Consider the following 144179-nt stretch of genomic DNA (forward strand, 5'->3'; position numbering starts at 1 on the left):
ATACTCGAGGTGTGGCCTCACCAGTGCTGAGTACAGGGGCACAATCACCTCCCTACTTCTGCTGGTCACGCTATTTCTAATACAAGCCAGGATGCCGTTGGCTATCTTGGCCACCTGGGCACACTGCCGGCTCATATTCAGCCACTTGTCAAATAGAACCCCCAGGTCTCTTTCTTCCAGGCAGCTTTCCAGCCACATTTCCCCAAGCTTGTAGCACTGCTTGGGGTTATTGTGGCCCAAGCGCAGAACCTGGCACTTGCCCTTGTTGAAACTCATAGCATTGATGTCGGCCCAATGATCCAATCTATCTAAATCTCTCTGTAGAACTTCCCTATCCTCCTGGGAATCAACACTCCTGCTTAACTTGGTGTCATTTGCGAACTTGCTGATGATACACCCTATGTCCTTGTCGAAATCATCAATAAAGACGTTAAACAGAAATGGTCCTAACACTGAGCCCTGAGGCATACCACTCGTGACCAGTCGCCAGCTGGATTTCAATCCATTGAGCACCACTCTTTGGGACCTTCCAGTCAGCCATTGCTTGATCCAGCGGATCGTATGCTCATCCAGGCTGTGTGAAGCCAGTTTTTCCACAGGAATTGTATGGGGGACAGTATCGAATGCTTTTCGAAAGTCCAGGTATACAATATCAACAGCCTTTCCCTCATCCAATAATCTGGTTATCTTGTCATAGAAGGAGATCAGGTTTGTCTGGCAGGACCTGCCTTCTATAAACCCATGCTGACTAGGCCTGATCCCCTGGTTGCCCATTATGTGGGTTTTGATGGCACTCAAGATGACCTGCTCCATGACCTTCCCTGGTATCGAGGTTAGACTGACAGGTCTATAGTTTCCTGGATCCTCCTTTTTGCCTTTCTTGTAGATGGGTGTTACATTTGCCACCCTCCAGTCCATTGGGACCTCCCCAGTTAGCCATGACTTCCTGTAAATGATGGAAAGCGGTTTGGCGAGCATGTCTGCCAACTCTTTCAGCACTCTTGGGTGTAGCCCATCCGGTCCCATAGACTTGTGTGCATCCAAGCGGCATAGCAGGTCACTGATCTCTTCCTCTTTAATTGTGATGCTCTCATTCTGCTTCCCCTTCCTGTCTCCTAGCTCATGAGGCTGGGTGTCCAGGGAACAGCCAATTCCACTGCTAAAGACTGACGCGAAGTAGGCGTTGAGCACCTCAGCCTTTTCCTCATCCTTTGTGACTATGTTTCCCTCTGCATCCAATAAAGGAGGGAGATTTTCCCTAATCCTCCTTTTGTTGTTAATGAATTTATAGAAACATTTTCATTATCCTTAACAGCTGCAGCTAGGTTGACCTCTAGCTGCGCTTTGGCTCCCCTTATTTTCTCCCTGCATAGCTTTGCTACATCTTTATAGTGTTCGTGAGAGACTTGCCCCCTCTTCCAAAGGTCTTAGACTCTCTTTTTGTTTTTGAGATCCAGCAAGAGATCCCTATTTAGCCAGGCTGGCCTCCTACCCCGCCTACTTAGTTGCCTTTTTTCCCCACGTGAGTTGTGTGAAGCATCCTTCATATCACTTCATCCATATTTACATAGCCTTAGGGATCTATATACACTGAAGCAATGTGCTCTGCCTATCGGCTTCAGTTCTACCCTGGATCTGTGTGAGCTACTGCTAACTGCTAAGTGCCTGCCTGTCCCTTTTACTGTAGCTGTACAGTAATTCACTATGGAGTTGTCATACTGGTAGAGAATTGCTTTGGTCAAAACTGAGTCATTTTGTTCCACCTTACATTGTTCTGACCTTTTTGTTCTGTGAAGAAGTCTGGAGAGAGTGTAAGAATCTCCTGGTTGTACTACATTTAAGCAAGGATTTTATTTACACTAGATATATTGTCTTACTAACAAGTCTAATTGTCACCCTGTGTCTGCTTGTGTGGCTAATGACTGGTTTTGGGCAGAGGAATTTTGTTTTAGAGCAAGCCAGTCTCTTCATTTTGGGGACTTGAATAAAGCTTCTTCGAAAATGAAGGTAGAAAACTAAGACTTCTCTTACTCTATTTACCAATATTATCTTTACTATACAAAAAGTATTAAGGACACTCTCCAGAAAGATAATAATTTGCAATGAATAGTTTAGTGATAGTATTGATTGGGTACTGATAAATCACCAGCATTGCTCAACCTCCAATAAAAAGGCTCTTCAATCTTTTATTTACATTACTAAATTTGTTTTAAAGATCAAAATGTCTAGATCTGCTATAAAAAGAGCAAAAAAGAGGAAGAACTTTTGTAGAAGACTATATGAGGAGCAATCAGGAAATAAATGTCTTTTTCTGAATATTGTGCTATAAGTTATTACTTTATTCATATGGCTTCAGAGGTTGTAGTTTCCTTTCCCATGATATGCTTAGGCATCTCAAAAGAGCAGATCCTTGATTTTTTGTAAAACCTATTCCTGCCCTCTTAAAGTTTTATTGGGTTGGTTGGAACACAAACAAGAAAAGGAAAAATGATGGCAATCCCATGCCTATTCCATTGTGCAAGAAATGTTGTTTATCACGGGCTTCTTGGGTGACAAAAACATAAATTAGAAATATGTACCAGTGGAACGTAAGCTATCCCTTGCTACTGTAGATTTTCTGTCAAGCCTCAGCAGATCAATAACTGTCCACAGTGTACATGAACCTATTTCCCATTCACTGGTGCCAGAACGTTGTGCTTGAGAAATACCCACAATGGTAACTCTGCATGAGCACATCAATAGACATGTGACTGACAAAGTTGCCATAGTGTAGCTTTTACCCATCAAAGCTTAAATGCTAGTTTGCCTGCAGTTTAGTACTGCCCCAACTTATTTAACTAGTGCTCATCTTTAGTGCAGTCATGATACTTGCGTGAAAGATACTAAAGCAAAAGCCAGATGAGACATTTTAGCTGATGAACTGGCATACGAATAACCCACAACTTTCCTGCAAGGTTGATACATGTAGTCACAGTACTGTTCCCAGTCCTTAAAAATGAGAAGTCTAAGTCAGAATCTAGAACTAACATGAATCTTAAATTTAAGAAGCAAGCAGTAGAAAACAGAGCTTATAACTGAGGGATGGAAGGAGACTAGTGTGTTGCTTTCAGTCTGCTTATAGACGCTTACTCTGGTGTTCAAACGTTCAAGCATATTTTGACCCTTACCCTGTGGTTGAGTCATCATCCCTGGAGGTATTTAAAAGATGTGCAGATGTGACACTCGGGGACATGGTTTAGTGGTGGACTTGGCAGTGTTAGGTTTAAGGTTGGACTTGATGATCTTAAAGGTCTTTTCCAACATAAATGATTCTATGAGTCTAAAGGTCCAGCTATCCTTATGTTTCACTCTGGAAAGGAAAACAGGTAATATGCAGAAGGTTTAATATAAAGTCTATAGCATCCTATCTGTCTTTGAATTCTTTCATCTTGATGCCCTGAAGCATCTCAGGAGGTTTTTGTTAAAATATTAGTTTTCCAAAGGACTTCTTCCATGTAGTTTAACACCCTTTAACACCCTATCCATAATCTATTTCTAATTTATTTGACTTCAAATCTATCTTCTTTCTCCTTTTCTGGGAGAAGTTGAAGATACCTTTGGTTCTGTCTATAGGTTTCCCCTTTCATAACGGTGACATTGTGTGAACAAGATTCAGCCTATGGAATATTGCTGCCTTTTGTTGTTAAACACAATTTGTACATCATAGATATATTCAATTATGTGACCTTTCAGTTTTGATGGTGTATGAGTTTACAATAATTTTTATTTTTTTTAGTTGTAGATCTTTAATTAGATAATATGATTATAAGACTGCTAGACTTGTATTTTGGCAAGTAGAACTTGTCAAGTATGATATGCCATAATTTACCAGAATTAAAGATGGACTGAAATTTTTCTTTTCAGCTATTTGAATATCAGTCTGACAATATCCCTATCAGTTTCTTCAAAACATTACATTACAGATACTGTGGATTTAAAGTGTTTAAAGTCACAACCTTCTGCATCATTTCTAATTTCCTATTAGTAAAATTATGTCTGTAATGTGTTAAAACTCAAGTCAGTATGTTGTAGCTAAGAAATGTCATTTCTTTGCTTACAATTGTGAACTTCAAAGTTATGTTTTCTGTTACCTGAATTTACAAATAGTGAGAATAAAAGTGCAATATATACTTTTTTCTGGAAGTTGTATTTCATAAAACATTTCATATCAACCATTGCATATAGGCATATAGCTTCTACATGCATTGTCACAAGATTATTTGCTCAAAAATTTCTGATTTCAGTGCTTTTATCTCATGCTAATGAAAACCCCAGGCAAGTTATCTGCTATCACTAAAATTTTCCAGATTTATATTCAAGTTTGTAAATCATACATCTTGCTGTGGTTTGGGTCAGGTTGGCCAATGACAAGACAATAGATGGTCGCCCCACCTCTCACTCCAAGGAGAGGAAGACAAAAAATAAATAGAGTTACAAGTTTGGAAAAAAACCTAAAAGTACTTTAACAAAATGTTAATAAGAAGATAAAAAGAAAATAATGAAATAAATACAACATATATAAATATATACAAAAGCATATCAAGCTCCCAGGGAGATGTCACTGGCAGGTACTGGCAAAGTTCCAAACTGGACTCAGTGACAAATAGGAACTGGATTCCAGATCTACCTTCAGGAGCACAGATTAGAATCAAGGGTAGATGAATTGACAAGGTCCTCCTTAGGCATCAGACAAAGAGACCCACTGAAGAAGAGCCAAACCAATGGCCTTCATCCCTCAGCTTTTATATTGGGCACGCCAATGGGATGGAATACCCTATTGGTCATTATGGGTCACCTGACCTGTCCAGTCCTCCCCACAGGTGCAACCCCTCGATGGGGTAAACAACCAGGTCAGCTGACCCTGGTTGCCACAGCAACAGGTATAAGTAAGAGCAGGTCTCACAAAACAGAAAGTTGGCTCTGCTCTGCCCCAAACCAGGGCAAATCTACAACTGAAAAAGGAGTCTCCTTAGTCTTTCTGCTGACTTCTTTTCTATCATTTTTGCTAGCAGCTGAGGTTATAGTTTCATGATGACCTCTGGCAATCTTGGTCATATAAACAGAAACAAAACATTTGGCAAGTATGCATTAGAGATACTTTCATCTTTATGCATGCTGATGGTAAATTTAGATTAAGATTTAGAGAGTGTACAATAGAGGTCCCTAGCATATGCAGGGTGGCGTCAAGAACGTATTTACAAGCATCGGTTGGATACATCATTATCTGATGCCTAAAGGGTGGATTCCAATCTTCTTCGTCAACTGAGAGATTTCCAGATAATGCTGTCTATTTCTTATCTCTTTCTGCCATACTAAACTATATCCTCAGATGGAAGATAATGAGAATTGTGAGCCAGGGATTACAATTAAATTTACTAAACTCTCATAATTGAGTCCTTAGAATAATAAAATATAAAGCAATAGATACTAGCAGCCAGAAAGAAAACAAAGTTCTGAATCTGTGCTGGAGCTTATAAAAACGCCTTGTATTCACCTTCACTTTGTTATTGGGAAGAGGACTCTTTGGAAGATTCTATTGCTCTGTATAGGGATTTTATTCTCGTGGAAATCAGAACACGTGGGGAAAGGTAAACTGAGTGTTAGCCCTGGCACACATACAGGTGTGGAAGATGGAGAGCACTCCTGGGACTGTTAGCATAAATAGCTAATATTCTAGCTGGATATTTTAGTGGAGGCTAAATTTTAGCTGAGGCTGAATGTTTATTTCAGTCAGCTAACAACAACTTATGCAAATAAGCAAGTCTGAGGTAAAACTAAAATGTTCCAGAAAGCATAACACTTCCAAATGTCCAGTTGCCTGAGTCAGTCAGAAGATGATGTAAACACTGCCTGCTTATAAAGCACATTGAACGACACACTCATACGGTGTACTTAAAGGGGGCCTACAGGAAAGATGGGGAGGGACTCTTTATCAGACAGCATAGTGATAGGATGAGGGGTAACAGTTTTAAACTGAAAGAGGGGGGATTTACATTAGATATTAGGAAGAAATTCTTTACTCTCAGAGTGGTGAAACACTGGAAGAGGTTGCCCAGAGAAGCTGTGGATGCCCCATCCTTGAAAGTGTTCAAGGCCAGTTTGGAGCAACCTGGTCTAGTGGAAGGTGTCCTGCTGGCCATGGCAGGGGGGCTGGAGCTCGATCTTTAAAGTCCCTTCCAACTCTAACCATTCTATGGTTCTATGATTCTATGATATTCTGTGTTTCTATGATACTGATCTAGGATTGCAGAAAGCAAAGTGTTAGCAGCAGCACTACTTACAGATTGAATACTGTGGTATATTTGCATAATCACATGAATATGAAACATCAAATTATGCATTGCATTTGTGACAGGAATCTTAAACAGCTGCAAGATCCATGAATTAAAAAAAAAAAAATTAATAAATTATTATGGGTTTCAGTTGCATCACATTTTGGGAAAGTACAGCCACTTATTGACAGAAATTATCCATTATAGCAATTGGATAATGCTCAAAGGAAAATTAAAAAGATTCCAAAATGGGTTTTCATAGGTTTAACATTTTTTTCCTATCCTTGATAAACCCTAAGAAAGCATAAGACAAACTCAGCAAAGTGTACCTGCTTCTCATGGATAATTTAGAAGCCCACAGGTAGGCCATCTGGACCTTCATATTTTAGGTCATTACTTCACAACCCAGGTTCCCAAATACCTCCAAAAAAAGAAACATTTGCTATTTATATTTTAGGACAGGGAATTGCTAGTTGGCTATCCAGAATGAAATAAAAATTCAGGGGAGTTTATACATCTGGTAAGAATATAATGTTTTGCTAACATGCCTTGGCACTTCAGGTACAATAGAGACTTGGCACTTCAAGTTTCAATCTGCAATAGGAACCTAAAGCTGAACTACAGAAAAAGCCCCAGAGAGAACCTGTTTATACCGATGTGATTCCTGAAGTATTTTTCCTCCTCCTGAGATGATCAGAACACAGGGATTTTTGAATCTGAGTCTCCTAACAAACTTGATTTTGCTAGTTCTTTCAAGATGCCTCAAACTGCTTTTAGTTCAGAGAATCTGAAGGGCTTATAGGCCAGTACCTTGGAGAACATCTGAGATGGGACAAGTGTGAAGATCTGGGGAATTCAAGGCCAGTCAGACTTGACTTGAACCTTAAGAAAGTGATGGAGCAAATCACTCTGGAAACCATTTTCAAACTTATGATGGACAAGAAGGTGATGAGGAGTCATTAGCATGGATTTATGAAGGGAAAATCTTGCCTAACCAATTTGATAATCTTGGATCACTCAGTGGATGAGGGGAAAGGCATACGGAGGAAAAGAAAGCTATCAGAAGTAATCAACACGGATTCACGGAGGGGAAATCATGTCTGACTAACCTGATAGCCGCCTACGATAGCGTGACTGGATAGATAGATGAGGGGAGGGCAGTGGATGGCGTCTACCTTGACTTCAGCAAGGCTTTCAACACTGTCTCCCACATTATCCTCATAGGTAAGCTTAGGAAGTATGGGTTAGATGAATGGACAGTGAGGTGGATTGAAAACTAGCTGAAAGACAGAGTTCAGAGGGTTGTTATTAGGGGCACAGAATCTAGTCGGAGGTTTGTAACAAGTGGTGTTCCCCAGGGGTCAGTACTGGGTCCAGTCCTCTTCAATATATTCATCAATGACCTAGATGAAGGTACTGAGTGTACCCTCAGCAAGTTTGCTGACGATACAAAACTGGGAGGGGTGGCTGACACACTGGAAGGCTGTGTTGCCGTACCTGGACAGGCTGGAGAGTTGGGCAGAGAGGAACCTGATGAACTTCAACAAAGGCAAGTGTAGGGTGCTGTACCTGAGGAGAAATAACCCCATGCACCAGTATAGCTGGGGGCTGGCTTGCTGGAGAGCACCTCTGAGGAGAAAGACCTGAGAGTCCTGGTGGACAACAGGATGACCATGAGCCAGCAATGTACCCTTGTGGCCAAGAAGGCCAATGGCATCCTGGGGTGCATCAAGAAGAGTGTGACCAGCAGGTCGAGAGAGGTTATCTTTCCCCTCTACTCTGCTCTGGTGAGGCCCCATCTGGAGTACTGTGTCCAGTTCTGGGCTCCCCAGTTCAAGAAGAACAGGCAGCTGCTGGAGAGGGTACAGCAGAGGGCTACAAAGGTGATTAGGGGCTTAGAACATCTCTCTTATGAGGAAAGGCTGAGGGACTTGGGTCTTTTTAGTCTAGAGAAGAGAAGACTGAGGGGGGATCTGATCAATGCCTAGAAATACTTAAAGGGTGGGTGTCAAGAGGATGGGGGCGGTCTTTTTTCAGTGGTGCCCAGTGACAGGACAAGAGGTAACAGGCACAAACTCGAACATAGGAAGTTCCATTTAAACATGAGGAGGAACTTCTTTACTTTGAAGGTGTCAGAGCCCTGGAACAGGCTGCCTAGAGAGGTGGTGGAGTCTCCGTCTCTGGAGACATTCAAAACCTGTATGGACATGTTCTTGTGCAACCTGCTCTAGGTGGACTTTCTTGGGCAGGGGGGTTGGACTAGATGATCTCCAGAGGTCCCTTCCAATCCCATATCATTCTGTGATTCTGTGAGAGCAACAGATACTCTTTATGTCAACCAGCAAGACTTTCATCAATGTCTACCATAACATCTTCATTGACAAATGGGTAAAATCCAAACTAGACAAGTGAATGGCAAGGCAGACATAGAACTGTAATCAGCACCATGAAGACCAGCTGGAAGCGAGTCAGCAAGTTTGCTAGCAAAACTGGGAGAAGTGCCTGATAGACCAGATTCTACCATTCAGAGGGACCTTGAGCAACTGGAGAAATGGGCTGACAGGAAACTTATGTAGTTCAACAAAGGGAGCTACAAAGTCCTGCAGCTGAGGAGTAATAACCCCATGCACCAGGACAGGCTGAGGAAACCTAACTGGAAAGCAGCTCTGCAGGAAAGGGTTAGGTGTTTTGGTGGACAACAGGTTGGCCATAAGCCACCAATGTGAGATGTGCCACATGAGTTACTAATCCCCTTTTCGTAAATATTACTTGTTTATTTTCTTAATTCACCTCTTAGAAACACTCCTATGAATACATTCTGTTATTAATAACAGGGGAAATGAGCCCAGCTGACATTAATTAGCTTCCCAAATTGAATGAAGATTTATAATTTTCCTTACAACATTTTCTCAGTTGTAGTCACCCCCAAATTTTTTACTACTATTTTTCCTAAGTGGGAGGTATTGGTCTTGTATGGTATCTGTCTCTACCAATGGGGGAAAGAATAAGTCAACTAATTCTTTAGTACTTCATCCAGGTGTGGTATGTAAAAATGAGTCTAAGTGAGAAGGAGGTACGTATTTGTATATGTACATTGATTAAAATGAAAGGATAATTCACCATAAATATCTTGTATGTCTCATTGTCTTTCAAGATACACTGTGAAGAATGTTTTTAAGTTATATTGCCTCTTCTTAAGAAACATTAATGGTCTGATTTATCTCCAGGGAAGATATGGATGCTTCAAGAAGGACATTAGAAATTCTTGCAAAACTTTGTTAATTTAATTGTTTCCCTCTTTGTTTTTTTTTTTTCCTTTTTTTTTTTTTTCCCCCAGAGCTGCTAAAGAGTGTTATAAAAAATGCTCAAGCATCTGTTCTAGGTGGTTTTGTGTAGATAATAATAAAAATCAAAACTCAACACCCCACTTGCATGGGACAGAGATTGATATGAAGTATCTGGTGCTTTAGATTCAGATTTTCTTCTCGGTGACAACCGAGTCTCCTCAGTTAGTTTTCCTTAAGAGTGCCACAGCTACACACAATGAAGTGTTTTCTTTCTTTTCCATTTAAATCTTGATGCTACCTCGGAGCGGAAAACTTCTCAGGCACCAGGAAAATACCATCAAACCATCAAATGCAGTTCTAATGAGGGCATCTCTACGCTAATGTTCATGATCAAGAGCTGTTGAGGCAGGGTGGGCTTTGCTTATTATTTCAAGCTGAGAAGTAAATTTTAACAGAGAAAAAAGTTTTGGGAACTCTGGGGATTAAAGTTATTCCCCAGTCTGGCCTGGGGCAAGTGCAATCTAAGATAAATGCTCCAGAGAATCTGTTGAGCATGAGTATGAGAAAGTAGCAGAGGCTGAAGAATAAAGATAAATGAAATGTTCCTTTGAATCCATTAAAGAGACTTTGTGGCATTTTCCCTTTTAACCTTCCTGATCTCCTGCACTATGATCTGTGTGAAGCTGCTGAAAGGAACATTTCTTAAATTTGCTTTAATAACCACTACTTAAAGTGAGCTCATCACAACAATTTTGCAAATACAGATCTCTTGTAGCTATATTCAAATTTAAAGATAAGCGGTTATTGCATTAATCCAGTCTAAGACTTTGTAGAAAAATAAATCCAGTGAACTCATTCAAGACACTATGCTCCATATCATCTGCATTAAATACATGAATTAAATATGTGACACCAATGGCATTATAAGACTAAGATGAATATGTAAGCAGAAGCAGCCACAGTTGTTTAAAGTTTTACACAGTCTAAATTGCAAGGTCATTTCCATAGTGATAAAAGTTAAAAAAAAACAACTGAAGACTTCATTTTTTTTTCACTTTGTGTCTATACATCTATTAAAAATGCACTCAGATATTTTTTATCTTTCCCATGCTAAAAGCAACTCTCAGGATTTTTTTCACAAAAGGGAAGAGAATGTCAAAGTGATTTATATAGTAAGTTTTGTGAAAACTTTCAGGATTTATTCATTACAAGTGCCATTTCTGAATATGAAGGTTTCATATAATGCTTGTATTTGCTAAAAGATAAGTGAATCACTTGAGGAAAGCTGCTTGTGCATTTTGAAGAAATCTTTCATAACACATATCTCAAAAGCAGAATATATTTAATATGTTGGTGATCATGAATCAAAGAGATGCAGCTTAGCTTATAGCAAGTGTTAGATCTTCATATGTTTACCTAGAAATAATTTACAAAATACGCTTATGATTTAGAAAGTTTGAATTGTATTTTCAAGGTAGACAGAGGGATGTGAACCTTTTCCATTCTTCATCCAAAAATGTATGGGCAGTCTGTATACAAAAATTAAGTCTTAGAAGAGTCTAATTAAATTGGAAACTATACCTATACGTATTTAACAGATGCTTAAAGGGAGAAGAGACTTACAAAAACTGAACAACAAGTCTATGGCAAAACCAGGAAATCAGCCTCTACAGTCAGTTCAAAGCCCCATTTCAAAAATATTTTAGAAATAATTTACAAATGTGATCTCTTTTTTGACCAGTTATGTCACATGTATTACTATTTTAGGCTACCTAAAATTTGGTTTTGGAACATTTTTTATATAGAAGGATTAGGTGATGAAATCATTGCTTATTTTACTTTTTGTCTGAACTAAAAAAGAAAAAAGAAGTTAAATTCAGGTCAAAAGTCTCCATAAAATTATATGAAGTATCATAGCTCTAGCACTTTGCTCTCTACATACATGAAGAATTCTGATTTCAAATTTCGGAAGTACTCAGATGTTCACAGGTATAATCTTCTACTCCTTTAATAAATTCTATTTTATTAGTTATTAGTATGGGCTTGTATGAAAATAGAGACTGCAATGGATGAAGAAGATTTATTTTTGTAATTTTAAAAATGGAACACAATTAAAGCAGAAACGAATAACAAATAACACTGATAACACTGATATTTGGGCCATACATAAAGAAAAATGAGTCTGTTCACTACATAGGTTAGAATAGATTAATATTTTCTTACTCATAAGGTAGTACATTATTTTAATTAATATTAATTTCTTATAATATTCACAACTGTAATATATATGTTTGAAGAATATTTCAGATTGTTTCCTATGCAGCTGCACATGTAATCTCTGAAATATACCCACTTGCCTTGTTCCAGTATTGCCTGATCTACAGAGCCCCCAGACCAGTAGATATCTTGTTGGGACCCAGCTGATGTCCATGCCATCTTCTCAAATTCAGAAGAATCTAAATAATCTCCTGTTTGCATACGATTTGTCTCTCCCAGAACATCTGAGAATGAAGAAATAAGAAAGGCCCCAGATTTTTGGGGTGGTTTCCTTCCTCCCTCCCTCCCTCCCTCCCTCCCTTCCTTCCTTCCTTCCTTCCTTCCTTCCTTCCTTCCTTCCTTCCTTCCTTCCTTCCTCCCTCCCTCCCTCCCTCCCTCCCTCCCTTCCCTTCCCTTCCCTTCCCTTCCCTTCCCTTCCCTTCCCTTCCCTTCCCTTCCCTTCCCTTTCTTTTTCCTATTTCTATCCTTCTGGAAGTATACATTTGACACCGTTCTTGCCATGCATCATTTTATAGTACCAGAATACACTTCCACAGGAGGCGAGTCCTAAAATATTGAAACTGTCTTTCTTCGTGTCTCCCTAAATCTTTCACATGAGCTATCATAGATTTCATTCAGTCCAAGGATTACAGAAGGGAAATTCAGATATCCTAACAACTTCTTGAAAGAATAACTTCTACAATCAATTATATTTTATATTAAAAGAATGCAGCATGCCTCCCATTTTCTTATGCCATTCCCTTTAATTTTTGACCAAGATAATGAAATATAAAAATACATAACAGGCAAAACTTGTTCTGAATGAACTAGATGTGAAAGCTCTCTTCATTTTCTTACTAAGTCCACATGATTCTTTTCCTGACATCAACACTGTTTAGCCCAAACTAGACCTGCCTTTCATAATTAGCACAACTATAGCAACATAAGAAAGACAGCTGAGACTCTAAATTCCTTTTGGAGTCCCTCACAAAGCTTTCTAATTCCATTCCAATTCTAAATCTAATTACAGTTTATATTCCGTTGACTATGAAAGGTATAATAGATCCTTGGCAAGCTTTTCATTGCAGTCACTGTGAAGACACACTTAACCTAACATTAAACTGAATAACTTAATCTGTGGAAGACAGGAACTCGGCATGCATCAGGCTACATCTCACTGCACCACACTTGAGTAACAGCATCACAGGCATATTATATAGAAAACAATTTTCTGAACTCAGACCTTTCTCTGTACAAGGATCATATTGCACTTTTACTATTAGAGAAAATGACAGGTCAGAAAATGAAAATAAACCCACTTTTTTTACCCCTTCTCACACTGAAGTTTCTCACATCAAGTCATGTGCAGCTGTCCTTAACAACTCTCATTTCAAGACAAGTGGGACACCTGTGTGACACCAGTATATTAGGCACATGCCCTAGTGTCTCATCAAAATATACTAAGCACTGACTTTCATAAAAGTATATGAGGTAAGATGAAGTATTTCTGTGCAGATTTGGCCAGAAAATCAGATTAGCAGTGATTTTTGTAATTCAAATCCAGTACTTCATCACCATCACTTTTAGAAAAAATCATCAGTTACCTTTATCCTTAAAATTAATTTCACATTGGAAAATCTCAGTTCCATGCTCTAAAAGACCAAGTAAGTATGATTTAGGAGGTTTACATAGTTCAAATTGATCACGTCATACTGCAGCTTTTGAGCATCATTTTCTCTGAACAACTGTTTAAGTTGAATTTATGGTTATTAGACTTCAGTTAAGACAATTTGGAAAGAGCATATTCCTCTGGACCTAAAACATGATTAAACATATACCTTCGTAACATTTTTGAAATCTTTCGAACTACTACCTAGAATTCAAGGTATATTTGGAAGCATTGTTTCATTGTCAAAACTGCATATTCTGCTGACCTTTCGAGACTGGTCCTACATTTTCTTGCTTAATTCAGTTTCTTCACATTTCTTCCTTCAAACTCCTTTTCAGATTCCCTATACGGAGTCTGCAGAAGTCTTTTTGAAGAAGAAAAACCTCCTCACTTAACCTTAGCAGCTGTCTTGAGAGGGTTACCTCTACCCTCCCCATCTTAATTCTTGTTTGCTTCTCTCTTGATCTCTACTGACCTAGTAATCTGGAGGATTAGCAGAAGAAAATGGTGGCTAGAATACATCACCTCAGTTAGTCTGTATGGATAGCATAACTACTGTGCACAGGTTTCAAAAGCTGAGTCAAATCGGAGTTCAGGTTCACAAGTCTGGATACAGAGAATATTCATGTGTGAAAGACCAGAGTTCTAATACTAAATTACATTTCCCCCACACTTGTCAGTCTATATCAAAGTCACACAGTAGAGGGTCCCTTGATACAATAAGTAACTCTGAGAAGTTCTAAATGTGAGACAGCTGCTTTTGAATCTTTTACATATTCTTCATACTGAAAATAGTATTTTGAATAGCTATTAAATGGTAAAAATTTGTGAGAAAAAGAAAGGATACTAATTCTTCCTAAAAGTCATTTCAGTTCTTCCCCATAGAAGAGTATGAAGAGTACCCCCTGGAAATTAGATTATCTAGTTTGTCTGCTAACAGGCAAATTGGCCAAAAGAAGTATCGTCCAATTTGGAGAGAAAAACCTGGGGTGGTGGGAAGTATATTTCTCTTGTAAAATCCAAGTTACACAAACAACCTGGGGACAGTGGAAACAAATAAGGCTTTAGAACACCTTCATCTTCTCTGAACTCCAGGACATTGTGGAAGACAAACTGTTACATAGCTCTCTCAGCACCTCTCCTATGAAGACAGCCTGAGAGAGCTGGAGTTGTTCAGCCTGGAGAAGAGAAGGCTCCGGGGAGACCTCATAGCAGCCTTCCAGTATCTGAAGGGAGCCTACAGGAAAGCTGGAGAGGGGCATCTTTGTCAGGAAGCGTAGTGACAGGACAAGGGGTAACGGTTTTAAATTGAAAGAGAGTAGATTTAGATTAGATGCTAGAAAGAAATTCTTTACTGTGAGGGTGGTGAAGCACTGCTACAGGTTGCCCAGGGAAGTTGTGGCTGCCCCATCCCTGGAAGCGTTTAAGGCCAGGCTGGAGATGGGGCTTTGAGCAACCTGCTCTAGTGGAGGTGTCCCTGCCCATGGCAGGGGGATTGGAACTCGATGATCTTTAAGGTCCCTTCCAACTCTAAGCATTCTATGGTTCTATATCAAGAACAACCCTTCTGTTTTAATGAGAATTTTCTTCCTGAAAATAGGATGGCTTATAATGTTTTAAGGCTTATAGTATTTTAATATATTTGGTTAAAAGTATTTTAATGTTGCTTTAGAAGGAAAGTGAAACAAGACTCAGATTGGCTTTGCTCTTTGGTATCTCTGCCACCAAGAATTTATGGAGCTGGGAAATGTGAAAAATACCCAGTTGGTTCTGAATGGGTGTACAGGTTTGAGGTAATTACTTCATAAAAAGTTTGTGCAGGAGCTATTGCTAGATGGTGCAGAAAGAGACTCAAAATGGACAAGTAGGCCATTCAAAGAGAAAGTCAGAGGTGACTGACATATGTCTTATCTAGCTGAATTTATAAATCTCTTAATTTTTCAAAGAGAAGGTCAGGGATGACTCGCATATGTCTTATCTAGTTGAATTTATAAATCTCTTCCATTTTTGCTACTCTAATTACAAATTATGTTGCTGTGATTTGATATCACAGGGAAGCATGAAAGGAGTGGCAATTATATTCCCCTACTCTAAAAGAAAATAAAAGCAAAATTAAATAAAACTAAACAGAACACAGTAAGATGAGGAGTCAGATATCTCTTGATGCCTATACATAGTTACACTTTAGGCCAGTGTACTTCTACAGCTCTATGTGTCTTGAGAAGAGTAAAACCTAATCTCTGTCATACATCATATGCTTCAAATAAATCATATAACATCACCAGAAAGTAAAGTCTTATTTGCACAAAGTCATTCCAAAGAGTCCAATATAACATCTAAGATAAAGTCTGCAGCCCTGGTTCTTGTACTTTTGTATGCAGTAATACCTTCTCCTTGTGCAGTTCTACTGTTTCAGTTGGTTAGTTATTTTATAATTTCTTTCTCTGCAGCTCTACTCCATGAGACAAAAAAGGATTACCTTGATGTGTAGTATATAGGAATATAATAACAATAGTTATTTATGTATTTGGAGCTTTATAGAGTGAAAAACTGCTGAACAAGGTTATTATCCTGGTTCAGATGAGGCCGAGATATTTAGGGGCTAATTTTTGAAACTGGTAATATTATTTAGTTAATAAACATATAATTTTGTTATTACCTGGGGCAGGTACAAAATGTATGCCTCTGTACCGATGTATTTGCTCTTATTGTACTAACAGGGCATAGTGAGTTTGCTTGACTAGCCTGCATGGCTCCATCAAAGTTCTTATGCCTAAAATGTAGATGATAGTGGAGCAAAGCAGTGCTCTTGAATAAAATGTCAATAGTCACTGGAGAGAAGAAGATGCCTTTGAAAATCTATAGAAAAAGGCTGCGCTTGCTTATGCTTGAACACTTAGGCAGAAAGGCTGTCCCTGTGGAGGTCTTCAAAGGCACCTGTCTCTCCTGGTTATTCAGAGAATTAAAGATGATCTTTTCAATAGCATCCTAAAATTGAACTGTAAACTACATGCCTAAGTTAAAGCTCCTGCAGTTTACAGTCTGAACATTGATAGGGTGTGCTCAATTAACCTCTACATGTTACTAAAACCTGAAATCATTAGATGAAAAACAGGTGTGTGCGTTTTCCTCTTTGTGCTATTATTTTTGTCATAACAAGCCTCCTCTTGTTTCCTTTGCAGCTTATTTGTGTACTGAGGAAATTTTTCCTTGGGGTGCTTTATCAGTATTAAGTGTAGCTCTTCAAGTAAATTTACTTTTGACATATAGTACAGAGCTTGTACCTGTTATTTCCATTTGTGTTATAATTCAAGTAGAAGGATGTTTCATCTTAGCTCAATCTGTCACACATGTACTACTGTTCATTCCTCCAGCTACGGGGTAAAAAATATTTTTATAAGTATCCCTCAATTTGATACAGCAGCTGCTGGGACTTAGCATGACTTCTCCCAATTATCTCATATAAAGAACATTTGGCTAAAGACAATTTGTCAAGCACAATGCAGGCTTTTGTAGGGATAACAAGTCCTTTCTTATCATTCTTAAAGTATTAGCTGACAGAAAGTAATATATATATAGCCAAAACCCAAACAGCATTGCCAAAGTACTCAGCAACAATACCCTACATAATTGTGCACATTTAATCTCTTTGGTTTTTAAGTCATGCACATCTCAAAAAGTTTAAAAGGATTTCATATAGCTTGAAACTTTAGATAGTTTAGTCAGTTCTATTAAATATCATATTGCTATGCCTTTCTTAGACCAACGTAGAGCAGATTTGTGATTTACTTCTGTTTGGAAACTAATTAGGAATAACCAAGCTTAAAGTAAGACCATTTGGTATCCTATAACACATTCCTTCAAGAATTCCCATTTCCTTAAGTTGTTTTCTCTCGGAGAGACAGCCAAAGCTCCAGAGGACAAACATGTCCCCAGAAATCAAGGAAAACGTTACTGAATTGTCTGAAGCAAACACATCAAATAATGTGCTGAACTCCACACAGTATGTGAAGAGACAGCTTCCCACCTTGGAGCAGGAATAAATATGCCTTAAAGACAAATCTAGCTCTTCTAATTTAATTTTAGAGCCCTGAAATAAAGTTTCAAAGCAGAGCAAAATGAGCAGGCCTAGACGCATGGACTAGGGTCTCCTCATTAGTGTCAGGTCTAAGGGGTCATTCTTGGGCTACCACCACAGTAGGCAAGAGCAATTATCCTGTCAGCTCACTCTCCTGCAACTGACCCAATGGATAGTAGTAGATGTTAAAGATTCATGCACAAGAGGTGATTAAAACCACGTTGCCCACAGTAGCACATTTTTCCCGTTAAGCCACTGATGAATTTATTCCCTGAAATATGTTGCCATATCCTTTTATAGTAAAAAGTAAAAGATTAAAAAAGACTTTCTGATTTACTTTTTGTATACAATCTGCTATTTTCTATATATTGACTGTTTCTCCTCTTATTTGTTATAGCTCTAAATTAAGCATATCTTGTTCTTAGCTTCCTTTTTGTCTGGGGACCTGACTTATCTCCAGTCACGTTATCAAGCCACCTCTGAATCCCTTCTATAGTGAGTGAGATGCTACATTTTGGCCCGAGTTTAATTTCCAAATAGGCTACAGGTATAGCCCATGCAATGTACACTGTAACAATATCTGAGATTAGAAAAGCATGGGTCCTAGCTGCAGTGCTCACAGCCACAAGAAATCTTCATGCTTTAAAGCGAAAACTGGGTCCTTCTGATGTAACTCTTCTTAGTGCCATGATTTTCCCACTCTTATATTTGCTCTTTCTTCTTGGGAAGATGTAGGAGGGAAAAGCAGATGTAGAGCTTAATGGTAGGATGAGTCCTACCCTTAGATAACACAGCATCCAGGAGGCTTTTTCATCATTATACTCCACTCTGATCAAATAAGTGACTCCTAAGAACAAACTCAAGAAAAGAAAAGAACAAAAAAAATTGAAAGAAACCAGCTCAGTCTGTGTTTTCTGATCTTAGTGGCAAGATTAATTTCAGAAATCAAGTTCTAAATAAATACTGGTAAAATGATCATTTGAAATACAGCATAACCTTTCTCATGTCATTAATCTGCATGTTGTGTAATCCACACTAAAAATTAGCAATTACTTTTCACCTTTCAACAAAGATTAAATACGAGTGTTTTAGTGACAGCTGAAATTATTAAACTAACATTTTTTTAAAAAAAATGCATTACAGTGTATATCATGTTATCAAATATAAAAAAAAAGTAGAAGTTTGTAATTGTCAAAATAAATGAGCAATCGTATTTTCATGAGTTATCCTTGCTATTTCAAATGTTTTTGTTTGTTTGCTAGTTTAACAAACTTCAATATTTTACAGTCTTCCAGACACTAGTTGTCATCACTTAAAGATATTATAATTATTGCTATAATCAGTGTACTATTTAACAGACTACAAAATCTAGCATATGTTACTGCTTATGCTGTCATTTTAGTAAGATTCCAGGTATGTAGTAAAATTACACAATTAGAATCTGATCTAGGAGTCTTTATTCTCTGAAGCAGTTCTTACTGAGGTGAGCTCTTTTGCTACAGTTGTCAAATTCATCAACAGTCCCCAAAGATCACCTAGGAACAAGCAGAAGACCTGTCAAAAGGAAAGCATTTTTACAGTAGTTTGTAATAGTGCACATGAAAAGTGCATAACAGTTCTGTTATTCGGCACTGATAATGCATTGTTAATTAGCAAACTGCACAGTAAATCACCTTTCACAACCTTGCAGGGATATGCTTTCTTCCAGACCACTCATTTGAAATGAGAAGACTTCAAGTTCTCAGATACATATATGCACTGACTTTGTAATTTGCCTGTGTGCAGATACGTCCGCCCTTGGAAACAGTTGCAGCACTTCTCTCAATAAAAAGAAGGCACTAGCTTTCAAAACAGCTATGATACTGAGCTTTCTCTTTCAATTCATAAGGACAAACCTACACCAAGTCTAACTAAAATTTGTCGAGTAATTTATCCTATTCTTAGCTGCTGCTGTAGGAAGAGTACAGAACTGGTAAAGCACAAAGCACTGGGATTTCCTTATTAACTCCAGGGATTTCTTCCTTAAGGATTTCTTAAAACAGAGGTGTTAAATTCTTGTTGAATATCATTTGATGGATTTTCTTTTCTTGTGTTTTTCTCTGGTACTTGTTCTACCGCTTTATACGGAGTGTTTTCCAGTATTTAGTTTTGCCATTGAAGTTAGCTGAATTCATTTTCTGGTATCTTTGTTTCTCAGGAGGCCCCATTCTCCACTTCCAGCAGCTTACTATGCTTTCTGCTGCATCTTTGTAATATATGAGGAAAAACTGTAATTGAAAATATTTGTAATTATAAAGGAAAGTACTGTGGCAGGTCATTTAATGGGATATCTATTATTTAGTTGAAATATATTATTGGAAAAATACTATGTCCAGTTTTTGTCCCCAGTAGAAAAAGCACCTTGATAAACTGGAGTACATTCAGCACGGAGCAACCACAATGGTCAGGGCCTGGAGCACTTGCCCTGAAAGGAGAGTATGAGGGAGCTGGACTTCATCAGTCTGGAGAAGAGTTGTCTTTGGGCAGATGTAACAGCTGTAACAGCAGCTCTGTTAACTCTGCAGAGGTTGTAAAGCAGATGGAGCCAGGCTCTTCACAATGGCGCGTGGTGAGAAGACAAGAGAAAATGAAATAGACTGAAACAAGAGAGCTTCCAGCTGGGTACAGGAGAAACCTTTTCATCATGAAGACAGCAAATCATTGGAAGAGGCTTTCCAGAGAGGCTGTGCAGTCTCTGTCCTCAGATGCTTTCAAGATTTGACTGCATAAAGCCCTGAGCAACTATGGGTGACTGGCCTTGAAAGGGAGGTTGGATGAGAGACCTCCAGAGGTGCCTTCCAACCTGAATTGTTTTACAGTTGTATGAATGACAAAAGATATTAAGCACAGGGCCTTCCTAATTTGGAGAAAGGCATAATTTGTCTTGCTTTAAATATGTTTTTTCTTGTATTATTATATTTTCCCATAAGGGAGATTAAACCATATTCTTTTTAAGAGAACTGTTAGGTCATTTTATTAGCTACTGTTGTCTTCTCTAGAAAGTAACATTTAGACTCATTTAGCAATAGTAATTGGCACCTAGCTGGCTAATACTTGCTAACTTTTTGAGGAGGAGATAAAGTGGTAGTTAACATCCCAAGAAAACAAGAATTAGAAAGAGCTCTCTATACATGGCTGTAATGTAACCTCAGTATCTTCTCTTACATCAGTTCTTAAAACATGTTCTACCATAAAGCCTATGAATTTCCAGTGCCTGAGTCTGTTTAGGTCAACAGAGACATTTATTTGTTCTTATTAGTTTTATTTGTTTTGTAACCTCTTCTCATATTTGCTATTTATCCATGACCCTGATAAGCTTAAGATATTTGGAAAGATTAGGAAAAGAACAGGAAGAAGTTGAATATTCTATAGGATACAGGAATTATGTCATTTATGGCCACTATTATTGTATTTGCACATACCATGTGTTTAAGAAAAGCAAGGCCAAGAGGCTGACTGATCTGTTTAGGAAAGCTTTAAGTCAAGAGTGATGGCGTGAGGGAGATAGCAACCCACAATCAAGTGAGGAAGTAGTAAACCAGGTTTTCAAGCAAAGGGAGATGGGTGACATGGGTATGAAATGCCTTATAAACAACAAAACAGGAAAGAAGGAGTCCCACCCCAAGTGTATGCACACAAATAAAGAGGTGCTAAGAGAACAGCATAAAGGGAAGCTCTCACTATTTTCCTGGGAAATCAGGATGACTGGATGCTTCTCTGAAGTGCCTGTGCATTGATACTCACAGCATGGGAAACACACACGAGGAACTAGAGGTCTACATGCAGGTGGAGTTCAGGATCTTGAGAGAAGGAAACAAGGCAAACAGTACAATAACAATTGTGGATATCAGGGGAGCAGACTTTGACCTGTTTGGGGATCTTCTTGCAGGAATCCATGGGAGATGGTCCTGGAGAAAAGACGGATCACCTCCTCCTTTCAAATATCACCTCTTTCTAGCTCAAGAATGGTCCATCTCAATGACCAGGAAATCAAGCCAAGGTGACAGGAGGCCTGCGTGGATGAAGAAGTTGCTCCTGACAAAACTCAAGCATGAAAAGGATAAAGAAGTGACTGGGAGTTGATTGACAGCGTGGACTTTCTAAAGGCAAAATCCTGCCTAACCAAGCTGATAGCCTTTTATGATTAAATGACTGGCTTTGTGGATGAAGGGATATTAATCTTGACTTTAGCAAGGGTTTCATCGCTGTCTACTATAATATCCCCATTGACAAACTGATGAGATACAGGCTAGGTAAGTGGACAGTAAAGCAAATTGAAAACTGGCTGTACTGCTGGATACTGGACTTAAAGGATTGTGATTAGCAGCATGAAGTTCAGCTGGAAGCCGGTCACTATTGGTGTACCCTGGGGGCCAGTACTGTTTAATGTCTTCATTAATGATGAGGATAATGGGACAGGTTGCAGTCTCAGGGAGTTTGCAAACAAAACTGGGAGGTGTGGCTGATAGACCAGATGGATGTGCTGCCATCCAGAGGGACTTTAACAGCCTACAAAGATGGATAAACAGCAACCTCACAAAGTTCAAGAAAAGGGAAATGCCACGTACTGTACCTGGGGAGGAATAACTCCATACACCAATTCACATTGGGGACCAGCTGACTGGAAAGCAGCTCTGTGGAAAGGGACTGGAGGTCCTGATGGACAACAATCTGCCCACAAACCAGCAATGCACCCTTGTAGCAAAGGCGGCCAGTAGAAATCACTGACTGGAGTGAAGACAACTAACTATGTTGGCTACAAACAATGAATGCATCTAACACTTCTTACTGGCTATTAAAAATATGTTAGACATATTAATCAGAATAAGTTGATAATGATTCTACTAATCAGAATAGGTTCATAATGATGATTAAGGCATATCCATTTTCATGGAGTATTTAAAGTTAGTAGTAAATAGCAAAAGCTTTAATAAAATATAAAAGGTTTCATAAAACAACCTCTTTTTGTAAAACCCAGTATATGCAGAACCAATAATTCTTTAAGAAGAAAAAGGTTCTAGTTATCCAACAGATAAAGTAGTCTTCATCTCTAAATCCTGTTAATTTCATGTCTTCTAGAATTTGCTATCACAATGGCGTTCTAAAGTTTTTCAATTATTTATCTGTTGTATGCATGCACTTACCACCTTTTCTCTGGTATTATACAGCAGCATTAGAAAATGTTTTCTAATTTCTATGGACGGCCAGCTAACCCCCACAGCAAGCTTATGTTGGTCTGTGCACTCTTCTCTGCTGTTTTGGAATAGCAATCCTGTTCTGCTTGCTGGAAAGCTGCTCTTTTGTTCACATGAGACGACAGAAGGCCTTAAAATATTGGAAATTGCTGATTATCAATAGGCATGTACTACTTCATAGTGCATTCTTTTTGTGTGAGAGGGTAGATATGTATAACAGCCACTGAAATTGTCCATAATTCTATACATTCTAAAGGGATATAGTAGTGGGTATATTTGCTAGCATTTTAGTATCTCTGGGTGTGGTTACAGTATAGTCTAATAAATCATGAAAAGTTTGTTGACTAACTCTATGATGTATACAATTCTCAGCTGGAGGACAAACCATCAGGGCTGTTTGTGAGAAGGTAAAACACGCAAGTTGAGAAAACTACCTGAGAAGATGAGAAATAGAGGCTGGGAAGAAAGAAAATTAAAGAGAAACCAAAGACAGTCTTTGGATTATTGGGATTTTTTTTATATACATATATATATATAAATTAAAGTCATTGATATGTAATGTATTTTTCAATGTTCCATTTTTAGTACCCAAGGGGATTAGTCCAATAGGTGCTCTTAATGTAAATAACAAGGACCACTAAAGTAATTCTGACAATCCAAATTGTTTATTCCAAATGTTGTCCAGCTACTTTAGAATAGAGTACACTTGAACTTTTTCTTTTTTCTTTCTTTTTTTTTAAAGTTTTATTATCTGAGACCTTGTTTCAGATCAGAGACTGGGTTACTTGCTACCAGACTGAAGAGTCAACATTTTCCTACTTATCCGATTTGTCTTCCCTTACATTGTGTTTCTGATGCAATAGAAAGTACTTAATTTCCATGACTATTCATTTTCCATGTTCTTCTTAAGAAATGAGTAGCTTTTAGCTCTTTTTTTGTAACACTTCTTCTAAGTGCTCAATTATGCAGATTTTAACTGATAAGGTTGTATAAAATTGTTGTAACAGCCTGAAGTATTAGAACCACTAAATATGAATGTCTTTTTTTAAGTTGCAGTTATTGGTTTCTAAAAATATTTTACAAAAGAGGAGAAGAGAGGTTAGACAATTATTTATAAGCCCTTTTTGTCAAATCAACCAGCCAACCACTAATTATGCTGAAACCTACTGCAATTCTGCTTGTTGTCTGTGAACCGTTGACTGTGTTAGTTATTTTAAGTGGGCCAAAAAATGGTATGAGGCACATTTTAAACAGACATACGTTAATGATTATTTTATAAAATTTGATAAATAATGAAAATACCTTGTAAGTATGTTATTTTCATGAACAATATGTTCTAAGATTATTATATCATTATGAATATAGAGGTAAAAATATCCTTTTCACCTGTTTAATGAGTTAGTTACATATTAATTCACATATTCATTATTTGTTAGTATTTTATTATTATTTACATATAACAATTTGCTTATTAAAGTTGAAGAAGGGTCACACAGCATAATTCTTCTTCATGCATAATGATATTCAACAGTTTGATTTCTTCCTCTTTCACAAGTAAGTTTTCGCTGACCTTGCTTTCTATGAAAAACAGGAACAGCACCCCCCCTCACCAAAAGCTTTCCATTTAGTTCTTTCACTGCCGAGAACTAAATGGGACATTTAAAATTTTAAGATGCTTATATATTAATTTATTAGCTTTTCACTAATAGATAGCAATTCTATCTATTGAATTCTAGCTTCATTAAGGCTCTTATGAGTCCTACCAGTATAACCTTTGAGTATTTCAGTTTTCCTGTAACTATAACAAGTTCAATGTAAGTCTTATTATTCAGCAAAAATTTTCACAGGATCATGTATTGAACAACACAAATTAAATACTTTCAGGTGCATTTTGAAATTTTAAGGTTAGTATTTTTCTTTGACTACTTGAAAAATCTTTTCCTTATGAAAAGTCAAACACACATGCAATGAAAACAGAAAAGGAATGAAAATTAAACCTCAGAATTTATGATTGTTCAAAGTTGATAATGAAAAAGACCTTTGATGTAACTGCCACCAGATTTTGTTTGGGTATGCAGGAAATTAAGTTCAGGATAATAATTTCAGCCTCTAAGTACACACTAAGTATTTACATTCCTCAGATAGAGAAATCTCTATTAAAAGCTAAATCAAAACTCCCTAATGGTGACTTTTGTAGAGACTTAAAAAGACAATGACAGAATCTGTATTGGGGGCAGACTAGTTACACCTGACTACTTTCACTGCAATGGGAGAAAATAACCTCCTGTCTGGCTAATTGACTGACTGAATTTGTTTATGTTTCTGAGCCTTGGTTTCATATTCTGAAGCCAGGTCTGACTTCCTTTGCTGTTTCTTCTTTACTATAATGAGAACAAGGCAAAATAAACTTCTTAAATATTAAATTTCTGAAAGAAAAGCGTATGAAGAGCTCATTGAAAGAATAAATAAATATTACCAGACAGCAACGTTTCTTACACGAAACTTTCAAAGAAAATATTATTCTGAACTGGACTAATGGCAAAGAAGTAAACACACTAATTGTGAAGGTATGTTACAAAAACCTCAAAACCCAAGGAACTTCCACAGCTTTTTATTCTCTCTTTGAGTTGAAGACTGAAGGAACAGGTAGTTAAATAATCTTTTGAAAAGATCCATGGACACTATGGACACATGGACTTAGAAGCTATTTATAAATACAAAAGAAGGGCATAGTAAGACAGACCCCCTAGTTACCTACATCACCTATCACTCACATCCTTGGAACTTAGAATTTTAAAATCTACCCCTCGGTGCTTTCCTATTTCTGCACAAATAGTCTAGCTCTCTGGGTTGGGTTACATCTCCCCCCAGCTGCTGCTGGAGCTCTAACCGACACATCTCACAGCAGTCGACAAGCAGCTGAGAGCAAACACAGCATACATCACTCAGAGCTCACCTGGTCTGGCAGCATGTAGATAAACTCTTCTGAATCATATGAAAACCTACAGGAAAATGTTGATTATCTTTTCCATATGAGTAATGTATACCTAGAAACTCCTCTTTTTTGGTGTAATATTACACAGAATTACCAAGCTGATAGTGTGAAGTTTTACTTGTTGTTGTTGTTGTACCTTGTTCCAATTATAATTTTTTTCTGTTAAATTAAGAGCTGACTGGTTGTTGAGTTATGGTATAATATTTCACACCTTGTGAATTTAACAACACTCACACTCCGGTGTTGTACCTACTCATGCACAAGGTGTGAATTATAGCTTCATTACTCACACCCTGTCATTTCTCATTGCTTAAGCATTTTATTGAGGTCAAACAAAAAGATGAACTGGTTTTAAGTTTTGTTTCTGTCAATTAAAACTCACTTTAAATGTTTCATAGAAATAGCTTGTCATGAAAAGAATAAATTATTTAAGAACAAACAATTCCTAATATATTTTAAAAGTGCACAACTGCTGGCACAAGAAGTCCAAGATCAAAGACTGGATTCATCCTGACTAACTGTGGTCAGCTCATTGATGTTCCAGCTGCACAGGCAGCCTTTTGGACAAAGATTAGCACCTCCAATTGGCAGTTCAGATCTAGCTGTCTTTGGTAATCTTTCTGATTTCCCTGACTGAGGAATGATCACAAGTTCTAATTCTCAGTTCTGAAGGAACCACAAGTAACTCAGAGAAAATATTTTAAGATGTCTTTGGGATTAGATGTTTATCATCTGGTGGGAAAATACTCATTTAAATTGTTAGTATATTTTTCTTTAAATATTGGTGTATATTTTTCCTCTTTGCTGGTACTGTTTTCCAGCATCGCTGCTCTGAATACAAAAGCTTCTGTGCTTGTTTTCTACAGTCATTGCAACCTACTTGACACTAACATGTTTTTGAAAACTGACATGATATCGTTGATTAGAAAGAGGGAATTACCATCCATTCTGCTGAATTTGTTTGCACAACTGAGAAACCTGGAAACTTCATATAGGAAGAAATGGAAATGTTTAAAACATACATGTTCTTAAACACTTCACATTAAGTTCAAGGTTTGGAGAAGGAATGTCTTTCTGAGGGTGCAAAGGACTTAGTGCCTTCATTTAAAATAAAAGTAAACAAAGGTCTCTAATAATTAAGAAAATAAACTTAATGAAAATATTACATAATTTCCTTAATAAAAGTATTTCAAGATAATTTTATATACCTTGCAAATGTTAAAAAATCCTTTGGTAATATGTCCTATTTTGATACACTTTCCTATTGTTAAGAAAATAAACTATGAAAACATTAGGTTATTTTCCGTATAATCAGACACACTATTTTGGAGGAAGGGGTATTTTATTTCTCATTTGGTTGGGTTTTTTTGACAAAAGCCCTATGTAACTATGGAATTAGAGCCATAATGAAATAATTATCTTCTTCAGGGGCTCCAGGTTTAAAAATCTGACAACAAGTAACACAAGAAAAAGCAGTTTTGCATTTTGCCCTGGATGAATCTGGGGTAAAATTGTCACATGTTCAAACATTCAGCTCCACTGTGTAGCTACATGGCTCCTCTTGTGTTTGGAAATAAATCATGCTCATTGGGTCACCGTGATTTTCTCCTGTATTTGAGATCCCTCTGTCCACATGTGTACAGCCATAATTTTCCTCAAGTCCAGGATCTGTACTCTGCTGCTCTCCTTCCTTCATCCCCTTAGGAATCTTGAATTCCACTATTACGTTGCTACAGCCAAGACTGCCACCGGTTATCATATCCCCAACAAGTTCTTCCTTGTTCACGAGTAGCACACACTAGTACTGATTGGGTAATGATGGGACATGCTTCTTACATCAGTAAAAACAATTTTACATCATAATGTTTATGTCCAGTGCTTTATCATCTTGTACCTTTTGTTCAAACTGTGTTCAACATTACCATATTTTGCTTGCTGCTAGGACACTAAAATGGAGAACAGTATTCCAGCAGCAATTTTGCCAGTGCTATATAGAGAGGCAAAATTGCTTTTTTGCTTCTTGGTATTACCCACCGTATAAATATATATATATATATGAACATTGCATTAGGCCTTTTCACTGCAGTATTGTGCTAAAAGGTCACGCTGAGGCAATTAGCTACAATGACCCCTAAATCCTTCTATGAATCACTGCTTTCCAAGACAAAATGTCACTATGGATTAATAATAGTCATGCATCCTTCCTCGTGGTTAATTCCCCATTTACTGAAATACCGGAGCTTCTGTTTGGCTGACATTGAAGCTAGCAGGTTTTTTAAGTACCTTAAATCCTCCTCTGATTTTATTAGACTAAAATATATAACTGTCTGATTTACACTCACCAAGCCACATTCTCAGCTGGTGTAAATCAATGTGACTTGTTGTTTACCTCAAATAATGATCTATTCCACTCACTGCAGTTGCTTAAATGAAGCACAGAGAAGACATCTATACGATATGCATTATTGGCTACTTTACACATAATAAATCTAGATTAATATTAAACACTATATTGTATAAAAAGTGAAATCACAATTATTTGAAAAAATTAGAAGTAATTTAGATGTGCTAATTACATAGAAATTAAAACACGATTCTTTCAATCAAAGCATTGAAGAGTCTGAAAGATGAATTGGCATAAGGCCATTGCTCCTCTGAGGCTTTATCTACTAGAGTGAATCCCCTTTCTCCTCACTCCTAACCGTTTCTCCCCATAAATACATACACGTGTCCACTAAGCCTTTATCTTTCCTAGAATGGAGTCCTGTGATTCTCCCATTCTCAGTCAGCAGGAGGATCAAATGCATTTCCCTTGGTAGGACAAATTCAGTTATGCACTGCTCATCAGTTAATGACTGTATGAATACAATAGCCTTTAAAACTCATTCTTTAAACATAATATCATTTAAGATGAGACTGGGCACAAGAGGATTCTGTTTAACCTGCATTTCTATTTTTTTTTCTGGAGTCAGAGAGGCTGTTTGTGAAGCAGCTACTGGCTGAATGCATTTCTTTTCCTCTGCAAAACTGAATCAGAGCTGCCTTGTTCCACCATGAAGAGAACAAAAGGAAGTGAATTGGGAGGAGGTCTGCCACATAGCCAGAGCACTCCTGTATTTCTGAAGGAGTGAGCGAATGAGTTGAGATGTGGAGGAAATGTGGAGGAAGAAACATGTCTTGGTACAGTTCATTCTTTGTGTTTCTGGATGGAGTGCACTGTCAGGTCCTGGAGCCAACACCATACGGAGAATACAGGCAAGATTATTCCTATCATAACCTGCTGTTCTATTCAAATATGTGTGTTTGGAGGCACAGAGAGGAAGAGCAAAGAAATCATGCCTCCTACGTGTATCTTGCCCAGTAGTATCCCATTTTTATTGTTGCTGCTGTGCAACAGCCCAGATTTGATTCTTTATAATATTTATAATATTCATGAGCTAGCAGAAGCATGTCTTGACTCTGCAGATCCCCCAATGATTGACAAATGACATCCTCTTCATTCCTCTCTCTCAGAGAATATGATGTTGTTGGCCTAAATCCTGGTGTTTTTCTGAGCCTGATCAGACCTTTACAGACACCTTGGAAGAATCCACAGCATTAAAGCTGATGGTCCTGCTTGTGAAGAGGTTTTTATCTGGGTTATTGTCCACTTACTTTCCTGCATGTGAGCAGACTTTCACTGAATTAATTCTGTACAAGATATCATTAAGCATTGCCCTATGCAGGTCAATCCCTTTACAATATTCAGACAAATTTATAGAGCTATATAATATTCAGAAATAATCACCATACAACTCCAAATTAATCACATTTGTATCTTTCCCAACATTTTCCATGTTTTCCTCAAATTCACTTTTCCTTTCTTATCATGCCAAAAATTGCCTCAAATGCAGTTTTTCTGTGCTACTGAAGCTGTTCAGTAGATGCTTCACCAAGAAGATCTATATACATTACAGGAAATGGAAAAGTTGCTCCTGTATTTCCAGGAGGAAAGCTTTTGCTCACTGACCTGCAAATGCTACAGAAAAATCTATTTTAAATTGAATGTTGATCTAAATAAGAAAGGACTGTACCACATCACATGACAAAGAAGCACTCATCATCCAATTTATTAATTCTTTGCTAAAGTCAATCCATCTTGCTTTCTGCAATTGTACAGTGAACACAAAAAGCATTTGACGCTCTTGTTAGCCATGGAATTAGGGTAAAATTGTAGCAACAGTTATAATGCTAAATCCTGACCTTTCTATTACAGGGCAGGACTGTTTTCTCATTATATGTATAATGCTAGGGATAAGAGGACCCAATACATTACCAGGGCTCCTGCTATAGACACAAGTAATGATAAAGAATGAAGGAATAAACACACCACTTTCTGAAAAAAAATGCCTGCTTCCTACTGTAAAACTCTTCAGGGCATGTTGCAGTATTGTGCTATGGGAGCCAGTTTTCTGCCCTTCCAAGGAACAAAATGTATTGTTACACCTTTTGCTGATTACAGCACATACACAAAGCGAGTGATGGACACAGAGCGTAAAATACATCCTGCATCAGTATACCAGATTGCTTAAGGCCTCATTTCGCAAGTGGAATGTTTGTTTCCTATGTCTTTTTTATGAAGGAAGACATGACACTGAGAAATGTTTTCCCTTCTCCATCACGGCATCAGTGGAACAGGACACAAGACAGCATTATACCATGCTGTTATACCAATTGAAATGGTTCAAAATCAAAAATTTTATCACTTGTCAAAAATCTTGGTAAATAAAATTGAATTTTGGAAATTCATTTGTAGTTCATAGCATGTCTCAGACTCACCCTATGGTGAGCCATAGATAGGTGAAATGATGACCCATGTAGGTGTAAAAACCAACAGATCTTGTTGTCCTGGAATCCTGGAGAGACAGTTCTGCTTGAACTAGTCCAAAGCAAGTCACTCAAATCAAGCATCAAATCAAAATGGCAGAGCCCTTCTATTTCATACTATTATAAGTGGGAAGGGCAATTGAAAATGCAGTATTATAAAGACAAACAGAACCTAAAAGATTTGAAAGAAAGAAGAAAAAATTCCCACACATCAAATGTGTTTACTGGAGCTTGTCTAGCTCGGTTAAGCTTCCCTCTGTTTTTTTTCACCAAGGTGCCCTGACTATCCAAGCAAGGAACAATCTTCAGTTTAGTGCATGCGATCATGCACAAACACTTTCCAAAATCCTGTCAAAAAAGATGTTTGTTGATGCACTCTCAGAAAAAAAAATGTTTCCAGGTGTGTGTAATGAATGTGTGTTGGTATTTTTTCAAGTCAATAATGGCTGCTCCAGAGAAACCAGCTATGAGAAATATGCTTGATTACAGTCAGTGGAATCAGGATGGAATCAGGACTTCAGGATGATGGAATGAATGCTAAAGCTGTGACTTTTAGGGAATAGATGTAATCTGCATTTAATCTTCTAATTTTATTTTCTGACCGTAGTGTTTTTTTCTGCCACCTTTATTGCCATGTGAAACCTTAAGCTTCAAGACCGACAGATGAAGTTTCACAGATGTCTCAGAAAATTGCAGAGTGGGCCAACTTTAGGGATGTTTCTTCTAGGCACATTCATCCTCATTTTAATTAAGATATCAAGATATATGGATATGTTCTAAATTTCAAAGGCAAGCAAGTTGACTGGGAAGCTGCAATTTGCTGACTGTTTGTGTATGCATGTAGAACTTCTGTTTTTGAAAGCTGTACCTAGTGATTCCAAGCATTTTACATTTTAAGATTACAAACCTGTCTATTTTGAAAACTTTTCAATAACAAGAAAAATCTCAACATTATACAAAGCACAATTCCTGATAATATCCTTCTTTTTGCCTTTTTTTTTTGTCTTTTATTTGTCTTGATATATTTGCCTGTGGGTAGCTAGCTTAAATGAAAGTTTAACAGATATGTTACACACCATAAATGAAAAATTAATTCAGTGCTAAATCTTACGAAATTACGAGCTGAGTTATTCAGAAGTTATTTTCTGAATTCTTGGAAACTGAGTAACATTTTTGTTTCTCTGGTTTGCCTCATTCAGAACTGCCCTTGTGAAAAATAAATCTCTCTAATGAGAAACATAGATATATTTAAAGATTTAAGTTAGAGAACAAAAGAACTGACATGTATGTGACCACCATTTGCACTCAGGGCTTCTAAAGAAGGTGTAGAATTGAGTGTATTTAGACAAATGGGCTAGGTACTTCATTCCATCCTAACATCTAGTTAACAGAATCACTGTGTTTAATTGTGCCTGCTGAGAACACAGTGGAATGCCACGTTGCATGTTATATTCGAAAGATTTTGCGTAGGAATCCTTTAGCTAAAGAGTCTGAGGACCATTCTATCTGTGTGACAAGTGTGAAAGAAAAATCTATTTCTGAATGCCTCAGAAGCAAAAAGAAGATGTGTTCTGTTTTTGACAATTTTTCTATAACTTAAAGAGCTAGAACTGCACAAATATAATCTGGGCCACAGGAATTCCACAGAACTTTCATTACTGGTTTCAGTGAAGGCTCACTTTTACTTTTTATTTCTCTCCATGGTTGAATGTTAAGAAATGCCTGACACAGAATGCATCAAATGTTTTCAACTTCAGTCCTTGCCAACTCTTCAAAAGTTATGTCTTCTTGTTTCAGAAAATGAATATACACAATGTTTTCATTTGTCTGCTTGACAAATATGCCTGAATGCTCAATAACTTATCTTTGAAATTAACCTGTCAGAGTAATCATGACACAAATATAATGATGAAACATTACTCTGCTCTAAAGATGAATTTCTGTAACAGTCATAACTGGCCTCTGGGGCGTTACTGATTGATGAAGCAATACTTAATAGAAATTGAACTAATTTATGTGCAGGTCTACACAGAAAAATCTACATATTCTACTATGTGCAGATTCATTTGGCTAACCATCAACAAAATCATGAAGGTTATAGACTTTGATTTGTGTTTGATCCAGACACTTATGTTCAAATGATGTGTACATTAACCTAGAATAGAATGAAAATACATGTGCACATGTGTATTCTGTTTCTGCCTCGTACATTATTTCTTTGCAACATTCCACATTAAGATAAGAAGAACTTATTTATCTTTGAAGATGTCTTGCAGCTAATTATTAAAATAAATTTAAAGATTTTATATACCAACAAATTTTACATACTGAAGAAGCTATGAAACATATACTGCCAAATTCAAATCCAGAACTGTACTTTCTCTAATTAGATGTTAACAACCTGTAAAGTTAATCCCTGCATTCCTTGCCTGATCGAAAAGGTGCAGAAATTGTAATAAGTCTAGCATACAATAACAGCTATATGCCCTTACTTTTTTTTTTTTTTTCACTTCTTGTAATATAGTGCAGATTTTACAACATATTGGGAGAAATCAAAGGACACAAGGTCTTAAAATGATCCAGTGAAGCTGAACTTTCCAAATATGTTCATTTCAAAAACCAGAAGTGAGAATTTAGGGATTTGTAAATCATTTAGTATAATGATATCTAGTCAATTTATTTGTGGTTTTGGTTTTGTTTTGGTTTTGAGGGGTTTTGTCATTGTTGTTTTTAAGATTGCCTTGCAGTGTAAGACTATCTGCCAATCTAGGAATACTTAATCTAAAAATTGCTCATTTCCTAGAAAGCAAGAGTGAGCCTGGTGGGATTCTTGTTTGGCTTGAGGTAAGGAATGTCTTGGGCTCAATAACTATATTGACCAGTTCTCCACTGATACAAAGGGGCTCTGAAACGGCTTTCTCAGTTACAAAAACCTATGCCATAAGACATACATATCCTGCCATGTTACTTTCATTTTATTATCACATCTTTTTTTACCACTGTTTTAGTCTTTACAGATTGGCTTACAGTCAGATGGCCTAGGCTCATGACTGACTCAAAATGCTGTTATGTGACAATTCATCTGTTCTGTGAAGATAACACAGAATGAGTGTTTTAATAATGCCATTACAATATCTTGGAAGCATAGAGCCTCTGTTCCTTTTGTTAATTAGCTATAAACTGATAATTATTTCCTTAAATTACCTACATATGTACACAGCTGAAGCCTATCTGCCTAAAAAAAAAAGATAAAAGATTGTTAAGAACATACACAAACATATTTATATATAATATATGTCTAGAATTCAAAAGAAAAGCTCTTCATATGGGTCGGATGTTCATGAAGGTGATATATGACCACATTTATGTATACGTGAAGCAAAGTCCCAAATGTAAGGGGAATTTGTTTCCAACTCTGCTTTCCAAAAGTCATAGAGCTTCTTTAAGGGGTAGGTTTTATTGAGGAGGAAGATATCATATTTTTTGTTGTATTGCAGAGAAAATGAAAAGACCTTTTAGCAGGATTTATTGAACAGAGTTCAATAAGGGTCATCCAATCAGTGTCTGAAAGATCTCTTCATCTACTTGAATTTATCCAGGGGTTCATCTTAGTTGCTCCTATATAATACATTATTTAGTGGGAACACTGTGTACAGAATTACCTAACTATTTTCTATTTTACTCTAATGCTTTTGAAAGAAGCTGTTATTTTCTGAGGAGAGGAAGAAGCATATATTAATTTTCCTATAATTGCCATCACCAGTTCTTTAGAGTCACAAATGACCTTTTTTTCCCTTTGATCAAAAGAATTTGGAATGCTCTGAAACTTTAATTCAAAGTTCTCTTCAGTTCAGACTGTGTATTTTTTTAATAACTTCATCCACCAACATATTTTAAGGAAGAAACTGATGACAATTTTTTGGGGAAGAGATAGCTTTGTTTATTTGTTTAATTTTGGTTTGGGGCATGCAACAGTGGTCCAATCATCTTTATTTTTATATCATAACCATTTCACAGAATTTAGGAACAAAATAATTAAGGGCAAAAGTTGTCTTTCCTAATTTCAAGAAATAAGCCACTGGGCATGTAGCTTAATCAAATACTCTTAGTGCAAATTGTTCATATGCAGCTTTGTACAATATCAGACAAGTTATATATCAGTTCAGTAGAATGAACTAGTACTATATATTCTATCAATATTTTCAAATATTTCTACTATCTTCCCCAATTTTTTATCTTTTTGAACTCTCTGGCTTACAGATATAAAAGGTAGCTGAATTTATACACATTTTGCAAAAGGTTCCCTCAAGTTTCTTCAATGAGATTTTAAGACTCCTATGTTTAAACCTGCCCTCTGTATTCTTATTTTATGACCCTGATATCTTGGAAATACTGGAGAAATTTGGGTCTGTCTTTAATCTTCAATGTCAGCCATCCTGAAGCACTCTTCTTTGAACAAGAAAACACAGAGACCTACTAAAAAATTTCAATTTCCATGGCTTGGGAAATAGAGATGTGATAGTGATGGTGGTTTTCTTACACAAATGTCTCTGTGATAAAGACATTTGAAAACCCAGCAAAACATATTAGGTGTTTCCCTAACAGATAGTTTCCCTAAATTATTGTGGGACTAAACTGTTTCCACTTCACGTAGACTTTCCCTGTGCTGTCTGAGCAGAGCTCTGTGTCAGCTGAGGAAGCACGGAGAGGGACAGGGCAAGGATGCTGCCTCTTCAAGGCTCCTTTCTCCATATGGAGCTCTGCCTGGGTTGAATATAGACAAAAAGGCTATGTCATCACTTTGCCTCTTCTCTTTATGGACAGTCTGGGGATATGCGTTTTTCCACAGCATGTGAAGTCTCTCTAGAGTCTAGGGACTTCCCTTGAGTGCAATTTGAGGATGAGTGGAAGGAAGGCTTCTTGTGTTTCTTATGTTCTCCTCCCTACTTCCTTGGTATTTTTTCCTACAGCCTTTAGACAGGCTCTTTAGCTATTTTAGAGCCATAGTGAGCAGTTTAAACTGTGCAGCTTTTTGGTGAAGTAAATAATGAGCAAGCTCTTAAAATAAGACAAAATATTGTTTCCAACATGAAAAAGAAATATAATTTTGTTCAAGCTGGGACTTCGACTATCTTACTCAATGTGTTTCCTGTGATGGGTGGATGTTGACTTTGCTGAAGAGTGGCTTCTTTCACACAATTGAAGGGTATTTTGGCAGCTCTATGATCTGGATATCGCCTGCTCCAATCTGTCTGCCAGATGACAATATGAAACTTGAAACATAAACCTAAATTAATATCACAGAAGATGTCAGTGTTATAAAAGAACAATGTTACGCATCCTCATATTCCAGCGGGCCTGGGAAGCTGAAATTACATGAGGCTACATATATTTTTTCCATGCCCAAGGTTTTAAGGTACTTTTTCATATAAAGAGTCTACAATGGGATGTGGGACTTGTCCTGTACGAACTCTAGACTAGTACAAAAGCACAAAATATCAGGATGTAAAAAAAAAAAAATTATTAAAAAATGCATTTTAAAAGTATAAATATGTTAAAAATACCCACTGCTGCATAAAACAAGTTAAAATATATACAGCATGCAGATGTTTATGCCTTAGGGCGTAAGTCAAACACTAAACTGCCTGAGGTCAGGAATATATTTTCCCTCTGGGTGTTATGCATTACAGATTTTTTACTTTTCTCAAAGGCACTGACTGTTACTTATTTTTCAGGAAAGTGAGGTGGACCAACTGAACTATTGGTTTAAGCCAAAACAGCACTTCTGCAAATTCTGCAGCACTAGCAATTTTTGCCTTACTTCAGAAGTATGACTTTCTCAAACAAGCAGCACAATAAGACCAGAAATACACCCTGACATTTGCCTGCATAGCAGATTGCAGTGACCTATATTTGTCTTCTGCAACCAATTCTCAGTAGCCTCTGTAATGATCAAATTGATGGTTTAAAGGTATGGATCACTGGAAATAATAAAACATGATGTTTCCCTTGTATTTCAGCTTTGAAATGGTTCAGAATTTGTGGCACGTAGCCACCAAAAATACATCACAATAATTTTATGAATTTAATGACTTGTGGTTATGTAATCCTTCAAATACGCCAGTAGTAATCTTTTTAAAACTGATTGATTTTGACCCATGGCTTTCTCTACGGTCTCTTCCGTATAAAACAGCACTTTAAAATGTTCTTCAGCTTGATCTTTATGGTATATGTTTTATTTTCATTTCCAATCGCCATTTCTTTTAAAATGGCATGCACTTAGTATCTTACCAGATTGATTCTTGGGTACAAGTGACACTACTGCGGTATGTTACTGCAGTGACATCTCTTACATTTAGTGCAATTCCTGACTAAGCCAAACTATATAGCCACAAGGGAGAGAGCTGGCCTAAAAAACATTAAAGTAGCTGTGTAGCCAGAGCAACATATTTTGCTCTTTATTTCACTTTACTACTACACATCTCATGTATTGCTCTTCCTCTTAAAAATAATCCCAGAAAGTACTCCACAAAAGTGTTTGGCACAGGGTCATTTTTGAATGGAATGTTAGGAGAACTGTGCAGACTGCACCAACTCTTATTTCTTGTATTCAGAAACAATCAGACACTTAACCAGACTCTCAAGTAGTGTGGATTTTGGCAAACTACAACCCAGATTGCGTCTGTAAGTAAATTCTACCCTAACAGATCTCAGACATCTCAGGTTCCTGTGGGAGATCCTTCACTTTGTACTAGTCATCCAGCCTCTTGAGGAACAGCTGCAATACAAAGCTTCAGTTCCTAACTGTGAAGAGAGACAGCAATACCCACCATGCCTGACAGATCTGTAGCTAGCACAGTCTCCCTGTGGAACAGATTTTAGTATGAATATTCAGCAGCCTTTTGGAGAATCAAATTAATTTATCCTGTTGTAATATCAAAGAGGAAGGTCCAGCAGGAGAAAACATGAACCAGAATCTCCCATCCTATGGAATCAGAACCATGCTTTCATGGTAAGTCTAGGTTTTCCCTGTGTCCCCGGAGTTTTATTTATTCTTATTCTCAGCAGAGGGGTTAGTTTTCAGCATGACTGGGTACTGTGTACTGTGTATCCTTAAAGAATGGTCTGTGAGGAAGATACATGAACAGCTGGGAAATAACACATTGGGATATGGTGCCTGAGGGTCAGAAGCTCATCAGTTTTGCAGGGTTCATAGGAATTGTTCTTTCTGTGGTGTGCATATATAACTATTGAGAAAGAGAACCCTGTTATCAGAGAGTTAGATGCAACTTGAGAAAAAAAGGCATTACCCCAAGAATAGACACTATTATTTAATTGTGAGAGCAGGAGAGTAATTGACCACTGAAATAAAAGCTGAAGAAGGAAAGCATCCGTACAAAATATTTGGCTTGTGCCAAATACAACACATACAGCACAAAGGTTGTCTCTGTCAAATAGCTTAGAAGGTCAGAAAACATGTAATATTCAGGAAAGATTTTTTTTCCAGTTCTTGGTAGACATAGTTTTTGTATTTTTGAGCAATTATGAGGAATAACACTCCTCATTTTTAGCTGCATTAATTTTTGAAATCCCTGTCTGTCTTTTGTATAAAACTTGCTTTCTGTTAGCAGTACCAGCTGGCATACTGAAGTTTTCCATGTATTACAAAATGCATATAGTCATGGACTGGACTTGTAGACTTTGTTACATAAAAGAAGGTGCTGTTGCATGCAATAAAACCCTGGAGATAGGATTGTTTACGCTTCAACTACAGTGTCTACTATAAAACTATATCGTTCAAGTTTTCATTTGTTGCAGCCCTGTTTTGAGGGCTGAGTGGTGTTGAATATCCAAACATAGTCTACAAATCATGTCTCATGACCAAATGAATGGAATATGTTTGGCAGATGCTAAAGTTCCCAAGTTAAGCCATGGATCTGGCAGCAAATTTAACTCCTGACAACTTTGCTATGAATTATTTATTTAAAATTGAAACCTAAGCTTCTAATTCTGAAAATTATAAACCTACCAAATTAGATCTGGCATATTTTCCCAGTCTCCGTTGAACTCCTGCAAATATTCTTGTTATCTGATGCTGTTACAAGTCAATAACACTCCAGGAAGTGTGTTTATTTTTATTAGATTCATTTCATCCCATATGGTCCCTTGCAGTTATTTCCACCTGTTGGGAGGCATTCACATCATACACACTTCTAATGCAGACTAGATAAGATCCTTGCAAGAGGATCAGCCCCAGATATTTTAAGGCTCTGAACCTAAACTGAATGCTTGTTTAATTAAGTGTAACTTGCCATGACAAACTAGAGTTCTACACTTACTGTGAAAAGGGAGAAGAAAGTGTCTGTTGAATGCTCCAGCATCAGCTGTTTGCTAAGAAAAGCTGTCACCCACAGGAAACTCCATACCATTATGGCCCAGTGTCCTTTCTTTTGTGAACTGCAAGGCAAGAAGGAGTAAGCTTGCTAAAACTAAAATCTCTAGGTGAAATACTTCTTATTGACCGAGTAGAAATACGATGATGCACAATGGGAGGTGAAGAAGGGCAATATCCACAATTTATGCTGTGAATAGAGTAATGGGAGAGGTAAAAGGTCAGGACAGGCAAGTAGAGGTGCATATTACAAAGCCCAAAAAGTCAGTTTGAGAGAGATGAGGAGAAAACTGAACAATGCATTATGGGTGGGCTGGTGAAATAATCCTGTTAGCAGTTTCTGACAAGACAGATACAGTAGCCTAAGGTCCCCTGTATAGAGGCATACAAGCACTGAAATTAAGCTGTAGGAGTAAGCTCTTCTGACTATTGTGCCCTCTGCACTCAAGCTGGGATTGGGAGAAGGGGTTCTCTCTTGTTGAAAGCGTATGGATGGTGTCTCTTGTCCCTGTCCTTTTCCCCTGAGTTTTCATAACTCTATGGGAAAATTTCTTTTGCTTCTTCAGTTCAGCTATTTGAACAGCATGCTCCAAATTCACAAATTTCTCTATATTGGCTCTTTTTTTGGTGTAAATTCTGAGGAATTTGGGAAAATGACTATAGTACAACTTTATTAGTTATCTAGTTTTTGTTTCGGAGTGAAGGACCTACACATTTCAGAGTGAAGGAAGAATACTGTATTGGTATTTGGGTCTGTAATCACCAATAATTTTCTTCAAAAAATTACAGATTTGTGTAAATAGGTTTGAAACTAAAGACTGACATATTTGGTTCATCTAAGGCAGCAGGCTATGTAATTATGAAGACATGAGTGCAGATTAGAATATGACATAAGGATTACATTCATGGTTTTAAATTTACCGACACCTGGATGGGAATTCAGTAGTGATAACAGCTCTTCACAGTAAGAAATACATTACTACAATGTGGTTCATCCACATTAATATTTCTTAATGAAAACAATCTTTTTAACATCATTTAATGACAAGTTACAGGTGACACATTCCTTCTTGCAGAACCTACTTTAAGCCATGATAATTAACAATGCCATCGACAATACCTTGCACGGTAGTAGCATATTGTGGCAGTTTCAGTACTGTGCTTCAAACTGGTGAAATGCTTAGGAAAATGTAAATTATCATCTAATTTTTTGTTCCACCTGTCCCTGTTTTTCCCTCCTGCCTGTCAGAAATATAAGACACCAAACTGAAGAACCAAAAGTATCAAAATACTGATTCTGTAGATGCCTGTAGATGCAAGGCAGAAATTAAATCTGTGTTAATTTGTGCTTGTGTTAATATTGATATATTTGATATTGATGTATGGTTTGGGATACCTGTATGCTAGAGGCAATCTTCCTCCTCTTGACTGCAAACTGCAACACCTTCATTACAAAGGTAGGATAGAAATCTGAACGTGGGCCTTAGTGAAAAAGCAACCAGCCCTCACCACTGCCTGAATCTTGTGAGAAAGGATCAACTGGAATTTGTATGTTTGCATGTGATGTCTTCAGTTTGTCGTATACACTGTTATACCTTCTGTCTGACTTCAGAGATTTTTAGTATGAGTGCCGAGTTATAACATCTGGCTATTACTGTAATGTGGTATTGTTTTGTTGCAAGCTATTAAACATATTTTCAAAATATCTCAAATTTTGACAAATGTTGCATACTTTGAAGTATTTACTGACTACCTATGAACTTTCAGTCCCCTAAGGGGCAGGTAGCTGTTTTGGGAGGCTCTTGTTTTGACCAAGGAATCTAGATCTTTTACTGATTCTTGGAACCTGAGCTACAGTGGGACCAAGCAGTGAAATAGTTGCTTTCGTAATATATTTTTGTAGGGTATGTGTAAGGAAATAGTCTGCCTCTTTAAGGTATCTGGTAAAGGACCTTTGTCAATGCAACAAGGGATAATAAGAATAGGAGGAAGCCATAAACAAGAACACACAGGGAGACAAACCTCACTGACAAATGATAAGGGACTGTTCAGCCTGGAGAAGAAAAGGCTCAGGGTGATCTCATCAATGTATATAAATACCTGAAGGGAGGGTGCAGAGAAGATGGACCCCAGCTCTTTTCAGTGGTGCCCAGTGACAGGACCAGGGGCAACAAGCACAAACTGAAACACAGAAGGTTCCCTCTGAAGATCAGTCAGAAAACACCTTTTCACTGTGAGGGTGACTGAACAGACTATCCAGGGAAGTTGTGCAGTCTCCATCCTTGGAATTATTTAAAAGCTGTTTGGCCACAGGCCTGGGCAACCTGCTTTAGGTCCCCCAGCTTGAGCAGGAGATTGGACCAGATGATCTCCAGAGGTCCCTTCCAACCTCAGCCGTTCTGTGATTCTGTGGTGTCTGTGGTGAGGAGTAAGGGTTTTCTTCCAACAGCTGGCACAAAGCCCTTACATTATACTGTGCCTATAGAAATGCTTTTGTTGAAAAAAGAAAAACAGTAAAAGTGCTTTCAGGTTTCCCAGCATCTATGTACTTGCTAAAAATGAAAAGTTGCTCCCCATTGTAAAATTGTATGATACTAATGTGGTTTTGAATTTGAGAGACCTACACATATATGTAGCCAAGCATTTGCTGAATAGTGACAGGCATACACTTAAAATTAAGGACACATGTAATTGCTTTACCATTCAAAACAAAAAAAAACAAACCAAAACACCATCTTTTTTGGGAGGTAACATCCTACAGTTTCTTTTGTGGACTGTGCCTGCAACTTGTCTTATCGTTTCTGTAGCTACTTTCACATACTGAAAAGCAATGACTCTCAAATATTCTTTATTGTTTGCCTTTTTTTTGTATATATATTTCACTTCACCTGTGTATTTGATTTCATTAAGGAAGTTCACTGTGCATATATGCACTGTGCATTTCTTAACACTGCAGAAAATGGGAGCAAGGAAGGAATGCCATTGTTTAATGATTTAGATGGTATTTCAAGATAGTATATTACACCTATGATTTATCATCTGCATCAATTGCAGGTTGGTTTTTAAGGTGGTGATAAAAAACTGAGGCCTGACTGCCCAAGAGAAACTGTCACATTCTTTTTTGATACCTCAAGAATGACACTCAGTTTCCTCTGCTCAGAGAAAACTTGTGTGTGAAGATTCTTAAAAATACACTGCCAAACATTTCTCTGTGTGTGAGGCAGGGGAACTGAATAAAAAGGAAACACAGAAGGCAAAAGATGAGCTTCGTTTCAATTGCCTGCAAGTTCTTTCACTGCTGCGTCTATTTAACGGAAGTATAATTATCATTCTGCACTTGGACCATCCTACAGAAATTTAAAAATAAATATGAATAGCCACATTCTTTGAAAAAATATCATGAAAAGCTTAGGCGGACTTTTTGAAAGATTTAATTTGCTGGTATATTTATGGCCTTGTACTATGCTTTGACCATAAGCAGCAAGACTTCACCTTTACAATTTTAAGATGAATATTAACTGAAACAAATCAGAAATGAGGACATTTCCACAAAGAAAGGCCCTAATGTCCCTCACTAGCTCTCTAGCTAGGTCATACATGTAACTTATACTTAATGGAGCCCTATTTCCATCTCTTGGGTGTTTCATTTTACGTAAGATGGAGAATTATGTACTTGGTAACTGCCGAAGGTCAAAGATAAATATGCAGAGCAGCAGAACATTGTGCAAATATGTAACTGTGCAATCACTGTAGATTTTAAAATAGATTTTCTGTGTGTCTCAGCTGCCTAGCTACATGAAAGTAGTTAAGACAGCAAAGAAAAACAGTTGACATTGGGAATCTACTCATTTAGCTTGAGCTACTGCACATAAAGAAGTACTTCTCTAATAAGAGGAAACACAAGCATCTGAACATCTAATAAAAAGACTGTAGAAGTACCAAGTAACCTTGGATTCTTTTTTACCTTTGTAAGACATTAGTAAGCAATTCAAACGTACTGAGGCATTGGCACTGACACTCTTCTACTTAAAAACTGATTCACTAGTTTAACAGCACAATGCATACAACAATACAGTGAAGTTTGTGGATATATGGCATAAGCCTGGCACCCCCTGTTTGAAAGAGTCTTGATTAGTATGCAGCTGATCCAGTTTCGAAATGGTATATGTGTTTAGTACTGGGAAACCTCACTTCCTCAAATCTACCTTCCAGAACCAGGATTACTAAAACACTCATAATCTTCCCTTTAGTACTCCCTCATGTGGAAAATTTCCATCACAGTATACAACACCAGGCATTTTATATGGATGTATAGATCAGATATTAGGAAAACTTTCTACACTGAAAGGGCATTGGAACAGGCTGTCCGAGGAAGTGGTTAAGTCACCAACCCTGGAAGTGTTTAAAAGATGTAGATGTGGCACTTAACGACATGGTTTAGTGGTGGACTTGGCAGTCTAGGTTAACAGTTGGACTTGATGATCTTAAAGGTCTTTTCTAATCTAAATGATTCTATGATTCTGTAAAGCTGCTGAGAACATTTTGGAAACTTGGTAAAAACATAAAATATTCACTCTTTTGAGCACACAACAATACAATTAACATTTTTATTGCCTCTGTGGGGCAAACATTCATTATAAACCAAATTTTTCTATAGAGAAATGAAACAAATCACAGACATGTTCATGATTTCCTAAATAAAAGATAAGATATATTCAATATTAAATATGAAAGACATGAAATCGTCTTACACATGGTAACACGTTATTAGTCCTTAATCACATTTCAGAATGCTTTGAGATATCCAGGGCAGAGGGATTTTTTCCCCCTCAAAAATCCTGTTTTATGAGCCCATTTATTTTGAAAAAAAATAACACCAAACCTATATCTGGAATCAAAACTCTTTGCTGAAATGTGAATTTTCCAATATTTTGTGTAAAGGTATTTTGTTCCATCTCTCAGAAATGAGTAGGTATGCAAGCACATGCCTGTGATCACAAAAGGCCATGAACAAAGTTCTGTTACAGGGTCTTTCAAAAATATATGGTCCCTCTCAGCTCTCATCATAGGTCAGACTAGCACCATTTTTCTGCATAATTTCTCAATGCTTTTAATGGGTCTCCATTCATCTACAGGATATTGCAAAATGGTTGTATGCAGATGTCAGGTACCCTTTACACTAGAACCTATAGGCAGGGAAGTGATGGGTCATATGCAATAGGAGAGCATTGCTCCTGCAGATATTTTTCTGTCTTTAGCAGAACTTTGTATCGTCTCCAAATGAGGTAGTAGTAAAAAGGAGCTGGAGGAGGAGTTGACCCTTCTCTGCTCTATAATAGCAACGAAACGGCAGGAAGAAGATGAAAGGAAACAACAAAAAGATCAATCCTGCAAAGCACAGAGCTTTTGCTGAAGTTGTTGAGTGTTCTTTGTTAATCTCAGCTACAAGTGAAGGTGCTCAACAGCAGAGACAGAATTGGGCCTTTACAGAACTTGAACAATGTAATAGGAAAGATTTGTTAGGAAAGAAAAACATCTTCATAAATAGGAAAATAGCACACAGGATGGAAAAGGACATGATATTTTGAGAACAATAGTCCCAGTACAAGTGATGCCAACAAATAACATTAAGTTGATAGGAGGGGAGCGAAACATAATCAGGGCTCACAACAGTAGTTTTTTCATGTATACAATACAAGAGGTGTGTCCCATTAGAAGATCCCTGATTATTAATAAACTCTAGCTGACTCTGTCTGCAAGACCCAAAATCCAGGCACATTAATGAATTTAGATTTAAACTGAAAATACTTTTTCTTTTGTGAAGGAGATATAAACTGATAAAGGACATGATTCTGCTGTCACATCAGCTCTTCCCATGTTTGACTCTGATGACTTTAATAGGTCAGTTTCTTGTTTGCACTGTTGGCACTGGAAGAAAGGCTGATGTTCTGTAATTCTGTAGGCCAGAGAATGCAGACATATTTTGCGTGTAACCATAAGCTGCCATACAGTATCTTTTCTGTGAAATTTTTCAGTATGTATCTCTAAGCTTTAGAACATATAATTTGTTGGAGATTTGAGATGGGGAGAAAATCCTTGCAATCTGGATTTTAAAAGGGAGATGGGCTGCAGGATAGAATCCAGCTGTGGGTCTCAATAGTGTCATGAACATTCATTGTACATAGTGAAAGCAACAAGGCAAGTATCAGGATATTTGACATAATTTTTCTGTGTCTCTCATCTTTTCCACTTAAGTCAGCCTCACTCCTGTGAACAGAATAGCATTTTGATAAAGACCTCATTGAAGACTGAAATGAGCCTGGTTTTCTGGAATAGAAGAAAAAAAAAATTGCCCTCATGAATAGATCTTTTTCTAAGAAGGGCTCAGGTTACTTCTCCATTTCATTGAGCTAGTGAGTCTCACAAAATGAGTCAACTTGATCCAGGCCCAATAAATGGCATGCTTTAACTCTCCTTTGACTGCAAGGAACACATTACAAGAAGTAGGTCCTTATTAGTTGTTCAAGTGAATTTCAGACAAAAATACGTCCTCTCCAATTAGCAAAAAGATTTGTTGCCAAGCTAACATGATATTTCCTTTCATTTATTTTGTATCTGTTCAGCAAATAAGTACGGAGTAAAGCTGTTGCCTGCATTTGAAAAAGGAAATAAAAACTTTTAATTTATGGAATCACGGAATTGTTGGAGTTGGAAGGGACCTTCTAGAGACCATCTAGTCCAACACCCCTGCCAAAGCAGGATTGCCTAGAGCACATTACTCAGGACTGCATCAAGGTGGATCTTGAAAATCTCCAGAGAAGGGGACTCCACAACCTCCCTGGGCAGTCTGTTCCAGGGCTCTGTCACTCTCACTGTAAGAAGTTCTTCCTCATATTTGAATGGAACTTCCTATGTTCCAGCTTGTGCCCATTGCCCCTCGTCCTCTCACTGGGAACCACTGAAAAGAGTCCAGCTCCATCCTCTCTCAAACTGCCTTTTAGATACTTATAAGCATTAATAAGGTCTCCCCTCAGCCTTCTCTTCTCCAGGCTAAAGAGTCCTAGCTCTCTCAGCCTTTCCTCATAAGGAGATGCTCTAATCCCAGAACATTTCAGTCAGATTCTTTTACTAATATTAGCCTGTGATTATTCCTAACCAAACCTCCCACAGGGTGCGTATAAACCCGTGATTTCAGAAGACTATGTGTCTTCCTACAGACAGTAGTCTGGATGGAATCCAGTTGTAATTGCTGAATATTTTGGGTATCACGCATTTCTAATTCTAACCAGCTTGATAAAGCATAAGAACAAAATATTCTAGAATTGCAGGTACGTAGTCTAAATCATGTGGAGGCAACAATCAGAAACTGGTATCTAATGATAGTTGTAGTCATTTGGAATTATTTATTATGTTAATAATCCTAGCCACTTAATCCTACTATTTCAGGACAGATTCATCTCAACTACTTTTACTACTTACTCCTTACCCACTTGCTATATCTATCTACTTACCTCTATCTAACTGTATAGGTTCTTGTAGAGTCAATGGAGAGATGATGGATAACCATACCCTAAACCATGCCTTAGACTAGATGCTTAGTTAGTGCTTCAAAATCAGCCTTTAACATATCCCTCCATTCAAGCATGTTTATTCTGTAAGTGATGCAAATATATTTCCTGTGTCATTCTTTTCAAGTGCTCACTGAAAAGTTATGCCTTTCTAATGCTATGCTTCTTTTTCTGGGAGCTGTGATTTGATCATAGCTAAGCAGAGGGATACTCAGTTATGTTATATGACTGCATTGCAAGAGAATGTGTTTCTGAAAATCTGCTGCCAAAAATATTCTTCTGATACATTTTTTCCTTTTTATATCTATGCTAAATTAAAGCATGTAGTGACACAAAAAGTGTAGCATATAACCAAAAGCTTGGCTTGTTAAGCATATTAAATAGTAAGGTATCGGTTTCTTAAAGCCATACAATGTTATTAAAATGCTACAGGAATAATAAAAGGCAATACTTTTTTTGCAGGAAGAAGAGTTAGGGTATTGTGGCACTTGTAGAGATTTTGTCCTTAATTTAGAAAATTATAATTTTACAAACTTTTAAAATTCTTTAGTCTTGCCTTTCTTCACGTAGATTTAAATCTTTTCATTTACCAAAGAGATTTTAGTATATATTACCAAATATATGCCTTATGATTGAATTGTTTTCTCATTATTTTAAAAGCAGTTTTAAATTCAGTATCTCATATTTAGATTAATTTCAGCATTTAGTGAAATGCATGATTAATTTCAAAATCTACCCTGAATCCATGAATCCCTTAGTCATTCCAAATGGCTACTCTTTGTTCTCTTTGTAGTTGGTGGAGGAAGTAGGGTTTTTTGTGTTTTATGATACATCAAATCTATGTTAAATGTCAGCTTCAGTGAGAAATGTATCATCCCCAGTCTCTATTGACTATATTCATTAGGTTGGCTCATTCAGATATAAATGTCTGTGTTACAGATGCTTTCAGTGTTTGCTATGACAAACTAAGAAATGTCTCTACCATTTTAAACATAGATACAGTCTAAGGCCTTATTTTTCCAATAGAATTGAACTGTAAGATTCAGAAAACACTGACCTGCAATTACAGAAAATATTTTCAGTTCTTGTAACTGGTGTGTATTTAAACCACTAGTCTTTTTGCTTTTCATTTCACAGTACTTTTAAGACTGAACTTTTTCGCTTTGACTTGACAACAGAAGTTTCATTTGTCTTCTCTCTTACTTAGCAAAATATCCTTCACACTAATCTTCCCAATACTCACCAGCTCAAACAAAATGGAGTTGCTTAGTACACCAGGTGCTGTCCCAACCCTTGATCTGGCCATACCATATTCATTATACCTTTTCATTTGCATCCACTTTGGGTCACAGAGATGAAGTTTCTTATTATCTCCCCTTTCTTTCTTTACATTGTCTTTTTCACTTTTTCTTTTCCCTCTGTTTCCAGTTTTGGTATCTTCTCAGGTGTCCATAATGCTCCTCACACTTTCTTCTGCACATGAAGCTCATATGATGACTCAAGCATTCCTAAGATCCGGTCTTAAGTGCTCTTTTATTTCATAAAGCTCAAGAAAAGCTAGAGAAACTACCTACTTCAGTACTGCAAGTCACTGAAGTAACAGAAAACATTTTTTCTGTAAGATCAGGAAAATTTAGTCTTTCTTCCCCAATTTTGCAAAAACTCCCCAGATCTCAAACATTCCCATAATGGTTCTACAATTCACATTTGATTTTGAAAACTGCCGTTCATCTATCTTACTTATATTAAAAGAATATATTTTAGTTAGTTAATGGAGAAAGGGGCTATGGATACCAATAAAGTATTTGCCTACTGGTATCTCCTGTTACTTTAATCTCATTATATGCTTTTTTTATTTTATCCATTTTCTATCATCATCTCCCTTTTTGCATCTCTGTCTTTTTTGATTTTACACCCTTCAGGTCAGACATGAGTTGAAGCCAACTTTAATGTTCTGTGTTAACTTTATGCTTTGAAGGATCCTAGCATATTTTAAATATTTTTGCATCAGAGGTATATGATAACTGCTAATGATAATGAGAAAGAAATAGATGAATGAGTATGAGCTTCTCATCAGGAGTGTTTTATAACCTAGAGAACCTTTATAACATAGCCTAGAGAAAAGCACGCTGAGGAGAGACCTTATCGCTCTCTACAACTACCTGAAAGGGGGTCGGTCTCTTCTCCCAAGTCACAGGCGATAGGACAAGAGGAAATGGCCTCAAGTTGCTCCAGGGGAGGTTCAGATTGGATATTAGGAAAAATTTTTACACTGAAAGGGTTATTAAGCATTGGAATGGGCTGCCCAGGGAAGTGGTTGAGGCACCATCACAGAATCACAGCATCACAGAATCATGTGGGGTTGGAAGGGACCTCCAGATATCATCTAGTCCAACCCTCCTGCCAAAGCAGGTCCACCTAGAACAGGTTGCACAGGAACTCGTCCAGGTGGGTTTTGAACGTCTCCAGAGAAGGAGACTCCACCACCTCCCTGGACAGCCTATTCCAGTGCTCTGCCACCCTCAAAGTAAAGAAATTCCTCCTCATGTTTAGGTGGAACTTCTTATATTCAAGTTTGTGCCCATTTCCTCCTGTCCTATCCCTGGGCACCACTGAAAAAAGACCGGCCCTGGCCTCTTGACACCCAGAGGACATCCCTAGAGGTATTTAAAAGACGGGTTGACATCATGCTTAGAGACATGGTTTAGTGATGTTTTTTTTTTATGAGAGTTAGGTTGACGGTTGGACTAGATGATCTTAAACGTCCCTTCCAACCTAGACAATTCTATGATTCTTTGATTCTATAACACAAGCAGTAAAAAAATAAATTAATAGGGTTTGAAAATAACAGCTTCAACAAGCAGATGGCTTAAACCATTGAAACAGATTTGCTATATTATGAAAAAGTAAGAAAAACAGCAGTTAAAAAAATTAAACTATTTGTTTATAATATACTATCATTAATGCATTAGCATTGTTATTAATTTATTTGTCAGACCAGCAATAGCAATAGCAATAGAAATAGCAGTAGTAATAATACTAATTGCCTTCCAGCAAACCAGTCAATACACTATACGCAGTCCAGAATCTCTATTATATAGGCCTCTATTACCTCAAGACTTCATATAATAGAATCCAAGTACAAGGATATTCTTAAGCATTTATGAACAGACTAATGTCCAGCATTATCTCATGCATTTCATGTGAGGAATAGATGGAACAGCATTGTACAATCCATCATGAGCTATATTATCACAATACTTAGCAAGTGCTATTGCAGATATTTTGTTAAAACTTTCAGGAAGCCTTGTAGAATTATGATGAAACTTGGAATACATGTCATGCTTTTTGTACCCCATGATTGAAACACCTTTGTCAAATCTAATGAAGGTCAAATAAAATAAGTTTCTTACATACTCAGTTAAGGATTGACATTATCTAAATTAATTGCAAAAATGGAGGAACTGGAATATTTTAGATTAATTAGCCTGATGATCATCTATTATAGCACAATTTGGAAAGCGTTAGGTTACTAGTAATCATATTAAAATCATATTGCCAATTACTTGCAATCATAAAACCCCCACATATTTTCTCTTTTCCTATTACAGAGACATGTGTTTGTTTGTCATTTAGAGCTTAATTTGTTGCTGCTTTATTCCTCTTTTACAGTACTACAACTTTAATGAAATGGAATTAAAATAACACACTTTGCTTCAGCACAGTTCTCAAATACGTGCCTAAATTTCAGCAGTCAGGTAAATACCATGCTGAATCAGAACCTTTATTCTCAAACTCTGCTTAAACTCAAAGGTGTTCTTTAAAAAAATTCCACTTTGGAAAAAATACAAGCTAAAAGCAATGCATATTATTGGATGTTGTCAGGAATAGAGTCTATCTATTGCAGGCTCAGGGAAATCAATTGCTGCAAGTTCCTGCCATACGTGGCCCCTTGCAGCTCATAACAAATGCTAACCCTAAGTGGTCAAGCACATTGCACTGCTCACAAGAGATATTTGAGAACATTGTCACAGGTAGAAAAACACTATAATATTAAACATTCTGTATGAACCCTGTTTTCTGAAAATAAAAGTAATTCTTTGTGTAAGGAAGATATAAGTTTAGCAACTTGTGGCACAATCCAAGAGGCTGAGCGGTAAATGACTGCTGAATATTTCATGGACTTAAAAATGTGGCACAGTAGCATCAGTGTAGCAACAATGTGACTTAATGTTTAGGACTGAAGGAATTTAAACTATTTCTCATTTCACTAGTTTTTTTTTATATTTCTAATAATTATTTTATACTTTCCTCATTTTTCTTCTCCTACTCTTTCCCTCTGATATAGTTGAGCCCTAGCTCTGGATTTTTTACATATATACACATATACAAACAGACTCACAGACATGATTCATTCTACCATGTGATGAGATTCTTTGTTATGGAAACAAGATGGTCTATTTTCAGCACAATTGTTATTTAAGTGTTAGTAACCTGAAAAAAATAATTATATGTTCTGTAGTTCAATTATTCTGTATAAAGTTGACTCCCACTTGAGAACAGAAACAGAAAGATGTCTGACTGGAACTGTAATATAAAATTATCATGGTTTCAGATTATATTGCTGCTGAGTTACCAGACAGATTGACCATTTGGAGCATTTGCTTTGCCAGTCCAGCAATCTAAACATGAGAGCATTTAAACAGTTGTTATCTCCCAACAAAAATCTAACAAAGGATTAAACTGGAATGAACCAATATATATGTATTTCAAGTAACCAGACAGGTCTTTTTTCAATTAAATGTAACTAGCCAGGCCTAAGGTTCTTGCTTTATGCCACTCTGAGAGGGACTAAGAACTCCAGAATATTTATGTGACAGCTTCCCTTTATTTTATGAATATTTTACCTGAAACTTGTCTGCATTCTGAATGCACAGAAGAATCCCAGGGCACATATGGGAACTAGTCATCACTATCAAAATAATTTAAATAGTAGAAGACCATCTATTTGCCAGGCCCTAGTGGGCTGCATGTGATGGTCAAACACACACACACACGCATATGCAGATGACCTACCTGAGGCCTTGAGTGTCTGCAGCAGTTCTGCCTTCCATTGACTAGTAGGTTATAACAGCGTCAAGGAAGCAGTTGTAATAGCTAAGCTCTGAGATGAAGCCAGATGACAAAAATAAATCAACTGTATTAACCAAAGAAGCAAGAGGGACTTAGAAAAAAAATTGACATGTAGAGCAGAAAGAAAATGGAAACGAGCTTCTCATCACACATCAGGGTGAGAGGAAGAAAAAGAGTTGCATAGCTCAAAGTTGAAAAGGAACGTTTTGTGCACTATAATATGTAGAAATGTAGACTCACAGAATTGGTTCTTTTGCCTGGGGATGGAAATGAGCCAACTAAGAGCTTATGGATAAGGATTAAAGAGAAGGCAGATAAAAGTGACAATGTAGTGGATGTCTGCTACAGGCCACCTGACCAAGAAGAGCAAATGCATGAGCATCTCTACAGACAAATAGGAGAAGCCTTATGTTCACAGGTCCTGGTCCTCATGGGGTAGTTCAACTACTCCAACATCTGCTGGAGAGATAACATAGCAAAACATAAGCAATCCAGGAGGTTCCTGGAATGCATCGTTGACAACTTCCTCCTCTAAGTGACAGAAGAGCCAACAAGGAGAAGTGTTCTGCTGGACCTCATACTTACCAACAACAAGGGGTTCAGTGGGGATGTGAAGGTCAAAGACATCCTCATCTGCAGTGACCATGAGATGGTGGAGTTCAGGAACCTGAAACATGAAAGAAATGTAAAAATCAAGCTCACAACCCTGAGCTTCAGGAGAGTAGACTTTGGCTTCTTCAAAGATCTGCTGGGGAGAGTCCCTTGACATAAGACCCTGGGTGGATAATGGGCCTAAGAAAGCTGATTAATATTCAAAGATCACCTCCTCTAAGCTCAAGAGCTGCCCATCCCAGTAAGTCAGACAAAAATGCCAGGAAGCCTGCATGAATGAACAAAGAGCTCCTGGCTAGACTCAGAAACAAAAAGGAAGCATACAGAGGATGGAAGCAAGGATGTGTAACCTGAGTGGAATGCAAAGACATTATCTGAGCATCCAGGGATGAGGTTAGGAGAGGTAAAGCCGAATTGGAATTGAATCTAACAAGAGATGGCAATTGATTTGGCAAAGACAACAATGGCTTCTATAAGTACATAGGTAACAAAAGGAAGGCTAAGGAAAATGTGGGCCCACTGCTGAGAGGGGAGCTGGATACAGAGGACATGGAAATGACTGTGGTATTGAATTCCTCTTTTGCCTTGGTCTTTTCTAGCAAGACCAGCCTTCAGGGATCCCAGGTCCCAGAGACCAGGGGAAAAGTCTGGAGCAAGGAAAACATACCTTTGGCAGAAGATAATTAGGTCAAGGAGAACTTAGGCAAACTGGACGTGCACGAGTCCCTGGGCCTTGATGGGAGGCGCCTATGAGTCCTGAGGTTGCTGGCTGATGTGATTATGAGGCCACTCTCTAAAATCTATGATTGATTGGTGGCTAGAAGAAGTAACTGAAAACTAAGGGAAAGGAAATGTCACTCCTGTCTTCAAGAAGGGGAAGAAGGAGGACCCAGGGAACTACAGGGAAATCAGCTTCACCTCAATCCCTGGGAAGATGATAGAGCAGCTGATTCTGGAAATCATTTCCAAGCACACGAAAGACAAGAAAATCATCAGTAACAGTCAGCATGGATTCACCAACAGGAACTCATGCTTAACCAACTTCTATGATTAAATGACTTGCCTGATAGACGGGGGGACTGCAGTGGATATTGTCTACCTGGACTTCAGTAAGGCTTTGCATGCTGTTTGCCATAAAATCCTCATAGGCAAGTTGTTGATGTATGGGCTGGATGAACAGACAGTGAGGCAGATTGAAATATAGGAAAATGGCCAGAGCCAAAGTATCATGATCAGTGGCACAAAGACTAGTTGGAGGCCAGTAACAAGTGGTGTAATGTGGGGCCCAGTAGTGGGTCCAATGCTATTCAACAGCTTCATTAATGACCTGGATGATTATTCCATCTGAATGAAGCACTTTTTCACCGTGAGAGTGGTCAAACACTGCAACAGGTTGCCCAAAGAAGTTGTCTCCATATGGCAACCATAGAGATGTTAAAAACCAACAGGACGCTATCCTGGGCAACCTGCTTTAGCTGTCCTTGCTTGAGCGAGGAGGTTGAACTAGATCTCAAGAGGTCCCTTCTAAACTCAGTGATTCTATGATTCTGTGATTCTGTGATGACATAGAGCAGTTATCCAACCATGCCTCTCCAATTTGGCCGTACAGATACTATGGGAAACTGTGCCAAAAATCTTGCTAAATTCAAGGTAAATCACATCCACTGTTATCCCCTCATCCGTAGAGCTAGTCACCTCCTCATAGAGGGCAATAAGGTTGGTCAGGTATGACTTACCCTTGCTGGCTGTTCCCAGTTATCTGGTCTGTCATGTGCTTGGCCACGGTGTCTAGGAAGATATGCTTTTTAACATTCCTAGAGATTGAGGATAGACTAGTCATTACCTGCTTTCCTTTCTTCAGGATAAGCTTGATGTCTGCCTTTTTCTACCCATCAGGAACATATACTACTTATCATAAATTTTTGAAAATGATAAAAAGCGGGCTCACAACTGTATCAACCAACCCCCTCAGCACTTTTGGGTTCATCTTATCTGGCCCCATGGACTCAGGTATGCTCATCTTACTTAAGTGATTCTTAACTTGGTCTTCCTCTAATGTGGGTAATATTTCTCCCCTACAGATTGTCACCAGCCACAGAAAACTGGGAATCTGAGGGTATAACTTAACAGTAAAAATGTCATTTCTTTTAGAAATTGTAAGGGAAAAACAAATGAAGAAAACAAATCAGTGCACAGATTGTGTTTATTCTGCATGATTATACACTGCCATGTGAGAGTCATCTCAGCAGTTAAAAAAGGTATAAAGAATCTACATCCAAAAATGAATGTATTGTAAAAGAATGAAAATAAATGCAACTAGTACAATTAGTGGACTCATTGCTCATCATCCTTATTTTGGCATGGATATCTTTAATTCTGTTATGCAAACAAAGACAATCACAGAGGTGAAAGATCTCTTATCCTTCAGACAGTGCTCTACTTGTCATAAATTTACATTTTTAGAGACAAAGATCTCCCAGAAAATGATCATTTACTATAACATAAAAGAGAAAAATGAAAATTATTACTTTTATTTTAGTCTTTATTCTGCTATCATAACCACAATGTGCTAATTAAAGAATGTTCTGAGTAGACTAGACAGTGTGGAGAGACATTCAGGTCTTCAATATACAAATTTCAATCTATTGATAATGGTCAAGAATATCACTTGGATGAAAATCCCTCCTTTGACACCTTATTGCCAAATAGAGCAAATATATCAAAAGGCTGAGACTGTAAAATTAACCTCTCTAAAGCTACTGGAATTTAGATCTACTTTTTTGTCTTCCACTGTCATTCCCTTGTATATTCTTGCTTATTGCTTTGCAAAGAAGTTTCCCTAGCATTCTCAAGGTTGACTCTGCTTAGGACTTAACATATGTAGGCAGTATCATTTCCAGGAATTAATTGGATAAAGAGAGTAGTTTTCATTATTAATTCCAGAAAGTGGGGGTTTTTTGAGCCAGAGGTAGATAAAAAAAGAGAAAAATTTCCTGCAGAAAATGCTGTTTTCTTGTAATCAAAATGTTTTGCAGGAACATGTTATATTGATCACAAAATCAGTGTCAAAGGGAAGCCTTTTGACTTTCTTATTCATACCGCTAGTGAAAAAATATTTCCTTTCACTAATGTCAAAATATTTTGTTTCACATTTATTATTTCATATTCATTTTTTATCTGAACATGTTCTTTAATTCTTCAGCATCAAATCTCTCATGTTTCTCAACGGTATTTTTTTGTTGCAAAATTCATCCAGAAAAAAAGACTTAAGATTGAACTGTTCATTCCAATTTGCAACAAAAGAGGATACAAACCCAGAAATTTATTCATGGCTAAAAAATATTTGGAAAATATATATTTCAATTTTTTCTTAATCAGCAGCAAGGAGAGATGCAACCTTACCTCCATTCTCACTTCACCTTTCCCTGTACTCAAGTTCTACCACTGTGTATATTTGTAGATGTAGCCGAAAGCCTTAGCATTCAGCAGTTATGACCTTTAGGATCTGTCTAGCTGTCTAAGGTTTTAGTAATGTACCTATACCTGTGGGGTTTCTAAACAATTGTTGTCACTTTCCAAGTGAACTCCACTTAAATACAATTTGCTGGAGAGGGACTAACACCATTCCCTTGGCCATTATAGGCAGGGGTTTTGATATCATTCCAGGAAACCTTGCCACTGACAGATTGCTGATAGTTCTGGGAATAAAGTTCAGCTCCAGTACACTGGGCTTCCCAATACCTTAATGAAATTCCTGGAAGTGCCTTTTTTACATAGAAACATTTAATGGAATGACATCAAACCAAGAAAATGCAAGTAACATAGCTGAAATAGACATGTTTTTGCAAGTGCCTCAAAGTTCAGGGACATAATACTGAGAATGCTACTGATCTATCTCCACATCAGTAGGTTTTCTTCTAGATGCAAAAATGTGTCTGAAAAGAAAGGCATTGCAGACTCATCCATCAATCACAGAAATATTCAAGCCAATAGGTTAGGTTTTCTGGGTGGATTATATTAGCATTGTTTGAACATATGCACACCTCAAAGGCTTAGGTGATGTATCCTCACCACAGTCTCATAAGTTAATGAAATTCTGCTTCACTATTTTGCTGTTGAGGGGCTAAAGCACAATGAGGTACTAGGCATTGGTCCTCCATCAAAAAATTTATGTACAATGCTATTCACTGTTCACAGTACATCTCTCACATACTGGAAACTGATGAAATCTACATCAGCTTAAAAGCTGGAGAAGAGTGAGAGATTCATCATAACTCTCTAATATCTTGGGTGTGCACTGAAATATTAAGGTATTGCATAAAATGTGGGTATTGACCCATTACAGTTTGTGGTGCCAACTCAATTGGGAGTGCCTTAAGGATGGGCGCTGGTTCGTCTCTTGCTTGGAAGATACATAGGAATGCTTACATTTTGGCCCCACCAAGGCTTAAGGGTCAAAGTTGTTCAACATTTCCAAATATAGATGATTCTAGGCATAGTCTGGAAAATGCCATCAGACACTGAAGCAATTTTATTCACTGGTTGACAACTAAATTGGATTTAGGTGCTGAACATGGAAATTCCCATCCGAGCCCTATCAAACTTAGGTATCTGGTCAAAGGCAACCTGCTATGCATACTGTGAAGAAAAGATTTGAAACAGTATCTCTCGTATCTGATCTCTCGTATCTGAAGAAACTGTCTTCACACTGCTAGATCAGACACCTTAACAGCATTTACATGCTGAATAGTTCTATCACAGCAAAATGCCTGGTGCCACCTGAAATATATTTTCAGATAAGGATTCTGAGAAAATCAGATATCTGCATAGTCAGTGACATGCTCACAGATGGAGAGAAAGGATGCTGTGCGCAATTTGCTGCTGCAGTAAGGTATGGTGCAAAGAGAACTATTAAGGGAACTATCACACAGAAGACTGAAGAACAGAACAACATAAACATCTTTCATATTGGCCTCAAAAAAGCCTTAAGTGTGTCCCACCTCCAAGGTTAAATTCAGAAGACGTCTCAAGTATGGTAAAGAGAATTCTGGTAGGAACTTTTTTCCTGAGAAAATATACCTCTCCTGGGAGGACATGCCCAGAGAAAGTTTAATATTTTTGTCTTCCTGCTCAGGAAGCAGGAAAGCTGATGAGGCAGGCAGATGCACATGCAAGGCAGACAGGAAGAGCTGTGCCAGGTAGCTCAGTGCTTATAGCTTGTGTTCTTTTAACCCATTTTGCAAAAAGATATTGTTTCTGGTATTCTGTCCTGTCCATCTAACAATATGGTGAACATTATTTGACACTTACATAGTATATGAATTTCAAAATCTCTGTACTTTGCTAATATTATCACAGGCAACTTCTTTAATGTTCATGTCTGAAGTCCAGTGTGTACAACTGTATAGATGCATCCACAGAAATTAATCATTCTGGGGAGGGCTGGGGGCCAGGAGCATTAACTGAGACCATGCAAATAGTTTTACCAAACCAAGAGCCCTGAGTAATTCAGTCACAGAGAGATGGGGAGTGATTCTCCAGAAGCCAGATTCTGATCCCAAGACACAGCTCTGGTCAATGGAAAGTGCTGAATAGGATGTTTCTTCTGCAAAGACCTTTTGTGAAACATCATAGTGGTTTTTTTTATCAGCTCTTTGAAAAGAATCAGGCATCTCCCTTCTACAAAGTGCTCCAAGCCCTACTTAATCATATTGCATTGGTTCATAATTAGAAGCTTTCTTTTGCAGTGGTAGTAATTGCATGAGGTTTTTTTGTTTGTTATCCATTACTATTATAAGCGAAGGCCAAAAATACGTTGGTTAATTTTGGGGACAAATGAAACAGGTGAATAACTTCTCCAGCAATACGCCACATTAGTCTCCACTGTTTCCACACTTACAACTCTGGAGCTTTATTGAATTCTGCCTATATACATTTTTATTGAGCCTTGAATTCAGTATAGTAACAGTCTGATGAAACTAGTTTACTTTTTAAGAAGTAAAGTCAATGCTTTTATGCCTATTCTGTTTGGTTTGGGGGTTTTTTTGTTTGTTTGTTTGTTTGTTTGTTTGTTTTATATAGGCAGAGGAACTCAATAAATATGCTAAGTTCTTTAAAAAGTGTTGTTGGAAGATGTAAAAGAATGTTCATGAATAGATAATTAAAGTTAGGGACTATAGTCATTTTAATTATATTTACTTTGCTAATCAGAGACATTGGGAGTTGCATCCATTTATTGAGAGCTTGACAGTTTTTATCTAAGAGCATTTTATAATTAAGATCATATATTAAATCCTTGCTTGAGGTAATAAATATTCCTAGGTTATTTAACATGGAAAGCAAAGTCTGTTACTCAGCTGAAAGTAGTCAGTGTGTATTCTAGAGGAATAATTTTGTACAGGACAAGCCCCTTCCCCCACTTCCCTCCAGTTAAATCTGAGGTTTAAAAGAGAAAAAAGTCTTTGTTAAACATTTTGGGTTGAAGGAACAGAGAACTAGAGAAAAATGCTTCCATGTATTATTTTGATCCAAATTAATATTCATTTTCTCTAGTTTACAACATATTTCTTGAAGCCCATTAACTTCTAGACTCTAAAGAAAAGTAGATCATTTTATCAGGAGAAAAGAAAAATCTCTTTTTTTTTTTCTAATGTCCTGTCTTGCCACTGTCTCAGAAATATGACAACAGCTGACAGAGTTAATGGTGCAAAATCACCCGAATCACTTAGTTTGTTGGAGGATTAAAATATTTATGCAGAGAATCCATTCATGTTTGATTCTGGACTAACGTTCAATTATTGCCTACAGTCATGTTCATCTTTGTAGAAATGTTTATTTTTTTAACTGTCCTAATGCTGTTCCAGAATTAAGTTCCACACCTCAAATATTGAATGTAGGGATTCTAGAATAGAATAGTGTAGAGATCCTAGGAGGAATGAACCCCATTTTACTGAACCAGATTCACACAGTACAAACCAACTGTTTGCATGGAGATTACATTAGTGTAATCTATTCTCAGGCATGAGGGGACGCCTGAATCCTTCTGTAAACTGACTATGCAGCTGCTTTAAATTCCAGTGATTCTCAGTGATACAAGTCAAGGATGTAGCTCACAACTATTCTTCCCAATAACAATGTCAACCAACTAAGATAGCTCACATAATCTGAAAAACTGGAGTGCAAAGAAGAGGGTATTCCACTGTCTCTAGTAGTTTTTTTTAAATACTAAGAGTCCTTTTTATTTGGGAAGTTTGATTGATTACAACTGCCCCTTTGTTCCTCTCAAGATGTTACTGTGCAAATTTGTTAGGCAGGCAGGTAATACACACTCTCACTATTCTGGTGTTTGCATCTCTCTATCGCAAAAGTAGACATACATAAGGCATCAACAGTTTGAGCAGAGCTATACACAGATGTTGACATGTGCGTACAATATGAATGTTAAAATCCTAACAACCATATTTCAAACAGCAGCAATAGTGTCATCTTAACATCTTTAGTTAAGATATTTTTGCGCTGTGTTCTCACCATAGTCTTTTCCAGTTGGTTGGTTTCCCCCTGCCCCAAATGCAGCACTCCATAATATGTACCACTGAGAGACGAGATGGTGATATAAACACTAATATGCGTATTCTTGGATAGAGTAGTGCTCTGGGTATACAAGTATGCCTTTCTAGCACAGATTTGAGGCTAATTAAATATCAGTTGTGTTGTAAAACACTCTCAGGATCATTCTGCCTTTAAGTGTTATCAAGACTTTTTAAAGCTCTCAAAGTGGTACTAAACAGAGGAACATACGCATTTAAGCACTGTTCTCTTTTTCTCATTTTCTACTGAGGTCTCCAGGTTATTTAATTTTTAGAAAGAAAGATTGCAGTGGGTATTCCTTCCTTGAACACATTTTGCAGCTGTCCAGGTTTAATTGGCAAATTCTACTAAGATAAAAGTAGTAGGGTGGTGAACAAGCACCAGAAGAGAAGTAGTAGTGTTAGAGCCTTGCTAAGCATGTTGAGAAGCAGTTGATTATTAGTAGTTTACAAAAATCTTGCAGATCCTCATACTTCAGTGTTGTGAAGGGAAACATTTTGCTAAGACCCTAATGAATCATTTGCAAAGCATATGGAATGAAGCTTATACCTTGCTTATGCACACGCATGAATTCTTTCGCACTGTTATTTTCATGGAAGATTCAAGGATAAATGTAATGCTTTAATATTGCTCTTCCCTTGACATTCACTTGATAAAACCACAAAGCATTGAGTGTTAGTATAACACAACAAATATTTAACACTAACTTTCAAGCATATTGTTCCCTGGTGATTTTACCAATGTGGATAATGCCTGGGAGAATTTATGCACACGACAAACTTTTTAGCAGGGCCTGTTGCGGTAGGAGAAGGGGTAATGCTTTAAATTAAAAGAGGGGAGATTTAGAGATTTAGACTTAGTAGATTTACACTGAGGGTGGTGAGACACTGGCACAGGTTTCCCAGAGAGGTGGTAGATGCCCCATCCTTGGAAACATTCAAGATCAGGTTGGTTGAGGCTCTGGGAAATGTGATCTAGTTGAAGATGTCCCTGCTCATTGCAGGGGGGGTGGACTAGATAACCTTTAAAGGTCCCTTCCAACCTAAACGATTCTATAATTCTATAATGTGGTCTGTCAGGGTCTTTTTTCTCAGACTGAGAAAAAAGTTTTTATATATGCCTATATGTTAAGGGACAAAACAAAACAAAACAAAAAAAATGGTAGATTGCATTGATAAGGAAGACATTTCTTCTTCTGATAATTCTTCTCTGGCTATTTTTAGAATTGTTAGTAGGAAGAGGAATTTTAAAAACGTGTATCTTCCATAGCAGCTATTGACTGTATCAAACTATTGATTTTAAAGCAGAATTCAGATTATTACAGAGGCATTATATTACATTTTCAGTTTCTGCTTTTACATTTTTACCCTCTTTAATGCCCTGTCCACTTACCTTTTTTTATTTTTTTTTTTTATTTAGCCAATAAAGACCCAGGATATTATTTCCTATCAAAAGCCACAGTGTTTGTGACAGCAGAAAGGCAGTCTTCTAAAAGAACTGTAAATCGTCACTGTCAATCTTCTAGAACAATTAAGATTTTACAGGATATTAATACAATAAAGGCAATAAAACTCAGTAGAATTTTCCTAATTGACTTACATCTTTTGCATTTTGAATTATACTAAGCTTCCAAAACGAAAGAAATGTCTTCTGTATAAGAATAGCGCTCTATAACATATCATTACAATCAGTGCAGTTTCCTTCTTTAACATCCTACTTCTCATCAGGCTAAAACACTGTTCAGATTTGATATTTCGTACAATAAACTTTGCTTTATGGGATTTAAGAGAACCTGGAATAATAAAGTAAATCAATCCCCAATACAGGTCTGTGATATTGTGCAAACTATACCTTTCCTCTGGTGTTCTGTTTAAAGAAAACGGCGTCCAAAAATCCTTGCTTTCCCTCTAAATCTGTTAAAGTAAATATTCACCACTGGAGACATGGAATGCAAAATCATTAGTACAGTCCGTGCAAAGAAGAAAATTTGGGGTGGTGGCTTGTGGTTTTTTTTTGGTTTTGCTTTTCATGAAAGGACTGGCACATGTTCATCTCAATATTTCCACCCTTTAAGGATAAGTGAAAAAATGTGAAAATATTTATTCATTTTTTTAAGCATTTATTAGTGATATATTCATTTGAAGAAAATTACCCACTTTCTATATGTTTCATAGGTATATGGTGTATCATTCCAATATGGTATGCTTTGTATGCCATAGCCAGGTTGAAGCCAAAGTTGGATACAATACTTAAGTCACTCATTGCAAAATAATATATGTTTTAATCCATTTCCAATAAGAAGGCAATTCAATTTAGCACCCCTATGAACTTCATGCCACATTAAACCAGGACCTTCACCACATACAGCAAAACTGGGATCAAGCTCAGATAAAGAGAATCACTGGCAGGGAAGAGGATTTTTCTCAAGATGTAGTGCTGGAGAGACCTTATTTGCTTCATCATGGCTGGTATTAGTATATGTCAGATACTAAACGCATGGTCAGTGTTTTACAGCTAGAGTTGCTGTACTGCTAGAACCTCTTCATTGGCTTGACTGATACACTATTCATGTGTAGGCACAAAAGAAAGGTAAAGCTCTTCCATGGACAATTAACTATATTACTCTGTCTTTCATGCTATAGTAGCTGTGTAACTTCACATTGTTCAAACATTCTCAGGAAGTTATCATTTTGCCTTTTAAAAAACAGTTGGCCTTATTATTTTTAAGCTGTTCTCATACTGAAATTGATTTCTGGACATTAAGACATTAATTCTTAAGTCAGCCTGAACAGATATAAGTATTGTTCCAGCTCTTTACAGATGAAGAAACTGAACTTAAGGCTCAGCTTAAGGTGAAAGCCTGAATTGCAGAGAATTGCTGCTACTCAGATATTACATTAGCTCCTGAAACCAGTGCAATTTCTGAAAGGCCATAAGTGAGTTGTCTGAGGCTACAGAAGCAATCATTATTTGGGGTGGGGTTAGAGCACCTTTACTCACAGGAAGATAGAACCTTACTGTTTATGGCTCATGTTCAGTATGTCTGTCAGGAAATCTTAAAGCACTGAACAAAGGGTGCCAGTATAATTCTTCACATTTTATAAATGACAAAACGGAAATATCAAGAAAGGGCCAGTCGTATGTCTTAGTTTATCCATCTGACCGAGGACAGACTTGAGTTCTTTGAGCTCCCTTGAGTTCTTTGACTGTTATGAAGCACTGACACCCTTAAAGAAACTATCAAGGGAAGTAGTGAAGTGATGACATTCAGCAGGTTTATGCAGTGATTCTCTTCATAATACATATTTCTATTCCTTTCTCACAGGATTTGGAAAGACTTAAAAATTATATTAAATCTTTATTAAATGTTTCCTTGTTAATCTATCATGTTACTTTAAACATTCCCCTAATACAGTCATATCCTATTAGTAACTAGCCACCCTCATTAATTCAATAGAAAAAATGTTTTATCATATTGACAGTGTTTTTATTGAATTAGTGGAGATGATTAATGGTAGTGTAATTCAATGGAAGCAGCTACTCAAACGTTATTTAGACATCCTAGCCTTGCAAGGGAACTTATTGTTCAAAATCATATTTGTCATTGCTTGACACAAAACAGCCCAAATGTCAAGATTTCTTGTAGACATCCATAATGGAAACATGGTACTTGTTATCTTTATACGTTGCAACCTACTTTATAATATACACAGAAGAAAAGTGCAAGAAAAGGTAAAGAGGTTCACCCATTAAAATGCTGCTTTTTGTCCCTGAGGATTTTCAAAGATTTTCAGTGTCTGCTCAAGGATAGAGGCAGTATCTTGGATAAGAGCAGCAGAGCAATGAAGCAGTTCTATTCAACTACATAACCATTTGTTCCATTTTCAAGGGAGGTGTGATGAAAAGCCTGTAGGCACATATTTGTTTAGCAGTTATGTTTGGGGAGATGGAGAATTTTCCCTTGAGTTCATCATTAGCTAGGTCACTCAAGCATAGCTATTTTTGTGTATCAAGGAACCGGCTCTTCAGGTGAAATCTAAGAGATTTTTTTTCTCCTCAAACATGTTACTAATGTTTCAGCAAATACAGCGGTAATATTTCCCATGGTTATTATAAAGAATATAACAATTTCATGAGTAGAAATTAATTAAAGCTCATCTGAACCCTGACAATAGACACTTAATATTAATTAATCTTGCTCCCATCCCACCCCAAAAGGTAAGTCTGCGTACAAAATCAGAGATTAACTTGATGCTAATGTTAGGCTTTAAGATAAATTAATATATTTGAAGCCACTTAGAAATGAGTAAATATGGTCAGTTAAAAATAAAACACAAAAAGAAAATGAAAAGGGAAAATATAAGGAAACAATAAATATAGGTTAAAAAGAAACACTGTCCTTTCCATTTTTCTTTGTTACTCTCAATTTCTTTGCTGTTTTAAAGGGGACTGTTTCTGCCCTATTTGACCCCACCTTCCAGAGGTTTTGATAACATAATGATGAGTATGGCATCAAACCTTACTTATTTTTGTATCAGGGTAACTGGAAAGCAGAGTTTCCCTCAGCTTCATTATTATGCTTTCCTTGGAAAATTCTGTGACAGTATGCCCACATTTTACACCTTTCTTTTGGCAGCGCTTTTCCCTCCAGCTTTTGTAATCTTTTCAATGGCATATGAGCACTCAATATTTTCTTCCAAAACCAGCACACATAAATTTGATTACAAGAACAGTAAAAATGAGCACCATGTCTAGAAAAAATCTGGCACTTGTCTTTTGTTGTTCCCAGTTACAATCCTGGATCTGTTTACTGCTGTCTGCTTCCCAGCTCTTTCTTTGACACGTCTAGGGAATTAGACTTGTCAGATTTGTCTGAATCAATCCTGTATTGCAATAGTTGTGTCCCCTGGGCCCTGTGGGTATCTCTGAAAAGGACCAATTCTCCTTGCACTTTGTAAACTGAGAAACCCACATTTCTAGTGGGATACCTGACTGAAAATCTGGACTGATGTTATCAAAAGCAGATGACTGGTAAGTCTGTCTAATGATGGGTAAGGCACAACTAGTTAGAATGGGACAGTGTTAAAGTACAAGGCACTTCGGGCTTCCCTGAAAGTTGCTGTGGTCCTGAGTGCTGCTTTTTTTGCAAAGTCTACAGTCATTTAGGCCTGTACAGAGAGATTCCAAAACATGATCTTTCTGATCTGATAGTTTTAGGAAACTCTCTGAAAGGGGGTAGATGATACACACATTTCTTTGAAGTGGGTCCAAAACTTCACTTCTTTCCCTGCTTCCCAAGTTCTGACACTGGTGATGTAGGGCAATTAGATATTAATATGACTAAAACACCAAATTTTGTCCCCATGTTGTATGTCACTATTCAGATTGCTCTTATCCAGGTGCCAATCAGCTGAAAGTCGCTAGTGTCGGCAGAGAGCGAAGGTAGAGCTGGCTATTGGCAATGGATTACCAGAACATGAAACAGGCCCTTTCCTAATTCACTTGAGATTTTTCCCTGCTATTTCATTAGCGCAGTTATTCATAGAATCATGGTAATAAACTGCATGAGATTTGAAGTCTAATTATGAGTTTAAGCAACAGAGTAGCAAAGGTTATTGCATCTGGAACTGGAATCATTGAATCATAGTTTCAGAGCAACCAGCTGGCCTATGCACAACCGCTGTGGAGTCCAGTCAGTAGAGTCGCTGTAAACATTTACCTTCTTAAAAAAAGAGGAACTTCATGTTGCATAACAATGCATATCTCTAGACTTATGCAGAGGGAAACCCAAAGGACAAAAATACTTCCCAAGTTAAACTATATTGAAATAAAAGGAAAAGGATCAAAAAAGAGAACATGACCGTACTTAAAAATAAATTAGAAGTGTCATTTTCAGAACAATTTCTGATATTCCAATGTACAAAGAAATTCTTAAACAAGCAAGTACATAATTACATGCCTAACCCTTCACATAATGATCTGAAAAGTACAGTATCTTATAGTTTTGGTAACCTAGAAATACATTTTCTTGACACTGACCTGTGATTTTTTGTAGTTCATCCTAAATCAGATTAGTCTTTTCTGAAACACCAGATGGTATTAATTATTCGGTTGTAAAACTCTGACAGATCCTTTACAGTGTGTTACTGACTACCTTTTATTTTAAAAAAGCATTTTATGACGTGTAATTTCACTGCTTTAAGCAAGTCTGTTAAAAATTCAGTGAGCAGATAAAACTTTCAAGTTTCAGGACTTTATTAAACACTTCTTATGCTTTCTTTTTTTTTTTTTTTTTTTTTTTTTTTTTTGAGTGGTACTGCATCTTTTAAAGAGATTTTTCCCACTCAATTTTGACCTTTGAACTGTTCTGCACATCTAGCATTAAGTAAACAAAAGGCTACTCAAGGGGGAAGATAATCAGTCTTATGTCACTTCCTTCAAAAATCTGCACATCTCTTTTTGAATCTGCATAATGCACCACAGATACGTATAAGAAATAATGAAGCACAGTATTCTACTACTGTATGCCTCTGTTGGTAGATCTACCTTGGGACCTCATTAGTATGTGACTCTTTTGCAGTCAGTGAATGTACATCTCAGAATGTTATAACTCTGAAAAACTAGGTAAAAATAAGAGCTGAATATCATTCTTTTTTTTCTCACTCTTGTCAGAGGCAACAGAACTAACTTCAAATTGGTCCTTGCTGATCCCCAGTCAATAGGATTAAAAAACCTTCTAAAAATAGCTTAGTATGAAATGCATACACATAAGGAACCTAATATGATACGACTTACACCCACTCAGTGACAATTCTCATAGCGCTTACTATACAAAATTGCATGGACAAGAAGAATAAGATACTCTGCAATTAGAAGAAATTACCATTTGTGCTCAGACTAACACATGACTAGAATAAGTTCCCTCCTCCCAGTCACTCCCCCAAATCTAAAACATGGGAGAAACATAAATCATGAACTTGTAGAAAAGAATCATAAACTGACAGAGTGATTTAGGTCAGAAGACACTTCTGGAGGTCTCTAGTCCAGACTTTCCTCCTTTCTGCCCCCACACTCAAAGCAGAGACAACTCAGATCACATAGCTGGGCTTTGCCCAGAGGAGGTTTGAGTATTTCCAAGAATGGACAATAACTCTGTGACACCTCTTCCTGTGTTTGACCGCCTGCTGGTGATATTTTTTTCTTGATATTTAGTCAGAATTGCCTTTCTTGCAACTTGTGACCATGGCTTTCTCTGTGCATCTGCAAGATGATCCATCTCCTCTATAGCCTTCCTTTAGGTGACTGTAGAGAATACTAAGTCCACCTTCTCCAGGCTAACCTAAATCAGTTGACTTCAGCTTCTGTGGTGTGTGTTCCAACCCCTTAACCACCTTGGTGGTATCTGGGGGACTCACTTCAGTATGTCAATTTTTTCTTGCACTGAGGAGCCCAAAATTAGATTACATATATAGCTAGCAGAATATCTATTTCAGAAAATTTTTTCTGAATGTGAAAATTTCATTTCAGTAACTGAATCCAGTGCCTTTGATGTTGCTTGTCATTTATAGATACTATCAAAGCTTGTCTGTTTTGTCTGTAAAGAATCTTAGCCTTTATCCATCCATGTTAGTCTAGATTGCACAGGTCTTCTGCCATCTTCTGTCCTCAAACCAGGACATCTTCCCAGACGCATTTCAAGTAGGATCCTAAAATAGGAGTCAAATCAACTACAACACCTTCTGTCCTCTCCTATGTGCCAAAGGACACACACAAAGAAAAGAATTCCTATTGTCTGTTTCTGATATAAAACTTAATTTCCCATATTATAGTCTTATGTTCTGTACACAGTCAAAAGGGAGAAGTAAATTTTCACAGAAAGCTAAAATTAGTGTGTTCCCTCTTACTATATTTGAGCTCAGGATCTTTGGATAGGCACTTGAATTACATGCTCCTACATAGATGGTTATGTCTAATAAGCCTCATAATTAATGGAGGATGACTTTTTTGCCAAATATTAACAAAAAATGTAGTAATCTTAAAACTATAAATATTCTGGCTGGTGAAAAAGGCAAACATATACAAATCTGGACTGAAACAAACAAACAAAAAACATTCTGCCATAGAAATATTTTTATCCAGTGTGTCTGAACAAGTATAGAAACTGTGTGTTTAATGTCTTCCTCTTTCCAAAGGGCTTTAAACTACTCTCTATGAGAAGTTTGTAAGCATCAGTCTACAAGGTACTCTGAGGCCGAAGGATATGAAAGGACTTTAAGACAAGAATATACTGTCTCTCACCTTTGGAGATGACAGTTAAGAGAAGAGGAGATTGACTCACCAGCCCGGTGCATATGGCACCCATGCAACAGGGCAGAGCTCCAGGTCTCCAATCCCTGCCCCAGTGGCTGCTCATGACTTACACAATTGCAGAGTGATGACACAAAACAATGTCCTCCTGCCTGATGTCTATGACACTTTCCAGAGTGATGAGCTTTAAAATCTCTTCAGGCAGAAGTAAAATTTAAAGTTGGTCTATGCCAGAAACTGGATTGTTAACTGAAATAGGGTCCTGCTACCATTACCACGTTCTTCCACAATTTTGGCTCAAAAGTCCATCTAAAGAAAACCAGTTATTCACAAAGCCAACCTCATATTGCTAAATCACCTGAATGTACCAGTGCTGGAATTGTCTATGGTTTATATTGCTAAATACATTCTCAGAAGTCAGGTGTTTTAGTTGCTTTCCATTCAATTCTTTCTCTAATTATTTTTCAATTTTGGTCTTAAAACCTAACTATGACAGACAGGTGGGGAAAAAAACCTACATCAATAAACTCTAATCTCAAACTCTTTTTCACAAGAAACAGTAGTCTCCTCACAGTTCGCTGCTTTTACAGCCCTCATTAAGAGAACTGAGAATTCAGTCTGTTTGATTTATAACTGGAAATCATAAACTATAACATTTACCTGCTGTTCATATGCACAAATGAAATGATACAAGGCAGTTTCATCACTCAACATAATAATTGACATAAACCAGCTCTGGTATGCAGCATTCAGATCCCTAAGGTCCAACAAGTTGCTGTAACTACATGCAGCTGTAGAGTTAAAAAGGGGAAAAATAACACAGCATTTTTCATATCACAGTTGTTTCGGTTAATTCATGTGGGAGAACCAGAGAATTCTGCCTTGGGTTTTGTCCTGATCATACAGATGTTACTGTAAAGTGAAGACGACCCCACTGATGTTAAAATCTCAAACTAGCCTGCAAATGATACTGGAGAATAAACTAGAGTAGCAACATTCTTTACCAAAAAAAAGGGGGAAAAATTAATGTAAGTGATCTCATAATGATCTACTTATTTTGGAGTGTAAATTGCACTATTGAAATTTGGTACTTCAGCATACGGAAAATGTAGGCCTCTTTACTTGTGTTTATCCTACCAAACTCTGAAAAATAATCGAAATTAAGTCTCCAACTCATTGCTAATTCTTGCCCAAGTAGGGAAAGAATGCAATTCAGCGGAATATTTAGGCATGTATATGACTTGAAACATAACACTGAAGTCCTTTCATGCTGAAGCTATTGTCTTTTAATATTCCCTGTACCAAAAAAAAAAAAAAAAAAATCCTAACCGTCAACAAACCAAAACCCCCAAATTGTGGTTCCTGTCACTTGAAATATTGAAAATTCTCATGAAATTTCATTGACTATGCTGCATTCCTGTGACTTATTGTTCCTTGACAGGGCTTGTGGCTAAGAATGCCATAGAATAGTGCATGCAGAAAATAAGGGTACATAGATAAAGAAAATATTTAGCCCTTCTAAGATATTCTTTTTGCTTCTCCCAATGCTACTGAAATATAAGCAATTCAAATGATCATTTTTCAAATTTAACCATTTTTTGTCTGAAATAGTAAATAGTGGAGATTTTTTTGAATAATTAAATTTTTGGGTGGACATTTGGACAAAAAAGGTAAGTGTAATGGTACAGGAAAACTAATACCTGTATTGCCTCTCTTAAGATGTATGGAAGATGATGTGATACAACTTGATTCCTCTCTACCATTAGCATAGCTTTTAAGTATGGAACGATGTGTGACTACTCACACATTAAATATGTGAGTGATTTGCTGCCTTGAAAACTGGTAGCAATAGATGTGCTTTTCACACAGTCCTGTGGCATGCAAACATCAGTTAATATACTGCCTCCTCACAGTTCCACAAAGAAAGGTGCCATCCAGTTCTACAGGAAGAAACTTTTGCCCATGGTCTTAGATTCCATAAGTTGGGAAGGAAATAATTTTCTGCTCTAAGATTTTTGTCATGAAAGATATAATACATAAACTTCCTGCATATCAAATAAACATTTCTAATTTTAGTGTAATTTATAAAAAGTTATAACAGAAATGCAGGCAGAAAAGATAAAGACATAACAGTGATACATGTAAAAGTAAGTTAATCACATTTTGGGGAAAAAAACAATAATATCGAATGGTGGCTTTCTAAGGAAACCTCTTCTAGACCTTTGTGCTCTGTAGTTTATTTATGGTATAATGGTAGAAGGAACATGCAAAAAGGTGAACTCACAGATGAAGAGCAAATTAATACTGTGTTATGAAATGAATCTAAGTTCTGTGTAAATGCATATGCATTCTTGTAGGTCTATGGAATAGTCTCTGCTAAGTTCAACATTTATGTAAAATTGTTAATGGCATCTTTACATAATTCTAGGTATTTGTTTTGCTAAATGCAGGAAAGTGCTGTCATTTCTGATATCACTCTGTAGTAAGATTGGATAAATGTTGACCTTTTTTACCCAACTAGTATACTGAAGACAAACATGAAAGTAAACATAATGATGAAAAGCCTTGCCTTTGTTCGAAGGAAATGTTAATGGCTGCTTTTGTTATCTGTGTATCTAAACTTGGTCTTGTCTAGTGACTTGTTTTTGTAAAGTAAAAAGCTGTTCTTGACCTTTCAAACCACTGTTGCAAATGTGCTCTATAACCAGACGTGGGTCAGTGACACTACAATAGAGAAGGGATAACTGTCAATAATAAAGCTCTTTTTCTTTTATGCTTAACATGTAGTGATCTGAGGTCTGTATTTTTAAAGGCAGTTTAATAATTAGACCTAGCTATCTCAAAAATTATTTTTATATACAGCAGCTTAAAAGAGAAAAAAAAACACTAAGAGCAATGTCAAGCATTCATTTTAAAAAGAAAACTACATATGTCTTAGGTAACAAAAAAGGGTTCCTTTGTTTCTCCTTGTCTTTTAATCTGAAATAAAGTATTAAATGTGCCCTAAAATACCTACTTTAGGGCTTTTGAAAATAATGTGCTCTATAGAAAGGTGGCATTTACAATCTTTGCAGTGATTCATAATCCATCTTGATATTTCCAATGCCTAATATTGTTTTTACCCAGAGCACTGTGACTGACTCTGCCTACATTGGGACTCTGCCACCTCAAACTGCCTTAGTCTCTAGACAGGGATTGGATAGGTTACTCCCCATCATGATCTAATCCTGTAGGTATCTAAACATACTAGATGCCTTCTCACCTGTTCTGAAGCATCTCATGACGTGTAATTTCATTTGCCTTAGTATGCCCAGAGGGACCCTAATCTATGATGATAGCAGCCCATCTCTCATCTGAAGCTTCGCTGGTTTTAGCCTGGATATCTGTCAATGTTCAGAGATGCCCCAGAGCTGACAGTGCTTATCATCAGGATCAGAAAGTTTCAATGCCTGTGGGTGCCTACTGTTTATCAACTCCATATTCAGTCAAATAAAACCCATGCCTAACTGTGTGTGTTGGGTAACCTTATGGAGTCACCCCATATGTTGGGGTATACTGGGACAATTCAGGCATCCTATTTAAGGATCACTTTTTCTTCTCCCATGTTTTTAGACATTCCACCCTAAACCAAATGCTTATCTCTAATAACCTCATGTCTTAAGATACCTAAATTAGTCATAGTAAATGTAGTCCTCTCTTTTGCCCTTTATCTCAGGATAGCAATAATTATTGTATCCAGTGGATGGACAGGGCTCTGAAGTATTGAATTTCAGGAGGTTACTTCAAATCTTTGTGATCAATAAGGAATTTATGAGCAATAATTATTTATTATGACCTCCACAAAAAGTCTCGTTGAATAAGCTTCCCTTTTGTACTACAGCAAAGTTGCTATCCATGTGATTCTTCGTATGAAGCTGCATTCTTGGTGTCTTCTTCTTAGTTCAGAGACACCATTCTTTTTCAATCCCACCCCTAAAAAAAGATAGCTACTACAACACTTCAGCAAAGACTGCAGAAACCACGAATAAGTGCTGTTGGTATAAAAATGCACTGAGTTTTCCTGGTGTCGTTGCAATTATAGGCTCTCAAAGTAGGATCTGGCCAAGGACAAAACTTGTTTGTATGTGTAGCAGTCTAGGCAAGTGGCAATATGGTGGTAAAAAAAAGGTTGCAGTTTCCATGTCCATATTCTGGTTACCATAGGTTCAAGGTCCTCTGGTTTAAGCATCTGTTTCTGCTTCCATTTGTCACCTGAAAAAATTATGTTTTGGGAGGGAGATAATTACCCAGTGTCTCCTGCCTAGGGAACATGACAATAGAGATGATCCCTGAATCTCCAGGGCCACACATTTACTGCTAAGTGTCTCCTGTTAAGAATTTTGGGTACTGTTTGCACTTTTTTTTCTTGTTGTTATATACATATTTTAATTGAAAGTGTAATAACTATGACTTATTTTGCAGACTGAGGAGATAGAATAAAATTCTATGTAAAAAAGCATCAAAGCTTTACAGTCTCAGTTGCCAAACTCTTTTCAGGGGCTGGAGGGGAATCACAGATTTTCTCTTAGAAATGGTCTCACCTACTGACACGGTGCTTGTTCCCATTTGTATTAAAATCACTGGCAGTTCTACAGAGCTGGGGGAGGGCAGGAATATGCTGTAACTGTGTCCTGTGACATGGTGGTACCACCCAGAATATGCAAATAGATGAGTTTTTTAAAAAATAATTTTGATTTTTCTTAATGTTTTTAATTTTATTGTCTAACTTCAGCTTTTTAACATTCACTTGAGATCAGGAATTTCATTACTAACAGCTAACACAGCTAATGCATACCAGAAAACTGACACGTTTCCAATTTCCCCACAGTCTTCAATTTCTGTCTTTCTAAAAGAATGGATTAAATGGCTTTAGTCCTGCTGCATTGTGCATCCGTCCACAGGGTTCTTCCATTGTTCCTACAAAGCCTGAACATATGAGGTTAAAGTCATTCTTGGTGTTGTGTCACTGACTTCAGCAGACTTGCTCCAAGAATATATTTGACTTATCATCTCGTAACTGCAGTTTGGGAAAGAGCATCCATTGTTTCTAATATCAGCACGACCACTGAAAAGTAAATTTAAGCTAGGGAATTGTGAATTGTGGTGATTTCTCTTGGTTATTATCCCTGATAAATACTAAGCTATTCTAAGGACATTTTCAAGTCTATTTATTTTATCATTTGATGATTAGGAGCAAATAGCATAACTATTAAAAAGCCTCCCCATTGCTAAATTACTTTTTACATTTTCATTCTGTTTATTTTTTACTATAATTGTTTCTGTCACTTCTCTTTATCTGGAAATGATGCCCATTTATCACAAGTTTTAAAGGTACGAAACAAACCTAACAACCAACCAAATGAAAACCAAACCCATATGAAACTGTAAATTTGTTAATGGCAAAGGCATCTTTCTCTTCTTTCACTTCAAACATAAGGCTTCTACTTTAAAGGTGTGGTACAGCTAGTCTTTAGCCTTTGCTTGTTGTTTTTGATTTTCTTATTTAGGCAACGTAAACTCAGTGGGATAAATGGGTTTCTGGAATAAAATGGATTCCATGGTTTTCCACTTGAAATAGAAGACTTCCATGGGATTTATATAAATGCTGGGTTTTCTGTGGCTCTTCTGAAGAAATTAAAATTCACTCTATTTGCTAGAAACCTTAGTTATTGTGAAACTGTGAAAGAAATGGGTTTTGTGAGAATGTTTTTCTAGCAATTCACACTTCAACTTCTTGTTGCGCCTCATAAAGGTGATTGCTTTTCCTTTAAATGTTTTATGTTTGTAGGTTTGCTATGAATCTGAAGTTTTTTTGGCAGTACAACCAGTTACTTTCCTACTCAGCTGGCCATTACTGCTGAATTAATTTACTGGTCTGAATTTCCTACTGTCCTTAAAGGAAATGCCATATTCTCATTATATCCTTCCATTATATTAAACATACTGCCATCATTTAGGTTATGTCTGCCTTTAATGACATTTAGTGACATTTCCCGTTACTATTACAGTTAGTTATCTACTCATGGTCACAGTCTGCTTCTTTATATCTCTAGGGTGGTTTTAATAAAGCTGTATGGGGACAATGGCTCTATCAGCACTTCTACATAAGTCTTATGTGAACGATACCAAAGATCTGCAGAATTTTTCCACTGTCTTAATGTATATTTTTTGATTCATTTAGACAACATCCATGAGTATAATTTTTTTTGGAGCCATTGGGTAAGGTTAGTTCTGCCATGCAAACCAAACTTAACTGTCCTTCTCTGTAAGTGTAGGCCTGTCTGAAAGAATGTATTTTTACTATTTGGTAATTAATATTTTTTTTTAATAAATCTCTTCTAAACAAATAAAAAAACCACCAGACTTATGGAGACAGCAATGACTGTTAAATTCAACAGTGCCTGACTGCTAGATATTGTCACATAAAGTCATATTTGTCATTAAGTCATATTTGTTTCCACACACAAGCACACAAACTTGTCCAAGTGGTTTGATTTGTTGAAATTATAAAGAGGGAATGCTTTTTTGAAAACATATGAAAACCTAATAAGTAAGCTCTGAATGCCACTTTCCACTTTGTGTTTTTTTGTCAAACTCACTTGAAAGTAAATGAAGCAATCAAAATGAGGATGAAGGCTCAACTAGAAAAACTTGGAATTTATTAAGCATCTTTTTCTCTAGACTGTACATACAAAACAACTGAGTTATATTTGACTAACCGTAGTTTAGGACTGTCAGTGATTTATCTCCCCGGCATTCCTCAGCTGCCAGTAGTAGAAGGTACAATGGGTCCTTGGGATAGGGCAGTGGATTTGGTCTTGAGATACCCTGCTACTATTCCTGGCCTTGCTAATGATCTACTGTGTGATACAGAGTAAATTACTCCACCTCTCTTTCTCCCAGTGTCATGAGGATAGCTACATAAAGCATTTTGAGATCTAAAGATCTTTGAATTATATGGTATTATCATTTATTATTTATTCTCTGCTCTTCTGTGAGAGATTTTTTAAGACATTCTGTGCCAACTAACATACATTTTTCTGAAGCTAGTAATCCACAGTTTTCTGAGAGTCAGGCTGTGAGTGCAATGAGAGACAGATTTTTTTCATCTTGTTTCCGTAGTATTCCTGCACAGATAAATTTCCAACATGAAAATTATGAGCTGGTCAGGTACCCAAGTGTATGAGTTCCAAACAGGGGAACACAATCTCACCATTTATTTCTATGCATTTCTAGTGCATCATCATTCAATGTTGAATATGATCTGCCTGGCTAAGTTGAAACCTGTTTGAAGTTCATTCACACCTACTGCAACAATATGGTAATGTGTTGACTGGTGTAGACTGGAAGCCATCTTCTACCAGTAGCTGACACTATAAATGCTGCAATGCTGAAGATTTTCTCTATCAGAAACGTGCTGCAAACAGTCTTTGAAAAAAAAAATAAAATTTACCTTTGTTTCCAGTGTTATTCTATACTGGATTTTAGATTTTCTTTGTTTGCCAGCCCCAGCTGTTGTTTTTATTAACTTTCCTCAAAAGCTGGCAATAACACCATGAGGCTCTTTCAGAGCTTTTTCTTCGATTCTTTACGCCCACAGAGCTGTAGTAAATGTGATGGGTTCTAGTTTTGTGACAGTTTAGTTAGCAACAGAAGCAGTGCAAAACTTGGAGGTACACAAAAAAAAATTTCACCTCTATTCTGGTCCTTTTCCTGACTTAGATGGTTTTAAAGTGGTACCTGGGCTAAAGGATGTGCCTCTAAAAAGCCTTGTGCAAGAACTCAAACTCTTTTTGCTTGTTCTCCATCACCCAGATCACCATGATGGCATGATATAAAACTCCAAGCAGGCCATATTACCTTGCATTTGGCAAGAGGCTGACTATGGCTACAGGTTTACCTTGTTTTGGAAGGTGGGCTTGGCATGTGGTCAGCATGAGCTTACATCTGCCTGCAAATAAACTACAACTACTCTCCTGCCCCAAAGTTCTCCTGCAAATGGTTGCAGGCAGCCTTGCTGGTAAGGCTCCTGAGGAAGGCAGATGCCAAAGGTGGAACTGGGAAAGGGCAGGGGACCACCCTGCCACAACCTGCAGCACTGCAAAATGGTACCAAGTGCTGCTGCTTGCAGGCTGGCAAGCAGATCTACTCCAGATCAGGAGGGCTGAAGAGGAGCTTAGCACAGAAATCACTTTGGCACACCACCTACTCCTATTAGAATTCACACTGCTGTACCTCATCTTTCTTCCTTGGGAAAACCACTGCGAGCAGCAATAGGTCATTCAGCTTATAGGCACACTGCAGTCTGGGCTTCTTTGCTGCAATTATTACCTCTAGTGTCAGCTGCCACTTAATTCCAGTCATGCTGTTTGGTTGTGCTGAAGTTCATCATTAAGATCTTTAAAGTTCCAAACGCTTTCTTTATCTCAATCTGCTAGAAAGTTAAAAACCAGAAAAAAAAAATAAAAATGCTACTGCTTTTTCATAATATTCATAACAGCTGCAGCTCTAGCATTTCCTGAAAGTTTTTTTTTCATAATTTAAGAGACAATATTAAAAAACGGTAGAAAAGAAGAGGATGGATGGGAAAAGGCTTGCAATAGAGAATAATGATTTTGCAAGTTGTAAGTATATCAGGTATACAAAGAATTGATGTTACCAGAAGAATTGATTGCTTGTTCTGTTATAGAGACAGAATTATAGAAGTAACAGATAAGAGAAAGTAGCAAATGTGATATATTTCAGCAAGGATACAATATCATTGACAAAAGGCTAGAGTGTGAATAGGCCTACGAGGCCAGATATTGGAAGTTACTATTCATTCCAAAGTGGTATCACTTCAGAGGTTTCATGGCCAATAGTCCCCATTAATAAAAGGAAACAAAAAAAAACAAAAACAAAACCAAACCGGAGGTAAAGACTGAGTCCTACATTACCAAATCCTGCCCTGGCCCCATGGACAGTGATTACTATACCAGGGAAGGCGTATCCATTGACCTAAATATTATGATGAAATATACCTAAAAGGATTTTAATTAAGAAAAAAAAAAACTTAAATTAAAAGCAGAAGGAGAGCATTCATGTTTTAGAGTAACTGTATCTAATCCACCAGCTATGACATAAAATCATACCTGTTGACAGCGGATACCTGATTAACTGCTTCTCTTTACTCCTATTGTTTTATACTGACTAAGAGGGAACGAAGTGACTCACAATTTTTATTATAAGTAGTAGTTTCTTGGTCCCAGTGTGAGGTCCTGACTCATCACCAACATTTTGTTTCCTGCAATTTCTGCTGTTCGTATATGTAATTAATAAACATAATGTTGGTGAATTTAGTTGCTATAGAAACCATTATTTCTTTAGCTTCTCCTGAGGATTCTGAGCAAATCTGCAGTAAGTTTGACCCAACTTTGTCACCCTTTCACAGTCTTGAATGAAATAAGTTATCACTCCTGGGAAGAATGTTTGAACGTCTATCTATGAGCAAAGTTCTATAAATCTACATAGTAATTTGTCCCTATAGACTGTTACAAAATATAGTCTCAAGACCTTATAAATTATATCACCCAGAGGAATGTTATTAAGCTTTTTTTCATTACATGAAAACAATCAGTGTTGTTAATTTAAATGTGGTTTGCTCAAACTTCCTGCTAATTTGAAAATAATGTAAAGTGCGGAGAGTTAGTTACAATAAATAAGATAAGGACAGAAGATATGGCAAAATCAGGGCTGGACACAACTTATCTTCCCTGAAACGGTGAATACAAGAATCTCAGCAATAATGAAGGTATTTTATTCTTGTAGCACCTTACAACGCTGTGAATTTTATAGACATCTGGTCCACACCAACATTTGAGCAATGAGAAGTTTTGCAAGCAGTTAAATTTTAACATATATGTGGTATTTTAAAAGTATATATGGTACAAAACACATATGTCAAAGTTTGTACAGTAGACAAACAATACAATATGAGGGGGAGGAAGAGAGGAGACCTAATGGCTGTGAGAGTGACAGGGAAAGGCAATTTAATGTATAAGCCATCAGCATAGACTGGAACATGGGTGTATCTCGTTCCAAATTAATATTAACCTTGCTCATACTTAATAAATCTTTAGATACACTATACAGCTTTAATTTGATGGAATGAGAGCATCTCCCAGACTGCTGTAATACTCATAGTGCCTGAATTAGTGCACACTTGCAAGATGTGTTAGAGTACCAAAATACTGAACTACTGAGAAACATGTGGAAGATCTGATGGCTCCTTTCACTATGGCTGTGTTCTGAAAGAAAGTGTAACACTGAATTTTTCTGCAGCACCTGATCTCACAGAGAAGGCCTGTTTCATAATATCTGGAGTGAAAGGTATGTGACAGAACCACAATTTCTGGATCTGGGTGAGACTTACACATGAGAGAGTCACAGAGCTGTTCAGTGTGATAATAAGAAGAAAACAAAACATAGGCTCCTACTGAGTTAGTAGCAGCTCAGGAAGGGGCTCTAACGGAGATACCTGCCTCAGCCTGCATCCTGCTTTGAGCAGTCTGTACATCTCAGCCTGGATTTTGGAGCAGAATCCATGTCTTCCCCCATGTTTTAAGAGCAGAAAGTTCTACATTTAGTCAAAAATAAGTATTCTTGTATGTACCTGCAGAATCACAGTCTCTGTTTGTACAGCCCCATCATATTATGGGCATGCAAATGTATTTAGGAGTCGTCAAGGTTCTTTAAGTAAAAGAACTGATGGGTAATGTTCTCCTGGACTCTATTAATACATGTTAATAAAAAGAATTCATAACAATAAAAAGGAAAATGCCATCCTTACAAAAGCTTTATCCTTTTCTCATTCCTCTGTCTTTTCTCTCAAATGAGATCTTGACAGAGGAGACTATTTGAGTATTGCTCTAAATGGGCTTTCAAATATGCCATTATTAGGAAATGTAATGAAGTTCCTCCCTTGTGTCCAATTCACTTTTATTTGTTTATTTTAGGGATGCAGAAAGGGCTGAATTTTTTGCCCCTGTGAACTTTATGGAATAATGGATCATTTCCTCTAATTGTTTTCTTTTTTTTCTGTTTACAAAAGGAGGATGACTTAGTAGACATTCTGTAAAGGCCCAGGGATGTCATTATGTCTATTGCTATTCATAATTGGATATCTCCATGTAATTTAAAACTATTAATGAATAAAATATAAGAGTAATCTCTCCACACAAGTAAACAAAACATTTTTACGAGATTGTAGGGTTATTTTCATCTCTTCAGAGAACAGTTGATATTTTCTGATGAAAATATCCATTGTGTTTCTTCAGGGTATTTAGTAACAAGGGTGAGGGAAAAGGAAAGACAGTGGAAGAGTTCAAAGCATGATCGATTTTACATGAGAAGAGTCAATATTTTTAAAGACTCGATGATACTGACAGAATACATAATTCTAGAGCTTTTGCTTTTTTTTTTTACAGCCTTTTAGTAATGGTATGACCTGTCTCTATGAATATTCCCATCTGCTTCAGATACTTTCATAACCATCTTGCATATATCTTTACGACATTGCAAAAGCAAAGTAAATTGTGTGCACCTGTGCTCAATGGCACAATAGCAGTGAAAAGCTCCCTAAGATTATCTTTGTCAAGAGCAGGAAAGAACATGAAATAAGGGTGGTGTTCATATTTTGTAATGCCCAACTAGGATGTGTATGTCAGATACATGCACTATGACAGTTACTGATGTCAGCAAAATGGCACATCTTGGTTCAAATCTCCATGTGCCTTTAGCACGTGCTTGCAGCGTGCTTTCCACCTTTGCTTTGGAAAGACCATTCAGCCTTTCAGAACTACTTACTTTTTCCACTTTCTTACCTTAAGACATTCATTTGTTACATATTAATGTAATAATTTGATGAAATGAACATAACAGAAGTAGTAGTGAGCAGAAACGTCATCGTGTAGCCTCAAAGATTTACTTATCCGTAGCTGGGAATGTGAGGAATGTAAAATTGGACATGGGCAATGCTTCTATTCCTTCAATCATAGGTTAGATACATGGCTTATTTCCTCATATATCTAAAATAGCTTAAAGCTATTCTATACCTAACTCCTGTACTTCACTGCTAGCATAATTATGCTGACAGGAGAAGATATACTGAAATTTTCCCCATGCCCTCCTGCAGTGTTCTCTCTACAGAGAAAAAAATGATACAATCCAAGGTTTCCAGAGAAAATCTTCAGAAGCACATGAAAGTGTGTGTTGACTGGTCTGTGATGCCAGAGTTGTTCAAATCAACTGGAGAATATCTGGGAAGGAGATCCCACATCAATTATAGGTTACTTGCTATTGAGCAGCACCAACAGAAGTATTCTTTGAAGAGATTTGAATGGGTCTTGAAAGAAAACGTGTAAATCCCTAACCCTTTTGAAGGATTCAGAGATAAATACTTAAAATCTATAAGATGACAGTTTTAAGACACAACTTCCTTCCCAGAATTTAATGCACAGTAACTACGTGGTGACTGGTATGAACTCCATTTTTCTCCCTGCTTATTTGGGCTGTGGATTCCAATGGCGATCAGCCTCACGAGTTATAAACCCCACACCTTTTAAATACAAAGAAAATACAAGAAAAGCTCCAAAAACAGTGTTTAGGAGAAAGTCTGTGATCATTGAAAGTGAATGGGAAAATAGTAAACAGATTTCAAATTTAGGTAGGAATGCAGTTATACAAAAGCTTTAAAATGAAGCTGGAAGGCTTCAAATTCCTACAAAAACAAGGGGAGTGGGGGAATTATTTAAATTAGGACATGATGTAATCTATGTAAATCTCAGTAGAAGAGAGCTGTTGGGATGATTACTCATTAAAATGAATCATGATTTCATCCAGTAAAGCCAATTATATAAATCCAAACCTGATACTGAGATACAAGCCAGGCACAGCATTACTGAAATAATACCAAGAAGTTTTGTCTTTTACTAAGAATATACAGTTGTGACACTTCTCCCTTCATAAAGTGCTTTCTAAGAAAACATTCTTTTTTAATACTAGAACAATGGGACATGCTACATTTCACATGTTCACATAATCTAGAGGAATGAATAACAGAGAATCAGGCCAATAATTGACTGAAGAAAAAGGAAAAGGAAAAGAAAAATCATAAAGATTCCAGCATGATACCAAATAAAAATGTATGGGGTCAGGTCTCTCCCAGTATGGGAGCTTGAGTCATTGATCTGTTTTACTCTGTGGGGCACCTTGGTGTTGTCTCTGGTTGGACTTAATGAAGGAGTCGAACTGTGTGATCAAGTGCAAGATAAGAAGACCAACTCATAAAGAGAAAACCAATATATTTCTCTTTCTTTTGACTGTCAATTAGATGAATTTTTACCTTGCATTGTGGAATAATTAATAAAATTAAAATGCAGATTTTTCTCTTCTTTAGTTAGCTTATTCATTTTTTCAAATGAATGAGGCCAAGAACTAAGTCAAGGTATATTTTAACTGCATGTAATGCTGAGGACAAATCAGGAAGCCAGATGTATTGCTAGTCATGGATACTAGGGGTCCTGAGAAAAATCACATGGACTGTAGGATCCTGTGTGGGGAGAAGTGTTATTCACACTGTACTCTTGGGGTGAAGTTGAATCTCTCCTTCTGTATCCTTCTTGCTCTTTTCCTTCTTTTCCTTATCTGCTTCTCTGTGGAAACCTTTCTTAAAATAAAACCTCTCTCTTAAACTTTTATCATTAATGAAAAAATCCATGGATCCAACCCCCTTGCTTTTCTCTTTATTTTTAGCTATATGCCAGTTTGCCCAAGCAATTTCTCCAAATATGCTAATATAAGCTAACATAATTAGACTAAAATACTGAATGTTATCATTTGAGAATGAAAAAAAGATTTAAGAAGAAAATATAAAAATATAGAAAAGCACAGGTTAATTTTACAGTGAGAATTCCGTGGTTGTTACCTGAGAAGATATTCAAGGTAGAAAGAAACTCCAGTTTTCTGCCTTTTTAAAATACTTGCTGGATGTTCTCTTTCAGAGTATCTTAGAATGTATTAACTTTGGTGTCATGAAGGTAAAAAAAAAAACATTTAAACCACTCCACCTTCAGAAAATTAAATCTGGTATACCTGGTACATGACAACATTCAGCTCAAAAACTTTCAACTGAATATAGTTTTATTTTCTCATTTATACTTCACCACTGATCAACAGAACAGTTAACTGATCTTCAGATCCATCTTCATATCTCAAAAACTATTTCTGATCTATAAGAGTCTGGCTTTCTCAGGAATTACTTAGGTTTGTATGCATACAACATTAAGCTTAATTTTCATGGAAATTACTGTTACTTCCACACATTTTCTTTGATTTTATGTTTTTAAACTCCAATTATGATAACTCTTTCATTAGTTAGAGAGAAAGCCTATGCATGTTATGTTGCTATTATACATTATTTCCACTGAATACATATATTTCAGTAGCATCCAATGGCACCACCAGCCATAGGTCTATCATTTGAAAAGTTTATAACAATGCAAGTCAAATAAAAGCAATTGTAGTATGAAACTTAGAAGTAAATATTTTTTATGGAAATATTTGCATTATTCTATCTTTAAAAGTTGAATTTATGAAGAGACAGACAGATCAAAATATAATGATATTTATCAACCTATTTATGGCATTTAGCCCAATAAGAAAAGTTGGGGTTTTTTTGTTTTTGATTTATTTATTTTTTTTAACTAGTTAGTATTGTGGAAGTTATCAGGAGAACTAAGATGAACTAAAAGAAGTGTATCTTAAAAAAATTATTGGGATGAAAAAAATTTCTTCAGAAGAAGAAAAAACATAAAGACTGGCATTTCAGCCCTGCTCATGTTAATGTAGACAAATAATATAGTGAGCTCAATAATTCATTGAATCACTTTCAGAGATGATATTCAGCATATGCCACAGTCCAAATTTTACAAAATTATTAGATTCACTTTTTCTATCTATTTCAAGTAAATGAAAGCTATCTAAAACTTACTTGAAAACTACTGCTGAATCCCACAGTCGGCACTTCAGTCATCCTCCTAACAAGGAATAGTCTTTCTTCTGTTCTAATGTTAATGGAAAGGAGTAATTGTTTGACTGGGAACAGTTTTGGTTTTAAACCTAGTGTCATAGTAAGTTAAAGAATAATAAGCCAGTACACTGAACTAATAATATTAAAAGTTACTTAGCTGAGACAGATTTTTATAATTACTGGAATTTCTATTTTTCCATATTCTGATATTGTCTTCCAGAAGTTGCATTTACTGGTGTGACATTGAATTCTTTAACACCAAGTTTCCACTCAGAAATGTTTTCATATCTTTTTTTTTTCTTGTTGCAGACATTTTCCTTGTGAAAGTGTTAATGAAGTTCAGGCAAACTGCCAAGAATTACCTCAAAGTTTCAAGGTCCCCTTTTCTGTGTGGCATAACTGGAATGGCTCAAAGCCCATGGGACACTACAAACAATTTTACTAGTATTCTTGGCTGTTTACCAAATAGAGCTTTTGTTTTCTATCCCGAGTACTTTCCAAATAACAAATTATTTTCAGTTATGGCTTTTCATCAACACTACATAGAGAGATTAAAATATAAAACTGTGGGTTGTTAAATATGTCTATGGCCATTCAGGTCACCTCTTGAAGTATAGCTACTTTAAGGCAACTACTTAGTGAACAATATCAAAATTATCATGACTAGTGGACTAGGTGTCCCTCTTGTTCATTGATTACTCAGCATACTGTCCCCATAAGCTGTGCCTGTATCAGCAGTCACATTTGATAGCAGACTTCAAGCCTTCGATAGATAGATGGGCGAGAGAGACAGAGAAACATGAAGGTCTAAAACTATCTTTTTGAAGGCTTTGGACTTGTAAACAGTTCCAGCATGCAGCATAAAATAGGATATTTGTTTAAAGTCTCGCTGGATCTGCTTCAAGGCATTCTTCTCATGCATGATGTGGTCTGGGGCACAGCTCTGCATGAAGAGCACCCTACTTACACATACCTGAGGACACTGCCTTTAAACCTCAACAGTGAGCATGCAGCGTGCAACACAAACTTGCAGTCCTCTCTGATTCTGATTTTTCCTCAAAATGACAATGATGTCACAACAGCTGGCCTAAAGCAGGCATTATTACCTCATCATTTGAAGCGGTTTATAAGCCAGGGAGACAGAGCTTCCTTTCCTCCTTTCTCACAGATAAGTACACACATGCACAGACAGGCACAAGATCAGTATCTGTTAATTTAAACTTCTGAACAGAATTTGAACCTAACCTAAAATCTAAGTCTAGCCCTCCAAATTTCAGAAAAAAAGATGAGCCACAGAAGGACCTGGTATTTCAGCACTAGTACCAAGGTGACTTTTTTAAGGCCTGCAGAAGGATGTTCTTTCTCCCTAATTTAAGCACTTAAACCTAAGTGAACTAGATTTTCTTGCGAATGCTTGAAAGGCATCTAATGATATATCTATTAATATTTAAGGAACTGAGATAAATTTCTTTGCAAGAGTCCTTTACTAGACACATACAGTTTGAGTTTGAGGTGGATACCTATGTTGGATTGAATCATATCATGCCTTTTTTTTCCAACATGAGGAAACAATTCTGCAGAAAAATTTGTAATGAATCCATCTAAGCAGTTGGTTGTTTACATGAAACAAATGTTTGAACAAAAGAATGTCATAGAGAATCAATCCACTTCATCTTGCCGGAAAAGTCAAGAGATGTAACTGTTGACTTTTTTTTGACAGGAAGTTGCTGTCTTTTTTTTCTCAAGACTACAGAATAAAAAGTGCTTGTGAATGAGGACACATTGTCAACACAGGTATTTAGATACAGTGCTGAGAATGAAAAGCTTCTAGAGCTGTTCCTCTGATATCCTGTCATCCTGCCACCTGAGAATGACAGCCTGATAGTATGCAGCAAGAGGCAAGGAAATTTCACTTTGAAAACAGCAGCAGCCCTTGTACATCTGTTAATTAAAGCAATCTGCCAGTGTTCCTCTTCGGCGTGCAATGAATCAATGCTAAGCTAATGTGACACATTTTCACTGTTGCTGTAATAGAATTGAAAGTAACACTTTTATTTATCAGGTGGCACCAATCTACACTTCCTCGTCTGATGAGGGGGTTTGATTGTCACACTATCACCGTCTGTTCTAGGTATGACAAACTGAAGATTTTCAATCTATTTCAGCAAAGTTATAAAACAGCACATGGACTACATGTTTCTGCTGGACTGTTCAAGCACTATTTGTGCCTTGGATTTGGCTAACTAATTTTGCTCTACATTGCTACAGAACTGGAGAGCAACAGTTGATGGCAATAGATCTGCAACAAAAAGATTTCTTTGCTTTGAAAATCTTCATTCACAATGCAGGGTTTCACACAAATTTCTATCTCACCTTTAAAGTAGGGCTCATGTTCTTGACATTTTTTTTATTCTCAATGACAAGAAGCGGTATTAAAAAGTATTACCTTTTCCTGACTAATGGCAAGAACCTAACTTCAGGGACCTACATTCGGTGCCTTTACTCCTTATTGTTAATCTTAAGAGAGCTTTGAACCAAGACATATTCAAGTTCAGCCTGTTTCCCAAAAATCAAGTACTGCAAAGCATTAAAATAAGAGAAATATGAATGTAGAATACAGCCTATAAGCAAACAAACAAACAAAAAAAAACCCAGAGTGATATAAACATTAAGTAAAATACATTTAGATAACAATAGATTAATAAACTGAACAGAATGACTGAAGATGGAAGTTCTAAGATATTGAGCAATATGTCAAGGCCCTTGGTGTACCAACCAGCTCTGCAATCTCTTCCCTAATCCAGCGATTTGGCTGCCTGTGTTCCAGGGCAGCACTGGAATGGGATAGTTGTGTAATCTTGGATCAGACGTGAAAATGAGTAAGGTTGTGGGAAAGAGCTGTAAGAAGCCTTGTGGAGTCCCAGCCCATTGGCTTAGGAGCTGCATTATATCACAGGCCCTTGTCCCTATCTGAGCTACATTGTATGCCCAATATCTTGCTGATTCTGACCTTGCTTTGCTGGCGCTGAACCTCAAACCTCAACTGTGTTTTTCTGAGCATCACTAGGCTTTTGTTTGACTCTGTTTTTGTCCCCAACCCTGCCCTGTTTTTCTTATGTAGGTGCTGTGGGACTGTGTCCGTGGTTGGTGGGGTGACTTCCTGCTTTGTTGTCACCCTGGGCTCCCAGCTCTCCTTCCTTTGCAGAGCAACTTGTTCTTCATGCTATCTGGCATGTTAGGGGGTTGCCAGCCTGCTATGGATGATTCTTGCAGAAGTTTCTCATACAGAACTCTGTCTGTAGGAGCAAAGAAGTTCCACCAGCAAGTGGAAAACACCTCATGAACACGAAACCAGCATCAGTGGAGCACTGTCACGGAGATCAGCTGTTATGTCGTCTGCAAACGCTAATGCAGAAGAGCATTAATACAGATAGACAAGTACCTGTATCTGATTTCATTACCTAATCTGGAGGAAGACAAAATCCAACTTCAGTGTCATTTTTACCCTGTGGATAGTCTAATGTCAAAGGGAAAAAAAAATTATTGATCCTGCAGTTTCTTCACCTATAGCCATTTTACATTGTTATTTAGACCTCACTTTTTGGCGTAATTAGGGTACAATCTTTCCTGTATACAGTGTATCTTATAAAGTATTCAATTGACAATTTCCATAAGGCATCTTAATGTTCACTGAAAAGTCTAGGAAAGCCTGTGAACCACTCAGTCCTTGAGTGCACAGACCATTTGCCTGAGGTTAAAAATCTAACAGATGCACAGCACCCAGCATCTCTTGACCGTGTCCATTACTGGGGCTCCTAGATGGCACTTAGGCCAACACTGTATGATTAATGGAGAGTAACAGGCTCCACCAAAATAGAAACTCTTTGTAAGCACTAATGGTGGTACTACTCTGCCTTTATGCAAAAACTTTTGACAATGGGTTTTCAGTCTGCAGAAGGGAAAAAAAAAAAAAAAAGGTGTCTAGCCATTAATTTAACATTTCATTGCAATGCCTCTTACAGAAAAAGAAATAAAAAAAAAATTACAGATAGCTTGTTGCTCTAGTTCTACAGTTTAAAATTGATTCTTTTTCTTTAATGTCTTGTCTGATATCTGTGCCTATTGCAAAGCATAAATCTGGAAGAGCATGTTTTTAAACTAGTCAGTATGTCTGGTATGGTCTGAAACAGTCACCTTTCACTTTGAACAGCTCAGCTCAGTCAGTGGGTCTTAGGTTGCTGCTTTTAAAGGAATGCAGACAGTGTCTTTTCCTTGAAATGAAGTGATATAAAAATTCATGTGAGTTATTCTTCAAGATGTAGCCAGAAATCTTTAGAAAAATAACACCCTTAAAAAGTAAAGCTAATCCTCTTAAGAGATTTTACCTTTTATAAACTTCAAATGTCATTTCCTTACTATTGTTAACAGAAGTGCCAGCATACTTTGAATATTCTTACATTTAGAATAAATACTCTATAATTATCATAGATTGTTGTGCATATGTGGTAAAGGATATCACTGCTTTGCACAAAAATATAATGTGACTTTTACACAAGGTGGATTTATAAAAATAACATAAACGCTGATGGTAAAAGGGACAGAAAAAGAAGTCAATTCCCAGCATATCTTTGCAAAACGAGTTCACAGAGTGAGATCTTGGAAGCTCTTAGACAATGAATCACAACTAGTATTTTGCATGTGATACTGAGGGCTAAACAAGAAAATAATCCTTATAAGAATGAAATTTTACAATGAAATATGAAAATATCCATGTTAAAATACTGTGAAAGTTTCAATTTAAATCAACAAGAGCCAGATAACTCAAAATTAAAGATGAAACTTAACTAACTTGGTGGTGCTGGTGGTAGCAATCTTACAGGATGACTGTACTTATCGTAGTGGACAGTGAAATTAATCTTTGGGATACAGCACAGATGTCCAACGACTTACTCCAGGGATTCAAGAGAGCATGTGGTGTGTAAAATATTAACTTATAGATTTAAATCCCTAATTTGAAATCATGTGATTTACTACCCTTGAGTCTAATGGGGTGACGTGTACTCTTTCCTCATGATAACTCTCAAAATTTAAACCATGGCAGTAAAGAAATTAGAAGTCTCAGAGTGGTAGCATCCTCTTGCTGAACACTTCATAAGGATTTGAAAATATTTTTAGCACCTCACTTGCCCTCAGTAAGGCTAGTAAAACCAGCAGTTTTTCTAAAACGCTGCTTAGTGGCATTTAATGAGAACTCTTTCTATGTGCTCCTGCCTAGAATCTACCTAGAATCTTAATTTGTGTTAGGTAAGCCACAGAATTACATTAAACTCTTCATAAAGAATAAGATCAGAGAGTGGCATATTTTGAGTTCTCCATGTTCAATTTTTGGCTACCTATTTGTGAAAATTAGCCTTATTAATTCTATGGAAAATATGAATGGTTTATATTATATCACGAGTCTTTAAAAAGGATGTATTGACAGTGTGTCAGTGCTTTTGATGGGAAACTTGATGTAAAGTTAGATGAGCTACTTGAGCAGTCACTGTAAGCAAGGCAAGAAAGGAGGACATAGAGACCAGGGTCTATAATGTAGTTGTTGAATTATTTTCCTAAGTTGGTCAATCACTATAGTGCACTATTGAATCTTAAATCAGCAAAAAGTAGATTTCAGTAATTATTTCATCAAAAATTTCTAGATTACTTCTAAAAGTCTATTTCTAGTGTTTTGTATAATATAGTTGAACATAAACCTAGTAGCAAGTTTGTTATCATGTATTTTTTAGAAAACTAGAATACATCCTACCAAGTATTTCTATAAGACAACAGACATTCAGACTATATTTTGCATACAACTTTATTCACTAACTAAATAAGTCAGTACATATATGATTGTTGATGTGATGACTGTAAATTTATATAATTTAATCAGAATCTCAAATGGAGTTAAACATTTAATTTCCATCAGTGAAATACAAAAAATTATTAAAAAAAGATTTCCATTGAGATACTTGATATTTTTAGGTAACAGAATATTATATTTAACATGAGATTATATAATGAATATTGTTATATTACTAGTATAAATGTGATAGAAGGACAAAAAAAACCCCAAACAAACAAACAAACAAAAAAAAAAAAACCAAGAAAAACTTCTGTCCTAAGTACAAATTTCAGAGTTTTAGAATTAAAATTTTCAGAGGATTGTTCGTGAATCAATTTCTCTCTTGTGGAAGTTGAGAAACATTTCTTTTCTTCTTTTGGTTTTGTTTTGTTTTGTTTCATTTCCAAGCCTCAACTGTGTGTGTGCCAGCATCTGCAGAATTGCTGACCAGTCTTGCAAGAAGTGAGATTCATCTCTGTTATGTGTGGTCCTTGTCTGGCAAAGCTGGTGAAGGAAAAATGTCTTGAGTCTTCTTCATTTCTCTTAGAGTTCAGAATATTAATCTGTTAATATTTCCTGACTCAAAAGTCCTGTCTTAAAGAAACTGGGCTACCTCTTCCATGGTTGTTTGCTTAGAAGAAATACACGAACACTAAAAGGAAGTTCGAGAAAAAACAGCAGAACCTAGTAACTATACATCTAAGTTTAAGTAGATAACCACCACTTACTATCGAGGTCTGATAGTTTATTCTAAAATTATTTTCAAAATATACAGTTGAGATTATTAGCTTCAGATTTTTCCTCCTTTTAATAATAAAGGACTGAATAAAAAGCAGAAATTTATATTCTAACTTAGATGCTTACAGATAAGTGAGATGAGTCACACCCACACATTGTTCTTAAGGTGCAGTGAAGACTGTAGAAATAGATCTAACCCATTTAAAAGTGAAAATCTGTACAGTAGTAAAATCAATTATCATTCTAACTCCAGGAAATTAAGGTCATATATTTTCTTTTTATTTTATTATTAGTATTTTCATTTAAGTAGTTTAGTTTCTTCTAAACTCATAAGTCTCTTTCTCTCTCACCCTCCTGTCCTTGAAGAGAGATGTGAGGAAGAGCACCTGTCATTCATCTCAGTGGCCAGTCCAGTCCAAACCACAGCAAATTTAAAGTCCAAGCACCTTAAGCTATCAGAATTCATAAGTAAAGGAGACCAGTATATCTAACACTGAATAACAGCCTTCTGTCTTTCCTCCATGTGAACAGAGTTTTGAAATATAGTGACCATACGTATTTAGATAGACATATTTAGATAGACACAATTGATAAGATTCTTTTTTTTTTTTTTTCATGGACAACATGTCAACATTTTGTTGACATATTAACCAATATTTTCTCCAAAGTACTTTTTCCAGTGCTGAAATGGAAATAGAAGGTGTATTGTACCTTATACCTAATACTACTTAGACAGGTGGCTGGCAACGACCAAATAGCTCCTGATCCTTTGAGGAGCTTAACACCTCCTTCCCTCTGGGTTTTCTGTAGTTATTTTCATATGACTATAGTTACAAAATGTCATCTTTTATTCTTTCTTTCTTCTTGTACACAAATCACCCTTCAATCTACAAAGGAGAGTGGTCTCCTGAAGACCTTCTGCAAGATAAATCCCTCTGTTATTCTCCTAGAGGCTCAATGACAGTAGGAGCATCTCGCCTCTCTTCTGCTCTGTCCTAAACAATGAAGGATTCAGCAGATAGAATCAAGAAGAGGTGAGTCATGCTGAAATCCTAACCATAACCACAAAGGGACCTGCTGAAAGAAGTCAGGTCCAGGTCTGTTGGAATCAAAATTACTTCATTCCTTATAGCCATCTTGTGACTCAGGGCTTTCAGTCAGCCTGCTTGAGAGCTGGCTAATTGTAGTAGAATGATATAAGGGATCAGCAAAGCTCTAAAGATACAGATCCTTTCAAAGGCATGGACATTCCCACCTATTTCTTCACAATGTATATGGATATGGATATGGTTCTGTCTGAAGACTCTCAGTTCATACACTTAGTATACCAGTACTCTTGGAAACTCATAAAAATGATACATGCAAATAACTGCCTGAAAATGAAATGACACCCTTTTGGGTCTAATTTAGTCCCTTGGGGAATCTGTTGCTTCTCTTTTTGCTCGTTATTCCTGCTGTTTAGTTGCAATATTGCTGTAGTAAGTTTGTTATGCTCATCTTGTTTACTTTTCTTTTTCTTTTGGAAGGAACATTCTTTTTCCTACCTCTAATGCTGAAAATTAAAAAAGAAATTTTTCCTTAATATGTGTCCGTCTTCTGCAGATACCAATATCATCAGTAGCATTTCGTATTTCTCTTTCTTAAAGAGTTCAAACCATCTTGGTGTCTGACCCAAGCACTTAACTATCATGAAAGGCAAATGTTATGCTTCTGTATCTTATTTCTGTAGAATCTTTCTGCCTTTTTGAAAAAGTTTTTAAAAAAATAAGAATAAGATAACATTTTCAAAGCAGCAACTCTAGCAGCACTGACCTAAAATGTTCATGGCGACTCACAAAATGTCAGTTCTTTGAGAATGAAAAGTAAAAGCCAAAAAACCAGTATTGTTGTCCTGTGGGCTTAAAAAGATTTGTGGATTTAACTTCCATAGAAAAGGTCTCAAAATGTGCAGCTCAGATTTTAGTACAAAGGAATGCAGTAAAAATAATAGCAAATGAGATATGGAATGCATTATATTAGTATTCAAGTATTATCAGAAGTACTGAGTAGAACATTTACAGAACAGAGTAACTTATTGGTATAGTACAACTTTCATTATCTTCTTTTGTATCAACTCTCAACATTATATTCACTAACATTTCCTTTACTGTTATCACCACTAAATAAAGTTTATTTTTATAGTAACACATAACAAAGAGAAAGATCTCAGAGTGCTAGCCACTCTTAATAGCAAAGCTATTAAGTGATGTGTTTTACTCTCATCTGTATTTGAAAAAAAAAATATTTAAGAAGGCAGCAAGATGCTTTTTATTTTTATCACAGTGAAGCACCATGCAAAACTGTACTGCTGTAGAAGTACATCTTCATGATTGAGAGTATTATGCCTACGTAAAGCCATAGAAAGAAAAGACATGGTGCAAGCAGTTTATTATTAATATACTGAGAGAAGGGTACTTTCATGCTTGTATCTTCAATTCTATAGTTGTCAGATGGGTAATTTCACCAGTAAAATTTTGAAGGTCATTTTCCTTTTCCTACTGCTTTTTACTTCAATTAAAAATACTATCTTTATTGGGATCTTTTAATTTTCTTAGTCAGGCCAATTGACCTCATTACACATTTGCTGAATCAGGTTACTGAGTAAATGACATCATGCGGGCCGAAGTTAACAATTACAATATCTCATCAAAGAGTTGATATTTGCATTTAGAGTCATTTGAAACACAAATCTGAATCATTAACTCTAAGTTAGCAGAGTTAAATCCAGTCTGAATTCCCTCTTTAATTACCTGGATAAATGTATTTGAGCTTTTTCAAGATATGAACATTCATTTACAAATCAAAGAGGTTTTTTCTTAGTCGTCAGGCAATCCAGCCTTCTGAAGTCCGTAGCCTTAAAATTTAGAGTAACAATTAATGGTGACAATATGTTATCAATACTACAGAAGACACTGGATGCTAGAACAGTTTTTATGGCTACCCATCCATTAGATACAGATTAAACCCAGTCTTAAAGCCTATCCAAATCCTGTTTCATCACATTTTGACTAAGACTTTATGATTGTTATTCAGACTCCTCTTATTTTGCAGAGTCCAAGGGAAACCAGCAGTAAAAGGACCATAGAAAACTTAGTGAAAAGCAGTCATTGAATTAAAACAGGCCCATCTTGGTATTTTTTTGGATAAAAAGCAGTACAAACACTGCTCAGCGTGTACCACTCAGTAAAGCTGCTACTTTTGCTATAATACAGCTCATGACATACACAACTTGATAATTAAAAATGCTGAGTACCTACAATTTTACCTTTTGTTATTCTGAAAGTATTTTTATTTATAACTTATTGACATAAAATTTTGCACCAGCAGAGTTTCAGGATGTGAATTTAAATGAGTATTTTTTGGAACTGTGAACTTTTTGCTTAGGAACAAGTCAGACTAAATCAAAGATTGCCATTTTACTGTGAGTCAATTATCTTACTAGTTAGAAAAGGGCATGGTGTGTACACATGATGATGATTTTTGCTTTTGTAATGCAGCCTCGTCTTCCTCTATATGTGAAGTATGTGAAAATATAAAGTATGTAAATACAGGTGATGGTGTCTATCAATTAATTAGGACTAGTTACTGCTTGTTGTACACAACGTGAAAAAGCATATGCTGCTTTTTTAATTGTTGCATGATTGGGATATCTCAGAGGAGTCTCTTACACCATGCAGTGTCCTGGTGGGAGCAAGAATATTACTTTGTAGCAGGAATCATAGAATCGTGGAAACATGGCATGGTTTGGGTTGGAAGGGACGTTTAAAGTACATCTAGTCCAACCCCCTTGCAATAAGCAGGGACATCTTCAACTACATCAGTTTGCTCAGAGCCCCGTCCAACCTGACCTTGAATGTTTCCAGGGATGGAGCATGCACCACTCCTCTGGGCAACCTGTTCCAGTGTTTCACCACCCTCACTGTAAAAAATTTCTTCCCTATATCTACTTGAAGTCTACTCTCTTTTAGTTTAAAGCCGTTACCCCTTGTCCTATCACAACAGGCCCTACTAAAAAGTCTGTCCTCATCTTTCTCAGAGGCCTCCCTTAAGTACTGAAAAGTCACAATAACATCTCCTCAGAGCTTTCTCTTCTCCAGACTGAACAACCTCAACTCTCTCAGTCTTTCGTCATAGGAGAGGTGTTCCATCCCTCTGATAATTTTTGGGACCCTCCTTTGGACCCACTCCAACAGGTCCATGTTTTTTCTGTGCTAAGGGCTCCAGAGCTGGACACAGCACTCCAGGTGGGTCTCACCAGGGCAAAATAGAGGGGCAGAACCACCTCCCTCGACCTGCTGGCCACACTTCTTTTGATGCAGACCAGGACACAGTTGTCCTTCTGGGCTGCCTGAGCATGTTACTGTCTCATGTCCAGCTTTTCATCCACCAAGTCCTTCTCGGCAGGGCTGCTCTCAATCCCATTGTCCCCCAGTCTGTATTGATACTGGGCATTGCCCTGATCCAGGTGCAGAACCCTGCACTTGGCTTTGTTGAGGTTCATGAGGTTCATATGGGCCCACTTCTTGAGCTGGTTCAGGTCCCTCTGGATGACATCCCATCCCTTAGGTGTGTCAAACACACCACTCAGCTTTGTGTTGACTGCAAAATGGTCAGAAATGGTGGACTGATGCATACTCATGGTTCATTCCAGTCATTGACATAGGAATGAACATGTTCATGTGTGCAAGACTTAGTCTTTGTTTATATTTAGGAGATTTTAATGAAATCTAACAAATAACTTTTCACACTATTCCTTGTATAGTAAATGCAGATTTCTTCTGTGTAGAAAGCAATCTTTTTTTTTTTTTTTCCCCACAGTAAAAAGCTGTTTACAATTTATAGAAGCCGGTAACTGAAGTTTCCACATTTGACAATATGCTATAAATGTTCCAGTCATTTAAACAAAGCTGAGGAAAATAAATTTCAACCATTGCTTTTGTGTTCTGCAGAAGACTTTGCCCACTCTTCTACAAATATAAGGAATATTATAAGATATGCATATCCCGTCCTACCACCAGATATTTTTTCATGTTCATGTAGCCAGAGATAAAAAACAATGACCTAGTCTTCTAAAATACTATCTAATGTTACCAAAACAAATAAAGCAGTACATTTGTCAGCAACTGGATTTTTCAGAAAATCTCTTGGTTTGCCTAGAAACAATTCTGAAGAATAAACACTTCTGCTTGCAGGGTCTCTAGAAAAGGAAGTGTCTAGGCAACTGCAATAGGACTGGGAAGTTATTTTTAAATTCTCTGTTGATGCGTCACACATATGTGTCATATACATGTTACGTCATCCTTTGTTTTTTTTCTCCTACCCTTCATTAGTTCCATCTTTTTATACTGTGAAGTCTTTAGGGTAGGCATAGTAACTTATAAAATGTGCAACAAGAGGCTCTTGAGGACTATTATTATTAAACTGGAATTGAACTGACAACTGGAATAGAAATAAAAAATTAGTAAAAGGTCTTGGGCTACATCTACAGGTGCATTACTAGCAGAGACAGACATGATCATCCCATTCTACTCAGAGGTTGTCAGGCCACACCTTGAGTACCATGTCCAGTTCTGGTCCTGACAATTTAAAGAAGATGCAAACTGACTGGAGAGGGTCTAAAGGTGGGCCATGAAGATAACCAAATGGCTGGAGAACCCATCTTATGAGGAAAGACTGAAGAAGCCAGGTCTCTTTTCCCTGGAGAAGAGAAAGCTCAAGCGGGACTTTATCACAGTATTACAGTACTTAACTTAAAAGGGCAGCTGTGAAGAGGACGGAAGCTCTCCCCTCTCTTCACAAAGACACAAAGAAAATGAGGGGCAATGAGTACAACTTCCCAGCGACATGGTAGATTGTACATCACTGGCAGTTTTCAAGATGCAATTGGATAGGGTGCTAGATAGTCTCACCTAGGCTTTTTTTCCCATGAAAGGTTGGAGGAGATGATGTTCTGAGGTCCCTTCCCACCAGGTCTGTTCTCATTCTATAATTCTAGAAATCAAGAAGAACATGCCTGCTTTCCTTGCTATCCTTCCTCAAATTTTATTGGCCACAACTGATTGTATTTGTTCATTTCTTATCCTCCATGACACAGCATGGAAGGGGTAATAAGGTCTTTTCTAATAACAGCAAATACCATCATCTACATACTTAATCAAATAGTAGGGGGTAACATATAAGCATTTGGTTTGCAAAATAGAGCTCATGGCATTCACAAGGGGAAAAAGATGTTCTTCAGGGTGTGCTGTGGTCAACAAGAATTCATGGTTGACTTAACAGGAATCTTTATTTTTTTTGTTTGCTGAATTCTTTCAATTTCTACAAACACTATTAACAATGTTTTATTAAAAATATAAAATACACTTCTGCCTCATAATCTCACCATTTAATGTGGATTTTGCTTTTTGTTTGCAATATGTTCTGCCTCAAAACTTAGTACATTTTCATGTTTCTAGATTCCAGGAAGGTTCAGAGTTATGACAGAGCACACAAAATGGGCCAAAAGAAATCATCTGGGATAGAAAAAAACTTCTGGAGTGGATTTTAACCTTCTGTTGATTGCTGTGTATAGATGCGTTCCTTCTTTAATGGAAAGGGCAGATGATAATGTGGATTAATTTATAGTCTTAATTAACACTAAATCCCAGGCTCATGTCACAAACTGAGTTGCTACAGTCAGGAGTTTACAGGCTTCACTGGCTACAGAAACCAGTAGATACATTCAGAGGTCATTTCAGCCCATTACAATCTGATGGGCATATGATACCATACCTATCAGAAGGAGCTATTGCTGTTCACTGACTGAGATACATTGTTTAGCAATATTAATCACAATAGTATTAAAATTTAAATTTTATTATTTATACTTTAACGTAGCGGTCAGCTGTTACCTCCCAATATTACATCAACTTGTCTTCCACCAAAGCCTTTAATTCCAGCCTGGAAAAAGGAAAGAACAGATAATCTCAAAGTTTTCAAAGTGGTTGGGGTTTTTTGAACATGAATCCTGAACAAGTAATTTTAGTTTTAGTAAGAAATACCAATACACTATCCATCAACAGTAATGTTGGCATATAGCAAGAAGTAAGTAAGTGAAGTTAGAGATATGTAATGTCTTTTAAAGGTTCACAGTTGGTTTATATTGAGTACTTCAGAACAGATTGTACTGCAGAGTAGATTGTCTGACGACTGAGTTTTTTCTGTATCTGTAACAGAAATACGCGAAGCATAATTTGGGTATTGTTGCAGGAGAGAGGTAGTGGTTTTAGCCACTGGCCTATCTTAAAGATATATATTGATCTAAATAATTAACAATTGCTAGATAGGGTGATACCTTCACTCCTAAATAGGTCCTCTAGTCTGGTGATACCTAGTCCCTATCAACATCCTGAGATATGGAGAAAATTTTTAGTGAATGTGAAAAAACCTGCAATGATGGGAAGTGATTTTGAATTATGTCTACCTACCATATCTCTACAGTTTGACAGTAGAAATAAATAGGTGATTTGGTATACTTACTCAAAATTATTAATATTTAATCACATGGCTTTTTGTGAAGTTATTCTTTTTCATTTGAATACTTTTAGGAACTGATTAAACGTGCAAAATATTCTGCTTTATGTGTGAGGTAGAAACTCTAGATTTAAAGTTATATTTCACCAAGATTGACTAGGACAGGTTTCTAAGCTAGTCGGGATTATACATTTACCAGAAGTGCTGGTCTTTTTCCAATTGCTAGAGAAGTAGCCCAGACAACCAACTACTTCCATATGCCAAACATTCTCATGGCTTAAATTTGGTGAGAGGACTCCCAGCAACAGGAATTGTTTGACTTCTCTTTGAAGATTTCTTCATACATCTATTTGGATTTTTTTGTGGCTTTTCCCCATCAACATAAGTCTGCCTTATAGCTTTTTGTCAGCTGTTAAGTTGAGCTGTTTAATACAAGCCATTTCTTTCGTGGTGTTACAAAAGTGACTTGTCAAATTATTAAGTCTTGTAAAGATTTGTAGTAGATCAAAAAGGAGAGTAGTCTTTAGATCAGTGAAAATGTGATCCAACAGATGACAATATGTAAATAGAAACTTTCATAAACTATGATCTACTCTCAAGTCTGTACAGAACTTGAAGCCTGATTGTCAGTCTATTTAGGCCAAAGATTATATATATATCTTTTTTAATTTTCAGTCTGAATGATCTGTACTTTCTCATTTTTTACTCCTGAAAATAACAGTCATGCTGATTAATTATCTGGCAGAACCTGTGCTTACCAGACATATCCTAGCTTCCAAGATATATCCTGCTCAGTGTAAATGTTGGTCTTTTAATGGCAATAACAGTATGTGGGGCTGTCTGGATTTTTATTAGATTGGCATTAACAACAATATATCATTCTCCAGCTCTGCTGAGTGTTTTAAAGAAGCAAAATAATCAAATCACGTGCTTCAAATTTGCTTTAAAAATGGACATCCTTGGATGTTATGGGCTGAATGATTGCAGTGCAAGTTTTGCCTGCAGGAGTTAAAAGATATTGGTGCACACATTTTTATTGCTAATTTTCTAAGCTCTTTAAAAATAATTTACCAGAAGACATTTAACCAGCATCTGTTTTCTTTTGGGATTCACTTTCCTACTAGAGATATTTCTAGCATCTAGCATCTTTTTTCAATTTTTATTGTGTGGGTTATAATATTCATGGATTGCTATGGATACGAACAGTTAGATCAGTCTATTAACCTCTAAAATACTTAAGAAGCCCTGTAAGGGTCAAACCAGGAGAGGGGAGGAAAGAGGAGAAAAATGAAACATATACAGAACAGCTGCTAGTCTTTTCCTCTACAAAATATTTAACTAGGTCAAAGAAGAAGTTAAAATTATTTGCCTATTTAAATAGATTTTCAAAAGTTAGGAAGCTAGTAAGCTTGTTCTTTCATTGAATAGTTGCAGCTAGAGTTATTGCCACTTGATTGTCCTTCTGGCAGCTAAAACAGTATGTAAAAGTTTTTGAGGGCTGTATATCAAAGTATGCAGTCCAAGAACAAACAAATCTCATTTCTGTTTTGGGATAAATATATATCTGTATTCATTTAGCTGTGAGTAGACAAATCATCATATATAGACCTCATCTCGTAATCCCTTATATTCACAACACTATTTCCACTATGACTTAATATGCAAAATCTCCAGAAGTTCATGTTTTGGTTTATACACAGTAATACATGTGAATAACACACAAATGAGCAAATGTTTATCCAGCCTTTAGCCAAACAATATTAACTTCCTCTGCTCAAAATAGCTTAAATTATTACAATTTTATTATTTATTTTACTCTATTATCTACATAGACTCCAATAAACACGAACAAAGGTATCTCTATACAAATAACTGTAGGTACCTGTTCATGAATGCAATTTCTTGCACCCCAAGCTTTCCTTCAGACTGGAACTGGGACACTGGGATGAGTGTTCTGTTATAACTCGTGTTCATGACACTACAGAGTTATCAGTATAAATATAGAAATACCAGGTCTCTTGCAGATTATATTCTATATTCTGTAAGGTATTACTTACCTGGAAAACATGATAGGACAAGGACATGGGATGATGTATAGGCTACAGCTGAAAACAGAGATTTTCTTCTTCTTCTTTGTGCATATATTTTCCAGCCCAGGTAAAGGGTTTTCTTATGACACCATTCAGACTTAGCAGGAAGACATGTCCAATAGATAAGAACAGAGATTTAGTGAAGTAATAAAATTGTAATAACTAGCATTCCACAGGTGATAGGACATTGTGCAATATTTAATTCCCAGAAGCTTGGTTTCTACTTAAGAAAGCATTAATATTCTGTAGGACAAAACTGGAGCTACATGATCCAAGACATCTTCATCAGACAAAGTTCTTTAGCCTGACTCCTGGGGGCAAACAGTTTCTCCTACAAAGCCAAAGAAGATAGTAAGCACCTTCATATCTTTATATTCCTGAGTGTATAGGTCCCTGTTATTAAAAAAACCCAAAGAATCAGTTTTTTAAAGCCACAGAAGAAAATAAACTGGACAATCAGGACAAGAACGGTTCGTAGGAGTTGAAACACTAGATATATTAATGGAGATGGCTGCAGTGGAAGGGGAAGGTTTTCTGTAAGTTTTGTTCGAGTATCATTTTGTTTCTAGTAAAAGAGAAGTTCATTGTGACTGGTGTATGCTTAGGACAATAGCAGACAATGAATTGGAGACATGAACTTGTTACAGATTTACAGACAGTACTGTGAATCTAGAATATTTAGACTCTTATTAAGACCAGATTGTCTGTAGGTATAACAGCATGAAAGTCCATAAACAGTCATTAAAATGGAAGAAGCTGACAGTGGGAAAGCCAATGTGTGTATGTCATGTAGCAGATTAGAAAGAAGTGGAGAAAAGCCTTAGAGAAAGCTGAAAGATCATGAATGTGAGTACCAGTATTAAAGCAGGAACAGAAGAAGTCAGAGATAAATTGACCAAGAATAGAAACAGAGAGAGTAAGAAAAAGATTTGCAGCAATTGACAAAATTGAAGGAAATACCCTATACTCTGAAAGACGGGAAAAACAGAATGGAGCTTTGCATCTGGCTATTAAACTCAAGAATACAAATAAAGCAAGAAAAGGCTGTTATGGAGTGGAGTCCATTATGGAGTTATGGAGTCCAACATAGGACTCAAGTGAATGAGAGCAGTCCTTCTGTGGAGTAACAGAGCATTCTGCATGTTCCAGGGGCTGGCATGTACATGACAGAAAAACCACACGGAACCATAGGAGGACTGGAAAGAAAGGAAGAGGAGATGAAGAAGAGAGGGAAGGAACTGAAAAAAGGAAGAGGAAGGGAAGATGAGAAGCAGGAAAGGAGGGAACGATGAAAAGTAGAAAAAAGAGGAAAAGGAAGAGTAAGAATAAATTTGTAAGATTCCTTAGGATCTCATGTCTGTGCAAGGATTACCTGTGGGAATATTTCTAGGTCCAGCGGGTTTCACTGGGCATTGAACCGCAGTATGCAAAGCCCAACACAAAGGTCTACTTGGAACTATATAAAAAAAAATAGGAAAGAACCTCAGGAGACTTAGACCCAGTGATGAATGGTAACACTAAATGACCAGTTAAAGAAAGACATATCATATCATAAATATGAAGAATTCCAAAAGAAAAGACCAAGGAAAAAAAAAGCAAAAATTGTACTTTCACTTTTTCAAAACCAGAGTAAACATCTTCCATCTAGATACATACAATCAAGTGATAAGTATAGTAAATAATTTTTCCCTTTTTCAGCAAGTCATCAATTCAAAGTTCATCCATCTGCAACAGTTCTAATCCTAATAAAATTTTCCTTACATGTTATGAAATTCTATGAATAGTAATAGTTGGCATTAAATAGCAGTTCTAGCCTAAGAAATTTCTAAACTTTCATAACATTGTGAATTGTACAGTTAGATACTTTGTTTCTGAATTTTTTTCTTATTTTTAAATTAAGAACTTATCTTGAAATCCATCTTATCTTGAAGTAGATAATGCAATGACCTCTTATCCCAACCTGAATAAAGCAGTATCATTGCATCAGAAAAAATATTAGAGCAATAATATGAGATTTAATTGAATATTTTCAGACTTGAGTAAGAGTTCATATTGATTTTTTTTAAAAAATAAAAGTATGTTAGTTTTTCATGTAATCTCCTTCACTTTGTCCTTAGATTCTTCTAAACATATTACATTCTGGATCTTGAAGGATTGTCTAGTCTGAAATGATGACTGCTAAAATTAACTCTGTCAGTTTAATAGCCCGATTGTACAAAAATTTCTTAAACCATAACCACATTTTTCAGACCGTAATCCTTCAAGCAGAATGTATGTTTTCTTGCAGCTCTGGGCTTGCTCTTACTGCATCATCAGGCACCAACTTCGTGTTCTTGTATTCTATATTAAATGAGATTTTGAATACCTACTGGCTTTTTTTTATAATAAAAAATAAACTAAATAAACAAAAAAAAAATGCATTTCTATGCTATGCTTGCCATGCTTAATTTATTTAAATCCTGAAATTTAAACATATTTTCTGGTTTTTCATATTCATCGGTCAGTTTACCCATCCATTCTTGCACCTTTCACTGCTATACTTGAGCACCTAGCATAAGTTACAGAGAAAACTGATGTAAACCTGTTCTAAATTGTGCCTAATTTTAGCTGATTTAACTTCCTGAATCCTTAAGCTTACATTTTTTAGCGGGGTTATAAACTGCTCTCTGGGATTCTCACTTTCACCACAATTTTGCACAATGACGTCATGCCAGCAGTAACATATTTATAGGAGAATATTCAGTTCTATTTGAAAGGATACATTTACCTTCTTGGACTTGTTTCTCTTAATTTTTTCATATTGTGAATAATCTGCTGTTTAAAATGATATGAAATTTTACAGGTTTAAGAAGACTAAATGAAGAACATTTAGCAAATATATGCAAAATAGACAACACAGCTGCTGAAAGAATGCAGATATTTTTCCCTATTGAAACTGAGTCTTGCCACAGTCTTTTGTACCTAGAACTTCTTGCTAGAGTTGAAATTATTAATTATTAAATATTTTCCAAAAATAGACCTGTCAAACATACAAGTGACAAACCTGGGAATGCTGAAGTATGAAGATAGGGGATAATCAACTGTCAAGTTACCTCTTTCCCCTTTTTTTCCCTTTGGTTGTAATTTTATATCTCACCTCCCATTGACTTATTAGCTATAAGTTATTGACTTCTTCCCTTTCCTCATCTCTCTCTCTAAGACATCATTATTCTAGCCACTGATTGTACAAAAAAAAATGACCTAAATGTACAGAAAGCACTATTCAACAGAGCTCAAGAAAAGCAAAAGAAGAAAAAGGGAAAAAATGTTACATAAATCCCACAAGCAAGCTGGTAAGAGGAGGTCACTGCCTGAATGGTTCAGGTGGAGCTAGATCAGGGCTAGGTCTAAGTTAAAAAGCTGAGCAGTTCAACAACATTTGTGTTGCCACAGCACTAGTTAATAATCACATCATTAGTGTTAATCAGAAGCTGTGCTTTATCATTACTGTTATTACAAGTACACACCTGGAAGCTAGAGGGGAGCAACAGACTATAACAAAATGAAACTCAACCCTAGGTTGTTATTTAGGTACAATACCCGAGGAAAGCTGGCAAGAGTTAGTAATAGAGAAAGGTTTTTCCAGAAAAATTGCTTTCCTTTTTCTCCTCCTTGTTGAACACTAGGCTGTGCCATCCTATAATTACGGATCCCTATGGCAGGACAGCATTCACTATCAGTGAAGGAAGATATGACTGTCTTTACCTACTTGCTTTGAGAGGAGGATAAGTAATTGTTTACAGCTTCACACACAGCTCCATAACTCACACATGTACTGACAGAGGTCTTGTTCCTCGTTACCATCCTCTCAGTGTGTATATTCTTCCAGTAACAGTCTGGTCCTTAAGCAACAGCTAAAGAAGTAATTTAACAATCAGTCATATTGCAAATGTAATTTTGGGAAATGATGCGTTTGAAGACATTTTTGAATGATATTTTTTTGCTTGTGGAACAGAATTAGACTCTGAGTTACTACTGACACAGTGTATCCTTTCCTATTACTCCTTCCTGTTATATAGCCTTTTATTATTGTTTTGTATGGACCACATGGGGCTAAATTCTAAAATTTATGGATGCCATATTTATAGCACACGTCAGTGGACAAGCATCAGGAAACATCAGTTTTATAGGGGAATTAAATGAGGTTGTTACAGCAAAATTTATTGTTTAATCCTTGAAAGCTCCATAGACTTCAAAGGTTAGACCACCAAGTAATAAAGATAGAACATCACAATCTTAATCTCAATAAGCAGTATAACATGGTTATAAAATAAAAATGGTCAGAAAGTGACAGAAATATACAGGTATGCCTAATATAATTTCCATTTCTATTAATTTTGTCTATGACTCTGGAATGTGATAACTGAATTATAGGTTGTCAGATGTGGATTTTAAGGTTTCCTTCCTTCCTTCCTTTCTCCCTTTCCCTTCCATTTCCAGAGATCTAATTTGAAAACACACTCTTAATCTAGATTGTCATTGCAAAACAGGAGAGGCAGATCCTGTAGACCATGGAAACAAGAGCCACTCTGGCTGGACGTGCAGAAAATACAGCCTCACAGCTTCCTGGCAAAATTTATTGTGCTACCAAATAGCCTGTGCATTGTTCTCTTTTCACCATAAGACTAGGGCTCTCTAACAGTATGTAAATAGATGTAAAACAGTGACCAAGCCCTGGGGTCAATTGGCAGCAAGGAAACACAATGTAATGTTAAATACTGGCATATAAATTCATGTCCTGGATTTTTAAAAGTAGTCACCTGATGAGCCAGCAAACTCCAAAGCTGTATAATGTTGCTACTTCATTAATAATATGCAGTGCGTTAAGTAACTAAATCGTAAATAAAGATAATGGTGCCCTCCAGGGACATGCCAGCACTCCAGTTGCCTGTAGCTGCATTTCCATTATATTGTTGATTCACCCTGAAGACACTCTAAGGCCACATTCCCCAGCCACAAATATTGTGTAGCTGTTTGAGCACCCAATGGAGCATGGCAGTAACCCAGATGAGATAGCAAGGCTTGTCGTCTTGAGGGCACCATGCTCTTAAAGGCATCTGTAAGGATACCTCACACACAGTATGAACAGTGCATTCTCCTGGCCACCACCATCTCAAGTACCTCAAACCTACCTCCATGACTGCCAAGCAATATACCTGCTGCAAGGTCACCAGGCTGAGTGGCTGGCATGCCCAAGTGATGCCAATCAACCTAGAAACTCCATGATGTGTGAAGAATGGACCATGACTACAAAACACCTGACTGAACAGCCGGGGATCACCTGCTGGAGGCACCTCATGGCCCATTGAGGACAGCCTTCACACTTTTTTCCACGTAGAAATGGTGGGATGGTGGGTTGCAAGAAAGGAATTCAGGTATAAGATCCGTATGAGAAGACTCCTGCAGGGTGGCAATGTAGAGTCAACACCTGGCCATATTGCAGCACATGCTAGCAGCACACCTTGGAAAGGATTTTAATGTAGTTTTTCTGCTAACAATAACCTGAAAATAATAAATAGATAATTTCATACTACAAATTATTTTAAAGGCAGATATACTCACACAACATAATTTCATGGAGAGTAGAAAAAGATGAAAATTGCCAGCTCTACTATTTTGGCCAATTACCTGTTGCACACCTAATGTGGCTTTAACCCGTACATGCTACATTTCAGCCCTTCTACTTTTGGATTTGCCAAAATGTTTAGGTATCTTTGTATCAGTCCCTGTTTTCTGATTAATGAATTGCTTCCCCCAGTCTGTATTCAGATATCACAGCAACAAGCATGTTGGTGACACACAGACAGAGGATCTAAGCTGCCAGAGGCTGACTACTCCCTCTCAGTGATGCACCCCAAGGCTGCCCAGTACTGAGGCCCATCAAGCCTAGGAGACAGTCTCCCAGAATTACATCTTTGTTGTGTTCCTCTCAAAAATTCATGAATCGTAGAGAGATGATATATTCAAATATTTCTTGTGGAGGTATTCAACACACATCGCCTTCACATTCCGAAAAACATCAAGATTTATATTGTGTCTCAGACTGCATATTATTGAACCTGATTTTTTTGTTGAATAAATATCGATGTTTACATCGACAGAACTGGGTATCTTCTTAGTACAGATGGGAGCCTAAAATTATTCGCAATATCCTGCATTCTGCAAGATGCATGAAGGCTATGGTGGAAAATAATTTAATACAATAAAATAGCAGGTCTCTAAATTCCAAGGAGTATTAGTGATCTCGGAATTACAAACATAAAACATTTAAGTCATTGCTAGGACTGTGTCTTTTATCTGCAATGAAAAACTGCACTTCCTTTCTGTTGCATTGCCATCATGATTTTGGCCCCTGTAAACTAAGAGATAATCCGATAACTAATTAGAAGGGCACTAGTTTTCATAAAATTTCTACATATAAAATAACTACTGTCTGGAAAGGGTACAAGGTGTATCTGGTGTTTAGTCAAGTTCTGTTGAAGTAGTTTAAATGCTGTTAATGGTGGGAAATTTGGAAATATGATTTAATTTTTAACTAATATGAAAAACAACTATTTTCCCCCTTTCACCTTCTTTCAGGACTGCACAGGAGGAAAATACTTCTCTGCTATAAGCTCAGGAACTGCTGCAGGAGCAAGTACACCCTCAGGCCACGTGGAATGGCTGAGGAGCTGTGGAGAAGCTTTAATTTCCAGTTTTCTTTAACTATCTTCATTCACAGCACTTACCAACACCCTGTATCACCTTATGAGAACTGAGAACTCCACCATAGGCTGGTGGGAAAAGAAAAGAAAAGAAAAGAAAAAAAGACAGAATTCTAACTTAAACCAGCACAGAGTAAGTTTGTTATTTAGTACTTCTACTCCTAGATTTATCCCAGCATGTTAGATGCTAATGGATGATGTTTTTAGTCTGTTCGGAGATTCTGAGGTAGATGCTATTTGTGGTTAGAAAACCTGTAAAAATTGACTTGTTTTGCTTTTATGTATTTGCTGTTATGAAATATGAAAAGGCAATTTGTCATACACCATGGAAATAATTTGTTGTGTGAAAAATTACCTATTTATAGAAAAATATAGAAAAGCACCTTTATAATTAAAAAAGGAAAATCTTTGTGATTTTACCTTAAATTTCATATGTTTATAAGTAAATAAAACAAACAAACAAACAAAAATTATAGAACATATTTATATCATATACTGATAATTTGTGTGATCTTGAGTTTAAACTATCAAGTTAAATAAACCCAGGGGCAAGAATTCAACATTGCTGTTCAACTTCAGCCTCAGTCTCCTCAATGCAAAAGCAAGGAGACATTTAATCATTACCTCCAAGGGACAAATAAGCTTCACATCTGTCATCATAATAAAAATCAGACAAATTTATTCTAATATAATCATGTCTTTTCATGCTGGTCTCCAACTGACATTAGAGATAAGCTTAGCAGGAAAAGATGGATGGGTAGAGGAGAACAGAAATGGAGAAAAATCAAGTTACAGAAAACCTAGGAAGGAAATGACCTAAAAATACCAGAAACAGAGGGGTAGAATAGACCCCTCAAGAGTATCAACAGAGCTTGTTGAAAATTGCATCACAACTATTTAAATGCACACAAACACACAAACCCTTCTGATTTTAAATGATATCCTACACCAAAAACATTCACTGTTTTAATGTTCTAGACATTAAAGAGTTTTGTTAAAATGGAAAATAAAAAGCACTTCCACATATAATTGGAAATTGCTTTGCTAAATCCTCCAAGCTATGTCAAGATATATTTTGCTTTCCTTCTATTCATTAACACAACTTAGGTTTTTTTCCAGAAATAAAATTTGCTATTCACAAATTTTATAATAGGATTTTATTGAAACATATTTTATTGTGCCCAACATTTTATTTTAGCAAAACACAGGCAAGAAGCATTGTAGAACCAATGCTGGGCAAGAGAGAGACAGTAGTGTGGCTCTCTCCTGGCTTGTGACACAGACTGTGACTCACGATGCAAATGTCGCTGATGAAAAAGGCTTGCTAGTTTGCTTAAATGAACTGTCTTAGTTTGCTGCTTTAAAATATTTAAAACTACGGTTTGCCCTGGGAGGTAAATACAAATCTCACCAGGAAATTTCTCCTTCCCCTGCCCTCTTACCCCTGAGTTGTTATCCTTACAGGACCTTTCTAGAAACAAAAGGAAAATAGATTCTTTAATTGAATAAATTGATTACATGTATTTCATTAGTTGGTGATCTTTGCAACTCTCTTGCGTAGGATGAAAGAGTTTGTCATACAACAATGTAGGGAAAAAATCATGTCTAAAAATAGCTTTTTGGAACTCACTAATTCAAATACAGACTGAAATTTAAGAAATCAAGTTGAAGCTTAGCTCATCTGTAAAACTGCAGTCTCTGGGGCTGATTCACTCATACATGCTTTATCTTCAGGATGTTCCAGGTTCACAGATGGACGAGCAGGTAGCAGCACATCTTCTCCATGAATATTACCCTATGCAGATTGCCCTAACACTCCCAGCCTTGGTACATCCACTTCCAACTTATTTCACCACCTAGGGGCAAGCATGTTATGCCAATAGTGCAGGCAGAGTGTCCCACTCTCAAACTCCTCCCAGACACTGTAGCTTTCAACCTGTTGTAAATAGAGCCAAAGCAAACACAGGTCTGCTCTCAGAAAAATGGAGCCATCCTAAAACTAGGGACTATCCCTAGCCTGACACTGTCTACTCCAAACCTGAATTTACATTTTAGAGTCACAGCTTATAAGAAAAGTGAAAAGGAGAATCCATGACCAGGTAGGCCTGAGAAAGAAACCCACATGAACTCTCAGACCCTAGACAAAGAAACATTGGCTCAAAAGTGTGAACTACCTCTTAACATCCATGTCTATCACGGTAGAAGAAGGTATCAGGTGAAATACAAGTCTGACATAATAGTGCAGAAGGGTAGAGGGGACAGCTTTTCTTAACTGACTTAGTCTAACTTGTTAATCATTCTTTTTAAAGAGTGTGCAAGTTACTGAGGTGCACACTCTGGAAAGGACAGAGATTGCCCCTTCATGAGGAGACCCCTTACTTACACAGGACACCCATTACTTCCCCCCTTACTCACTCTGTGTCATTTTAGTAGTTAAATATACAAGGTTTTTTACAGTTAAAGCTTTTGAGCTCAAAAGTAGCTTCTTTGGGTTGAATTGAGGCAGATCCCTTTCTAAGAGTTAGCAGGTGTGAGGTTATCTCTCACAAGCAATTGACACCTGCAGTGTAATTTTAGTCTGTTTTTAGGGAAATGACTACCCCTTTTTCTCAAAATAATTATCACAGAAAAAGTTACTTATATCAGGAGAGAACTCCAAACCAGTACAAGCTGGCCAGAAGCTGCTGTATTGTCTTCTCAAGAGAAAAACCTTCTGACCCAAGGCAATTCCATGAAGTAGCACCCTGATATCTTCTATAGCAGAAGGACAAACTCTCTTTAACAATTGAACACAGATAAGTCAACAGATAGATCATGAAATAAGAAGATTAAAATACCCAATCCTGTCTTTTCTCAAGATTATATCCAAGAAGTGTTACAGGAGAACATATGTATTTTCTGCTCCTCTCTGCTCTCCATTTCAGCATTATTATTTTTCTTAGCTACATAAAATCATTAGTTAAAAACACTGCTTTCTTTTTACAATTGTTTTGAAGGTTGGAATATTACATATCTGTACTGACTGGTGTACTCGATCAGTTATTTTCTGTCTCATCACTTAAGCATGATTGTTTCAGAGAAGCAGCACTTAAGGCAAGAGAGTTAAAAACCAGAAATTGTTCATTGAGTTTAGATGTAAACTCATCTCTCAGCTACACAAATTACAATCTCACTTCAACGACCAAAAATATCACAGCTACCAGCAGCAGGTGATGCTTTTTTGTGTGCCTTCATCTCTGAGTGTGTAGACTTCAGGCCAGTTATTCTGGCGTGGAATGGAGGGTGAGGGGGAAGGAATCTATCATGCTGAAGGACAGCCTTAGGGGCTGGCATACATAGAAGCTCCTCAAAAGCTACTGAAGCTACTTCAGTCTCCTAAAAGAGAAATACAAAATTGCACCACACTATGAAAATTTAATCATGGTCCAGGAAAAGTTCTAAATCAGCAAAGAGAAATTCCTGTCTAGTCTAACACAAGTGACTGTTTCTGTTTCACACCTTCTTGATATTACAGTCTCCCTGCTGTCTGGGTACTTTTGTGTTTGCACCTCATTCATTTCCCTAAGTTGCTAACTGCCTTTTATTGACAGGACTGTTTCTGGGCATCTGATCTGACGTCAGACAGAGAGGGAAAAGAACCTGGTAGGACTTGTTATTGAAAAACAAGATGCATGTGAGAAGAAAGAACATCAAAGCTGGCCAAAGGAAACAAAACATTTGGATACAGCATGGTGAATGACAGCAGCGATACATTCAGTTGTGCCAGTTGCTGAAAGGTCTGTTTGTTAACTACAGTGATATGTGCTGGAGCATCGCATCTGGCACTGTTGCTGGGAATACTCTCATCCAGTGTATATCGTAATGGACATTTGTAATGTTTAATTATATTGACAAGGCATGCACAGAAGGGACAAATACACAAGCAGACACATAGCACTGAAATGGAAAATCTAGTCATTAAAGCAGAAAACATTATTTTGAAACAGTTCACGGACAGAGAAGGATCAGGTTGCTGCAAACTTTAGAAACATACCACTGCAGCTAGAAGACAAAAATCATAACTGGAAAGGTGAGATGTAGAAAGAAAACATATTTGTTATTTTGTTTCATGCTAGACAGTGTTTGTTCAGGATTAATCATTCAGTCATATTTGGTCTGAATATTCAAAACATAATCTGTCCTCCATTTTGAACTTCCAGACTGGCAGTCCCATGGTATGGAAATTAACCTATCATATCAAAAGCCATCTGAGGTGAGCTAGCTATTTCTTCTGGTAATTCCAATAGGTTGTGTTTGTTTTGCCATATTTTGTTTTCCTCAAATAGGTGCTGGAAAGGGCAGCCTGTCTATAAAAATGTCTGTGGGACTGGGCCAGTATGGGGGAGTGATTGGGAAGGAGATGACTTAGATGAGTCTGCAAAAGGAATGAAAGATGCTCAGTGAACTGTGACTGCCCTGGAGTCATCTACTTGATCATTTGCCCAGATATCAGTTGTTACAGCTGATGCACTTAAAAAGTTCATTTTCCTTCTAGAGATAGATTGTGCAAAAGGCTGTGTGCTAAGTTGTCCAAAGTAACAAATGCCAGCTCACAATCTCAACGCTGGTTCAGCCTGTTACATAAAATTGTCTATCAGATTGGCAAAAGACTGAGATGAGAAAAACATACATGCAAAATGGATTGCTCAGATTGAAATTGCAATAAGCTGAATTGCAGGCCCTTGTCACAACACCATACAGTACTGGAAGAAGCTGAAATACCTCTGGAAGATATGCTTACAGTAATATTTTCAAAAAGTTTGATTTATTGATGTTCATGAGACTGGAATGTCTCTCTTTAGGTAGTGTTGATTGGAGAGTCTCCAAAGGGGTGTTGATGTGGTAATTTAATTTCTACTTTTTCCAGACTACCACTTCCTACAATTTTAGAGTTGGACATCTCTGTACTTAAGTTTTGCTCTCCGTATCCTATCAGGCATCCTGAGTGGACTAGGCTGGAAAAATAAAATATTTTATGAGATTTAGCTAATATCTATGTAACACCACCTCTTAGAATTTGGTTCCGATTAGTAATACTTCCTCCCTAAATTTTCTTTTACCTTATTTTTCCACTTTTCTATCATTCTGATCCTGTCTTCTGGCTAGAAAAATTTTGCCAGTGAAACTCTATTTTTTGCAACATTTTCGAGAATTACGTTGTCTTAGGCACTCTGATCCCACCACACGTTTGACAGATCTCAGAGTAGCTGATGAGTTCATCCACAAGCCCTCAATGATATGATTATGAAGCAAATCCCAATGGCTGGTCACAATTTTCAATAGAAATGACTAATCCAGGAGGGACAGCCAAATCATCAAGCTTTCTGCCATGGTATCACATACAGTGCCATCTGATTCCTTAAGGCTCTCAGATTCACAGACTCACTGCATTGGCAGAATGCCTGTGTTTCCTACTTGGACAGCTTCCTGGTACCTCTCTCCTATTCTTCACAGGCTGCCCAGCTGGTAAATTGCCATATTGCCCATTTCCCGAGGTTTGTTGGCTCTGAATTTTCCAGCTGCCTTGACTTCCTGGACACTTACTTTTCTGGGTTACTGAGCTTCCACAGAGACCACCTGTTTGGAGAGCCAGCATTCCAGCTGTCCTCCTCACAAGCCAGACTAGAAATTATAAGGTACTAGAGGGAAATAGGACAATAGTTTAGCTGGTGGACCCAGCTAACAGGGAGACAGGTGAATGTCCCATGAACAGGAAGTCAAAGTCCATGAAAACATATTCAATGGTTTCGTTCCTTGCCCACTATTACATTTGGGTTTGTATGCATGATTTTTCTGATGAGATTGATATTATATTTACCAACCTGGTAACAGTGCATTTGTACTGAGGTCATCCACAGAGATAACCTTATATATAAAGGAGAAAGAATCTGATGCAAAAATGTCATTCACTTGTGGAAAGAAAAAGCATGTTAGAAAGCAACTTGGTCAAGAATCATAGAATCATAGAATCATCTAGGTTGGAAGGGACCTTTCAGATCATCGAGTCCAACCATCAATCTAACGCTGGCATAAACCATCACTAAACCGTGTCGTTAAGCACCATGTCTACCTGTCTTTTAAATACCTCCAGGGATGACGATTCCACCACTTCTCTGGGCAGTCTGTTCCAATGCTTGGTAACCCTTTCAGTGTAGAAATTTTTCCTAATGTCCAACCTAAACCTCCCCTGGTGCAACTTGAGGCCATTTCCTCTTGTCATATCAATTGTTGCTTGGGAGAAGAGACTGACATCCATCTCTCTACAACTTCCTTTCAGGCAGTTAGAGAGAGCCATAAGGTCTCCCCTCAGCCTCCTTTTCTCCAGGCTAAACAACCCCAGTTCCTTCAGTCACTTCTCATAAGACTTGTGCTCCAGATCCCTCACCAGCTTTGTTGCCCTTCTCTGGACATCTCCAGCACCTCAAAGTCTTTCCTGTAGTGAGGAGCCCAAAACTGGACACAATATTCAAGGTGGGGCCTCACCAGTGTGGACAATCACTTCCCTAGCCCTACTCAGCACACTGTTCCTGATACAGGCCAGGATGCGGTTGGCCTTCTTGGCCACTTGGGCACACTGACAGCTCATATTCAGCCAGCGGTCAACTGACACCCCCGGGTCCTTTTCTATCAGGTGGCTCTCCAGCCACTCTTCCCCAAGCCTGTAGTGTTGCATGTGGCCTGATCCAGTGCTAGTTGTCCTTCATGTGCCACATAATGGCTCTCAGGATGTTCTGTTCAATAACCTTCCCAGGCACCGAGGTCAGGCACCTGGATCCTCTTTCCATCCCTTCTTGTGGATGGGCATCACATTTGCTAACTGCCAGTCTACTGGAACCTCCCCAGTTTGCCAGGGCTGTTGAGATTGCATAGCAATGTGATGTATTGTGGCATTCCTTTCCTTTTACATGTTGAAGTTTGTATTATTCATAATTATTTACTTAAATTTAAATTAACAAATCTAAAAAGAAAGAAAAAACCCCAACCTTTGTAATATATTATTTACAAAATTAAAGTGAATTTCCTCCTCTTTGGCATATTCTACTTGCAATTTTAGCTCACCCAAACAAATTTTTGACACCTGTTCTAACATAATAAGTAAGGGAGTAGATTATTATCCTCTGTATGGCTCTATAGTGATCATCTATGGGACACCTGACTTTCACAAGCTTTCACAAGTACTAGCTGATAGAAAGAGAACAGAATCACTCCAATTAATGGACTCATCTTTGGTTTGATGCCAGATTTTATCCTTCTGGCACACTTTTTAGTTCTGGTCCACTTTGTTTTCCCCTCCAAGGCCTGCCAGCTCATTTTAGTGTTGCATGAGCATACTTTTGCAGGCTTCTCATCACAATCCAAGTAGCTTTGCACAGAAAATTCTATTTTTGATGGTTTAGGCTCCCATTCCAGTCCCAGCCTGCTCTCCTCTCCTCTCTTACAGTCCCTCCCACCATTCCACTCCACTTTTTTATTCAGTCTCTTTGGTCAATCATTTCAAATTTGTTGCTATATCCTCTCTTACATTCCATATTTCTTTACTTTCATTCTCCTGAAATTTGCCTCACCTGGTTCCAATCCATAGTTTTTATCACCATTCCTCAATTCCTTGGCTTAGCCCATTTCTCTAGATATTCTGCTTCTCCACGTTTTAGCTGTTCATCAAAATAATGTGCCACGTTTACCTTCCTGTCCCATTTCATTAGTCCTTTCTCCCATATTCTAGGCAGTCCTGGTCTTCCCAGGGTCCAGCACTAACCTTATTACCAGATGCTTTCTGTCTCTGGGCAACTGATTCCAACCCAGACTCTTCCACCACCAGTTGCATTTCTATTGATTTCACCTTTTCTAGCTTCCAGTTCTTCAGATTGACACAGCACAGAACACTTCGATATAAGGAAATCCTACAACAACTGTCTTTCTCTAACCGATCATTCCCCATATTCCTTTGGTCTTCTGACTCAAGAAGTAGCCCTTAAAGCCTCAGTGTGCTGTGTTCTGCTACCAGTTCCTGGAACCAATGGCAAATGTCTGCAAATGATTCTGACAGCAAATCAGAGGAGCCATTTGCAGACCTGGAGGTCTTAGACGGTGCAAGACTACAGGAAATTTTCTGCTATAAAACACAAAACTACAGTGTTCTAAACTTAGCTTGGCCTGCACCATAGATCTCAAGGAAACTTTCAAAACAGGGCTACTTAGAGTCACTATAGATATTGTCTGAAACAATTGTCTGTCTTATATTGTCCGTCAGTTGTATTTCCTAAAAATCTGTTCTGCGTATTGATGGATAGTTATTAGGATGGAAGGCAGCATAAAGGAATCAGAGAGATAAAAACAGAGTATAAAGTAGGTTTAATGTTTACATAGTTAAATCTGTTCCTCAGTTGAAAAAAATGAAGTTATGGCAAAAGTTTCCTTACAGCGAACACAAAACTATATTCTGCATCCAATATTTCCTACAGAAGCAGTTAGAAGTCTGATGCTGAAGAAATGACATTTTTTCCCATCCAATTTCTATGCAATTAAGGTTCCTGTCACACTTCCTAGGAGAAAGCACCAATATATTCACATGGTTAACCACACTGTTTTTTGTAGTGAGAAAGACAGAAGGTTGCATTAGGTATGGGAAGGTGGATTTACACTTATTTGGACTGTAGTTAATTTTCTTATATGCTACTTGTAATAGTATCTGCATTCAAAAAATCTACTTAGAAGTGCTGAATTAATTAAAACACAATAACAAGAAAAAGCAACCTCCAAAACTCCCTTGGCACTTGTGCAAAGTTACAACATTTGAATTCAGTTTGTTTGCAAGTATCAGTAGGCAGGTGCCTTATGGTTCCACTGTTCAGATACTTGTCACATATACTGGAGCTGTCTACCTGATTTCAAAACATTTCTTCCAGAGTTCACAAATACTATGTGTGAGACAGTACAATTTGCAAATGAATTTATGTGTGTGTATGTATATATATGTATGAGTTTCATAAAAGCATCTCCTTGTGTCTTTTGACATTTTAAAAATGACATGCAATCACATAAAAGTTATGGTACTGCTTATATAATCTGAACATTTCACTTTCACAGTGTCACAAACAAACTAATCTCCCAATGGATAGAAGATATTTCCTAATTGTGAGATGTTTGAAGACATTGCTGCAGTGTTGTGTATAGGCCTATATAATTTTTTTTCTCATAAAGGTCAAATACTCCTCACTACATATACTTATTTATTTAAAGCTGCACACATTTTATTTTATACACACATTTAGGAATGTAATGGAAACACAGACCTGGAGGTACAACATAGGCATTGAAACTGGCAGAAGTATTTTTAGCTCTTGTTTTCAGTATGACTTACTGTTAAAGTTGAAGCATTTGATGGATTTGTGTTGATTTTAACAAAAGGTTTCTGGATCAAAGGCAGACTCTTGTTGTTTCCAGTGAGGAACAGAGATGGAAAGAGAGATCGTAAAAGCTTGGCCTATTTGATAAAGTTCCACTTCCTGGCAGAAAAGATTGGGGTTTTGTTGTGATACAGAACACAAACAGATGTTTAAATCCTGAGAACCGTGGAATAAAAACCAGCTTGCATAGTCACTTTCTTCTCTTTAGGAAACTGCAAATTTTTTTGCCTTCACATCCTTTCATTTTCTCTTATCTGTTAATCACACAAGAAGCTACTAAATGAGCTCCTGACTACAGCTCAGAGAATCCATATATGCTACAGACAACCCATTTAAGCAAACAGTTAATTTCAAAATTTAAATAAAAATTCATAAAGTAATGGTAAAAATGCATTGTCATCATAGATTGAGACAGCCTTAATAATTTCGAATTGTAATTAAATCTAATGAAGAACATCTGGCTTGATCAAATAATTTGAAATGGATTCAGGGGGTATCATCATTTAAAACTGGAGGTTAGCGCTAAAAATGCCAGAATTATGAAACAGGTCATCTAAGTGACTCTGCACATGGGGTGGTCATATGAGAAAATTTCCAAGTACAAAAATAAGTTCAGTACAAGGGTTGAACAAAATCTACAGTTTGTAGTCTAAGCTCAACTGTACGTACACATTCATTCTCATCAGCTATACCATAAACTTTCTCAAAATAACCACTGCTACACTTGAGTCTAGTTTTTAAAAATATTATATGCACAAAGCAGACAAAGAAACCTCACATGTGGAAAAGTAGACTTTAGATTAGTGTTCATCTGATTCATCACTTCCAAATGTACTATCAATTCATTACCTATGTGAAAGAAAGATTTCTTAATAAATGCTTTTTTGTAATTTCAAAATCTAAGTATTTTTGTTGAAGTTTTGTACTGGGATTTTAGAGCACAGGTTGTGTAGACCTCAGGACAAAAATGATATTGTAAACGCTGTCAATTTTAATGAAGATTATGGATTGAAATGTTTACTTTGCTTTATCTGCATATACCTTGCCTTGTATTTCCACAGGCACATAGTAAAAATAACCTGAACATTGCAAATATTGAGGTTAGCTAATGGAAAGTCTTATCTGCAACAATGGGCAATATTTAAATATATGACGTTGTGTGTTGTGATAATGGAATGAAACAAAAAGACAAACAGAGGTATAGTTCCACTTACCTCCCTCTATCTCTGTGCTACATCAGGGAGTTTCAGTAAAAGGTGATCCCTTCATGATCATTAAGGACAATCAAAAGCAGTACTGCAACATTATTACTGCTGAAGTTCTTCCTACAGATTTTTACATAACATAATCTGCAAGTTCCTAAACTTCAAACTCAAAAGTTGTGTCACAAGACAATAAGGTAGTGCAGAAGTGAAGAGACTGGCAAAACATGGGCTACTGGTGGGAGCCTTTTCAGTAAGGGTCATCTTTTGCTAAAAAAGATCTTACCTTCTAGACATCATAACCCTTCCTGAACAGAACCATACCAACCTTGCATCATGCAATTTCACTATTTGTTTACTTTTTCTGACCAGATCTTTTTCATTCTCAAACCTTTATCCTTCCATAAAGCTTTAGTGGCAGCAGATTTCCAAAGTGTTTTCAAAAACAATCATTGTTTTTAATACAGCATATTAAGTTCTCTCACATGATGCGTCATTAGTGTACAAAACAGGAAAAAGTGAGGGAGCTTATGAGACTAAAGAGACACAGTATGGTTTGGCATGTGAGAACCAGCTAACCTAGGGGGTCTGGAGAGTTCAGTCATTCAGCAGTTTATGTCCTTAATTCTTACCTACTGTCATGGTTCTGGAGGAGGCAATAACAGGACAACCTGAAATCAGAGATGTCAGTGGCAAACATCAGTGATCAACTCTTCAAGAATAATGTCAGTAGTAAACTGAGCAGGAATATAGGTGCTATTACGCTGGACCAGAGATGTTGTCTGTCAAATCCAATACTACACTTTGACTGGCATTAGGCAAAGGACTCCACATAATGTAGACATAAAGTTATATGTTCTCAGTATCAGCATGCCATTCTCACAAAATTGGGGGTGTCTTATGACTGTCTTCAGCTCCTCGATGTAGGACTTTAGTTTCCTTCTGATAGTTTTTTTTTTTTTAATGAATAGAAAAAAATAACTTTCAAACTGTTTCAAACATTCAATGGCTACATCTATAGATAAGAACAAATGCTAAAGGAAAAGCAAGGCATATCACATTCTCAGATTTTAAAGCTGTTACTATGCAACATGAAAAAAGTTATTATATTACCACCCCTTTGCCAGACATTGGAAGCCATAGATTTGTAGCTTCAGGAAACTGCGCTGATTATACTTTTCCCCTTCTCCTCTACCTTACACATAGCAGTTTTGAGATAATTTTTTGTATGTGCACCTGGGAATAGCCGTCTTTCAGTGGAATCACTCACCTCTCACTGACATCACCCAAGTGCAGGAAGCATGAAGGAGGCAAGGCTTTGCCAGTCTTTTTCAGCAAAGGACAGTTTCAGCTTGGGTGAACATTTTGTATGTCTCTCATTACCGATATTAGAAGCTGCTTCTGCAAGCTTTTCATTCTAACATAGTAATTCAGAGGTAACTATAAAACACAGAACATCATCTTAAATGAGAAATCTACTAGTCAAGATACGAACAAAAAAAACCTTAAATCCCAAGACCAAGAACAAAACAGGAATAAATTATTCATAGCTTCTGCTGAAGCCACATTCCCTGTGATGCAAATTTGTCCCAGGTCACCTTTGCTTCAAAATCATAATGAGTAAGAACCCCAAGGCCGGCAGGAGCACAGCGAGGCAGGGAGCAGAACAGAGATGTGTCACGGGTGCAGTGGTACTACAGCAGGATCTAACCCTAGTGATGCTACATTCTCTTTCAATTCCAGTGCTTTTATGATATCAGTGTATTGCCCATCCTACTTTAAATCAGTCAATAGTGGATTTTTACTTATTCTTAGCAAGACTTTCTGATTTCACACCTCTTTGTTTCATTTATTGCTTTTTTCAATGACTCATCTTATGATTTCGATCAGAATTTTTCATGTATTTTTTTCTATAAACCTATTCTACTTATAGGCATTGATTGTGAAATTCTTGGTGATATCAGTAGTTAAAGGGAAGTTGACAGTCAGTTAGACAACAAAACTCAGTGAAACTTCTGTTGCTAGGAAGACAGACAGCAGAATAGATTTGAATAATTTTAATAAAAAATGTATTGGAATGTTTTATGTAAGAGTATATATACCTCATGGATATTTAGGGATTTTATCTACTCTGTCCCTTTCAACTGTATTGCTTATGCACATGTCCTCAGCATCATATGACATTCACAATTCGCACTGCAGCTTTAATCTCACCTATGAACATATTTATTTTAGATCTGGTTCAGCAATATCTGGGAATAGATCCCAGACCAGGCGAAAATTTGTATACTGTAGCAGTGCTCTTCTACACACACCTGCTTTCTACTGGGACTGATCAGACCAATAGGAGCCATTCTCTCCTGGAGGAATTCTCAGCTGATTACTTGCTGCTGAATTACAACACTTTAATAACTGATACAAATTGGATGCCTGTAAATTTATCCCTGTAACATCCTTTCTTTTTTTTTTTTGTCTCTTTTTTTTTTTTCTGTTTCCTTTTATTTTACATCTTAGATATATTTTGGTTGTAGTTTCAATAAAACCATCGTTTCAGCTCATTTTATTGTATCCATCCATACAAACATCTCCCTTTTCTTGGAACGTCTATCACAATGTTCTTATTATGAATAGGATTTTTAAAACCACCTTTTAGGTATACATGTACGGTCCCTTAGTGCATATCCTTATTCTGTTGAACATGCATACCACTTATTTTTTACACTGTAAATCAATATGTTAAAGAAGCTATTATATTTTCTCTTCTTTTCATTGTAAAGCTAAATTGAGAGTTAATGTTCCAAATCAACACAGACTGATTAAAATAATCCTTAAGTAGACACAATAATAATAATAATAATACTGTAGTAGGAAAACAATACAATAGCTACTAGATTTGGAACTGAGAGCATCCCCCATATCATCGGCTGTGTACTTGTACCAATCAGGAAATTTTCATATCAAATGCTAACTACCTTACAGAAGGAATTTTGGCAGTAAAGATTTCTCAGATCCAGGAAAGTATTGATCAAAACCAGAGTTAGAACAGGAGCTCTGTACTTGCTTTCTGAATAGCCAATATTTCAGTGATTACAATGTCCATCTGGGACACGTTCAAATCCTTGCTCCATCAGCTCTGGTATCAGACATTTGCTGGCCATGAGCATGTTTATAAACCATGATCAGTCTCTTTCTTATGTTTTGCTCAACCTATGGATCCAGGCTGGGATCCAGCTAGGATCCAGATGAGCCTCCTCGTCACCGTTATTCAGGTGCAGTTCTCTGCTTTTAAAAGTTCTGGTTTCATCATAACATTCAATATGAATGTTCTGAGAAAAGAAGGAAGGAAAACCTAATTTTTTGTACATTGTTATGTTATGTGAGATAGTTAGAAATGCAGAAGACAAGGTGTCTCGTGGGTAGGATGACCATAGAAGTAGATTGCATTAGGAAGAATGCAATGGGATGAAGTCTGCTTCCAATACCCACTGTTATAAAATGAAGTAATTCCCATGTCAGCCAGTCCTGCATGGCCAAATTTCACCTTGAGTTACACCAGTTCAGACGAAATGAATGCAGACAGGTTCCATTAATAGCATTAAGTAAAAGTGTGACATACGCAGTAAAAATCTAAATGCAAAAAATCCACTATACTGTGCAAACACCTGGTTTAATGAGCTTTTTATGATGACATTCCCATGGCATAATAAAGGAAATTCCCTGTGGCATCAATATTTTTTTTACCAGTTCATCATAATATAAATCCTCCAAAAGTTGCAACAGATAAATAATCACTAAGACTTTTTTTTTTTCCCCAGTGTAGTCCAAGGGGACTGATGACCTAGTCACCTTTCACAGGGTCAGGGTTATGCAGTAATACCCTAGGAAATGTTTTTGAAATGCAATAACTATTGCCTTGTAAATATCTACAAACCTTCTTCAGGTTTGCTTCATTTTGCCAATTACTGTCATAACAGAAATATTACTAAAACATGATTTTCTAAGCACTTTATTGGAGTGATTATTGTAGAGAGTACAGATCTTCAAATCCATCCACATCCATCTTGATAAGCACAAACTTACTAAATAGCCTATTTTGTCACACATTGTTACACACATCTGAATGAGAAATATTTTTGCCTTTTTTTTTTTTCTTCGCTAAGTCTGATATCCTAAATACCAAACTGGATATACGTAACCTTTGTAGATACACCACCTTGCTCTTTCATGATCTCATTTCTGACTTTTGCAAGTTATTGATTTTATGTCATAATGCAATGATGAACTCCTCTACATGGCCAGTTGTATCAGAAAATGGTCTAGTGTTTATGCAATGTCTTCTTTGTCCTGGCCTGAAAATTTTTTTATGGCTGCAAAATTAAATCAACTCTATTCCTTCATCTCTCCCTCCCCTAACTGTAGACGCAGGAAGACAGTAAAATTGTGCATTCTCATTTGAAGTTGTAACTACCACAACAGAGTCAGTAGCATTCTGTACCTCTGCTCTTTCATGCTTTCTCTAGTCATTTACACCTTGGCATCTCTGCACATTCTGAAGATCATGTGCAGGCTTTACAGGACTGAACATTTAATAGCTGACAGAATAGATACAATACGGTAGCAGATCCAGACTAGAGGAAAATTAAATACTCCTCAGTTGTTTTATTGAAATTTCAGTTCTTCTGAGTTTATAGTTGTAGGCAGGGATGGAATTTCAAAAATGCAATTTCAGAGTACTTTTATAGAGTTCCTCGCTTGACTACTGAGAGCTGTAATCGTCACAATAAAATCCTGGGATGAGGTGCCAGTACAGCATATTTTATGCCAGTGTAATAAGATATATTCTACAAATAAACTCTACTAGAATTGGGCAGATTAATCCAGTCCTACCTAATAGCATTTCAGATATTCACAGCAAGCTCTGCATGTATTCAGTAATTTTTTTAATGTGTATTTAATAAACACCATATTTTATGATGAAGGGAGTGCAATATTTTATCCATTGGATTTTGATCCTATGGGATTATATGGGAAGACATTGATCCCTTAAGCAGAAAGAAACTACTTAATAAAATGCAGCTGATGCTCTTTAGCTGAGCACATCACAAACAATGTTTTGCCCCTAGAGTTCTCTTCACTTCAGGATGCTGTGAAATAACTCATGGAAGTCTCAGACAGAGTTCAAAACCTCACAGAAGGTGCTGAATGAATTGTTGGAGTAGGTTTCTTGACTGTAAAATGCAGGTGGCAAGACCTTGCTTTCTTCTGTCTCTCTCACAGGGAAGAACACCATTTCAGCACTTAATAATCTAATTGTAATACTTCCTTTGAAAGTGATGGATTTGTGGAAGTTGATTTTTAAACAGTTATTTAAACAGAAGCTGGACCCCTTCAGACACAAAGAACTCTCACATTTCAGTAAAAAAGGGCAAAGAGGACATGCATAATTAGATGGGAAAATCAAGATTAACGAGTATGACAAAATCCCTCCCAATTCATAAAGCTTGTGTTTGCTTCCTACTATCTTTCTTTAAGACAGACACTTAACAACATCACCAGCCATTAAAAGATTACTGTTAGTGGAAATATGGATGCTTCATGTAACTAAATAAGGTAGGAGAGATGAGTGCAGAGCAAGAATGCACTCATTTTATCTTTCCATAGTGTTTGAAAGGTCTCAACTTTTCCAGAATAGTTAAAAAATCATGGAAGCAAAGCAGGATGTCGTACATCGATGAGCATTCTTTGGGCTTAGATCTTTGAGTTTGGATGTGTTAAAATATGCATTGTTTGAATGTACGTGTCTTGCCAGAATAGTTGCCCTGACCACTTCTGTCTTCAAAATTCATAGTTGGAAGATTTGAATAGTAGATGTTTTTCACTTCTTTTCCAGGACATTGATAAAGAAACTGAATGGCAGTGGGCCAAGACAAATAACCTGCATTAACCCATGAGGAAAAATAAATTCATTTAATTCAGAAGATTTTCCATTATCCATACCTTTTGACATGCATAACTTAGCCTGTCTTTACTTCCTTTAGTACATGTCACGTTGATTTTGTATAGTATCATTTTAACACAGAGACACATATCTCTAAGGAGATTCTTTTACCAATGCAATTTTCTTTTCAGCTTAGGTTTTAAGTTCAATTCTTAAATAAACTATACTTGAAAAAAGGTTAATTGATAATAATGTTATCATTGTATCACTCTTTTGTATTTAGATAAGGGAATCCTGCACAACCCAATAGGAGACTGTGTCCAGGAGCAATGTCAGAGGCACTGACATATTGATATTGAATCTTGCCATTTTTCCCTATTAATATTTACACAATATTTTTTCCAGTCTTCTCTAGCCATTCTTTCATCTTTACACCAGTTAAAAAGTAAAAGCAGTGACTCAGGGGGGTCCTTAGTAAACTTTTAAAAAATTTCTGGATTTTTTTTTTTTTTTTTTTTTTTTTTTTTTAAGTTTAAGAACATTGCAATTTAGGAGATGAAGATTAAATTTCTCCACAGTTATTGCTAAATTGAAACAGGTTTTAACTGTGTAGTATGGTGTGCAGGAAGTGTGTAGTATGGTCAGCAGGAAGAATTTGGATGTTTTCCTTATGCGGTTCCTTAGTTAGATTCCAGCTTTTTGCAAATAAATGTAACTATGGCTCAGCCCAGCAACACATTATCCTACTTCCTCAAAATACCTTCTTCTCCAGCAATATTCAGGAAGTCTTTGCCAAATCAGTAGCACTTGCTGTCCTATAAACACTAAGTATATTTTTGTCTAAAGAAAAGGAAAAAAAAAAATCAAAGGAGGAGAGAACCTCTCTAGGTATGAATAATGGCATTCCAAAGAAATTCCAAAGGACAACTGTCTAGTTATCTAATGGCCCCAATACTCACTTCAGTTCAGTGTAACACCCACTCCTCTGAAGCTCTGCTCGCTCTTCCAGTGAGCATCCCAGGTGGTCAGAAGCAAATTTCTGCTGCTGGTGTGTTGCAGTCTAGATGTCCACCGTACAGAGCGCACAATCTTTCATTATACATCCCAAAGGAAAAAGGAGCCCATGGACAGGTTCAGGCAGCTCTAGCTGAACTTTTCTCTCTGCTGCAACTGAACCTCTGCTTTCACTCAGCTCAAATTATTCTACTAGTGAGTTTAAGGCAGCTCAGTGTCTCCACAATATGTTCTTCACAGTACCCATTGCTTTATCATAAGCATAGTTACATGCACCATTTATACATTCAAACCTATTTCCAGGTGAATAAGTAAATCTCAGTAGGCAGAACTATAGGTAAACACAACTGTAATGTATGGAAGTCAGCTAGAGGTGGCCTCTGTGCCTTAGAGAGAGAACAGGATTCAATTTTAACTTTTAAAACTAACGTTTTGTCTGGATTTTTTGTACCTGGGGCAAAATCTACATTTTGCATTCCTGAATTAGACTAAGAAATTCTGTGGTATCAGACATCTGCTGGCCATGAGCGTGTTTATAAACTATGATCAATCTCTTTCTTATGTTTTGCTCAGGCTATGGACAGAGAAATTACTGCGTGGCAATTATTTATCTTGAAATTCTTATTCTACAGTAATACAAAGTAAAATTTACTGTCTTTCAGGGGAGAAATATGAAAGCAAGGTCATGTGCTTATCACCTTAATTTTACTAAATACATTAAGCTTCTAAAGTCTCTAATATTCACTATGTAGTGGAAGAGGTGGCAGGTTTCCCAGCTTGTTTCATACTTGCAACTCTTGTCTCATTTTTTCCAAGCTTTTGAAATATATTTGCCAAACCTAAATATTTACCTTGAACATATACGTTCCAGTACAGATTCCAGTAATGCTGTATAAAGAGATAATGTCCCCATCTTAGTTTTATCCAATATGCTTCAGTGTATATTTATTCCTCTGAGATCCAGTTCTCATACCTTCCTCTCCTGTCAGTTTTGTTATTTAGAAATTTAGAAAACTGTAATTTAAAAAGAGTGTTTAAAGGAAAGAACATCTTAAGTGACTATAGCTAATTGCAAAATGCACATATGTCAGGATATTAACCTGAAAATCAACCCAAAACAAAAAAGTAATCATATATTTCAAATGGCTGAACAGTCACAGTGCAAGCACTGACAACTTTTCATGCATTTTTTCTGAAATACTGAAAAAGTGGCATCATAAAGAAAACCTGACTTTAATCACATTATCCAGTTGGATTTGATTAACACAAGTTAAACACAGAAACTTTTCAGACACAATGTTAATGATAGTATTTCTCCGGAGAACAATTTTAGCATCTACTGTGAAGACAATGTTATAATCTAAATTTTCACCATCATCCTCCCACCTGCCATCTACTCACTGTCTAAAGTGTCTCTTGCCCCCACCCAAACACATTTCTCTACAATGTAAAACTAACATGTGCAGAAAAAATCTTTCCTAGACAATGTGGTACATTGGATCTATTATCTACCTTAAACTTACACTTAAACTATGTTCTTGACCAAGAACTGTAGACTGTCTCCCCAATAAAACACAATACCAGATATCAAGTTTCCTAACAATAGCACAGAAAATTCTAAGATATAGAGATATTTTCCACATGGAAGTGGATTTTTAAATTTTTTTTTAGTGACAGCACATGTTATGTAAGACCTCAGAATTTGTGACATCTGCTACTAATGCAGCATATGTTGTACTAAGGCTACTTGAGGAGATGTTATATTAGCATCATAATGTTTACTGATTAATAGCAATACATTATGCTTGCTTACTTGCCCTTCCTCACCCTCACAGGAATTCAGTCAGAGATTTCTGCAGTGATTCTGCTGTTACACAAGTTACTGCACTAATTGGGCCATACTTAGCTGTTGTACCAGCTCCTGAAATGCCATGCTGTATGAGATCATTATTATATGGTAGGTATGATAAGCATGGTTTAGCAAACCTTGTAAAAGCGTTTATTAATAAGGCAATGTGGATGATGCCACATGTCAGGTTTAATAGAAACTGACTGTCCACCCAAGTAGTTTCCAGAATGACATTTTGACAAAACACCAACAGATAATGTATTTTCTCACAACACTAAGCTACAGGAAAGAAAGTATTTTAGAAGAAAATTCAGAGGTATTATGGGCAGGTTAAGAACAAAAATAGGAAAATCAAATGTGTCTGCTTTGTCACAGAGCTTTGTCATAGAGCTTGCAGAAAGAGCAACGTTGTGCCCCGCTTCTCAGGTAAAGCCATCCACCTCCCCGACATGTAAGACCTATACCTCATTCTTAGGAAGGAAGCTATGGTACTTCCAATAGTAGGTGATGGACAACACCATTCAGCCAGCAAAGGGACCATCTTTACCTCTAAGCCACCATGCTTTATCTTTGTCCCTTTCTCATTTATCCAGTTCTTCACCATTTCCTTATGACTTCTCCTCCAAAGGAGAAAAGAAAGGGAGACAGAAATAAGATCTTTGTATCACAGAAGCATCTTGTGCCCGAAACTAAATTTAAAAGATCTGGCAGTCCCTGGTAAGTCATCCATCCAAGTTTTGGGTTTTTTTCACTAGTTTCCATAGTAGACTAGTTCTCTTTCACTAGTTTCTTTAACTGACACAACACAACAGGTGCAGCTATTCTGAACACTTGAGGATTTGTCAATGGTTAGGAAAAAAAAAAAAAAACAATGCTGAAAAAACACAAATATGAAAAGACAGGCTGAAGAACTAATGAATAAACGGGACATGAGTAAAGAGGGAAAAAGATAAAGGGTTCAATAAGGAAAAGGAGAAGTATATATAAAGAGCTGAGAAGAGGTGGAAGAAAGGGAAAAGGGGACTGAAAAAGAACTGGAGAGAATTAGGAAAAGAAGATAAAAAACAGAGAAAGACAATAGTAGAAAGGGAAGACTGAAGTGAAAGGATGTGAAGAAAGGAAACAGCTCCACATTGGAGACTCAAGTGAAAAGAACCGAGCTGAACTGTTGGGATAAACAAATTGAAAAAAGACATCAAAGACAAAGCTTATGAAAGTAAACTGAGAAAATAAATAGGCTGGCAGTGAAAAACACAATTACTAAAATGAGAGCTACATCATGCTATGGCATGAGTGGACATGAGAACGTTTGAAATATAAATAACATTGAGAGAAGAAAGGGAGTTTTAATCCTGAGTTCACATATAGCTATCACCATTACTAAAATACTGCCTAACACAAAATGCGTAGTACAGGCAGATGCATGTGCATCAAACTTCAGTGGAGCATGAATAAAATAGAAGTAGTTGCAGCTATTGTAATCTTACTACCACTTCATTTTCTTCAGATCTTGGGTGAGAGAGCAGAATTATTGTGTATGTGATTTTAATGGCTACACTCATCCTGCTATGTCACTACATTCTCATTGTTTAAAGCAGCTTTATGATGAGTGACATATTTATGGTGTTTCACACATTAAGGTTTTTATTAAGTGGCACACTAAAGTAGCAAGAAAAATCCATATAAAATGAACCTCCATTTTTAATGGTTTACTGCATCTGCTCTAATTTCTGACTGCTGTTTAGTTTAACAGGAGACGGAGATTCTTGCAATCTTTTGTGAAACAAACATCTTACTGGAGAAATTGCTCCTTGAACCAAACCCACATAGAATAAATTCCATCATGCTCTGCCCTTCATACCTAGAAACTTGGAGCCTTTGTATATCTGATTACCGTTCCTGCATGACAGTTATTTTTCATTTTCTGACTATTCCCTCACTCCTCCCAAGCACCCACTTTTGTACTATCCCATTTCCATATATCCCATGTCCAATATCTGTGCAAGTGCTGTTCCTTCACAGGTGTTTTTTCTTCCTGGCTGCTGCAGATGTGCCCACATACTCCAGAATGTTCCAGCATATGCAAAGCCAGATATACTAAACATCCATACTGTTGCAAACAAATTAATATTGTAGTAATTTAGGTGTGACACTGGGATTTTTAGAATCTGTCCTTGGGGTCCTTAGTGTATTACTCGCTTGAACTGGTTCATGTGTTACAGTGGAAGAGCCTGGAACTGTTCTGTGTAGTGGATGGCAGAGCAGAAGCCACTGTAGCACACAAAGCCTCATGGGCTCCTCATTTATCAACTGGAGATTCTGGTGCACAATAGTACAGTAATGAAGAAGGATCACATCACCATGTAAAAAACTGAAGTCCAGTTATATCACCTGTACATGTGGAAGTACACGCCTATAGAATTTCTGGAAAAGTTCATCTGCCTCCCAGACCAGGACAGATAAGCCTAAATCCAAATGAAATGGGTGTTATTTATCACTGAAAATTTGACAGGATGGATTGTCATAGCTGCATGAGTAACCAATATGGTGCCAACCAGGGAAATACTTAACAGCACTGTAGTGAAGGTTTATCCTTCGATTGAACACTCCAGTTTATTCAAATGTGGCAAAGTTGGGTGAAATAGCAGCTAGCATTGAGAAAATGCTGCCTGGAAGCACCTTGGGGAATTTTATGAAATTTCCTGAAAAAAGGCACAAAAAAAACCCACCTCAATTACAAAGGTTACACCAATACTTCACAGCTGTGAAATAGTTAGGTAAGATCTGTTTTCCCAGAAAGACTGTAACCAATGCTCTTTGTCCATCCTACATATGGGAGAAGAACTCCTGAGTGAACTGTCCCTTGAACTATTCCATGATTTTTTTCTCAGAAAGAAGTAGGTAACTGAGGAGAGCCTGAGTCTTTACTAACATGTATGCAAGGTGGATGGCCAGGAGACTAGGTCTGGAAATGAATCTAGAACTAGATCATCTAGCAGAACTGGGATGCATCTGAAAAGATATCTGCGCTTTCCTCAAATTCTCCGTGCTTCTTTTCAATTAAACTATGCTCTGACAACCCACAATCAGGCAGAAGAAGGTTGAATGAAACAGTTGGCAGTGGCAGGATGGTGGTAGCCTGAGCACTTGGCAAGCTGAAAGCAAGGTAGCGCTGCTTACAATGCTATTTGTATGCCAGTGTGGTCAACACCATCTGTACTACTGTGACCTGCTGTGCCCAGCACAATATCTGGGTCACAATTTTCACCAAAAGTGAAAAAACCCTCAATCACTTCTAGTTTAGACACATCATGTAGACAACTAGAAAATATACCTGTATCTGGGGCAGATACAAGCAAGCTCCTGACTGAATGTCCACTGCCAATAAGGGGGAATTTGTTATAGTGTTACTGCCATAATTTTTACATTCTGATAAAAAATATCAATCCTGTCACTTTCTCCTCTCTGCAATTATTGTGCTTAAAAGGCAGCATGAAATACCACCTTTAGTAATCAAAACACAAACTGCTAGTCTTTTAAGATCTCAGGCCCTATTTGCAAGAGTGTATAAAGGTGAACTCATATATTGCTAAATCCTATTCAAATCCTATCTAAATTTCCCTGCAGGTTAAGCTAATAGGGGAAATTATTCTTTGATATGTTTCACTTTGATGGTATCATACATCAAAATCTCACTAATCTGCATTCCACTTCATTGTGCACTGTATGAGCGGCCCCAAACTGCCTTCAACTTCTTCCAATCTCTCCTTTAAAGACTGAATATAGAAAATTGCAAGTAGTTGTCATAATAAAAAGACTTCTCTTTTCAGGTTGTATTCCAGTATGCATATGAACACTGTCATACTCACTTCTGGAACACCCCAGCAAAGAGATGTGGGTGATAATGAGGAAGCATGGCAGGTTATGCTCACCTGTGTGTTTTCCAGTATGATCCCTTTTTTTCTGCAGGTGTCTTCTTGATTGTGAACTTCTCAGGGCAGAAATCATCATAGCATATATCAGATGTTTTGCTAGCACTTAACTAAAGAATAAAAAAATCACAGATAATTATAGCAAACTACAACTGTTAAAATGAATTAATGAAACATTTGTGGATTAACTACCCTCTGGTTTTCATTATTTATTCACTTTGATGCTAATTTGCAAAATTCTTTAATTCACCATAGCTCTCCCTGTCATTAATGCAAATTAACAAGGTTCTTCTGTAATGCAGATATTATTATCTTCCCTTGCATAAATGCACACAGTTCTCTAATTAAAACATGCTGTATTTTTTAAAATCAGATTACCAGGTATAATGGAAACAGAAAACATGAACAAAGTACTCAGCTGTTTAGATAAAAGCTAGGAGTATGGAGAATGACAGAGGTCATCCTTGTTACGTTCAATAAAAATTAGTCAAATGAAAGAGAGAAATTTTAGTGAGAAGGTAGGAGTACATGTTGTCTTTTAGCAGCACTGCATCCATATGTATCCATTGAGGATCAGATATTCTATAATTTTATGACTAACAAACCACTAGCCCACTTGTACATAGCTTATGCTGTTGTATGTTATTTACACTAAGTTGTAGAAGTGAAAAACAGAAAACTAAACACTGCTTTATAACTTTTAATATAAAATATATCATTTTTCTTCCTAATCAGTCTAGCTGCTGTTTTCTTATAACATACATGATTTTTTTACTTATTTATGACAAATATTACTCTGTAATTACTCAAGAACAGCTTTTTAAAATAACAAGTGTTCTAAGACAAAATTCTACACTCACAATAGAAATGTAAGAAACATTAAGATGGGTAATCAAAATATTAATAAGCAATTCTCTTTTTATTTCTTCTTTTGTTTTTATATTCAATAGTTTTCATTCTCAGTGCCTTTCCGAATTTTGGACTTTTACATAACAGATGATTTTTCTTTTATATAAAAATGAAAGTTGTCATGTCACAACATTTGGAAGGTACACAATTTTCTGACTGAAAAGTGATATCAAGCTCACCTATTTTATCTTTCATTATGTTGGCTTGACTTTTGATGTATTTTCTAGTATTTGGGAGAGAAAAAAAAGAGAGTTGTAAAGTCTTACCACTTTCACAGTTGGACTTGTTATGCTACCACGCCCATCAAGATTAACTGAAGAGAACTGCAACACATCTGTCCCTTAAGAAATTTCCCTTATCAGGTGTCTTCTGCTGTCATGTTAGCTCACGTTCAAGTTCATGCTCAAACCCAAACCTTCCAGTTGTCCAGACTGACTGCTTGTTGGCTCACAATTTTGCTCGACTGCAGAACAAAGCAACTGGATCCTCAGACAGATATGCTGTCAAGGGACAGCAGCAGAGGCTGGCTTGTGTTCAAGTCCCAACCCAATAGGCTGTCTGGATGCAACAAGCAGTTGGCTGGCACAACATGACTTGCCCATTCTCCCTCATACTTGTCCAACCTGTATTAGCCGTATCTCGCTTTTGCTACTTTTCCAGGTGGTGTATGATGTGTCAGCAGCATCTGGATTTCCTTATCCATTTTTTGCACTGTTTTTGAAAAAAAAAAAAAAAGAGCTCATTCAGCTTGTTGAAGCTTTCTGCTGTCTTTTGCCTCTCTGGTCCTTAGCCCTCACATTTATCTTCTACAGCTGTCTGGCAGCATGGTCAGCCCCTAACAAGGAAGAACAGCAGGGTGCTATAGCCAGATGAGGAAGACTGTATAGGCAACATAAAATGCTTTCCATAGGGAAAGGCTAAGTCTTCATGAAAGAGGAGAAAAGAGGGAGGAATAAAAGGGAGAAGAACTGTAACACAAAAGATAAATACTATTTTTAGGCTGAAAAAACAGAATTCTCCAGGATAAGCTTGATCGTGGAAAATGAGAGAGCCCCCTCACCACAGGACATAAACACAAAATGGAGGGGATGCAGGAGGCTGAAGAAAAGCAGAGGAACCACTTGTTGAAGGAAAAGAGGGAGAGCAAAGAAAGGAGTAATTAACCATAGAAGAAAAGGGGGAGGAAATGAATGTGGAAACTGCAGTGGGGGATGGTGTTTGTAGCCATGGAAGTCAAACCTACAGAGTTAGGACTTCAGTATATGATGCCTCTTGCTGCAAGTTTATGTATACCCACATAAACTCTTTGCTCCTCCTAGCTGCAGAAAGGACAGCCCAGGTGGGTCTTCAGTAACATACAATGTACTCCATATATGCACCTGCAGAGTTGCTCACCAGGTGTAGGATGTAGCGATAGCTGTATATATCTTCACAGCCATAGATCCTTTCAGGTGATCATCATTACAGAAATGTGATTTGTGGCCCTGAATAGCCAGGCAAAGCATAACAGGTGAATCCTCTTTTGCCATCTAATTGAGGATACTGGATATGTGTAATGATGTAACATACCTAGATGCTGATGATCCAGATATGAGCCATAGCAGTCTGCCTGCTAGAAAGACCAGTCAAAGTGTGAATCAAAGCTAGGCAGCTGGCTGATGAGATCCAAAAGGTGGGGTCAGCTCAGGCATACATTGTCAATACAACCCAAGGCACTGGGGAGATTTCAGGCCTGAAAATGGCTGCTTGTCCTAGCAGCAACCTTTAACCAAGAATTTTATCTTTTCTATGGAAAGCGAGGAAAGTAAGTGATAATGGAGTAGAAGTAGAGCTGCCTTATGTAGTAAAATAATTTTGGTATGTAAGCATCTGTGTTGAGGTAAAACCTGCAGAAATAAGTTGTAGAAAAGCTACCTTCTGTCTCCTAGAGAAAAAAAACACAGCGGAAGAAGAGTCAAGTTTTTCCTGGAAAACAAAAAGGGTTTTTGATCTTAGTTGAATGAGGAGCAAAACCTCTGAGACACTGTTCCATACTGGGATGTGAGCACTTTAACATGCAGTGACAGGAAAGTATCACATAACAGCAAGCTTGCATAGGCAACACCAACAGGAGGCAATCCTGTAGCTTCTACTCCAGGCTTTTGCACCCTCATGAACAAAATGAGCAGTCACATCAGACTATGTAAATAGATAACACATGGCAGGTGTGTTAGGCAGTGCTATGCTGAATGAGGGTGGACTACACTAGCAATAGCAATCATGGGAATTAGAGATGAGTGTGATCTATGGGGAACAAAGTAAACAGGTGGGAGATCAAGTAATTTATTTATTTGTGGAAAGGGCTGTGGTCCTTTGTCAGAGAGTTTCTGCAAATGACAAGCAGTGAAAGAAATTTTGTGGGATAGATAATACCAGTTATGAAGGACTCAAAGAGAAGACAATCTTTTGGCAGTTAAAAAAAATATTACTGTATGTCAATTAGTGTATTCCTAAATTTTAGGAGTGCTCATAACTTAAATCTGAATTCAGAAAGCACTTCAGAACTTGAGCGTGTCTCTACCATCTGCTGACCCAAAAACTGAGGTTTTTTTCCTGTTCTGAAGTGTTTTCTCAAACACTTTGGAGAAACAGAGAGACTTTCCTCTGCTAGAAAAGATGATATTAAAATAAAAATTCAATGTTTCTAGTATGATTTCTTTTTAAATTGAAAAAAAAAAGCAGACAATCTCTCACTATATGAACAGCTTCCAGAAATGATTGACTTCTCTTACCTAGAAAACTTACTTATTTTTATATATTTTCTTTCCCTTTGAAATTGTATTTATAAAATGTTTCACTGTCTTCCTCTTTTCACTTTTTTTTATCCTTCATGAGGTAAGTACAAAATTTAAAGTTCATTAAAAAAAGAATCAGTGTTAGAGTGGCAAGGACCACTAACCTGCAGCTCACAAATGAAGGTATAGAGGTGAAAGGGTCCTACTTTTCTCCAAATTTGTGATTGTTGCTTGTGTGTACCCTGTAGGGCTTCTCAGTTGACGTCAATCAGCAGCCTGCCATTGATATAAGTGAAGCTGCACTAATTTACACCCATAGAGAATCAAGTTCACAATGTGTTAAATGTACTAGATTGGGAATGAATGTGGTATTAGATTTGAATTCCAAATGAGGGCAGCATAAATTTTTTCTTTTTTATCTGACAATTGGAAAGTTGAAGATACTGTATGTGAAAAAGAATAACGTTACGCTTATTCTGAGCAGTTGACAGACATGGCTGGAAGTCTGATATGATTAATGCCTCAATAATAGGGCTTCAGTAAGTTAGTCCCAATAGATTCCCAACCTAGAGAAAGTGCCAAGATACTGCTAATAGTTAAGTGACTTTTATTAGATAAAAAAATTCATTTTTAGCTCTGTTTTGCCAAGGAGCTTTTATAATGCATTAAAACCAAAAGAATTTAAAAGGTGTGTTATACACAAGTGAGTGCAGGGGAACGGGTTGCAAGGGCTTGAGAATCCCATTTCTGACCAAAAATAGCCTGTTACCTAAAAATTCATCTGCATATTCATTTCTTTACCAGCACCTTGAGACTTTTTCCTCGAGATAAGCATTCAGATATGAAATATTTGTCTTTCTTTTCTAGGGCACCTGCAGAGGTGCTGCCACACAGCCAGCGGGGAAAAGCAAAAGATTAAGTTCAAATGCAGATGCTCAACTGTGAAGTAGGGCCAAAAAACATCACAAAGTCCTCCTTCTTGTGTTTCCCTTCATGCCTGAAGCAGGAACATTCAGGTCCCTTTCTTTGCCCTCACTAGACTTAAGGACAATGAGTGTCTTTATACTGACAGAAATTCGAAACTCATAGAAAAGGTCTGGCTATGGATTCCTCCTTTCTGCATCAGTGAGCAAATAGAGAGCAGTCCAACTTACACAACAGTATCATTCCAGGAATTATCCAGAGAATACAGTTCCAGGAATAATTAATTATTGGAAATGTTATTTATTACTTGTTTTACAGCGGCTTTATGGATAGGCGTGTCGGCTGAGCAGATAAGCAATTTTGCTGTAGATCCAGAGCTGAGAGTTCAAGTCTTGCTGTGGCATTGTGCCAAAGACCACCAGCAGGCAGCTCAGTCGTCAGGGGCTATCTGGTTATTCGCCCTGGAGACTCAGAGGTGGTAGCACAGGTGCTGACCACTCCATTTTTTTATGTGGCTTTGCTTTGTCGGCTCGTATGCCTTTACTAGGTGGGTTATCCTGGCTTGTAAGCACATAAAAAGGAGAGGCTCTGGCTGAGATAAGAACCTTATTGAATTGGGCACTGTGCATGCATGCTATTAGAAATAGTCCCCATCCAAGAAAGCTTTAGTCTAATTAGAGAAAATGGGGAGGAGAAGTGTTTTATAGGACTTGTGACAAACTGAACGAAAAAAACATTTAGGGGAAAATAAAGGTATTAAAGTGAAGGCAGGTAATCTCACGGCAACAGGGAATCACAGAGTGCAGCTGCAGATGGTGAATCCCTGCAGGGATGTGGAGAGGGAGGGAGGTGGTCACAAGGACAGGCTAAGGTGTCTTTCAGAGTAAGGCCTTTTATGGATGGGAGAGGGATGAGTAGGATGATACAGTGATAAAAGTGGGCTATAACGTGATTGAGGCTAAATGAGTGATCAAGCTATGTATGAACAAAAATTAAATGATAGATTTGCAGATGTTAAGGAAGAAGTTTTAGAACAAATTGGGGAATGTTAAAAACTATAAATCCCAAATTGTAGTCTGGAATAAAGGGAAGAAAAATATGTCAGCTGGTATGGAAGAGGAAATTAAGACTGTGAGTTTACTTTGGATATATTTAGAACAAACTTCTAATGCTGGAAAAAGCAGAAATCTGCTCTAACACTTTACAAGTAATCCTGAAATATGTTGGTTTTTCTTTTATATTATTTTCCTTCAGAAATTAATTGTTATAAATTATCCTTTTGCTAAAAAGTGGATTAAACTACTTAATAATTGTGAACTTGCCTATTCATCTTTCTACTTTGAGAGGATTTATTCTGCTTTCTGGGTCTATTTGAGCAATAATTTAGTTTGAAGGCTATCTCCAAAGCATGGTACTGGCTGCTGTTCATTATCTGCTGTTGAATTGAGCATGTGGATATCAACTCCAAAGTGAGTTACATTTAAGCTGTCTTAAACTGGCAAAAGTGATCAGATATGACAAAGTAGTGATTTTACACTTTAAAAGTATAAAAATGAAGCTTACTCGCATTTTGATTGCAGTTTGAAATATTCCACCTCTTTTTTCCCTGAGTTTCACTTAAGCCTTGGATTCGAGCTGATAAATCAATGCTAGCATACATTCCCTCACTAGTGCTTTTAATGGGCACTCTCTTTGAAAATTAAACATCCTAGTAAATCGCGCAAACACAGTGTTGTAAGGTTAAACACAGCTTTGAAATCTTTCTCATGTTAAGAAAGGTTGTCATAAGCTTTCAGCATAATTGTAATAAGGCCAAAGGCTTGAAACTAGAAATGTGTTATAATAACCAATTTCATTGCTATTGTCGTGATAATCATTACGATGATCCACATATCCACCATTGTGCTCACGGAGATTTTAAATTCCTGCATGCATTATTTTTCAAGCCTTGTGGACCATCTCATTTTCAAAGTTTCAGAAATACTCTTGGTTGCAGAACAGATGAACAAACAGGAGACTGTCAGCAGATCCTGTCTACTCACTGTGAGTAGCAACATCTTTCTCTCACTATCAAATGCCTTCTTTTTTTAATGCTCAGTTAAATCAAATGAGTATGAGCTAAATATTGAATGCATATAGACTAAGAAAATATTTTTTTTAATCTTATTTGTGTTAATAGATGCGAGGATAGATCATCTTTAAACATAAAATGTGAATGTAATAGGACACATATATTTACAGGAGCTCTCTCATTGTTTTCTCAACACACTGCTCAGACTATACATCACCTTTCTCTTCTGAAATATGCCATTTGCCCCAAACTCTTTGATGTCCGTTGACAACAACTGCTAGTAAAACAATTCCCCCGGTGATCAGGAAGACAGTCCACGCAGCCACTAGCAATAACATGGAGCATTGCTTCACTGCTCCATGAAACATTTGCCAGCCTAATATTCAGTTCTCAAATATCTCACACACTTCCATGCCTCCTTCCTCCTCTCCTGACAAACAGCAAACTCCTGACATCTGTTACTGAATCCTTTTCAGAAGCATAGTGCTCCAAAGGGAGACTTGTTGTCATGGATTGGACAGAAATCTGGGAGGCAGGAGTTCCTCACATCTAATTTTGACATTAATTTATATTTTCCTTATGTTCATCTGTGAGTATCTCAATTTCCCACAATTTAATGGCAAATAGCTCTGGCCTTGGAAATATGTTGATACTGTAAAAGGGAGCTGTCCTCAAAATCAAAGCAGAAAGAGCTCAAGACATCTCCTGCAGTGAGACTACCACTCACCAGGTCTCACGGGCGCTACTTGAAATACCCAAACTGCTCTAAAAATTGTAAGTACGACCTACAGTACATTGCTGTTAGGCTAAAAACACACTGTAATAAACGGTGAAACAAATACTGTTTGTTAATTTATCAGGACTAGGGGAGCATTTAGTTTTCACTCATGAGAGTATTATTAATCATTTTGACTCAGAAAATTGTAGTTAAACAGAAGATATATTCAGAAATAATGTACATAATGTCTGCATTGTGTATTTCAAATCCAAAGAGAAGAACTACTAAATGAGGCAGTGAGCACCAACAATGGGATACCGTACAATTAGACAGCTGAGAGATTACCTCAAATGGACTTGATATACTGAGTTACTCACTTGCAAGATTAAACAAAAGGTACAAGAGGGGAAGTAGAGCTGTCACAAGACGATCACTTACACAGGTGAAATAGAGAACACCACAGCAACAGCAATGGTCAAAACCCCACAGGAGACTGAAGAACGCTATATGCGATACCTCAACTCTCTGGAATAGCTTTATTGTTACTATTTCATAGAAGAATTATCCAGTGGAAAAAATATGTTATGCAGTTGTTCAGGATAGCAATCTAGCTCATTGCTCCTGTTCAGCAGCCTGGTTTATATGAATTAAAAATCACTGAGCTGATTTGTGACAGAAATGGCATTCTTTATACATTATGATCTAATAATTGAGCACATAATTAAAATGGACTGTCAGACCTTGCATCAATCCAAAGGAGTTCTGGCAAAAAAATGAAAATGATCAACTGCAACAAAAATAAGAATATGTTTTTGTGAATTAATGCCTTTCAAATCTGAATATTTTATAAAGGACCTCAGGAAAGGTAGCAAAATGTTTCAGTTTTGGCTTTTATCCTGCATATTCTGCTAAATTGTTCCCTTTATTTGTTGTAATTTTTATCCAAGGAGAAACAGATAAAAAATAATACATTATCCTATGCACCAGTGATTCATGGTACACAGGCAGTTTCAGCATCGGTTCTCTAAGGCTTCATGATTCAGTCTATAAACAAACAAATTCAAAGATGTGCCCTTACCTTTGGATCCAGTGTATCCATCTGTACTTAGAACCATTTAAAACATATATATGTTTATTTTATAGATAGATCGATCAATAGATATTTCCCTCAAACAAAACTGTGGGACCTTTGCCGAGTGCCCAACATGCCCAGTGAATTTCTCAGTCTCTTGCTTTTCTCTGTCTTCATAAAGAAGGTTTCCCTCTGATTAGAATAGGATTATTACTGAGGGAGAATTTTCAAAAACAGACAGAACAGGCCAAAACCCTTTTTCTGTGAAGCCATATGCAGAATGCTCTGGATTTTTCATTCTATTTGAACATGATTGACCTATTTTTTTTTCATACTTTGTATATAGGGTATAAAAGTGGGGTATTTTATACTTTGCAGTGTTCATATCGCTTTGGATTGTACAAGATGATATGGAGAAAAGGACTGTTAGCACTTACTGCTACCTGGCGGATTTAGTGGTCTGAATGGTCAAGATTTCCTGGTAGCAATTTATTACCAGTGCTTTCTCTTTACAGATAATGTGGCTTCCACACATAAAGAAAAGTAAACACAATTTACTTTTATTAAAATGCACGTGAAATTAAATGCAACCCTTAAAATCTACCTAGGTAACAAAAACTCTCTTCTTCCCTTATAATGTACCTGATATATTTTGGTAACACAATAAAACCATACCCTGATCTGGCTTATCCTATAATTATGTACATTAATAATTATAAATTGTCTCTCTCGGCAAAAAGGCATAAAAAAACTCCCTTTGGATATCACCTGGATTAGCACTAAAAGATTTAAAAATCAAGTAGACAAGTACGTACTGAAGCTATGTAGCTTTCCCTCAATGTGTTAATTAATAGCCAGTAAGAATTAATTGTTGATTTATACAAGTGAAGTACATGAAAACAGGTTTAAAACACAGGAAAGTTTTAAACAGGAAGGATGATAAAACACTATAGTGACAGTAAGAGAGTTAGGAATGAAAGACTTAGTTAGCTGTGGTGTACAATGCACTATTTACTTAGCGATATGTTTTAGTGATGGTTTTGTCAGTTTTAGATTGAACTAGATGACCTGTAAGATTCCTTCCAACCTAGGCAATTCTATGATTAAGAGCATGGATTTTTCTGTTGATAAATAGTTATTTTACAGATTACCGCATGTGGCAAATTCCAGTATAAAGTTAGCATGCACTGCATCCTTGTAAAGGAGATATAGAGTCTCAATGACTGCTGTTTAGCTCTGACTTCACACTGGTGTAATTCCATATGGGCATTATAGGATACAAGAGGAGGAGAGCAACTATAAATGAAAGGCTGTAGCTAACTTAAAGAGGAGAAAAACCTTAAGCTTGAATGTAATAAAGAGGTAGAGCCAGTTTAAAACCAAATACAGACATGAGGGAAAAAAAGAAATCAGTGAAACAGTGCAAGAAAAATGTAGTCTTTTTAGTCTGACACCTGTAGTCTACTTTTAAGTGTTTAAGATAATACTTTTCATTATGTTCACAAATGTGATTTAAATAATGAAGCATTAGTAATATGAGGCTCCCTGCTGCCTTGATCTGCTATTAAATCTCTGCAAGAAAGCAAAGTGACACAGGTTGGCAAATTAGTGGTGTGAAAATTAATGAGCTTTCTCTATGCTGATCAACAGTTGCCCTCCTTCTACCAGTGGCTGATTTATGTTCACTTTAAGCATTTTGGGATTTTAGGTTTTATGTCTTTTCTGTATATGGGGGTCTTACTTTTGATACAACTGCAAAAGAGATGTTTAAAATTAACATCACCTCCTTTCTTTCAACTTTTTCCATGTTGCCATTCCTTCTGCTGCATCCAATGTTAACACATACATTATATTTTAATAATTCTGTTAACACTGAAACCTTCTTAATGTTTGTTGACCTTCCCAGTGCTAGATTGTAAATCCAGATTCTTCATTTGCTTCAATACTCAAAAGTAGAAAATAAATATTAGTCTTAGTTCCTAATTGACTAATGTTTGGTGCACTTCAGCAGTCAACTAGGTGAGAGAGTCTAGTAAGAATTCAATATTCTCTTCATTAGGCGTGACTGAAGTAAACAGATAAACTCAGTTTGAAAATGCACAGTAAATTCAGTGTAATTCAATAAAGCCTGCATAGTCAAATATATTTTACTAGAAGTTAGATACCCACCAGGACACAACATTTCCAATTAATTGTTTAAACAGGAAATGTAGACTTCTAGAAAGAAAATCTTTTATTCAAACAAGCTACTTTTAAAGTAGCTTTCATTAGGATAAGTTTCTTAGATCCAAGGTTAAAGAAATTATAAAGCAATCAAGTACCTCCTGAAGCTAACCAGGTAGTGTTCAATGTTTAAGCAAAGTACCTTAAGAGCCAGATTATGTAACTTTTTTTTCTCTCTCTCACACAGGCACACTCTTACATAAATGGACTAATTCTCCCAAGGAAGAACAGTTCCAACCATTAGACTTACAAAAGGCCTTTTTTACGCCTAATCCTTAAGAAAGTCTACTGACATCAAGGAGACAAAGTCAAATTCCCTGCTTTGAATGAGATCTAATGATCAGAAGAAGCAGAGAGATGTGATCAGGCCACCACAGGTGAAATCCTAATCCCTACTTCATATAAAGATGGTAAGTGTCTGTGTGTGTATGTGTGCACATGTGTAAGCATATTGAATTTGGTTCCTTTTTAAATCAGCAGTGTTCATAAGGGTTTTTTTCCAAGAAAGCAATGGGAGGTGTATACCTATCTACATGCATATTCTAACATTTGATACAGAATTTACTTTGAAATATTTTCATTGTCTATTGTGTTCTTGATTAAGTAAACCAGCATAGCATTTTATCAACCTTATTGCTCTTTACAGCTACCTGAAAGAAGGTTGTAGAGAGGTGGGGATCAGTCTTTTCTCCCACGTAATGGGAGATAGGACAAGAGGAGATGGCCTGGCCTCAAGTTGCATCAGGCAAGGTTTAGATTGGATATCAGGAAAAATTCTTCACTGAAAGAGTTATCAAGCACTGAAACGGGCTGCCCATGGAAGTGATCAAGTCACCACCCCTGGAGGTATTTAAAAGAATTGTAGATGTGGTGCTTAGGGACATGGTTTACTGGTAGACTTGGCTGTGCTAGGCTAATGGTGGGACTTGATGACCTTAAAGGTCTTTTCCAACCTAAAGGAGTCAATGAATTTTTAGTCAGATCCAAATTCCCTGCTCCATATTGCTTCAATAAATGGTGCAAGAGACACAGTTAAGGTTCTACTAGACATCCAGGAGTTAAAAAAAAAAAATAGAAGATATCTGGGAAAGTAACTTCTTTTACCTCTCTCATATTTCTCATAGTTCTATTAAAATGCTTAGACAGGAAGGATATAGCACTTCTGACAGGACAAAAATATAAATATCACGTGTTTTTCTTATCCTCCATAATCTCCAATTTTTAGTATAAACAGAAATATTTTATGGTGGTAGAAGTTTAAAATGTTTTTAAAACTTGTTTTATCTTTCCATGCAATAGTTATATGATCTAGATTGCTAGTGGAATAATAAGTAAACCCAACTCTCTTTTCAATATAAGAATTTTAGATTGTGTAAAACTAATTTTGATTATAACTGTAGCTAGAACCTACTGCTTCAAGACTAAGATTCAATGAAATCTTCAGACATAATCTATAGTAACTGCAACTACTGCATACCAAATGTACTGTGAGAAGGGAAAAGAAAATCTCCAAAGGGAAGAAACTGAAGCTAGGTAAATTCAGACCTGAAATTAAGTGAAATGTATGAAACTGTGATAGCAGTTAATCATCTGAACAATTTACAAGGGATCTGGGAAGTATGGGTTGCACTCTTTCTATCTCTCCCCCTGTACCTGCTCCCTCCAAACCCCCAGTTTGCTGGAGTTAATGAAAAATACAAGCTTAACACAGGAATTACTGTGAAAAACTCTCAAAAGCCTGGCTGGAATATATACTTTCTAAAATACTTAATTGCAATGTATTCCTGTATTCTTAAAATGTTTGAAACTGACAGCTGGAAATGTGATTAGACTATAAACAATTTCAGCTTATTGAAAGACTGAGAAATAAATTATGAAAAAGAATCTGAAGAAACAAAATATTTTATTTAATAACATAATACATATGTAGAATAAAAAAAAAAAAAAACCACACAATGGGATTCAGTTAACTAAACCTGGACATCTACCACGTAGATGTCTGCAGCTAAGCTCATTCCGTGTAGGCAGTGAAATCAAACAGACCTGTATACAGTTAACTTCTTATTTCCATGAAGTAAACTTCTAAGATAGGTTGGATAGGTTGCAGTCTTAAAGTGTTTCTTCCTCTCTGTTAATGATAGAGGAAGTCTAGGTGCCCAACTGATCTAGATATCTGTGGAGCAGATCTCTATGGCATCAGTTTGTATATGCATACAAGGTGGTATTAAGTACTGACCAATGTTTACTATTTTTTAAGACTATAAGCATATTTAGAAACATCTCAAACTCAAATTACTGTGTTTTTTTAATAAATCCTCCTCCAGTCTGTTAGGTAGTGACAAACATAATAGACTGCAATAATACTTTCATGTTTGCTACAGCGCTGTTTTGTTTGTTTTCTCTTCTCCCAGTAGACCACTACAGAAATTCCAGTTTCTCAGAATAATTATACAAGATACAGGGATGTCTGACAAATGTTGTAATCCTATTAATATGTCTGATATATCTGTTAATTTATTTATTCTCCGCTTAGCATAGCAGTAGTCTCTTGAGTGTTGTACAGTTGACTTTTTTTTTAATCCAGACCTCAAATAAGATACGTATGTATTTTCTGTTATCTAGATAAAAGGTATCATATTCTGTATAATAACCCAAAGCTAGGAGAGATATACATACCAATATATATCGACTTCAGAAGAAGCAAGACTAGGTTCTTACTCAATAGATTTATGAGTCATTAACTTTATCTGCTTTATCCCAAATACTGAAGCCATTTTTATACCTCCAGACTATGTGTTGTGAAAGAGTCTCAAAGATGGTGAATGGATAGCTGAGTTATTTCATATCAACACATTAACTAGTGTTCTATGAAACAGCAAACACCAAATCAAACCAAAAAAAAAAAAAAACCCAAAAAACAACCAACCAAAAAAATAATCTAAAACACTTAAATATGTGTTTAACACTTAAAAACAAAATCTTCTATTCTCCAATGAACTAATATAGCACCCAATACTCATCTGTAAATTGTGGAGTCACTCTGTAATAGTTTTTTTTCTTTAGAGCATTCCATAGCTATATAAATGATCTCTCTCTCCTGGTGTCTACTGCATTCATTTTCTAAAGGCCTTTACTCTTAATATCTGCAACAAAAAATGCTTTAAATTTTATTTTTCCAATTCAGCAACACAAAGACACCATTTTTCAATAACTGAATCTTTATGTATAGTTGCAGGGAACTCAGTATTAAGAAATACTTAGGATGAACAATGCTGCCATATTTAGCATGAGATGAGAGTGGTGTAAGCTTATCTCTACTCAGACAAGTGAGAAAATCATAGAGAACAGGCTAAGAGATTTGTATTCCTTACAATACATGAACAATTCCTCATTGCTAGTGATATGTTTCAAGCAGTCTGGAGTTCTGCCAAAACGATCCAGTCTAATTGACTTCGGTTCATGATCAAAATCATAAACAACCATTGAAAATATCTTCAGAAACATTGAAAAAGATCATGTTGACAACGAGTGGGGGGTTTTGCCCAATTACTGCTTGAAACTTAAAATGTCATGGATGTCAACCCTCATTTCCAAAATTAGGTAAGCATTCTGCATCAGCAACTCCAAGGGAGTGATCAAGGAGGGCATGAGAAGCTGATCTATGTGTACAGGTAGATGTTTGATAGAGCATTTGTATGATAAT

Source organism: Numenius arquata, chromosome 2, assembly GCF_964106895.1.
Source record: "Numenius arquata chromosome 2, bNumArq3.hap1.1, whole genome shotgun sequence".
NCBI classification, from domain to species: domain Eukaryota; kingdom Metazoa; phylum Chordata; class Aves; order Charadriiformes; family Scolopacidae; genus Numenius; species Numenius arquata.